The sequence below is a fragment of the Lacerta agilis genome, chromosome 2 (assembly GCF_009819535.1).
Source record: "Lacerta agilis isolate rLacAgi1 chromosome 2, rLacAgi1.pri, whole genome shotgun sequence".
Classification (NCBI taxonomy): domain Eukaryota; kingdom Metazoa; phylum Chordata; class Lepidosauria; order Squamata; family Lacertidae; genus Lacerta; species Lacerta agilis.
In genome coordinates, this window is record NC_046313.1 from 1,304,062 (window position 1) to 1,417,738 (window position 113,677).

At 45.5% G+C, this 113,677-nt stretch overlaps 1 protein-coding gene across 6 annotated transcripts; it reads right to left on the reverse strand.

Moving 5' to 3' along the window:
• Positions 1–276: 276 nt before the first annotated feature.
• Positions 277–108,512, reverse strand: COL5A3 (collagen type V alpha 3 chain). Of its 6 annotated transcripts, XM_033136644.1 has the most exons (67): positions 108,386–108,501; positions 83,296–83,463; positions 82,532–82,745; positions 80,392–80,554; positions 75,561–75,683; positions 73,552–73,683; positions 69,431–69,550; positions 67,416–67,607; positions 65,627–65,674; positions 64,376–64,417; positions 62,685–62,747; positions 62,368–62,442; positions 61,591–61,674; positions 60,510–60,566; positions 58,419–58,472; positions 57,899–57,952; positions 57,739–57,792; positions 56,847–56,900; positions 56,714–56,767; positions 55,328–55,372; positions 53,381–53,434; positions 50,513–50,557; positions 49,034–49,087; positions 48,209–48,253; positions 47,835–47,888; positions 43,393–43,437; positions 42,649–42,702; positions 41,239–41,283; positions 40,312–40,365; positions 39,978–40,085; positions 38,856–38,909; positions 38,509–38,562; positions 37,141–37,185; positions 36,558–36,611; positions 34,727–34,771; positions 34,357–34,410; positions 32,344–32,397; positions 29,576–29,629; positions 27,890–27,997; positions 24,008–24,097; positions 23,094–23,147; positions 22,673–22,780; positions 20,847–20,954; positions 20,540–20,593; positions 20,283–20,336; positions 19,818–19,925; positions 18,791–18,844; positions 18,633–18,686; positions 16,334–16,387; positions 15,080–15,133; positions 14,721–14,828; positions 13,799–13,852; positions 13,343–13,396; positions 12,210–12,263; positions 9,840–9,893; positions 9,184–9,291; positions 8,103–8,156; positions 7,475–7,528; positions 6,492–6,599; positions 6,346–6,399; positions 5,929–5,964; positions 5,235–5,288; positions 4,857–5,115; positions 3,197–3,309; positions 2,896–2,964; positions 2,430–2,666; positions 277–854 (listed from the first exon to the last, which is right to left on the reverse strand). In XM_033136644.1, exons 1-67 carry the CDS (start codon positions 108,456–108,458, stop codon positions 708–710), a joined length of 5,358 nt encoding a protein of 1,785 aa, XP_032992535.1. In that variant the 5' UTR covers positions 108,459–108,501; the 3' UTR covers positions 277–707. The 6 variants fall into 6 exon arrangements, with proteins under 6 accessions (XP_032992535.1, XP_032992542.1, XP_032992552.1 ...); XM_033136651.1 differs by lacking the exon at positions 73,552–73,683 and having other exon boundaries at positions 108,386–108,500; XM_033136661.1 differs by lacking the exons at positions 82,532–82,745; positions 83,296–83,463; positions 108,386–108,501 and having other exon boundaries at positions 73,552–73,669; positions 80,392–80,490.
• Between the last annotated feature and the right edge of the window lie 5,165 nt (positions 108,513–113,677).

Genomic DNA, 113,677 nt, shown 5'->3' on the forward strand with positions numbered 1-113,677 from the left:
CCTCCCTGTCCCACTAGCCCCCAGAAGATCTTAAGAGGTTCTGTTGGGTCCAAATTATCTGATCTAAGTTGGATACCATTGTCATACCCAAATCTTTCAGTTAAACTGAGCTCAAAAGGACAAGCGTAGAAGTTCTGGATCACCTATGATCAGTCCTTAAGTCTTGGGTAATATTTGAACCTGAATCCTGTTCTGTGATCACCCAAGGAAGTCTTCCTTTCTCCCTATTCAGTCTGCACTGTGCCCATGTCCATTCACAGGAAGCTGTACAGATAGAATGGTCCTGAAGTCCCAGGTTACAAGATACTTTGGGCAAGGTCTTAATGTCCCTGGGAACGTTATTTGGGGGGCAGGGGCAGGAGGTCAGCAGTGTGGGGTGTGGTCTCCATTGCCCCATCCCTGCAGGTGGCCAGTGCTGAGCAGTCAGTCCAGTGCTTCACTAAGGCGGCATAATAGCACCATTTGTCGGGGCTGCAGAAAGGGAGGGCCCTGGCTCAGTCTGGGCCCTGCTTTGCTCCCCAAGAGTCACAGCCCCAAGGGGACCTTGGCCGCATAAATAGGAGGCTGTCATCTGGTTAAACACAACGGCAGGTCTTTCCAGGGCTGGCTCATCTCCCACGCCCAACTTCAGGAAGAATGGAGCATTTCAGCTCTCTCTTTCCCCAGGGGTGGTTCCACAGTCTAGAGGGAGCTGTCCATCTTCAGGCTCAGCCGCTGAAGCAGACAGGCCCAAGCTCAAAGCCAAACTTCTGGTTGGTGTCCCCGAAATCCTGAACAGCCACATCGGCCAATGGAAGCTGCTCCACGCGTTGTGTCACAACCTGCAGAACTGTCCGCTCCTGGCCTTTGCGTACCTGGAGGAGTAGAGAAGAGAACGTCAGGAGCCAATTCTTGGGGGAGGTAGGGGGTAGAAGCTCTGAGACAGAAGTAAGGAAATCACGGGACAATGCTGGAAGAGCAAGTCGGTGGGCAAAGTAGCCATATTGTGGGTGCTTGCTGAAGGGAAGTTGATTGTGGAACAGAGGATGACATGGTTTCACTGGAGGTTTTGGGAAAGGCAAAAGAATTCTTTTAGTCAGAGAGCCGTAAGATCATGGAGTTAAGGCAAGGGGGGGGGCAAGCAGGCAATGGCCTTGAACCCACAAAGACAAGGCAGTCTACTCAGAGAGGCAAGGAAGAAAGCTACCTAACTATGGAAATAACCAGTGCTAACACACTTCCTGTGCCAGGGTATGTATCTCTCATTAGGATGAATTATAGAGGGGGTATATGTGAGCCTTTTCCTGGGAGACAGAGCAGGCACATCCCATGAGGAACAACACTAACAAACAACCTTTCCATACAGAGCGAAGGACAGCTGTGTGACATCACCAGGGAACCCACCAATCATCTCCTTCTGCTATATTTGAATGCCCAGGAATTCCAGGCAACAACTGTCAGCTGGCAGAGGTTTCAGAATACAAAACAGCTCCGTTAAATCTCAGGCTGACAGGAAGATTAAAAAAACCCAAGACACCTGCCAGATGAGGAGTTGACAAGCCTTTAGACAAAGCAGCAGCCAAGAGAAAAGAAAGGTGGGGCCTTGATTTTATCCCAGGTGAGATAAATCAACCTGCAGAGAAATTAAGGCTAGTTACAGCGGTGGTAACTGAACCCTGTGTCTTGACTGTACTGCAGGAGAGGGTCATGTCTTCCTCTCTCTTTCCATCTATTTATCTTGCAGGGTTTCTCCAGAGGGAAGCCCTTTGGCAAATGCTTTGAGTCTGCCATCAAGCAGAGCATAATAGAAGTCGCAGGCAGTGGGTGGGTGGGTCACTTCCTGCTCACCTCAAGCAGCAAAGGTTGTTTGGCCAGACTGTAGTCTCACTTTGCCAGGACCTTGAAACAATCCTTCGTTGTTCAAGGTGTGTGTGTGCAATTAAGAAAGAGACTGACTAAAGGCCTATTTATATGAATCCTAGGGCATTTCAGCCACCACACTCTGCTAATTACCATGGGTCATTCACAGATCACTTTGTTGCTTTAGAGAACTGTGCACTTCACCCCCATCGCCTAATGACGCTTACTGAGATGTTCTTCTAAGCCAGGATTGGTAACCTGTGGCTCTGCAGCTCTCATCAGCACCAACCAGCAGAGCCAATCTATCATACTGAAATACATGTTTAAACATTAATTTTCATGCAGATATTTATGATTACTGGAGAAATGAGATGGAAGAGATCTAATGGGTAAACACATGCAAAAGTGAGATGGACCAGAAAGTGAACTGCCCATCCCTAACAGTGACCCACACTTTGCAAGTCATGGAGCTCCTCCCAAATCCTGGGGTGAACATCAGGAGGCCCTGAGACAATCTCCAGAGATATATAGGGAAAGGCAAGCCTGAAGTAAAGACATGGTCACAATGGAGCAGAAGGCCAACAACTTACCTGGCAGCCATCATATAAGGCCCGTACAAGGCCTTCTGTGCTGTTGTGCATCAGCTCCACACCATTGAAGGCAAGAAAATGCAAAGCCCGAGTATGGCTGCTGGTGTCGGCCTCATACCAGGCAACCACATTTTGGCAGAGGAGGGTGAAGTTTTGGTGTGCAATGGCACTAAGCAGGCGCAGAAATGTGAGCTGGGTAATCTGCATGGGGTTGCCATCTGCATCCACATAGGAGAACTGGTAACAGAAAGAAGGAGATATAGGGGTGGCCTGAGTAGGCTGAACGTTGGAAAGCCACTGTACACTCTTCCTGCCATGATTATCTCCCCCCCAAAGCACACCTGGTGGGGATCCACTTGGGGATTGATCATGGGAGGTCATGGGAGATGAGGAGAAGCATTGCATGCCCTTCTCATACTGCTTCCGGGAGTCATCAGGGGTGGGAAAATGAAAGGAAAAGCCCTACCTTCTTGCCCCTCTTAAATGTGCTGAACCAGCTTCCTGGTTGCTCCTTGCTCCAGGCAGCGAGTCGGACCTAGGGGCACAGATTGCACATTGGTTTCTCATTTTAGGACTTTGAATTCAGGTTCCTGAGCCATGCATGTATATAAAACCAATCCTTTCCATAGACCTTTCAATGAACAAAGTACTTTACAATCCTTATTATATTCATCTAGTCCTCATTCTACTTGTTCACAACACACCATGACCACAGCCTCTGTCCTTTCCCTCAGCCATCCCTGTTGATACTGAGCACAGCTACTTACTGCCTCAACTTTCTTGTCAGGAAATAAGCAAGTTTCCCCCCCAGCTGTGAAGTTGCAGAAAACTCTGAAGGCATCTCGGCTGCAGCCTTGGTTTGGGTCAATCCAATAGTCACCTGAAGAACAACAAATGGACAGGTGTCAGTGCAGGAGAGGCCAGGGAATCGTTAGGGGATAATGGTGTTCCCACTGCAACTAGGAGATGTCAGAGGCCTCAATGAGTGCTAGGAGAGTATTTCAATCCCAAAAGAATCCATGACAGGTAAGTAAAAAGTTAATATCTGCCTTTATCTCCTAGATGACTGTCTTCTAATTTTAAGGCTACAAGTGTGGTCTACAACAAAATGCTGCGGTGCACAGTGCTTCTCTCCCAGCCACTCAGTCATACCCTTTTCCAGAACACTCCATTCCATTTCCGTCTCCTAAGTTTTCCATTTTCTTCCTTCAGCAGCCAGCTTTCCATGGCTCCTAAGCTTGATTACTCCTCGTTGATCAATGAGGTTCTCCCCTCACTAGGTGTTTCTTTTCTGCACTCCCATGAGGAGTTAGCACAAGTGTCTTTTATGGATGTACTGTATTGAACAAAAGTCCCCAATTCACTATCTAAATTCACAGGAAAATTGACACAGCGATTGTGAGATTTCAGGGAGGGTGGCTGGGTCATCACATTTGGATGAATAGCTTTGTTACAGTCGGACGTATTCAATCAAGTTTTATGCAGAGTAAACCCACTGAAATGGCCAAGTTAGGTCAATTAATTTAAACTGGTCTACTCTGAGTAAAACACAGTTGACTACTACCCAGAGACCCCTTTTAAATAAATTTTCCAGTGCTGACTCATGGGAGGCGGTGGTGGGCTACCTCTTTCCTCCACCTCTAACCCCCCCAGCACCCTGTCTGGTAAGTTGCCATGGCTCAAACTCTAGTGAGAGCTACAGCTGCCATATTTCTTCTCTATGAGCCTTGCTGGGAGTGGGCAAACAGGGAGGCCAGCACAGCTTTTGCTTCAAGCCACCGTAAACTTGAATTTAAAATACTGGAGGGAATGCAAGGGCAGAAGATTGCTAAACCTCTTCCCTTCTAGGTAGCTGGATTTAAACAGCTTGCTTAAAAAAAAAAAGTTTAAGCACATGCGACTACTGCTAAGGCAAGCACCATGCTCCCAAACCTGCTTGGGGTGGGTAGAGGATTGCACCCACTTGGAAAAATAAACCTTGAAGCTGGGCCAGTGTTTCCTAGCCCAGATACCTTCCCTAGCCCTGAGGCACCTCATTTCGCTTGGCCATCTGGCAATTTCTTGAAAATATCCAAGAGACGGCGCATTTGTTTCAGATGTGAGCCACCCACAGAGTTTTCAGAATCAGCCTTCTCTCTGATATGTTAGCTTTGTAGGTGTAGGGATTTTTCTCCTGCCCCGCTCTCCCATGGGGATATTTTTCAATCAGGCAAGTCTGAAATGGGATTACTTATATAGCACAATCAAAGTGCACACTTTGCAGACTAATGAGAGGAAGGTCCCTGCCCCCACAGCACTTGTAATCTAACATTCACCATGGGGGAGGCAAGATAAGAAGGCAGGAACAATTTCCTCCTGCTTCCTGCCAGGCTGGAACTGCAACAGGTACAGACCCACTCCCTGCTCCCTGACGTCTTCTCGTCTCACCGTCTGTGAGGTGGGGGTGGCAAAACTGAAGCTCCTTGCAAACCCGGGCTGGGCTCTCCTGAGTGCCCAGTGGACACCGCATTTGCTCCACTTCGTCACGCAAGGAGCTCAGGGCTGCTAGGACCTCTGCCATCCCATCAGCATCGGGGTCGGCATCCATCTCCCCGGGTGCATCTCCCTGATCCCCAAGCTCCCAGTCACGGCGGCTCTTGCGGCCACTCTCCAAAGGCAGGGGCTCCCGCAGCTCAGCAGGTCGACCCTAGGAGTGGGGGAGCAAGAAGCAGGGAATGTGTGATGTAAGGGACAACGGGAGGGGAGGAAGCGGGTGGTGGTGGTCCCAGGATAATCCCTTCCTCCTGATTCTCTACCGTCACTCACTGGTGGCCCTGGGGGTCCTGCAGATCCTGGATCACCTTTTGGTCCAATAGGCCCCTGCAGGACAACAGAACAGAGCCTGAGCACAAATTCAGAACCCCTTCATCTCAGTACACGTAGGCAACGCCTAATGGAAATCGTAGGGGGAGGACCAGTAAGGCCCTGTTCCTGAACACTAAAAACCCCACTTGGCTCACAAACTTTGGATTCTATGCCTTTGTTCCCATAAGGTAACAAACCTGCATCTGGGATGTACTCATATGGCAATTCTAGCCATTCCCAGGACTGAACGCTCTTGCATAAAACAGTATTCTTTCCACAGAGAAAACTAGACTGGAATCCTTCCACTCAATATCTAGTTTTCCTGGTGAAGGGTCTCAGTTTATTTGCAATCATGGCAGCTTCAACCAGCAGCGAATAGTGAAAACCTGCCTTTAGAAGCTGGGGAGGGGAACTAAGCAGCATTCCCATGAGTGAGGATTTCAGTGTCCCCATCCACTGTTTAGATTTTTAGTCCCTTCCTATGGCTAGTTGAAGCGTAATAAATTAAATAACAGCCAACATATGCAATGTGGATACATTTATTACCATTATGTAGGCTGAAGAGGCCAGCTCTTTCCACTACTACACGCAGCCCTGGGCCAAGTTCCCACCTTCCTCTGGCCCCACAACTCCTGTTGGGACTGGAGCTACTCACCGGTGAGCCTTTGTTGCCTTTTTGTCCCAGAGGTCCCTGAGGAGACAGAAAAGGGGTGGGTGGGTGAAAGGGAGCTTGCAGGGCACCTGTGTCTGGTGAGATGGCCCCAGAAGAGGGGTCGGGGAAGGAAGCATGTTTGAATGTGGCGGCGGAGCAGAAATGTTGCAAGGGAAATGCACCTGTATGAATGGAGAGGGACATGGGAACAAAGGAGAGGCGTCTGGGAACCCATAAGAATGTGAAGGCTGGCAGACATGCATTGCCCTGGGGAAGAGGATCTGGGTACCAAACAGGGCCTCATTTCAGGCACCACTCTGGTGAAGTTCTCTTGAGAAACGTGTACAGAGATCTGAATTATCATGCATTGGAAACTGACAGGAATCCAGGATGAAGTGGGTGGGTGGTGGTGGTACTTACTGAGAGGCCAGGAGAGCCAGGTGGGCCTGGGGGCCCAAAGGGTCCAATGACTCCCTATTGAGGAGGAGACAGCATCAGCACGGAGTCCCTTTTCCCAGCCTTGCTCCCAACCCCCCTCCATCTGAACAGAGCTCCCATCTACTCACGGGGTCGCCCTTGGGGCCTGGTGTTCCCTGGTTCCCTGGCAGCCCCTGGTCACCTTTCTCACCCATCTCACCTGGGGGGCCAATCAACCCAATGAGTCCTGCATGGCCCTAGAAGGAAAGAGGAGAGATTTAGGAAGTTAGGGGGGGGAGCCAGTTGCTTCTTCCCACCAGGAAGCAGGTGCTGCTTGCGACGAACCCCACCCCTCTATTACTAAAATCGTGTCCAAAAGGGTACAGGGGTGAAACCAACCCCCCTCCACTCGGTTCGCCTCAAAACAAACCCCTCTGACTTCAAGGACTTGTTAGTAATGAGAGCCTAATTCCAGCTTCTGTGGCCTGGTATCCTCAATACTCTGGGTTACTTAAATGAACAACCTCTTGCCTACAGTAAAGGGCCTCACTCAGCTCAGATCCCCACTGTATCAGTTTGCCTCCCCACTCTGGCAACTTCGTGGCACTCTGGGTTTTCACCATCTAACACTTTTCTGTGTGACTCTAGGACACAAACTATCACCTCCCTTTCCTCAGGTAAGTTTTACCCTATCTTGAGTCCACACCTCTGTGAGATTTGATACCCTGCTGGACCAATAATGACGATTCCCCCTTGCAACAAAAAAGAACTGAACTTTATTTTCTGGAGAACATAGTTATTTTAAAGATTCATGCATTCACAATCTTAAGTTGTAGTAATATAGAAACACCTTTCAATCTATAGTTTCATGTTAAACTAATCCTAACCTAAACCACCACTATCCTGGCCCCACACCCTTCTTCTTCCCTGTCTCCACACACACCCTCCCACTTCTCAACTGTCAAAACGGCTGGGCTGTTCCCTCCTTTTAAACCCTTTTAAAGGGAGGGGGGAACCGTCCGCCCCCAAAGGATGAGCTGTCAGTTAAGTTGAAGGTGGATTAACTCCTTCTGAGCCAGGAGGTAATAACTCCTTCTCCCTAGGGCCAATCCGTCACACTGCCCACACTCACCTTCTCTCCTTTGTAGCCGGGATCACCTTTAAGGCCTGGGAGCCCCGTGGGACCCTGTGAACAGAAGAAGAGCCGCATCAAGAGCTCATTTGAGCTTCCAGACTCAGTGCAGGCCACAATCCAGTCAGGGATAAGTAGTAGGGTTTCAGATCATTTTGCCTTTTTATCAAACTGATGTGAATGAAATTTGACTCACTTGCTTGACACGAATTTTTATTCATGATGGCTCCTTCACATGCACAAGTCATCAGCTCACAGCTGCCCATGGCTATGGGAATTCAGCCCAACTCGGTCCTGTGCTGTAGCTTTAGTAACTGCTCGATCTGAATGAGCAGCTGCTTTCCTCCCATGCTTTTTTTCACCACAGATGCCCAATGCTCATAATATACAAAGCAAACTTGGGAAACACATTCCACTGCCAAACTGCTCTTTTTGTAGCTCCAGAGATATGCTTCTAGCACTGCTCTCCCCCCACCCAAATAAATACCCATGTAAGACCCTTTCTATGGTGGATGGAGCTGAGTAAAGGAGTAGCATGGAATAAACAGCTTCAATTTTAAGAGTTCCAGAAGAAGGGAAGCTGTTGTCTGATTGTCCTGCCTTTGGCCCTTCATTTCCTGCCACTCACCACAGGCCCCGGTGGCCCTGCCTGGCCAGGCGCTCCCAGGAGACCTTGTTCACCCTGGGGGAGAAAGAAGTGCAAAGTGAGAGACCACAGAAGGAAGCATTATGCAAACAAAGACACTTACACAGTTTTGAGCCCAGCTGAAGGTGGGGAGGGAGAGACTACAGATTTGGAGGGGCTGACACGGGGATGGATGGATGGAGGAGACTATTTCTAGTCTGTGTATTTAGAAATATATTTCCGCATGTGTCTACTATTTCCACATTAATCTGCAATTCTTAAAAAAAACCCACTTCTCTATATACATTAAAATATGTATTTAAACACATAGTGTTAAACTGCCCCCCTCAAAATATACATTTTTAACTGCATTTTTATATGTTTTAGAGCCAAGAACTAAGCTGGAACATTCAGGAAGTGTGAAAGCAGATAACTGCATTCTGATCCACACATTAGTCTGGTCAATTTGTATTGTGATTTGCAAAGATTGTCAGTTAGGGATGCTTGAAGAATTGAAATGCACACACGAAATATATCTCTAAATAGGCTGAAATCTAAAGAGTGTGTGTGTGTGTGTGTGTGTGTGTGTGTGTGTGTGTAGCAACTACACTCACAGCTGGAGCTTCCTTTGCCATCTTTTCACTGCTTCAGTTCCGTCAAGCTGACAAAATGAACTGCTTTTAAAAGACAACATGGTTTCCTTATTCGTGCACCAACATCTCTGTTGAATCACTGCCATGTGCATCTGAAAGGGATCTAACAAACTACCTAGTCTGTTCTCTCCTGAAGACTGGGATTGTCCCAAAGTGAGGATTCTTTCTTCACCCCTTCCCCGGCACCTTGCTCATTGCCAAAGTTCTCTTGGCATTAGGGAAATGCTGCTTTTTCTTTTTTTTAAAAGAAGGTAACTTAACTTCACCTGCTGCCTGGATTTTAAATATAATTGCTTCTAGTCCTCTCTGAAGTGAAAATGTTGAAGAATAGTTGTCCACTCTCTTTGTTGAAAAAATGTTTGGGGTCTGGTTTTCTAACTACCTTCACCCTTTCCCTAGACATTTGTTATCAAGTGAAGGAAAATACTCACAGCAGGACCCGGAATTCCACGTAGACCTTCTGAGCCGGGTCGGCCTGGGGGTCCCTGCGGACCCACAGGCCCCATCTTCCCCAGGGGTCCATCTGTGCCAGGTTCCCCCTGTAGACGGACAGAAAGGGAAATATATCAGCATTGTTTCCCGTTCCGCCCGGTATTGGATGCACGCAGGCAGCACTGTTTTCATTCCCCTGCAGTTTCTCTTCTGCCCAAAGCTGTTACTTGTCTCACTGTCTGTTGTGGCAAAATTACATAACTGATGTAAATTAAAGAATTGTTCCGCTCCATTCATGTCAGTGCAAATGGAGAAAAAATGAAAACGATTACATGTCACTTGCAGACTGAAGGCAACAACAGTGATTTCCATTCCATGCAGTAAGCGGTCACCAGCAATTCCTACTCCCATTTCCAATCTTTGTCAGAATTCTCCAACATCCCTAATAACATCCCTAATAAAAACTTAGAGGAGGGATGCTCAATTAATCCAAGACTGATTCAGGTTTCCAGCACATGCAAGATGCACCATACAGCAGTGGCTGGTTTTGCACTATTATTTGAATAGTTGTGCATCTTGAGTTGAGGGACTGAATTCCACAGAGGGAAACAGGGGAAGGAAAAAAACACAAACCCAGGACAGTGTTCTCTCTTACCTTGGCTCCTTTCTCACCCTCTCGACCTTCACGGCCAGCTGGCCCAAAAGGTCCCTGGAACAGAGAAAGAGAATCACTGCATAAAATGGTTTGATGAGCAATTTCCCTCCCCTCCTTCTAGAGAAAGATTCAAGTCCTATTCATTCTCAAAGTCCTATTAAAACACATAGCCCAGAGAATAGATACAGGAATACAAATAAGAAAAAAACAATGATGGAATTATAATGATAGAAATATAATTAGAGATGGAATTATAGTGGACAAATACCAAAATACAATACAAAGTCACAAATTAAAAACTTCCCTAATCTATTTCTCTTGAATACATTTCCCAACTGAATTCCTGGGGTATTGGCTTCTAGAACCACTCAAGTGATACTAGTTCCCGCCCTGCCCCTAGATCATTTGGGCTATGTTACTAGGTTCTAGTGCATGGGAAATCAGGATGGGTGATGAGCTAAAGTTGCCAAGCAGCAAGGGTGCCAACCTGAACAAAATATATTTGGGGGGGGGGAGGTGAGCCTTGCCCCACATAATCGATCACATGACATGGTGCATGCACACCATTTGAATGGCAGTGCCTATCAACCGGGGGGGGGGACTGGCCCCCTCAAATATTTTATTGGGCAGCCAAAGGGACCTCAGCTTGTAGGAGTTGGCTCCTATGCCAAGCAGGCAGCTTTGAATTTGGCTGGCAGTCCCCCTACTCCTGGATAGATAACCACAAGTTCATGAGAGTCTTGCAAGCCCCGAATTATGTGACAAATAAGTAAGTAATGTCAAGCAGAGAGCAACACAATGGCACCCCCCTTGCCAGTGGGCTATTCAAGAATGTTGGCACTATTTGAATTAGGAATCCTTAAATGCAGGTTGACCCTGAGGAGACAGGTCAACCTTCTAGTTATTCACATAAGGACCAGTTGGCACCAGAGACCAGAAGGCTCCCAAGCAGTCTGGAAGATGCAAACAGCTGCAGGAAAAGGTAAGTGATCTTTAACTGGACAAATGTAGCATTCAGGGCTTGGGGCTTTAATCTTGACTACCTAGTCCAGACCATTGAGTTCTAACAGCTGCTCTGGGCCAGCACTTCCTCCTTGCCTTTGCTGGATAACTAAGCATGGCCCTGAACCTACCAACCTCTAAATCAACACCACAGTCTTTGTCCAGGGTCCCTTGACCTTAAGTTTTCCGTCTATTCTGGAACCCACTGGTCTCAGTCTTACTTGGAGCATCAACTCCTCTCAGATGTATGAAATGCAAAGGATCAGGGCACAGACTGTGTGGAAGTATATGCCACAGGCTCCCCTTTGTGGATGTGGCAGGAGAGGAATAATGAGCACACAACATCAGAGGCACGGCCAATAGCCCTGCTCCCCTGCATTAGTGGGCACTACGCATGGCAGGGGATAACTGAAGAGGGCTCTTGTTTTGGATATGTGTAAGTATTATTTAATCTACTCTCGAATTCTGCTTTAGCTGCCTTACAACAGACACCCAAAAAGTAATTAAATGAAAATGCAAACCAATGTATCATCTGAACAGTCTTTTGGTAACAAACTTTAGAAAAAGACCAAAAGTACAGAGACATTAGCAAGGACCAAGGGCTCATTCCAAGGCTGGATCCATGACCTGTTTCAACAAGAAGCTCTGGAGCTCTGCACTAAAACTTCTGAGTTCTGGGACTGGAACACCTTTTTTTGCAAAGTCTGTTCAGTAATATGTATTTATTAGGCCAGGATTCTTTTTATGTTTTGTTTTGTTTTTGTTATGGACTAGATCAAATTCTTAATGTGGGCATGCACTGGATGTGCAACAGATCCACACAGCTATACAAGATGAAATTGTCTGCCATTGTGCAGGTTTCCTATAACCATGAGATATAGGAGCATGCTGTTAAACAAAACAGAAAACTGACAGCCCAAATCTCACGAGTGATTTCTTCAAAATCATGCTCCTGAGTTCAATAGAGCAGTCTCCCAAGTATTTATACATATAATTTCAACCAAAAATTTAAATCCTTTGGCATTTATTTAGAAGGTGTAATCTATGTAATCCTGCCAACCTAGCAGTTCAAAAGCACGTCAAAGTGCAAGTAGATAAATAGGGACCGCTCCAGCGGGAAGGTAAACAGTGTTTCTGTGTGCTGCTCTGGTTCGCCAGAAGTGGCTTAGTCATGCTGGCCACATGACCCAGAAGCTGTACGCCGGCTCCCTTGGCCAGTAACGCGAGATGAGTGCCGCAACCCCAGAGTCGGACACGACTGGACCTAATGGCCAGGGGTCCCTTTACCTTTAATCTATGTAAGCAATGTAAATGAGAACGTGCAATTTCTTAGACGTCCCTCTCACTGGAAAGGCAGCCCCAACATACCCTCTTTCCTGGTGATCCAGGAGGACCTGGCTCCCCAGAAGCTCCAGGGGGTCCCTGAAAATAAAACAGAGCAGATTATTATTTCAACCACCACACCATTCAGGTGAGGGATTTCTGGTGGCAGAGACAGAAAATCTCTTGTAAAATCAGCACAATCCTCTCTCTACCTGTCAAGTCAGAAGTAAACTCTATTGAGCCCAATGAGACTCACTCCCCAGCAAGTTCCATTGCCAGTGTCTACGGGAGTGCCACTGTGTGTAAGGGTACCAGAATGTTGAACTTGGACTTGGCAGAGCAGGGTTCAAATCCCCCCTCAGCCATGAAGCTCACAGGGTGACCTTGGGTCAGTCACCATCTCTTAGCTTAATTCAGCGGTAGTCAACCTTTTTATACCTACTGCCCACTAATGCATCTTTCTTGATGGTAAAATTTCCTTACCACCCACCAGCGCTCAATGGAAGGAGGATTCAGCTTGTGTTGTAGAACCCCCTACTGCCCACCTAGAATCCTGAAACGCCCACTAGTGGGTGGCAGGGACCAGGTTGCCAACCCCTGGCTTAATGTACCTCACAGGGCTGTCGTGAAGATGAAATGAGGAGGAGGAGAACCATATACACCACCTTGAGATCCTTGGGCAATAAAGGTGGTATATAAATGTAATAATAAAAAAATTAAAAAGATGACAATCGGTTACCACATGAAATATTACTTGCCTCTGTATTTGCACCAGCCCTAGGTAACAATATCAAGCAGGTGTAGGAAAACATTGGACCTCCAGATGTTGCTGAACTTCAGTTCCCATCATCTCTAGCAAGCATAGCCAATGGCCAGGGATAATGGGTATTGTAGTTGATCCACACCTGGAGGGCCAAAGTACCCCCACACCAGGTATAAAGTGAGAATAATTGCAAAGAGTGAAAGCTTCCTACATCACAGATGTTAAAACTCTTTGATGAATGTCAACTTATCGTGTTTCTTTGGGTAGAGTAACTATGAGGCAAACCAGTTTAACTATGCAGTAAAGCAATGCCCAATGTATGCCACAAACTACAGACAGGTGCTGTTTTTTTAAGAAGCCGAACAACAACATAACCAGCGCAGGGTAATGATAAACTTATGCCTGCCATACTCACTGGAAGTCCAGGATCCCCTATATCACCTTTCTCACCAGAAACTCCATCCAGACCCTGAGCAGAAGAAGACAGAAGCAAACCAGAACCTATCAATTCTCACCTAGGAACAAGTTGCTTTAAGTACAGAGAACTGCAACAAAATGTTGCAGCATTGGGTGCTCTAGTTCAGGGTTCCAGCCAGAATTTCAGCCAGTCATGCCTTCTGTCAGGATGCACCATTCCCTCATCCCTCAGTTTTCCATTTTGGTTCCAACCAGCCAGCATTTCGTGGTCACCAAGCATGCTCAGATCTGTTCTCCCTGAATGCCCCCCGCCCCCCCAAAATGTTTTTGATATTTAAGTTTTCATCCAGTGCTGGAAACTGAGAAGTAATGTCTTCAAGACTTTTCTCATACTCCAATAAACCGGGATCCATCATCAAACATGAAGTGGCTCCTTTCAAATTCAGATACTCACTGGAGGACCAGGATCTCCGGACGGGCCTGGGTCACCTGGGAATCCTATTGGACCCTGCGATGGAGGGATAGGAGTGGTGAGTACCAGACTACAAAAAGCACCAGTTCTCTAGAAGGGGAAACCTAGAGAAGTCCGGATGGCACACGGGGGTGAATCTACTATGAAACTAATGGGCTTTAGGGCCCCTAATCTTGGAGGGGCCCCAGAAACAACTGTAGTCCACATTGCTTAAAAAGTGTATCATGCATGTATATTATTCTGTGAACCACCCTGAGATCTTGTGATGAAGGGTGTTATATAAATTTAGCAGGTAAATAAAAATAAAATACATAACATTTCCCCAATTTTCATCCCCTCCATAACTCGAAATTTATAATGCATAGGAATTTTTTATCCACATCAGTGACTTAGACATGTGAGATAATCCAGTACAGCAATTTCAATCAAAATCTGAAGTGTAGTTGTTAATTAAAAAAAATAAATTTTTTTTGTGTGGTGATCTGTTGTTGAACAACCTAACAGTGGTTACCCAGACCTCGTTGCTGGTTTCAAAGGGGCCCCCATAACAGTTCAAGTTTCAGGGCCCCCAAAATGTAGGTCCATCACTGATTGCACAGTTCACTAGGTGATGGGTGAACCTACATTCCTGCCTTGGATTGTTCTGCCTTGTGCCAGAGGTAAGAACAAACGGTTCTTTTGTCTTCTAGTATTATTCCATGGCTCTTCTCTGAGTGTCTCTTTGAAGCTATAACTCTGCTCAATGGGACTCTGTGGTGCCAATTTCATTGGAATCTGTTATGATCACAGGACTGGGCGATCAGTAGGGCCAGAGAATTTCTTTGCAGCCCTTTGGGAGCTAAACTGACACATCACTGAAGAAAGTAGCCCTTGCCATTTTTCAATTCCGAAGCCAACGACTCACCAGGTTCCCCTTGGCTCCATCCTCTCCTGGGGGGCCCTTCTTGCCAGGGGGCCCTGCAGCTCCTGATTGTCCAGAATCTCCTTTTTCACCCACATCACCCTTCACCCCCTGCAAATTCACACAGAGAGATGCCAATCAGATGGGGGTGGGATTTGGGATGGGAACAGACTTTGCAAAAGCAGCTTCTCATGCTGCTCTTTTAATCTTAGTAAAGAGAGTCACGTCTCTGCTAAGTGACTCAGCTCCAGTGATTTATCCAGCCTTAGCAGAAGTTGGGTTGGAGCTGGCATACTCCAGGAGAGGTACGGGTGGGAGTTGCATCCTGCCCCCCAGTTTCTCTCCCAAACTCAGCAACTCACTTGCCGGCCTGGCTCCCCTGGAGGTCCAGGGTCTCCTGCTTCCCCTGCTTCACCCTAGAAGAGGCAAAAGAAATGGAAATCTCAGTCCAGTCATGCTGCTCCCCAGTTCCAACCTGGAACGTCTTTTCAGAAAATGTGCACTGACATTAAAATACCTCCATCAACACAATTTTAAAAAAATGAAAAGACCCAAGGACATACTGACACCTTTTCTGGATGCTCCTTTTCCTATCTGATAGGGTTGTAAAGAAATAAGAGTCACAGAACTAGCTATTCTATGAGCTGGTCTCTGCTGAGAGAAGGATGCATCTCTCAGGGCTCATCCAGGGCTTAGCTTGTCCCGCTAAAGCTGCTCCTTAGCATTCAATTGGAGCAAGCAGCAATTCAGATTTTTCCAGGATTGCCATTTGTTCCGATATTTCGCCAAAGAGCAGGTTTTTCCTTGGAAAGGAGCAGGGCAAGGGGGGAAACCACTCAGACCCATGCCTAGAAAACATAGGTCAAGCGGGAAACTGCTCAGTTCCCATTTGTAGCCAGAATGACATGGAGGGAGATGTGATTTCTCTGATCTGTTTCAGATCCATGACCTGGAAGGTTAATCAGGAGATTGCACTTGCATTCATGCAAAGTGTGCTTCTTGCGTGACTCTGCAAACACAGCCTTCTGTCTCCAAACGTTCAGGAGTTGGGACTCTGGGATCAGAAGGACTACATCCTGAGACAAGTTTCAGCCTGAGCGCCTCTCACTTTGTAAACTGAGCATGGCTCTTCTGAGAAAGCTTTCCCTACCTCCCAGTTTAATTATGCACCTCAGATGACCCCCAATTTGCTCTATGATTTTCTCTCCACATGCCAGCATCTAATGCACACACATAAACAACACTTACAGCCCCTTTAACACCTCCTGCTTTCAAACAGCTCCCATTTTGTGCCTTCCTAAAACTTACTGCATTTTTCTCTGTCCTACTTAACCCACAGTTCCCTGCACTCGGCAAAATACTCTGCTGCTGGAGAGAAGAGCATATCTGCATGTGCTGCTGGTGAAGAATCCAGTCATCTCCTTCCCTTACATATTGAAGGATGGGCTGGATAATATAGTTGATGCCTTTCTTGTTGCTTCTACCCCCACTATGCAAGCACCCTAGAGAAAAACCCCATAGCTCTTCCAATGCTCTGCATCCTGCTTCCAATCCCTGAACTCACCACAAAGTGCACAGAGCAGCTCTCATCCCCTAATATCTTGGCTTGGACTCACCTTTTCACCAACAGCACCTGGCTGTCCCAGCCCACCAGGTTGTCCCTGTGGGCCCTGGAATGAAAAGAGACACGTTAAGACAAAAGCACACCCTAGAGCACCACAGTGTCCTCCCTTGTCAAATCTTATCACCTCTTTGAACAGTTCAGAACTTTCCCCACCCACTAATATTTAACCAAATAGCTTCCATCCTGCAACTTAACTCATTCACTGTTAGCTTCCCCCTCAGACTCAGAGAAAATAACTGACACTTATTATCTTTAGCCATGTTTCAATGTGATGTTGAATATATGCAAAATATTTCCTAACCCTGATACTCCTCCCTATGCATACAGGTTGTGGTATAGAAGTTGGAATCATTTCAGTCTTTGCAGACACTTCTGAATCGGGGCACTTGGAGGTCCTTGTGAGGTTACTTCACATGCTATTTTATCCTAAACAGCTGCTCCTCAATAGTTGCAGCTAATGAGATCTTCTGGGTATACTCTTCTGGTGGTGTCATCTGTCCATCAAATGAGTACAACACAGGCATGTGAAAAGACATTCTTGGTGGTAGCTCCACTTGAGTGGATTTTTATTTTTATTTATTAAATTTGCTTAGCATTGATAAAGGGGAAGGCTGATTTTTTAAATCATTAATTATTACTATTAATTCTTAATAATTATAACTGTTACCTTGGCTATCATGCTGGGTTTATTGGCAAAGTTCAGTAATCTGATTAAATTATTTGCTTTCTACCTTTAGATTCAGAGAACCTCCAAGAACCCATGTTTTATGGTTCTGTTTATATTGCAGCTAGAGCTACTAGAACAATGGCATTAAAACCCCAATCAATAAATACCATGGTAGCCACCCACCACTTGATAATGGTTTGAAGTTGTCGTTATAATTTCATTTAATAGTCAATTACCACACATCATTACCATGTAGAGGATTACTCATGCTGTGATAAGTACATCATAACTATCATGTAAGCAGAACATGTGACCTCACCACAGGGAATCAATGCACTCAGGGCATAGGATCATAGAATTGTAGAGTTGGAAGGGGCCACGAAAGTCATCTAGTCCAACCCCTTGCAATGTAGGGATGTTTTGCCCAATGTAGGGCTCAATCCCACATCCCTGAGATTCAGAGACTCGTGCTCTCCCAGCTGAGCTATCCACATCTCTGGGATGTGACACAACAGGGGTAGATTGAGGTGGATACACGCTATGGTTTGGTTGGTTATCTGTCCTGCCATTTTATGCAATCTATGGATATGATGTGTGTGTGTGTGTGTGTGTATCATAAGGAATCAGCAGCCTCACCTATCATGGGGACAGTCACATGGCAGTGGTGGGCGGAGCCAGAAGCAAAAGTGGGTGGCACTGCTGTGAACGCGCGCAGTAGGCTTACTGTATTTTGGAAACGCTGCCCGTGGGCTACGACGCCTCGGCTGCTGAGCGAGATCCCAGCATAATTACTTTTTGCAAATGCACCGCCCCAAGTGCCTTTATTGCGCTTATTGTGAAATGGGGAATTTAATTATAAAGGTCATGCATGTGCTGCTGCGAGGGTTGCTCTATTGACGCGCGCGCGGCCATTGCGTCACTCGCCGCCAACCAAAGAGCTTCTTTCCCGGGCATGTTGCGACCTGCGCAGCCTTCAAAACCGGAGTTGACACACTCCAGAGACTGGAGAGGTTGCGACGAGGTTGCTAAGCCAGCGCGGGGGAGGGAGAGCCGGGAAATTAAAGGGATATAAAAAATAAGGGGTGGCAGCGGGAAACTGCTTGAAATAAGGGAGATTCCCAGGGAAAACGGGATATATATATATATATATCTCATACAATCAATTCATAGTATTCCAGCCACAGTGGTATCAGAAATCCTCACATCCTTCTCCTCAGCCTCTGAGCTCAGACAACCCAAAAAAAACCCTCAGAAACAGCAGAGTTCCATCCATCCAGCAAATTCTGGTTCATATGCTGGTGCTCCCACCATTCCCCAGAGAAGGAACGAGTCCAGGAAGTGTCTATCCAGAGGCCCTTTTCCATTCCAGCTGGTCATCAAGAACTACAGTGTAACTTTAAGAACGCATGCCTGAGTTTCCTTCTTTTCCTCTGCTCTCTTCATCCCCTTTTCCTTTTGTGTTGGGTCTTTTAGATTGCAAGCCTGGGGGGCTAGGACTGTTTTATTTTTAACTGCTCTTACGCAAGCTGCTGTAGGAGTCTTATTTGCTAAAGAGTGGTGTCATAATGAATAAATAAATTCTGCCCCATCTTGCTTTATATAGATGAAAAAAAATGTTACTCACATCGCCCCCACTGGGACCCTGGGGGCCTCGGGGGCCTGGGGCTCCTGGTGGGCCCTAAAGAGAGGCCAGAGAGAGAGAGAGGGAGGGAGGATGAGTTTCACAATGAGGCACAGGCAGATGACTCAAGGGCAGGTTTAGGTGAAGCAAATGACTCTTACCATTGGGCCAACATCGCCACTCTCGCCCTTCTCCCCTGGGGGGCCTGGCATCCCCTGTGAAGAAAGCAGCCCCCCCCCAACAAAGTAAGCAAGTGTAAAGCATTTCCACCATTCTGCTGATATTCCTCTAGTCTGGCTAGCATGCACACATGAGAGTCCAAAAGGCATCATCTAAGTACTCAGAATTCAAATGTGAATGCTTAGTTTTAAATTTCAGAATTTATATCAGGGTTCTTCAATCTGGGGAGAAATTTCAAATTTGTTGGGGAGATGTGTGTGCCTGTGAATAGTTAAGGTCCTTGTGGTAAGATTCAACTGACTGAAACACTTTTTTAAAATTTAGAAATTTAAATAAGAAATTTTGAATTTTTACTATTGCAAATATAATTTTTCAGCAATCCACAGTTGTGAGACCATCTATTTAACCCTCAACACAAAATATTTTGAATTTCATGGTATTTACTGAATTTAAAATTTCATACAGAAGTTTGCCTTAGCTTTAGTCACAGTCCCAAGTTCCCTACAAACCATTTCTAGATAGCCTTGAAACCTACTGAACAATATGGGATACAGAACTCCTCTTGCAGAAATACAATTTATTAAATGTGCCAATACAAATGGAAGTCAAAAATTCTGTAGCTGCTGATAAGGGATTAAGATCAAGACCAAATGTAATGGATTAATTAAGACTTCGGAAGCAGGATGAAATAAAATCATCTCACCTTGAAATCTAGCATGCAGGAAGTCATACAAAATGTATAATTGGCTTTATAATTGATATATATTTGAATCTGAATCATAATTTGAGATTGATAAAATGTGGTTTATATTCAATTTTAGTAATCAAAAATTAATAAAAATTATTTACAAAAAAGAGAGAAAGAAGCCTACTGAACAAAGCTGGGGAAATCACTGAATATTACTTTCATTCTCACTGCAGGAGCTCGCTTAAGAAGAAGTCCAGTTATTCCAAGGTACCGGCAATGAAATAGTTTCATGTTGTCTAACCCCTGGATCCAGCACTCACTTGTAAACCAGATGGGCCACTAACACCTGGGAATCCACGGGATCCTTCATCTCCTTTCTGGCCAAACATGCCCTGCTGCCCTCGGCGCCCAGGCTCTCCATCCGCTCCCTGTTAGCAAGACACCATGTCAGGATTCCCACTGAAACAGAAACACCCTCCAGAGCCAAAAAGTTGGGATTACAGAAGTGGGAGGCACCACACTCAGCCAAGCCTCTAGTATTTAAGCATATTGTGATGTCCACTAACATCAATCAGTGCTGCTTAGAGGTCCTCTGTTGAGTAATAGGTATTTTCATTTTGTTAAAAAACAACAACAACAACCCATCTGTGACAGATGAAAGAAAATGGTGATGTGGGAGGGTAGTTGAGCTGTGCCCAGAGGACTGTGAGAGGGGACAATCCTTTCTATCAAAGCTTTGGGAGTATATAGGCCAGTACAGATTTTGGCATGGAGTCAATACTCACTGCAGGGCCCGGATGTCCAATAGGACCCTGGATCCCAGTAGGTCCTGGGGGACCCTATAAGAAGAGAAAGAACATGAAACAGCAACACTCTCCCTAGTTATTCATTCTCTCTCTCTCTCTCTCTCTCTCCTAGATTCTTCCAAAAGATCTCCTTGGTCCAGTTAATACAGAATCTATAAGCCATCATGGCAACACAGTTTAAGGGGTAGCAATGCTGGATAATACCCTGGTCTGCCAGCCACCTGCCTCCAACTCACCGCTTCTCCTTTGTCGCCCTTGCTTCCCTTTTGTCCTGGGCCACCCATCTCTCCCTGCAGAAAGAGGGGGAGCAGCATGAGAACACAGAGCGTCACCATGGGAACCATTGCTGCAGAAACCATTGTCAAGCAAAACACATGCCCACTGAGTTAAGTCTTGGCTGGAGAAACCAAGGCTGTGGAAATCATTGCTAGGGATAGCCAAGAATCTGTTGTCTGGGAAACAAAAACTGGTCTTTATAGCTGTATGAACCCTGCGCCAGTTTCCCCTCTTCCTCCAAATTCAGGTGGAGCGCAGGCTGCTTACCTTATCACCATCTTCTCCAGCAAGTCCTGGTGGCCCAGCTTGGCCCGGCAGACCCAATGGGCCTGGGATTCCATCATGGCCAGATGGGCCCATTGGGCCTCGCTCACCCTGGGAAAGGGGAGATACAAATGAGGGCCGGAGGGGGGTAGGACAGAGAACGGCATCAGGGTAAGTACATGAACATTCGTCTTCTTCTTTTCTTCTCTGGTGATCATTCGTGGCTAAGATTGCCTTCCATGAACAGTCTTAACAGTGAGTCTGTAAGTGACTGTGGAAGCCAATTCTGGATCCACACATCCTTCCACCATGGGGACATAGGTTTCCGGGCAGGAGTTGATCACAATGAGGGTTTGCCTTTACCTTTATGAACAGTGTCAGTAATATCACACAGAGGGCATGGAGACTAGTACAGCCGTACCTCATGTTGCGTTCGATGCGGGTTGCGAACGGCACGGATTACGAACGTGCCGAACCCAGAAGTAACAGAACGTGTTACTTCCGGGTTTGGTGGGTTGTGCATGCACAGATACGTCAAATGACATCACGCGCATGCGCAGACACGCCAAATCGCAACCCGCACATGTGCAGAAGTGGCGCTGTGGGTTGAGGACTGTTCAGGATGTGAACGGGGCTCCGGAACGGATCCCGTTCGCATTTAGAGGTACCACTGTAGTTTCCTTTCTTATTAACATTTTCCATTGGTAGCAGTGTGACACATCAAATCTCCATCACTGAACCTTGTTTCTTGTTCTCTTCGCCTTTGACACAACACTCAGATACACACTGAGACATCTTAATGTTCTCTTGAACTTATTTCTTCCTTTCTCCTTTTTTCTGTTTTACACAGCTCAGTCAGATTTGGAGTGACTATCAAAGAAGTCTGTGTGCACATTTGCTGTTGCCTAAGAAACCCTAAACTTCCCCATCTAAAAATTCAAGCAATAGCCTAGTCAATGTGAGAGGAAGGAATGCATTTATATCCAATCTTAGTCTTACTCAGACTGACTGAAACTGATGGGCACAACTAACTTGAGTCCATTGATTTCAGCGGATCTATTTTGAGTAGGACTTAACTGGATATTAACTGATCACATGAAATGCTGCATATGACAAAAAGATGGGGGGATCATTTTGAGAACTACCACAGGTGGCACTGGCTAGGAACGTTAAATATTTCAGATGGAAGAAGACCATTATAGGGAAAAGGATTACAAGAGGAGGATCTGGCTGAAAGATTCCTTTATGGTGCAAATAAAAAGCAGAGCTTAAGGTTCATCCCTGGAACCTGTGAAGCAGTAATAAAGACATGTGTCTATACAGAATGGCTTTTCTCTACCAATGCATGACCAAAGACAACCTGAGACTGGGGGTGAGGGGTGAGGGGTGGCTAGGCTACTAAATCATGGGGTCAGGCAGAAGCGCCGAGTTCCACCCAACATGGGGGGGGGCAGGACTGTTGCGTACATGTATGACATCAAGAGTGTTGCGGCACTCACACAACTTGTTGCTATTGCTGCGAGGCCCAAGCCCTCAATATTGGGGAGGGCTCAGCCCCATCCCAACAGACTTTGGGGGCTGAATACACCTCAGCCCTATTGAGTTGGCAGGGTCAGGGGTGTGGCCTCCTGAATGGGTTGAGGCATGGGCATAGCCAAGGGGGAGCAGGGAGGGGGAGCTACCCCGCTAAATCAATAAAAATGCATAGCTAACTGAGGTTCTGCTCACCCCCCCCAAAAAAAATCCTGACTATGCCCGTGGGTTGAGTCATGAGCTTTTCTTTTTCAATGACTGATCACTGATGGCATGGGAGTGTGACTGATACATACCGGTGCCCCTTTCTCCCCTGCTGGGCCAGGAGGTCCTTGGTTGCCCCCTCGCCCGGGCAGCCCAATACCCCCAGCTGCTCCCGAGGGGCCACGTTCACCAGGGGAACCCTGTTGGAAGAGAACAAATAGATATACCCATCTCCTTTTTTGTAGTCCTCACTACTCTAGGTCTCTGTCTGGAGGCAACGGTCATCATTACCAAACCGACACAGGCTGCAATGTCACTTCCAAGCATTCCAGGTGAGATTCCTTTGTGCTGCAACAAATGTTTCCCTATCACAGCCCTCCCCAGCCTAGATGGTACCATGTCAGGAGGGCTGCTCTACCTCATCAACAATCGACACTACTGTGCCCCACAGACCACCTATCTGAGGACTCCTGTCTTCCTTGCAAGCCCCAGAGGAAATGCCAGCCTACTTACTGTGGGACCTTGAGGACCAGGAGGCCCTTCAGCCCCCTTCAACCCAGTTGGTCCCTGTGGAGGAAACAAAACAATTGATTAGGGAGGGTTCACAATTGTTCATCTTTTTGAGACCTGAAGTGAATAGATGCATCTTCAGTGGCAGAGCACATCCTCTGCACACAGAGCGGCTTCCTTTGTTTTGGTTTCTTGCAAAAAGTGATTCAGGATGAAAAGTCAGATTGGTTGCAGGAAGTCTTGGGCAAGGGAGTTCCTCCTCTGGGGTCAGAGGGAAAGAATATCTAACAGACCCAAGCCAAGGTTGAGCTAACTTCATCCTAATTGTGAAACCAGGAATGTGCCTCTAGCAGAGTAAAAACATAAACAACGCATTTGTATTTGTGCTTCTGCTTCATTTCTAGGTTTATACACTATGGCAGGTGTTCTGCAGATGCTGTTGAGACTCCAGTCAGCATGGCCAACAGTGAAGGGGGATGGGAGCTGTAGTCCAGCAACATCTGGAGGGCATTACATTGGCTATTTCTGCACTATGAGGTGAGTCTCTCACCAGAGAGTATGCCAAAAAGGGCGACTGAAGGGTGATATGAAAATAGCTCTAAGAAATAAAGGAAGTACATGGTGGGCTAAGTGCCACACCTTCCTCAAATGTGGGCATGATCTCTATGTGTGCCGATTGCTTGAGCTTGATTTGGGGAGAGGTGTGTAGGCAGCATTTAGAAGGGGGGGCTGCATTGAAAACTTCATAATCTGAGGCTCTTAGTTTAAGGAGGAAGGTGATAAGGGAGACACACACTTACTGGCTGTTTATAAACTTTTTGCAGGATATGCCAAAGCTGCAGCTTCTGCTCCATATCCAATGGAGTAACACCCCCTCCCCACACTAGTCCCTTCTCACCCATGGGACAAACACTTACAGTCTCCCCCGCAGGACCTCGAGCCCCAGTGAAGCCTTTCATTCCAGGAGGGCCATTTTTGCCTGGGATGCCACTAGGTCCAGGATCACCCTAGGAAAATAAAAAAAAAAAACTCTGGTTACTATGCAGAGAGAAGGAAAGAGGTACAAAATCTTGGGAGAAAAATTATGCCCTCTTTGTCCATTTGCATGGGAAATACTATTGTCCATATTGATGTGGGCTGGTTTAGTTTTCCCTCGTGTACTTTAGACCATAAAAGATATCAGATGTCTTCATGCAAGTGTACTTTGCACACAGTCTCATTGCAAAGGATTTTGAAAATTTCAGGCTGCAGAAATAAATTGTTAGTTCCCATGTAGGCTATTACCGAAATGCTGAAACACTCTCTCTCTCTCTCTCTCTCTCTCTCTCTCTCTATATATATATATATATATATATAACACCTGATGCAGCACTTTTGCAATATACATTAAAGAGATCCATTGACATTAACATGGATGTCCATGTTGGGACTACATGAATGAACTCTGCATGAATGAACAATCCAAATTTCAACAGGGATTCTATTACAGGCAGAATTTGGCAGTGTGACAATTCCTGTATTATGATGAAAACCAACAGCTCCCTCTTGAGTGTCTGTGATTTGGAACCCCTCTGGTGGTCCCTGAACCCTTGTCTTTATCTTCACTGCACATTTACAATAATTTATTAAAGAGGCAGAAGCAGTCTCTGTGTAATTTTTGTATGGATGCTTGCATGAGAGATGGAGATTTCCTTGTCGTTGATCCAAACACCAATCTAACTCTGTAAAGAGATCAACTTTTACTGGTCTCAGATTTCCATAAATATGCAAGGCTTCACCCTCACTTCCCCTTGGAACCATCCAAACAGATGACCAAATCTGACGTTGCACTCTCTCAGAACCTCTCTTCTGCAAGGAATTCTGTACATATTACGAAGCCAAATATTTTGCTCAATCAGGTTACATTTAACTAACTAAATTAGAATACTTTTAGATTTGCAAGTGTGTTCGTGTGATTGTTGCCTTTTCTTTTCCTTTCTTTCCCCCCTTTCTCTAAATAAGCCTTCTTTAAAGGCTTATTTCACACTCCTTTATGTTCTGTGTCCTCTGAACTTGGGGGAAGTAAATCCAAAGCTCCTTACAGTTTGGTATTTCTAGAGCTGGGCCTAAGGTGAAAAGTTCTTATCAGTTTGGGTTAGAAATCCTCCAAAATAGCTGCCATCTGAGCTATCTTCAGGCTAGGATCAGAGTTTGGTGGCATCTTTGTCCGGATTCATCTTTCTCTTTTTTGGTGGGTGGTATTCAAAAGGGAAAGTCCTTGCCCCCATCTGTCAGAAGCAGAAAGACAACTAGACACAGGGGAGAGATGGCAGGAGGGAGCTGCCCTCCCTATTCCTGAAGAAATTATCTTATGCACCATGATAGGAGCTTCCTGTATAATGTCTTTGATTAACAATTGATCGGCATGCCACCCCTAATGTGCAATAGTTATACAGAAAAGCAAAATTATCCAAGCCAAGACATTCCATGACATTTCCTTGGGTCAGAAATGCAGAAAACTCTTCAGAAAAGATGGCTGGTTTGGGACAATCCTAAATGGATTGTCTCAACCTCAGTTCCCCATTTCCACTATGTAGGTCAGGCACAGGCAACCTTAGACCCTCCAGATGTTTTTGGCCTACAACTCCCATGATCCCTAGCTAACTGGACCAGTGGTCAGGGATGATGGGAATTGTAGTCCAAAACATCTGGAGGGCTGAAGGTTGCCTATGCCTGATGTAGGTAATAATACTGTTCTGTCTTACAGTATTGCTGCAGTGGGAAAACATAGAAGTACTCTTCACATTCTAGAGTCCTGCAGAAATACTAAACATTATTATTAAATCTGCAAAAATATCTAGCCCACCTCTGGTACCACATAACCTGCAAGGCACACAAGTGAAGCAACACTGTACACAAAAGGAAAACAGCTTTCACACTTTTGCCATTTGACTTTCAGGAATACTTTAAAAAAAACTCTCAAATGTTTTGTTGATTAAATGTATTTTTTTTTTTAAACAAAGAAATATATTGATGCCAAACTCAATGCATCATGCCTTGGAATTTTAGTTTTGTATTTTTTTCTAAACTTCCTAAATCTAGTAGTGTACAAAATATGAAATATAGCAAAACAAAAGAAAACATAGAACTAGAAAAATATAAATGGAGCAAGCTTGTATACTCCTGCTCTGGAGGCCAGGACCAGTACCAATGGATTTAAGTTACAAGAAAGGAGATTCCTGACTGAACATTACAGAGCTGGATGACATATAACTTTAATAATAATAATAATAATAATAATAATAATAATAAATTTATTTATATCCCGCCCTCCCGGCCAAAGCTGGGCTTATTAATAGAGGAAGGGGGTCAAATAAAACTTAAGAAATATTATGAAATTAAATATCAGCTCTCTGGATGGTTACAACACCACCAACTTTTTGAGACATTCAGACAAGACAAAAAAACCCCAACTGTTTCGCTACTGAGCCCTCTAAATTGCAAAGAGAATTGTTAAATAATAAAACCAAGATAATCTCAAAGATGTAATGAAGACAGTAATGATTAAATGGGCCCAGGATATTGTTCATACCATTCTGTTGAGCGAGTGGGAAACGCTTTGGAAAGCAAATATGAAGTTTACAGCATGTTATACCATCAAGGAAAACCTAATGAAGATGCAGTTCAGATGGTATTTCACTCCATCAAAGCTTTCAAAGATGTATAAAAATGTCTCAAATAAATGCTGGTGATGTGGGGAAAGTGAAGGAAATATGTACCGCATGTGGGGGACATGCAGGAAAATCAAAGAGTTTTGGAATCTCATTTATGATGAAATGAAAAATATTTTTAAATTAACATTCATAAAAAAACCAGAACCTTTCCTGCTTGGAATCATTGGCAGAGAAAATACCAAAAAATGTAAAATTTTCTATATGCAACAGCAGCTGCCCAAATGTTAATCGTGATGAACTGGAAAGGGGGAAGGGTTCCAACAAGATTGGGATGGCAGAATAAATTACCAGAATACGCAGAAATGGCACAATAGACTAATCAGTTGAGAGGTAACACAAAACAATCATTTATTCAAAAATGAGAGATGTTTAAGAGATATTTACAAAAATATAACAGTGGTGTGACATCTATTGCTGAATTTGAATGACCTCTGTCTAAAATAATAACAAAGAAATAAGGAAAATTGGTATGATACGTTGAAGAATGTATCAGAAAATATGAAAAGATTACGGTAATAATCCTATGTACATTCAATATTAGAAATTTTAAATGCACCAGGAGGTGATGGGAAGTCTATCACACATTAGTAAGAAAGTTGAACAAAAGAGACTCTGTAAGATTGAATCAATTTTTATTTGTATATTTACATGGTTACTTACAGAAGATCATTTTTGGTTTATATAAGTTTGTTTTTGTTATGTATGAAACTTAATAAAGCATGGAAAACTTAAAAAAAAAATAGGAAGAACTTTCAGACAGAGGTGTTCAATAGTGAAACAGTCTCCCTCGAGAGATTGTGGACTCTCTTTCCTTGGAGGTTTTTAAGCAGAGGTTGGTTGGCCATCTGTCCTGGATGCTTTAGTTGAGATTCCTGCATTGCAGGGGGTTGGACTAGATGACCCTCGGGGGTCCCTTCCAACTCTACAATTCTATGAAATCCTGTCCTTCATAAATTAATTTAAATTAGCAGTAGGCATTAAAAGATCAGCCTATATCTTGTATGTGTCAGATCTGTTGTGTTACCGTAATTCACAAGTTTCTTACAGTTTGTTATGATGACACACATTTCCCAGGTGAGCACTCACCTTGGCACCTTCCCTTCCAGCAGCACCTGGCAACCCTTGTTCTCCAGGGGGACCGGGGGAGCCTGGGTGGCCTCTCTCTCCCATGGGACCAGTTTCTCCAGAGTTTCCCTGTGGTACAGAGAAGGTACACCGTTTGAGAGCAGTTTGGGAGCAAAAACCAGCAGAGACTGCCTGGAGGCACTGGGACAACTGGTGATGGATTTTGCTGGTTCCTAGTTCCTGGTAGGCCTCATCAGACACCACAGTGAAAATGTATGGTGCAATGCAGCAACAAGCAGGGCATGATAAAAGATTGCCGCTGCCCGCCCACTCACCCACCCACCTCTTTCCTGCACCCGTGATTATGACAGCTGTGCATGGAGGGTTGGGTTGCTGCTGCTGTTATTGAAAATTATCATGGTTGAAAGCCTCTGATAATTCAGTTCCTACATGAATTCTCTTACCTGTCCCCCAGCCCAAGTCATGTACATTAGTGTCCATCATCACATTTTGTGGGTATTGTTGTTAACTATGAGCTGCCTGAAGAAGTATTTCTGTTTCTTTATTCTGAACCTATTTCCAATCAATGACTATGAGTATTGACAGGGAGTGTGCAATTTCTCTCTAATCACTATAAATCTTGATTGTGTCTTTCCCATGTCTTTCTTCTGAACTAAAAAGACTTGACCCCTTAAAAGGAAAACAGGGAATAGATATTTCTACCACACTCTGTTTGCAAACATCTTGTGGGGTATCTAACTATCCCCTGGTGGAGATTGATTGCTGAACTGGATAGATCTGTAGCCCACTTTATTCCAATCACGCAAGACAATTATCATGCTCTTACAGTTGTGAGAATCTATAAGGCACTGGTGTGTATGTGTGTGTAAAACCAGAGTCTCCAGCACCTTTCCTCTTGCACCTGCCAGATTCCGGTTCCTCAGAAGACCTTATGAATAAAGAAAGTCAGCCGACCTCCCAGCTTGAATATCCCCAGGTGATTTAAGAAGACTATTGGGACACACCGACTCCTGCAGCTAAACCAGTTGCCCAGTTTGAGCAACTTGTCCCTGAACAGCCAGCAGACTCCTAGCCTCCTTAAACTGATGGCTGATACCTGATCCTTCCCTGTCATGGATCAGCTTTCTAACATTCAGCCCTCTTTATCCTTATCTGCATGTGCCTAAACTGGACCCAGCTGCAGCCAGACTGAGAATCTGCCCTGTGCACAGGAACACACAAAGGAGGTTCTAGACCAGGGGTCCCCAAACTTACCCGGCCGGTTCCTCTGGCGCCGATCGCGTGGTGGGCTGGAGGGCAGGGGAGCGTGCGCCCATACGCACATGCACTCACTTTTCCCGGTACACTTTCAGGTCGGCATGGCACTGGAAATAGCTTGTGCGCATGCGCACGGGCCTCCGCAGACTCGAAAGTGTGCCGGAAATTATCTTTTGCGCATGCGCAAAAGCTATTTCCGTTGTTGCGCCGACCCGGAGATGGGCAACCACACTGCGCTACGCCGGTAAGAACGGGCAGCGGGGATCATTGGGGGCCGCACAATTGGCTTGCATGGGCTGCATCCAGCCTGCAGCCCTTAGTTTGGAGATGTCTGTTCTAGACCCCTCATCTCCAGTCAGGCACCACCATCTATTCTTCATCTCGTGGTTATTGACTGTGATCATGAGAACTAGAGCTTTTCTTCCTTACCTGTGGTCCCACAACTCCAGTAGGTCCTGGTGGGCCAGTTTTGCCATGAAATCCCTAAATAAAATATAATAATAATAATAATAATAATAATAATAATAATAATAATAATAATAATTTATTTATATCCCACCCATCTGGCTGGGTTTCCCCGGCCACTCTGGGCGGCTCCCAACAGAATATTAAAAACACAATAAAACATCGAACATTAAAAACTTCCCTAAACAGGGCTGCCTTCAGATACTTCTAAAAGTCAGGTAGTTGTTTATTTCCTTGACATCTGATGGGAGAGCGTTCCACAGGGTGGGTGCCACTAACGAGAAGGCCCTCTGCCTTGTTCCCTGTAACCTCACTTCTCGTAGTGAGAGAACTGCCAGAAGGCCCTCGGCTTTGGACCTCAGTGTCCAGTCTAAACAATGGGGGTGGAGACACTCCTTCAGGTATACTGGGCCAAGGCCGTTTGGGGCTTTAAAGGTCAGCACCAACACTTTGAATTGTGCTCGGAAATGTACTGGGAGACAATGTAGGTCTTTCAGTGACCAGTGACCACTCCCAGTCACCAGTCTAGCTGCCACATTCTGGATTAGTTGTAGTTTCCAGGTCACCTTCAAAGGTAGCCCCATGCACCACTCTCGCGAGACAGTGTGTGGGCAGGTAGGGTCTCAACCTGTGTACCAGATGGAGCTGGGAGACAGCTGCCCTGGACACACGTCTCCATGGATAGCTATAAGTCCAAAATTACTCCTAGGCTGTGCACCTTGTCCTTCAGGGGCACAGTTACCCCATTCAGGACCAAGGAGTCCTCCACACCTGCCTGCCTCCTGTCCCCCCAAAACAGTACTTCTGTCTTGTCAGGATTCAACCTCAATCCATTAGCCGCCATCCATCCTCCCAACTGCCTCCAGGACCTTCACCACCTTCACTGGTTCTGATTTGAAAGAGAGGTAGAGCTGGGTATCATCCACATACTGATGAACACCCAGCCCAAACCCCCTGATGATCTCTCCCAGCAGCTTCATATAGATGTTAAAAAGCATGGGGGAGAGGACGGAACCATGCTTTTTAACATCTATATGAAGCTGCTGGGAGAGATCATCAGGGGGTTCTCACCTTTGTCCCTAGCCTGCCGGAGATCATCGTCCAGCGTGACCAAGGCAGTTTCAGTCCAATGATGAGGCCTGAATCCTGATTGGAAGGGATCCAAATGGTCTGCATCCTCCAGACGTGCCTGGAGTTGTTCAGCAACCACTCGCTCAACCACCTTGCCCAAGAATGGAAGATTTGAGACTGGGCGATAGTTGGCCATGTTGGCCAGGTCCAAAGATGTTTTTTTAAATAAGTGGTTTAATAATCGCCACTTTCAGTGGGTCTGGGGAAGCATTCACCACCCATCGCCCAGGCCTTCCTGGCTCGCTTTTATCAGCAAGGATGGGCAAGGATCAAGGAGACAGGTGGTCTGTTTCACTCGTCCAAGCAGCTTGTCCACATCCTCGGAGGTAACAGATTGGAACTGATCCCACACAACTTGACTAGACAGGACTCTAGCACTCTCCCACCCCAGTCCTGCTCCCACAGTGGAGTCTGCCTCTTTCCAAATCTGAGTGACTTTATCTGCAAAAAAACTTTGCAAAATCATTGCAGGAGATCTTGGGGTCCTTTCCAGACCCTGAGGGCAAAGGTGGTTCTGTTAAATTGCGAACCACCTGATAGCGTCTCCTGCTGCTGTTTTCAGTGACAGCAATAGAGGCGGTGAAGAAGGTCCTCTTTGCTGTCGCTATCACCACTTGGTAGGCTCGACGAGCTCTAACCTGTGTCCGGTCCGATTCAGAATGAGTTTTCCACCACCGGCGCTCTAGCCATCTCAGCAATTGTTTCATTGCCCTCAGCCCTGGAGAAAACCACGGGGCTGTCTGGGCTCCATGCAATCAGAGAGGGTGCTTCAGAGCCAGACATTCGATAGCACTGGTTAACTTCGCATTCCAGTGGGCCAACAGAGAATCAACTGAAAGGCCATCCACATGGGATAAAACATCCCCAGCCACTCCCTGGAAACCATTTGGAAACATTAAGTGGCAGGGGTGGGCCATCCAAATCGGTCCGCCAAAGGGGAGGGGAAATGAAAGTCAGAATCCAAAGAAATGGCACCAAGCAAGGAGTCCCATGTAGATCTCAATCATGGCTACTCATCCATATCCTACTCATCCACTTCCTGACAGTAAGAGCTGTTTGACAGTGGAATTTGCTGCCAAGGAGTGTGGTGGAGTCTCCTTCTTTGGAGGTCTTTAAGCAGAGGCTTGACAGCCATCTGTCAGGAATGCTTTGATGGTGTTTCCTGCTTGGCAGGGGGTTGGACTGGATGGCCCTTGGGGTCTCTTCCAACTCATGATTCATATGACAAATGGAACATTTGCTTTGCTGAGTTTTTTGAGGCACTGCCAAACAACTGCTTGATGTGCCCAGCACTACAGTTGCCTCACCATTTCCATTACTAAACAGAGGTTTAGCTGTTGCCCGATCAGCCACTTCCTGTTCACTTGGAAACTTTATCTTGTTTTCCTTTGCTCCAGCAACAAAGTGGAAGGCACTGTGGAGAGCCAGCAGTGGCACGCAAAGCCCATTAAGAGAAAAAGGTGGAGGCTCCCATGCTGGCATAGGCAAGCCAAGTAGCGCATTTGAGGTTACAGGGAAAGAACACTTGGAAAGTCTGGCCTTTGCCTAGAGCCCCCAAATGACTAGAACCAACTTTGCACTGTGCTCGAAATGATACTCACCGGCTCACCACGCTGACCTGGGTGTCCCGGTAAACCATCCTTCCCAGCAGGGCCCTACAAGCAGCAGGAGTTAAAAGAAAACTCTCAGGTGGCCAGGAGGGATCCTTTGCCCAATAATCCCTCCTTAGGCAGCTGCAGGCACACTCCAAACACACATCAGAAAGTTTGAGTAAGTGTGCAAAAGGTTTATGTCATAGGGCTCAGTCTGGTCTACAACCGCCCTTCATGGTACTATCTACAATTTTTTTTGTCTTTTGGTATGAGATTGTTGGGCAGCCTGTACTGAGGCAGATTAATAAAACCAATGCAATAAAGTAATAAACACCTGTGAGAAAGATTAGCAGTTGGGAAACATTTCAAGCCTATGAAAACCAGATCATGTGTCCTCCAAAAGCAGACAAGGATTGTGCTCTTTCAAGTTCTCTGATCAAGAACATGAGAGGAGAGGGGAAGGCAGTGAAATATGAAGACAAGGCTGCCCAGTCTAAACGCCAGAGAGCAGAGATGGGAATAAGACAGCTCTGAGATCTAATACGATCAGCCACTTGGAACCCTCCAGGAATTTTTTAAAATGAACATGTCAAGCTATTGCAATTTTGTGATAGAAACATACCTCACAATTTATGCTGGTTCCCCCCTCCCCCATCGCTTTCATACAGTTGGAAGTTGCAGGTAAAATTCATTTTGTCAGACTGTATTGCCTGTGGCAACAACAAACCGGGAGGTGGGGGGGCGGGTTGGATTTCATTTTGAACAAATTTCTTTACTTCACAACTGTTGAACAGAAATTCACCTTCAAACAAATGCTGACCAGAAATGAGGAGCTTAGATATCAAAAGGTAGCACTGCTGTGACCATGAACAAGCCATATTTTATTATAGGACATGAAGCAGCCCTATAATTTGAAAATAACAATATGGCTGCCAAGTCATTTATAGAGTTTGTTGCCTCCAAACCAGGCTCCCCTTGTACATTCCCTGCAAAAGAGTTGATCGAGTGGACCTCCTCTCCATGCTGAACAAAAATGTCAAAATGGTGACATATCCAGCCTTTAAAGTCTTGTACCCAGAGACTTTCATACTTTCCCTCACTCACTTGTACAAATACACTCACATGGCAGCACATCCACCTATTCAGCATCTATGTCAGTTTAACCACATTTATGTTAGAAGCTTCTTTGGGATGCAGAAAATGCAATCAAATGCAGTAAGCATAGGGATTAATCTAGCCTTCACCATACCAGTGGCTTCAAAAGCATTTTTCCTATAGGAGAAGTGAGGCAGGGACTGGTTTCTTAAGACTCTTGAGGAGTACCTCCAAGAAAGAATTAGTTTCCCTCTCCCAACACTACAGCCAAAACCTCAAAGGCAAAAGGGAGTCATTCTGGCTGTCACCACAGGCTCCTTCCCCCTTTGCCCTCACATACCTGGGTCCTATCATGTAAAGGTAAAGGTAAAGGGACCCCTGATCGTTAGGTCCAGTCGCGGACGACTCTGGGGTTGCGGCGCTCATCTCGCTTTACTGGCCAAGGGAGCCGGTGTACAGCTTCTGGGTCATGTGGCCAGCATGACTAAGCCGCTTTTGGCGAACCAGAGCAGCGCACAGAAACGCCGTTTACCTTCCCGCCGGAGCGGTACCTATTTATCTACTTGCACTTTGACATGCTTTCAAACTGCTAGGTGGGCAGAAGAAGGGACTGAGCAACGGGAGCTCACCCCGTCGCGGGGATTTGAACCGCCGACCTTCTGATCAGCAAGCCCTAGGCTCTGTGGTTTAGATCAAAGTGCCACCTGCATCAATATTATCTCAGGCTGTTTCCACAGCAGATGCTTAAACTGGGTTTTGCTTTCTTTGCACTTCTAATTCAAGTGTCGGCCTAAAACAGCTAGACTGTGCATTCTTCTTCCACAAGGCACTCCTCTGTTTGAATGCCTCATGGGATGACTGTCCCCTACCAACACCATGTTTCTAGACAAGTAGGAACTTTGGCCTGGGGGTCTGAGGGATACTTACAGGTGGGCCCTTGGGGCCTGGGAATCCATTAGGGCCCTGTGGACCGGAGGGACCCTGAAGAAAGAGAAGGGGAAACGTGATTGTGAGAGGCTTTCTCCATCTTCCTTGCCTTGCCCTTGACCTCCTCCTGCCCATCTCTGTCACTTAACCTCTTAGACCTCATTGGTGGCATTTGTATTCTTCAATTCAGCTTTTGTTCTTCCCACCCACTGCAGCATGGGTCTGTTACCTAGAGTAAAACCTCACCCTCCACAACTCTGGTGGCATTTAAGACATCATAGTTTCTTCGGCCAAAGCAGGAAACTAGACTCTGCTGATATCACCCTCTCCAGGGTTCCTTCCCTTGCACTGACCTGATTCCTCAGCTTACCTTTTCCCCAACAAACCCTGGGGCTCCATGGTGGCCTGAATCACCCTGTGGGAAGAAAGCATCGTTGAAGGGGGGCAGAAAAAGATCCCAGCTTTTGATTGCAATAAATGTTGGGGACTAGCATGTAAAGCGTTCTTAGAGGAGTAAGGTTGAAGAGGCAGCATTAAGAAGCACTCATTCTGTAGGGGCACAATAAGGACTAGAAATTCATGTGAGTCAAATAATTCATTCAGGTGGCTGACTTGGTGCAGAGTTCCTGCGACTATTCAATTTTGAATAGCACGTTTGAATGCTCTTCCATATCAAAATCTTACTCTCTGTTGGAAAAGCAGCATGATAGGGAGAGGGTTGTGGTAACTGGGTGTTTGATCTAATATCCTTGTTTTCTTTGATCATAAATCTATATATATATATATATATATATATATAAATGTTCCCATTGCGTGCGGGTCGGAGACCACCGTGCTCCGTAACCGCTGGACCAAATCGCATCAAATTAGGAGAAAGCATAATATGACCATCAAGGAAGGATCTGGCATCATAAAAATTCAAAAAAACCACACCTGATATACCTAAAATAAAGAATAAACGCCAAAAAAATTGTCCCACACATTAGACATCACCAGCAAAACAACGCCCTCTAGTGACGGCTACACTGGTACTGCAGCTAATACAGCTTCCCCCGGCAGAGCTCCGTCGGCCATTTGCAATATCGCAAACCGGTAATTGAAAGGGGGGGGGGGCGAAAATAGGGTAATTGAAAACGGGGGTGGGGGTGCTGCAAAGAGGGTAATTGAAAAGGGGGGTGCCAAAAAGAGGGCAATTGAAAAGGTGGGCCCGAAAAGAGGGTAATTGAAAACGGGGGCCCCAAAAGAGGGTAATTGAAAACGGGGGGGGGGGGGGGTGCCGCAAAGAGGGTAACTGAAAAGGGCCCCCGGAAAGGAGGGTAATTGAAAAGGGGGCCCCCAAAAAGAGGGTAATTGAAAACAGGGGGTGCCGCAAAGAGGGTAATTGAAAGGGGGGGGAGAGAAGGGGCAGACGGAAGTTGAATAGAGGGTAATTGAGAACACGGCGGGTGAAGAGGGTAATTGAAAACGGGGGGCCAAAAATAGGGTAATTGAAAACGGGGGGGGCAAAAGAGGGTAATTGAAAAGGGGGGGAGAGAAGGGGCAGACGGAAGTTGAACAGGGGAACTTCTTCAATTTCACTAAATCAATACAATCATAAAAAACCCATTAAAAAAACCACAGCAACGTGTGGCCGGGTCAGCTAGTAACCTATAGAATCATAGAATTGTAGAGTTGGAAGGGGCCCCCAGGGTCATCTAGTCCAGCCCCCTGCAATGCAGGAATCTCAGCTAAGCATCCAGAGCAGCTGGCCATCCAATCAATGCTTTAAAAACCTCCAATGAAGGAGAGTCCACTGCCTTCCATCCCATTGTCAAACAGCTCTTACTGTCTTCATTTAAATTAACATCATTTAAAAGGAAACTGCACTGTAAGCAAGAAACTGACACGGCAAAAAGAAGCAGTAATCATGGCTAAACCCCCCAAAGGATGTACAAGTGATTTCAACAATAGCCTGTAGTGAAACAGTAGTCTCTAGTGAACAGCACTGCCTCTTAGTAGTAGTGAAATTACATAATTTAGAGATTGGGTGGGGGGTGGGGTGGGGGGGGAGAACAAAAAGTTTGAAGACAACTTGGCCTCAGGGCTGTTCCTTTGAAAATATGCTAGGCAGAGTCTAAAAAGGTCCTGCTATGAGATCAGTGGAAGCCAACACATAAATTATGTAGATGAGAATAGTGTTGTGCTCCAATGGACAGACATACCTTTGGTCCTGGTTTTCCTGTGGGTCCTGGCAAACCACGTTCACCTGGAATACCCTAAAAAGGGAGAAAGGACACAAATTTCATAGCCTGGTAAATGCCACATGGGGGCTGCACCAGACTTTGGAGGTCCCACGTGATTTAGAGTGATGAAATTGAGCAACCATATATAGAGATAGAGAGAGATAGAGACAGAGATAGATAGAGCGCTAAAGTGGAGTAAAATGACAGGCCTTTGGAATGGTGTCCCTCCCTCGCCCCCGTTTGTGGAATGCTCTCCCAGGGGAAACTTGCCTGGCACCACAATACTGTATGTTTGCAGGCATTAGTCCAATACATTTTTATTCCCTCAGGCATTCTGTAGCTTAGTTGGTCTCTGCTGTGGTGCTCATCTTTTAGTGAGGTGGGGTAGGTCTTGTTCAATGCATTGTGTTGTTGGATGAACATATTAGGATTTTTGAATTGTTCACTGTATCAAGTTGTCTGGTTTTAAATCTATTTTCTCTGTTTGTATTTTATCTTGTTATTCTGCTTTGAGACCTTTTTGTACAAAGCGACTAAAAGAGGTTAATAAAAATAAGCTCACCGGGGGACCCCGTTGTCCCGTCTGCCCAGCCTGGCCAGCTTTGCCCTGTGAAACATAAAGAAATGGAAGGTGAGACAGAAAAGTGGGGCACCCATACATGCTCTCATTATGGAGATGGCACTGTGCCTCAGCACTTTGGTCACCCAGAGGCCTCTGTCGCTCTAGGACGCTCCACTCACCAGAGTTAATAAGGCAAAGAAGTCCTGTCTTGCCCAGAGATGGCGTCTTCCTTTCAGCTCCAATTCATCTCTTGACTACGCAAACTAGAGATGGGGAACCTATTGCCTTGCAGATGTTGTCAGCCTACAACTTGCACCATCCCTCGCTCGCCAACGTGAGGGATGATGGGAGACTAAGTTTGGATGGGCTGAGTTAGCTCAGATGCAGGCTTGCACCTGAAAATCATGCCTTCTGCCCTGGCAAGCCTTAGCTTTAATCCTAGATGTGTAAGGACTGAGGAAAAGCACTCTGCACATGCTCAGATGCACTTTTATCTTGGTTTCATAAATTTCAGAACTAAGCCCTTCACTTTGAAAACAGGTTTCAGGGTGGAACCCCAAATCAGATTAAGCCCTAGTACATTGCAAGGTGTGGGCCAGAAAACCCTATTAAAAAGACTGAGGGCCTTGTTCTCTGACACCCATACTGCCACCAAGGATGGAGAGAGGTAAGAAAGTCCCCAAGGGGAGAAGGACCCCCTGGTGTGCACCTCCTGTGTAGGGAAGTTTTTAATGTTTGATGTTGTCACTTTTTATTATTAATATTTTGTTGGGAGCTGACCATAATGGCTGGGGAATAAATAAAATATTATTAATATTAATATTAATATTATTATGAACATGGGTTGGTGCCAATTACTTAAGGATATGAAGGGAGACATAGCAATTCTAAAATATTAAAATTATAATTCCATAGCTTATACAGTGGTACCTCGGGTTACAAACACTTTGGGTTACAGAGTCCGCTAACCCGGAAGTAGTACCTCGGGTTAAGAATTTTACCTCAGGATGAGAACAGAAATTGCGCGGCGGTGGCAGCGGGAGGCCCCATTAGCTAAAGTGGTACCTCAGGTTAAGAACGGACCTCCGGAACGAGTTAAGTTCGTAACCAGAGGCCCCACTGTACTGGCCTTTCCTTCAGCTGGCTCTGCCATGCCACTCTCATAATCTGACGGGCTTCTCTTCTCTTTGCTATCTTTCAACTATCTCACAACTTCTCATGAGGCAAGTCAATCGAAAAATCAAGTTTCCCTTAAAAAAAGCTCAGCAACTTACTTTTTGAAATATGGCAACTCTACCATACCCACAACCCCTTCCATTCACATGGTGCTTTCCAGATGTGGCCCCTGTTTCCCATGGCTCCACTCACCCGTTTGCCTTTTTCTCCAATGAGGCCCAGAGGCCCTGGAAATCCAGTTGAGCCCTGCAGGAAAACCACACCGTCTCAGAAGACATCTGAATTTTAGAAGACATCTGAAAGCAGCCCTGTTTAGGGAAGCTTTTAATGTTGAATAGATTGTTGTATTTTAACATTCTGTTGGAAGCCGCCCAGAGTGGCTGGGGAAACCCAGCCAGATGGGCGGGGTATCAATATATTATTATTATTATTATTATTATTATTATTATTATTATTATTATTATCAGCATCTCAGTAAAGCAGATGACGACTGGGGACATGTCATCCTTTCTTTACCTCACAAATCTCCTCATACTCACCTTAGGTCCCTGGCGTCCAGGGTATCCTGGTAGGCCTGGCACCCCCAATTTGCCCTGCAAAAATAGAAGATCAAAGTCTTAAAGTGCCCCCCAAAACAGTGGCGTAGCATGTGGGGGGCGCAAAATTATGAGAGGGCCACAACCAGGCACCCCCACAACAGGCTCCCTGTTGAGCTCCTGCCACCTTCTGGAGCCACACGGAAGCAAGCCACGCTCGGGATGGGCCTTAAACCTTCATCCTTTGAGTCTGGGGCAGTGCCTCCTTCTTGGACTCCTGTGTGCGCCCTGCCCCTGGTCTGGCCAGAGGCGCTGACTCTCCTGGCCTGCGAGGCAGCGAGGTCCAGGGAACGCTGGGTGCCGGTGGGAGCAGTGGCCCAGGCCCAGGCCAGGGAGGAGGAGGCTGCAGTGGGGGCTGAGTCATGGTAGCTGTGGGAGGAGCAGTGGCACCTCCACCTGGCACTCCTGCCACTGGCCTCCCCAGCAGTGAGGGGTCATGGCCAGCAAGCAACAGTGGGACATGCAAAGGCAGCCCTGAGCTCTCCCAACATGGATGCCCACCAGTGTGCCCCCACCCCCATGCCTTGCCACTGCCACCCACATGCCACCCAGCTGGGTCAAGGGGGGAGGGAGCCATGGCCGACCACCTAGGAGGGAGGCAGGCGGGAACGGGCCCAAAGGAGGAAGGGCCCCCTGGTGTGCACCTCCATCCCATCTGTCCACTAGGGCAGTGTTTTTCAACCTTTTTTGGGCAAAGGCACACTTGTTTCATGAAAAAAATCACGAGGCACACCACCATTAGAAAATGTTAAAAAATTTAACTCTGTGCCTATATTGACTATATATAAAGTAATTTTCCCACGGCACACCAGGCAACATCTCGCGGCACACTAGTGTGCCACGGAACAGTGGTTGAAAAACACTGCACTAGGGGGCTCAGCACTTTCCCCACCCCACCCCAGTCACCGGCAACCCATGCTACACCACTGCAAAAAAGAACTAGACAAGTCCTTGAAAGTGGGTAGAGAAGAGAACTGTGTGCAAAGTAGTGTGAACCTAGAGTGAAGCAGCTAGCTACCTGTTCCTAAAAATAGACACAGGGAGGGTGATGGAGCAATGACTCACCTTCTCACCAGCTGGCCCAGAAGAACCAGCTTCCCCCACAAGTCCTGCCTGCCCTTTCAGCCCCTCAGGGCCATCCTCACCACGGACACCCAATGGGCCAGCATCACCCTGTGAAATAAAAACAAAAGGGTGGTTGTAGCAGAATCCAGGGGTAAAAATATTGGGAGGTCAGGGATTTACAGATTCCCCAGTACAAGAACTGGAGTCATTTAGGAAAAAGATCCAGGTAAGCATACATTAGCTTGCTTTGCAAATGTGATAAATTGTGTGATTAGCACACTCAAGGTTCTCAAACGTACAGAACCACTGGCATATGGGGAAGGGTATCGCTCACCCGGTCACCTTTTGGCCCCATGTCACCCTTGAAACCAGGAAATCCATCTTCTCCCTATAAAGAGACAACAGGTAGCCAGAGCAGTAGAAGTGCCCAGGTCTCTAAATTTGACATTGATGTGTTGCATCAAGAAAAATACATATTCACACTGCCAATGTCCACAACTTCTCTGCTATACTAGCTGCCCAATTTGGGTGATGCTCAGAGGGCCTTCCCTTTTTGCTTTTACCAAAACCTCCCCTTACAATCCTTGCCAACACCACAAACCTGCCAAAGGACCCAAATGGAACTCCTTCAAGAGCAGAAGTGGAGAGCTGAGCCACACAACTGCTCCTGGAGGATGACTGGATGTTCCAGTTTGCTGAGAGGGTAAGGGGTCCCTCTCAGGATCTGAGTGGCCAGAGACTGGTACAAATTGCCCGTATTAGGACAATTAGCTGGCAGACCTGCTAGCAGAACTACTAACTCAAATTTACTTGCAAAATTTTGAAAGCAGATTCTCCTGAACATCTTCAGTGTTCCCAGTTACAAATTGTTGACAATTAAAAGAATTTTAGAAAACAAAGAAGATGTTAAATTTAGCAGGTAGATACTTAACACCATTACTTTATAATTCATCAGGAAGAAATAAAATCTCAGCTTGTTTAAAAAAGAACACTCCAGTGAGCAATCTTGGCCGCTGAATTCTGCACTAGCTGAAGTTTCCAAGCCATCTTCAGAGGCAGCCCTGTGTATAACACATTGCAGTAATCTAACCTTGAGGTTACCAGAGCATAGACAACCCAGATTGTTCTCCAGATTAAATTTCCATAATTTAACATGGTGTACAACAAGTAGAGAAAGCAGGAACAAACAAGTCGTATCCGGAGATTATAAGAAATCCATGAGATCTGTTGTCTGAAATAGATCCCTGACCTGGAAACTCACCTTCTCACCTTTGCTACCTTTGAGGCCCCGCATGCCAAATGCTCCCTACGGAAACATGGAAAGGTACAACAGTGTTAGCCAGAAGAATTAAAAAATAGCATCAAGCGTTTAAAAAAATCCAACTTTTATTATTTATTTATTTATTTATTTGACAATAGTTGCATATTGTTAAAGAAAAAAACATTTGAATGATATAACTCATTTGATTAAAAAATAGAAATAGCTGCTATTCGCTATCCTTAGTCCAAAAATCCACTAACCTTAGTCCAAAGATAAAGTATTATCTTACTAAACCAGTACATGATTTAACAACAAAAATTATTTCAGCCAAAGAGTCATAAATCTGTCAACCCACTCTGATCTGAAACAAATTGGTTAATTTAACCATACAGACTGTGCACCTGCCTTAGTGAACCAGTCCTGCACATTGGCAGGGGGGGATTGTATTCCAGTTGTAAGCAATAGTTATACAGGCTGCACTTACTAAACTGAGTACCATCTCTCTGACATCTGTCGGTATTGCATCCTTATCATTTCAGACTGCTGTTTCCCCAACAATTCCCCCAACTATGAAGTAATTAATTGTGACCAATATGCAATTCCCCCCTTAAACTATTTGCTTATGTCCAAGGCTAGCTTTTCAGATTTTGTATGGTTGCTGTATTTGTTTACAAATAGTGTGACATCATCTGCATACAAGCTAATTTTAAATTCTTCTGACCAATTTTAGCTACATTATTTGTAGCATTTCATCTAATAATTTCCACTAAAGGTTCAATAAATAATGCAAACTAAATAGTGGGGATTGTGGCTTGTGTTAAAGATGCAGTACCAATGGATGGTCTTGTACCTCTTTTAAAATAAAATAAGTGCAAATTAACTCAATTTATGGAATGTGAGAGAGAGAGAGAGATAGAAAGAGAGAGAGAGAGAGAGAGAGAGAGAGAGAGAGAGAGAGAGAGAGCGCTATGCTAGATCTGGGATAACATGAGCAGGTACTGAGTCTGGAAAGACAAGGCCAAGAAGTCAGGTATGAAGAGGTACCAAAGGCTTGAGTATCTTGCACAGAAGAACCTTACATAACCTGAGTACGGCTGGATAGCGCACTTGGTTAGAGCACTGTGCTGATAATGCCAATGTCGCAGGTTCGATCCCCATATGGGCAGTTGAATATTCCTGCATTGCAGTGGGTTGGACTAGATGATCCGCAGGGTCCCTTCCAACTCTACCATTCTATGATGATTCAATAATCCTTGCATTGGTTTTCGTTAGGTTTACTTCCAAGACTGCAGCTGTAAATTGAGGATCCAGTAGCATGTGGCAGTGTGTGGGGGGGGAGGGGGAGAAAACCCAGCTATGATTCTCATTCTGGGTTAAAGAATTTGGTAAAAGGAGGCAACGAGGACCTACCTTGACTCCACGGGGACCTGGGTAGCCTATTGGACCTGCTGCACCAGACAGACCCTGGAGGGGGGGGGGAAAGGTTGTTCTTTTTTCAATCAGTCTCTTTTATTGGCATACAGAGGATATTTATAAGTCAAAGCATTAAATTGGAGTCTATTCAGGAAAGGAGATACAGTACTTTAAGATAGAACTAATACATGTTAAGATTTAAAAGTGCCTCTCAAGTCTTATAGTGATGTCGTTTCATGGTATATCTCGGGAATTTTGCTACGTTCTCCATGATGTCATGCCTCAACTGTTCAGAAGAGAGGAAACCCTGGAGAAATCAGAGCAATTTAACCTTAAATATTTGTCACAGATTTTCGTGTAAAACGGGCAGTAAAATAAGACATGCAATGGTTTTGACTTGTGTTGTACCCCAAGGACAAGGACTTTCTGAATATTGAATTTTCGAGAATCTTCCCTGCAGGATTGCAGTTGGCATGACTTTACATGTTGCAAGGGAGATAGCTCTATGTTGGTGGGGATCGTACAGGTGATGTAAATATGGAGTGGCCTCAACAGAGAGCAAGATTTTTTGGCTGCACTACTGAGATTTTGGAATTCAATCTCTAGAAATCTGTGCTTAATTGTTTGAAATGCTTCTAACAGTGGGAGCATAAGCAATGAGATAGATTTTTTAAAAGATGCATCCCAAAACATTTCGTGAAGACACTTTGGTGAACATTTCGTGGAGACTCAGGCTTTTACCTGTGCTCCTTTCTCCCCAGCTGGCCCTTCTCTTCCAGGATGACCCTGAAAAGCAACGTAGAAGACACCAATGAAAGATGCAACTGCTTGAAGAGGTGATGCCTCATTAAAGATATTGCGGCCCTCAACAAAGAGCCATTGAACATGGAATATGTTCCCCGCCCACACACAAAAATAACTCTCCCTCCCGGCCGCTCCTGCTTTTGCTTATGAAAACATGTGAGCATGGGGCAGGCGGGGTGGGGATCAGCAATCGTCTACTTTTAGTTGGCTGGTTTTTCCTCCATGGCCTGTTAAATAAATACTGGGAAATGTGGAGAAAGAAATGGAATCTATTAATACTTAAGAAAATGTATAATACTTAATAAAAACTACTTCTCTAAGGATGTGTGGGTGTGGTAAGAGCTTGAACCAGGTTCAAGGTAAAAAGGTAAAGGACCCCTGGATGGTTTAGTCAAAGGTGACTATGGGGTGCAGCACTCATCTCACTTTTCAGTCCGAGGGAGCTGGCGTTTGTCCACAGACTGTTTTCTGGGTCATGTGGCCAGCAGGACTAACCCACTTCTGGTGCAACGAAACACCATGATGGAAGCAAGAGCATATGGAAATGTCATTTACCTTCCTGCTGCAGTGCTACCTATTTATCTACTTACACTGGTATGCTTTCAAAGTGCTAGGCTGGCAGAAGCTGGGACAGAGCAACGGGAGCTCACCCCATCACTCAGATTCGAACCGCCGACCTTCCGATCAGCAAGTCCAAGAGGCTCAGTGGTTTAGACCACAGCACCACCTGCGTCCCTACCAGGTTCAGTGCTGATAGTTCAACCCTGATTTCCCCCCACCCCACAGCATTCACATAGATCTCTCTGTGGGTTTCTTTCCATCCAATCAATGCAGGTTGGTTTTCTTCTTTGGTGATCACTCGTAGTCGAGTAAGATTGTCTTCCATAAACACGGTTTTAAAAGTGAGTCCATAAGCGACTGTGGAAGCCAATTCTGGATCCACATGTCCTTCCACAGTGGGGACATACATTTCCAGGTGGGAGTTGGTCATGGTGAGGGTTTGCCACACGTGCCTTCCTCTTAACACGTTTCTCCCTTTTGTCTTGAGTTTGAGTGTCTTCAAAACCCAAGACACCTTTGGTAAAGGCTGTTAACCAACTGGAGCGCTCGCAGGCCAGTGTTTCCCTGTTGTCAATGTTTATACTACATTTTTTAAGATTTGCCTTGAGAGAGTCTTTGAACCTCTTTTGTTGACCACCAGCATTACGTTTACCATTTTTAAGTTTGGGATAGAGTAGTTGCTTTGGAAGACTATAATCAGGCATCCGCACAACATGACCAGTCCAATGAAGTTGATGTTGAAGAATCATTGCTTCAACACTGCTGATCTTTTCTTCTTCCGGTACACTGCCATTAGTTTGCCTGTCTTCCCAGGTGATGTGTAAAAAAATTCAGAGACATTGTTGATGGAATCTTTTGAAGAGTTGGAGATGGCATTTATAAGTGATCCACATTTCACAAGCATACAGTAAGGTTGGTAGTACAATAGCTTTGTAAACAAGCATTTTGGTTTCCCTGTGAATGTCCCGATCCTCAAACACTCTGCACTTCAATTGGGAGAAAGCCGCACACGCCGAGCTCAGGCGATGCTGGATTTCGGCATCAATGTCAGCCCTTGTGGAAAGATAACTGCCCAGGTAGGAGAAGTGACCGACATTTTCCAACATTACACCATTGAGTTGCATTTCCAGCGCAGTACAATAACTTATTTTTTAGAAGTGTGGTACCATCTGTTGAGTGTAGGGGGCATATGTCATGATTTATTGGCCCATAGATGGTCTTTGTGGTTTTAAAGAAACTCTGTGCATCATGAGTGTTGAATAAGTGCTGAATCTCTAAAAAAAATTATCCACCAGGTGTTCTTTAGTTGTCTGGTTCTTTTTTTAATTTCAGACTTAGCATTAGCATAGTTTTTTTTTTCTTAGTGGAGCAGTTTCTATCTCTTTGCCAGATCTGAAAGGCCTTCCTTTTCTCATCAATAATGCATTCAATCTCACTGTCATTCTCATCAAACCAGTCCTGGTGTTTCTTGGTTTGGTATCCAATAGTTTGTTCACAGACTGCAATAATGGATGTTTTTAGCTTGGTCCAGTGTTCCTCGATGTTATCAGGGAACTCCGAAAGCAGGTGGTCCTTAAGAGTCATTTGGAAGCAGTCTCACTTAATAGGATCTTGAAGGGCTTGAGTGTTCATTTTGCACCTTGGTTTCCTTCCTTGAAGCCTGCGTTGAGGTATAATCTGGATAGCCATCGTGGAGTGCATTAATTGGAGATCTGTCCAGCAGTCGTCGGCACTCGTCATAGCTCTGGTAAGGAGCACATCTTCAGCTCAGACAATTACAAAGTCTAAGAGGTGCCAGTGGTTTGACAGGGGGAGCCTCCAAGATGTTTTATTATTTTTTGTCAAAAGTGTGTGTTGGTAATAACAGGGTTGTGTGCTGCACATATCGTCAAAAGTAAGATTCTTGGGGCCCCGCGCTGCCCAAAACGGCAGCGTGGGGCTTGTGTCCACCAGGCAGACTCCGTGGGCAGCTCACCATGCTGCCCCCCTGGGCGGATCACCGCTATGCCCCTGTGCGTGGATCACCTTGCCCCGCCTCCACAGCTTCAGGTGCCATGCCCCTGGTCCCAGGCCACAGATCGAAATCTCGCCCAACTCTTGCATTAAAATCACCCAGGAGAATAATTTTATCCTCCTTAGGTGTCTCTGATAGGATGGTATCCCGCTGAGAGTAAAAATTTTCTTTAACGTCTTCATTGGCATCCAGTGTTGGAGTATAAGCACTTAAAATAGTAGCCTGTTGGTTTTTGGCAACTTTTATTCGAAGGGTTGAAAGTCGCTCCTTAATGCCAGTAGGGACTTCTGACAAGAGCCTCACAAGATCGTTTTTGGTAGCAAACCCTACTCCATGTATTCGACGTTCTTGTTCAGGTAGACCTTTCCAGAAGAATGTGCAGCCTCCTTTTTCTTCCTTCAGTTGTCCCTCAGCTGCTCTTCGAGTTTCTTGAAGCACTGCAATATCAATGTTAAAACATCGCAGCTCTCCTGCAGTGATGGCAGTTCTGTGTTCGGGATGCTCATTATCTGTGTTATCCAACAAAGCCTGTATATTCCATATTCCAAAGTACAATTGTCCTTTACAACCGCTGGGTGCACCCCACTGGGTGCAGCAATCCAGTCAGGGGGAAAGGGGAGGCAGACTATTATTGGGGCACCCTTTCTAGCCCCCCCTTTTTGGGGTGAGCAGAGTGGATCCTAAGTAGGGCTGCTCAGTCATGGATACAGCTGCCAAGCTGCTCAACTGCCTCATTCCTTGAGTCAGAGTGACTGAATCCACTGCGCAGGTGCCGGTTCATGACTAGGGACTTCCAGATTTTAAGGTCCTGCCCCTGTTACCATTTGCTGATCGCCATGGGACTTTTTTGGGTTTGGGTTTGGGATGGGTTTTTGGAAGACGCCTGTGCGTAAATTTGTTTTACGTGTGTAAAACAGTGCACGCTGACCAACGCAGTTTCACAGTAAGGCATGAGGATCATGACAACCAGTGGATTTTTATCTGCTGCAGCCTTCATACCCCTTCACAGCTGTTGTAACATACCACGTTATCATCCACCTGTTCTGCTGTTGAGGACTTTTTGGATCATTCTTTGCCTAGCTCCTCCCTTTGACCTTACTGCCTTGGGTGACCCTGCTGGGAGTGTGAGATTCCCGACGGCTTCACTCACAAGGGTCATAGGAACATGCAAGCCCACTCACCACGACAAGGTGATGATCCTGCGAGTGAGAATGCAGGTTGGTACATTAGGGTGAACTACCCTACCAAACTCAGCCTGCCAGCTCACCTGGCCCCCACCTGCCTGCCAGAGTTTGACACTGCCTGCCAGCTCCTTAGTCTAAAGGCTTGTCCACACTTCCGCTTGTTCCAAGCCTAGAAAGCACAAATCCAAGAGGTTTTCTGCCATCCCATGCTTTCTAGGCAGAAGTCCGAACGGTTTTCATTTGCCCAACACTTTCCCCAGGAAAACCTGTTCTTTGCCACAGAATCAGAGCAAAGGCCAATCTGCAGAAAACCCAACTGACATTTGATCCGATTCAGTGGTAAAGAGAGGGTTTTCCTGGAGGAAAGCAGCATGGCAAACTGAAATGTGGATGAGCCCAAGTGTTGCCCTTGCAGAACTCAGCAGGAAGGAAGATGGGAGGGGGGGCACTATAATTAGTTGGCTCTGCCTGTCATGGGCTCTGGCTCAACCTCTGTTTGTGTCCCTAATGTCCACCCTGCCAGTCACAATGGGCACCAGCCACCACTCATCCAGATGCTGCAGCAACTACAGAAGGAAACACCCATTGTCATGTATGGTTTGTGGTTCCTTGGCACTTACTGGAGGTCCATCCACCCCAGGCATTCCAGGTATCCCTGGTTTTCCTTGTGGGCCCTGCAGGGAAGAAAAAGGATGGTCAGCAAGGGACTGCGGTGTAAATGTGTTTGTGTTGATATTGCTCCATAACTACTTCTTTTAAATGTGAATGGCAAAGGAGGTGTGAATCCTGAGTGTAGCAAGAAATGCTTTGTGAACAGGGATTTTCTAGTACAGCTCAGAGATCTCCCAAACCAAAAGCATGTATCTGGACACACTGCAACAGGCCAATCAGTACATTCCAAAGCAGGCCTCTAAAACACACCCACCCACCCACCCACCCACCCCATAAGCAATATTTTCATGCCTAGGCTCCAAACATTCACGCTCCAACTCACCTTTTCGCCTGGAAGCCCAACAGGACCCTGGGAACCAGGCAGACCCTATGAGAAAGAGGTAGATTAGAGAGAGGGGATGAAGCAAATATTAATTAAAAGAGGGGGGACAGTCCTACATTCCTGATGCTTCTACAGGTGAAGACAGATTTCAGAGCACTTAGGCTGCTCTGTTCAATTCTAAACATACATTCTCCCCTTCAGAGTTAAGCTTGGGGCAGGGGAGTAGTTTCAAGTAGATCAACTGTGCACAGCACTGATTTGAAGACCCCCCAAGATATCAGAAAGGTGCTCCCCCATGAGGAGAATATTCAGGTAGTACTTTTAAAAATAAGTAGGTGCACTGTGCATCTGAAATGTGGGGTGGGGAGACTGATGGATGAACCAGCATTCAATTTGCTGGCGTGCCTGCCTGTCGTTTCACCTGTAAAGGAGGGAACAAACTAGGCTCTTATCACATCTTAAGAGTTGTTTATGTTTCCATATGTTTTATGTTTCCCAGTCTTCACCCAATGAAGCCCAACCCTAATACCCACCCCTTGGTTATCACTCTCAGGACTGAAGTAGATACTAAGGGGACCTTCAATCCTGGGGCTAACAGCAGCTATGTGCAGAGAACATTTTTGTCGAGATCATAGTTGGGAGTAAAGAGCTAGCTGCCCCTGGCCAGAGCAAGCCACTGTCCCTTCGAAATTACCCCCCCCCCCCACACACACACACGGTATCAACTGTTTGTTGCTGTTTTAAGAAAGGTTCAGTATGTTTCTATCACATCTAATTTGCTCTCCCCACATCACATACACATATGCTGTAGTGCAAAACACACACCTGAGATCCAGGGTTTCCCTGCTGTCCAGGGGGGCCTGGTTCACCTTGAATGCCCTGGGGACATAAAATCCTGCAGTCAATCAGTATTCTGTGCATATGCAGCTACAACTACATAGGTAGCATAGAGCAAAAGAGACAACACACAAAGTGGTGCAAAATTGTGGCTGAATTTGCTGGAGGGATTTGAAAAATGAAAAGCCTGAAAAGGGGAAGGTTTGCGTCTTTGGCCATCTGGGATACTGGAACTATGATGCTGGGCTGCATTTACCACTTCTAAACCTCCCTCAGCAGTTATCTGATTGAGCTGGGGGCTGATTTTGTATAAAGGTAAGTACAGTAGAAGCACCTCAGTGCAGTTACAAAATTCTGCATAGAGACTAGGAACTGGCTCATCTAACGTCGCTGAGCTAACCTAGGCTAACCTATTTATTGCTCCAGTCCAAATAATTAAACTGCTTGATAGTCAAAGAACATGAGTGCTTATATTCTATCAGATGGAAACAAATCAACAAATGCACTGTTTTGTACAGTAATTACTATATGTCGCTTCTAGCCTTTTCTGGACATTTAAGCCACAATCCAGCAATGGATTTAAATAAGATGGAGGAGCACACCTAATTCTGCGGTAAGATTGTAGCCTTAATCTTCAGAATGAGTGATCTTGTTTGCAATGTCCTTCCAAGTACACAGAAAACAAAACAAGACATCCATTATTTCACAACTGACTCTCTTGTCTCTAAGGAGACATAATTCTGCAGTGCAAAAGGATGTGGGCCACATGACTAAAGATTTTGGATTATGCTCCTCAGTAGTATAAAGGCTGCATTTAGTTGCAAATCAACATGTGTTAATTATTACAGCAGCAAGTTGGCATGTACTTTGTTCAGGAAATATATGAATTACAAAATTGAAAGCTTGATTGAAAACTATGGGTTGGAGCCAACAAAATCTGAAGGCAGCCCTGTTTAGGGAAGTTTTTAATATTTAATGCTGTATTGTTTTAACACTCGATTGGGAGCCACCTAGAGTGGCTGGGGAAACTCAGTCAGAGATGGGCAGGGTACAAATAAATTATTATTATTATTATTATTATTATTATTATTATTATTATTATTATTATGTTTTCCTGCCTCAGAATGTGCAAAACTACATCTGCAGCAAGTGCAGGCTGGTTGCCTTGCTGGAAGAGAAGATGCAGCAAACTGAGGCCTGTTTATCCACATTTTGAGCTACTGGGCAAGACGAGAAATTTCTTGATAGAACAGGGTGGACTGTCCTGGAACAGCAACACAGACAGGCTCCGCCTAGGGAGGAGGAAGATTACCCATTGCAGAAGATGAACCCTTGGTTGGAGGAATGTGACACACAAAAGCAGGACTGTCGGGAGCCATGCTGTGTCTCTGCCTTATCACATGAGCATAGTCAACCTTCCCCTTTACCATAAACCAGGGAAATTCACAACTGTCTGTGCTCTCTTACCAAGTTGCCTTTGTGTCCAGGGGCCCCATCAATACCGCTGACACCCTATGGGATGGGAACACACAACAGAGAACAAACTCAAAAGACGTGGCAACAATGAAACTGCATCAGAATCTAGGGTTGGCATACGTCCAGAATTTCCGGGACATATCCGGAATACTGGAGTCAGAAGTAGTGTCTGGGTAGAAATCGCTAAACTCAAAAACTATGCCCTGCCCCCAAAAGCTCAACAACTTCTCTGTCCAGAATTTCACTTTTTGAAATATGGCAACGAGTCTTATGAACTAATTCTTGTTTTTCAGTTTCAAAACAGGTAGCTCCAAATTCTGACTTCAAGATTCTCAGATTTGGTCTCCATTTGGGCTGCTGCTCTGAGAAGTCATTGGCATTTTGCCACTGAAATGTGAGTTCTGCCCTTCAGACCCAATGCAGATGTAATATTCCCAATCACAGCTATAAAATTATGAGTTTGCTAGTCACTCACATGATTCTTTGCTCCTCCGATCTCCCATGTGAATGTCCCTCTCCCTTCCATTATCTAATTTAGCTATAGAGTATTGCTGTGTCTGCCGTGAGGCTCACGCTTAACTGCACAGCTTGCAAATTCTCTCCAAACCCCCTTTTCAAACCATTTATTAGCACAATCCTGGCTCATGCTAACTATAGGCCATTCCACACAGCAGTTTATTGTGGACTTTGTGTGCTCATGCCTGGAAGCTTTTCACATCATCCACATGACGTTGTCCTCCTCAAAATGCCAGCCTGTACTTTTTCCTCCTTCAATCCGGAATTTTCCTTACTGTAGAAAATCCAGTAATAACCAATATCCCATCATGCTCCTTGGTGCGGGGTGTGTGTGTGTGTGTGGTGTCTCACCTTCATTGAGTGGTGTCTATTGCCATACCCCTACTTCTGATTGCTCCTTGCATGAGCAGACTTCCACAAGTTCTCTAAAAATAAATGCTTGGTTCCAGTTAGTCCTCTGAATAGAGAGGGACAGCAAGCATGTGCCAGTCATTTTGTAAACTAGGGTAATTCTTCTTTCCCAGCCATCTCCAACTGACCTTCACCTTAAAGCACCTTGGGAATAGTGTTGCTGAGAGGGGGATGGAAGCCTCTTGCTGTTTTCTAAAAGCCTTTGCAGCTGTAGGAGGAAGTTCTAGGGCAGTGGATCCCAACTGGTGGTCCGCGGACCCCAGGGGGTCCATGTAACCCACCCAGGGGGGCTGCGGCACCGTTCACATAACAAAAACTACCACAGAGATTCCATACCCCTCAATTGTCCTGAAATCGGGACATCCCATTTTTGGGTGCCATACTCTGATGGCACCCCAAAACAGACATCTCCAAACTAAGGCCCGCGGGCTGGATGCGGCCCGCGCGAGCCAATTGTGCGGTCCCCAACGGCACACGGTGCCCGCTCTTACCGGCGCAGCGAGGTGCGGTTGCCCATCTCTGGATCAGCGCGGCGACGGAAATAGCTTTTGCGCATGCACAAAACGTCATTTCTAGCGCACTTTCGGGTCTGCGGAGGCCCATGCGCATGCGCACAATCTATTTCCGGTGCTGCGCCGACCTGGAAGTGCACCGGAAAAAGCGAGCGCTTGCACGTATGGGCGCGCACTCCCCCGCCCTCTGGCCCGCTGCGCGATCGGTGCCGGAGGAACCGGCCCGAGGCCGGGTAAGTTTGGGGACCCCTGCCCCAAAACATGCATCCTGTTTTTTTACTGGGAGATGTTGGAGGGTATGTAGAGATATGAAAATTTTCAAGAGTATGGGGGTTAAGGCTAAGCTTTTGAAAAACCTGGGGTCTGCAGTACTTAGCTAATTAGAAACCACTGCCCTAGGGCACAGAGCTGTCAGAGATTATTATTTTTTAAGTAAACAGCTGGAAACGGGAATGCCCCCAAACTTCTGTAATGCTGCAGGAGACTTTTGGAGAGGTTTGAGAAAACAGTGCAACTGATTCATCTCTCTCTCAGCAACATGATCATATCTGGGGTGCTTTATGCTGAAGTTGGAAGACAGTTGTAGAAGCCTGGGAGAGGAATTTTCTAAATTTACAGGAAGCTTGGCACATGCACACACCCACTCTAAGCACTAAAGCACTCCATATTTGTTTTTGTTATTACAGATCTTGCACAATCCTGTTACATCAGAAGTGTGCAAAAATACTTTTCTTTTAAAAAAACAAAAAACAAGTTTAGTTCTGTAAACTAACTGGGGGAAGGGTGACTGAGGAGAGAGGCAAAACAACAACATACTCAGGATATTATCTGCCAAGCTCCGCAGAGCTGGGGGATGGCAAGCAGAGGAACAGCAATTCATATGAGTGGAGAAAACACGGAGAATCACCTATTTGCGAGATAATGCACCCATCTGGGCATAGCCTATGGCTAGCACTTGTGCAGGGTGATGCTAAACTGTGGTTAAAACTAACCATGAAAAAGTAGACAACATTCATTTGGAAGAGGAGAAGAGGGAAGGGAGAAAGCAAATCTACAGCACAGGCCTAATCTCCTAAATGAGGATTGGGAGGTCAGAGACGCTGTATCTGCACTGGGCCTTAAATACATACATAAATACCGCAACATCAAAAGCAAATCTCAACAATCTCAAAACCGAACTCAAAATTCGAAAGTTAAACAATGCCCCAAATTCAAATGGTAAGTTCAAGTTTTAAGTGGCAAATAGAGCAGGAATTCAGATGCGTTAAATGTTGCCTCTTAATGCTATTCTTCCCATTCACTGAACCATGGAATAATTACAGAATTGGAAGGACGAGGAAGCCCCCTAGTCCAACCCTCCCCTTAAATTCATTTCTCTTTTCTCCAAGCGCAGGAAGGGGAGAGGAAAAAGGATTCCTACCATCTGGCCTGGGGGACCAGGAGCACCTCGTGAGCCAGCCAAACCACGGATACCCTAGGAAAAAAGAGGGGCATCTCAGTGGCGCCTAAATAATGCGCGCTGCACATTCTTCTGAAGGCTTTTCTGCATCCTCTGACAAGTGTGCCCCAAGCGTTATTTCATTTTCAGTGGAGCCTCCTTTTGCAAACCTTTATCCATCCCAGAAGTGCATGCTAGAACACTTGCAGCAAAGACTGTACTTGCAATGAATACAGTACACAGAATCAAATTTGTGGGAAATTCTGGCGTTCCTATAAAAGAACGCAACCCCAAAGAGGTGGATGTCACAGTAAAGGTCCCCCCTTCTCTCCACTTCTGCAATGTCTGCCATGCCTCACTTTGCATTATGTTGTCACAATGTTCCGTTCCCTGCCCTCTCCCAGCAGCTGCCAATAAGAAGGTTCCACCCCCTGAGCAGGTGCTTCATTCCGCCTCAGTATAAATGGCCTTAAAAATGCATCAGGCAGATTCAGGAAGAATGCCTTTAGGGTAGCCAGGGCCAGATTTAGGTTTGATGAGGCCCTGAGCTACTGAAGGTAATGGGGCCCTTTACATAGCAGGCAGGTCGATCACTTACACCATAGGAGCCTACACAAAACACTGTTGCTGTATGTGGGTTTTATTTTATTTGTTTTTTATCTTATATTTTGGAAATGTACATCCAGGTTTATTTCCCTTTGAATTTTTTTGGGGCCCCCAAGAGAATGGGGCCCTAAGCTACAGCTTGTTTAGCTTATATGTAAATCTCTGGCACGATAGAAGCTCCATTTTGGGCAGAGGGGAGGAGAATCTTCTCCTGGACTGTACCACTATAGGCAGTAGGTGGCAATGTTGCACATTTGAATGCTTCCCCACCAAAATGTTCCCTGAGCATAAAAAAGGAACATGTTAAGAAGGCGGCTCCTTCCCAGAAAAAAACATAGCTTTTTCTTTTTTTATGTGGGAGCACTTGAATATCCAACTTCACTATGGCAGCATAAAGTTCTTCAGTCCAGAAACAGTTTTACCACTCGGTTCTGCCAGTCATCCACACTCCCCGTTGTCCAGAGATTTCTAGGCACAGGTTCAAGAAGCTTTTATTTTGTCCTGCCAGTTTCCCTGAGAAAACCCCCAGTTTACTGTTGAGTTTGTTCCGATTGAGCAGTAAACCCCAGGTTTTCCTGGGGAAATTGGTGGGACAAAAGAAAAACCTCTTGAACCCACGCCTGGAAATCTCAGAACAGACTGCAGTGTGGATGAGTGCAACGACAGAGTGCAGGATTAAGAGGGACATTTGATCTGGCCTGGCCTGGCCTAGTCATTCTTTTTATTTTAAAATGTAGTTTTAGATATCATATAATATTTTTGCAACATTAACATGGAGATTAGAAAGCACCATTGCACTGATTCAATAAATTATAAAATTATTTTCCCCACAGCCATGGTGTTTCAGAAAAGACAGCAAACAGCACATTAAAGCCTTGCATTATCTGGCTTTCCTATATCTTTCATTTTCCAAAATGAGGCTTATGATGGTTATTACTTGAGCATAACAGCTGGTTATTACTTTAAGGTGGTAAGGCATTAATAACAATATCTCATTCGTTTTTCAGAAACAAATGCTTTAGAAAGACAGGAAAATTGTTGAAAGCATGCAGTTTGTGCCATCTCCTTGAATTACATTTTTAAAAAGAAAAAGAAAAAAGAAAAATTCAGCCAGCATGGCAGTTGTTCGGTTGCTTATGATACCCGCCCCACTTGTACCTGTCATTTCACACTCCAGGCTACAGCAAGACTGCATGTTTTCCCCGAAGGTTCCTGGTTTCCATTGCTGCTTCCCCCCCCCCCCACGGAAGTGGCACAGGCCAACTCCATCCCACAGCACCTAGGCACCCTGAGCAGTCCTGCATCTGGTGGGCAGATACTCACAGCTTCCCCAGGCTGTCCTCTGGGGCCTTGGACACCATCAGAGCCCTGTGGAAAGAAGGAGGTGGAGTGAGAGCTCCCCCCGGGGGTATTGAGTTGTGTCCACCCCAGCTGCTGGTTTCCCCAACTATCACAAACTCATTCACAGAGAAAACCCAAGGAGGAAACACACAATAACCATTTAATGGGCACTCACCACTCCTACCCTCAATTTCCCCATATTTCTGACGGTGTGTTTTGCTCCTATGTATTAAGCAGCTTCCGCCCCCACCAAATAGACCCCTTTGTATCTTCAGAGAATGCTTTTGAAACTGACCTGTCTGCTGAGGATCACCAGTCTCCTGTGGCATCCCTCTGTGTGCAGGGGGATTCTGGGACATGTTCCAAGGTGCACCCAGTTCATGATGGGCACTGAACAGGCTCTAATCAACCCCCGTAACTAGCGTCTAATAACCTCCCTACAAAAGAAGGCTTGCAGTGGTGGGGAAGCCATCTTTCATAAAAGCTGGTCTGCTGTATGACTGACCTCATTGCAGAATCCCTGAGAAGCAATACCACGGAACACCATTTGAAAACCCACAGAGAAGGGGCAGTGTTATGGGGTGGCACTGGGAGCTTGAGCTCCACATCTTTGCAGCAAGCCCAAGATTTCCTGCACCTACCCTTTCTTTACGTTTTATTTCATGCTATCATTTCACTCACAGAGCAGCTAGGTGCACTGCAAAAAGCACAGTGCTAGTGACATCCATCATACTAATTTCTCATAGAGCTCTATACATATAAATTAGCAAATTGTATGCAAATTTGTATCACAGACCCAAACCCCGGTTGCATCACAGTGGCCCTGCCACAAATACAAATTGTGATAGTGTCTGCTTCAAGCGCACCAACTCCTAGGGACCAAGGCAGTTTCAGGCCCCCTGAAGTATTTCTCAATATTCAGGGGGCATTCAGCTCCGGCCCTGGCATTACACATACAATGTCAGGGCATTGTGTGGCATCATGCAACGTTGCACACATGACATGTCACACACATGGTGTCATGGCATCGCATGCACAGGCCCCATCAAGAAAATGGCGCCTCTGGTCTGCTTTGAAACTGTTCAGGTATCTCCTCTTTCCACAGATCTATGAGATGATCCCACATATTGATCCAATCCTTTTCCCTTGAGCTTTAATGCACTGTGCCACCCTAGTCATGCTGCAGAAGCCTTGATCTCATAACCACACATTTCTCTGCTCATTGTCACAATAATTTGGGCCAATGCAATTCAATTTGGAGCAATTGCAGTATTTCTGTAAAGAACAACACTCTGTGCGTCTTCTAAAAGAAAACAGCACTTTCCAGCTATCAGTTTTCATCCACATATGCCTTGGATCAATGCTTACCTTAGGGCCATTCTCACCAGGAGCCCCAGGGGGACCTGGGTTGCCTACATCTCCCTGTAAAAAGTAAAGCAAGAATGAGAGATGATACCAAAGAAAGGCAGCCCTGGTATTACAAATATTTGGAGATACTTACTCGGCTTCCCTTTTCTCCAGGAAGTCCTGGGAGCCCATCAAAGCCTCTGTCGCCCTATAAGAAAGAAGCATTAGCACCACAAGGAAAGCCCAATATTTGGGCCAGTGAGCATGTCTGCCTATACTGAAAATGCTTCCCTTTTAAAATCCCCCAAGATCTTTGTTTCTCATTCCTACAATCCTTTTAATTATGCAAAAAAGCTTTGTTGTAATGATCAAATCCATCCTGACAACCCAGCAATGTCTGTGGGGCATATTCCATATATGTATTCCAGTAGAGTGAACTGTATGTGTAATATCTATATCTGTCTGTCTGTCTGTCTGTCTGTCTGTCTGTCTGTCTGTCTGTCTGTTACCATGCGGCTGCTCTCTGGAGGACCACTCTTGCACTATAGTGCTCATCCCATTAATTCCTGCTAATAATTTTATACGTTCTAGGGTTTGGTTTGGTTTGGTTTTGTTTTGTAGTCAGATGCTAAGGACAGCCAATGGAGAAGGACTGTTGCCCTCCTGCCCTGTTTGTGGGCTGAGTGGAAGCTTCTGGCCAGCCAGTATTGGAAGCAGGAGGATAGGCCCTGGATCTGTTCCATCAGGAGGGCTCTTCTCATGTCCCTACACAATGTTTGTTTTGTTTCCAGGACTTGGACAAAATACAGAGGAAGCAGTTTTGATTTGAAGAAAGAAAGAAAGAAAGAAAGAAAGAAAGAAAGAAAGAAAGAAAGAAAGAGAATGATCCCATGTCAACATACCAATTGAATACATTTGTCTTAGCTCTACTTGCACCCTACTAGTTGTGCCAACTGCAGAAAATGCCAACCCACAGTGGGACTGGGCATCTCACAATTCACTCCCTCCCCTCCACCAATTCCACCCCTCAAGAAAGATCTAGAGACCTTAGGTCCAGTTTCTCCTGGAAGTCCTCTGGCACCATCTGCTCCTGAGCGGCCCTTTTTTTGAGAAAGGAAAGGAAAGGGTGAGAGAAAGGGGTGGGTGGCAGGATTATTACGCAATGTCACTCAGCCATGGGTGGGATCCTGGAGCCAAGGTGCTTACCCGCTTGCCAATTTTCCCTGGGGGCCCTATTGATCCCTGTATCCCAGGTGAACCCTGTAACAAGAAGGGAAACAGTTCAGATCAAGAGTGGCTTCACATGTCACCTCTCCTAACACCTCAAGATTTTTCTCCATGTTAGAAGAAGAATGGAGCCCTTTGTAATGATTGACATGTGGAAGCATTTGCCAACAATGGAAACTTATGATTTGACTTGTAACATTTATCTTACAAAGTTGCATTTCCCCAGATGTTGCAGGGAAAACACCACCAGCCCCAGACAGCATGGCCAATGGCCAAGGATGCAGGAGAGCTGTAAAAGCAACCAACATCTGGAGAGCCTCCAGTTTCCCCTCCCTTGGCTATGGGAATCCCCCAAATCTAAGCACAAGGCCAGCAAGCAGGACACCCTCGGAGAAGGTGGAGGGGAAAGAGCTTTCCTGTCTATTCAACCTGAGTGGCATTTCTCTGCTCCATCCCATAACAATTAAAGACCCCTGCCTACTCATCTTGAGCAACCTACCTGTGGACCAGGATCACCTGTGTCTCCTTTCAGACCAGAATTCCCTGGAAGACCCTACCAAAACAAAAATGTTATAAGCAGGTTTTGGGTTTTTTGGGAAATCATTTTTATTTGATTTTACAAATTTAAAATTATAACAATCCAAATACATATCCATATATTGAGATTATTCTGAATCTCGTGGCTCCCCCCCCCCTCCTTGGGGTCCTGTTCTCAACATTTACAACTGCATATTCTACTATACACTAAATTTTATATCAAACCATATTATCCATGGTATTTGTTACATTACAAGTTGAATTAAAATACTGATAATGTTTCCATCTGCTTACAGTGGTCTCCTAAATAACATATTTTTTCCCATTCTTTTATAAAGTTTTTGTCCTATTGATTCCTGAGTTTTCCAGTCAGTTTTGCCATATCGGCATAGTCCATCAGCTTAGCTTGCCATTCCTCTCTGGTGGGGACTTTGTCTTCTTTCAATCTCTGGGCTAGTAACATCCAAGAGGCTGTTGTCCCATACATAAAAAGTCTTTTCTGCTCCTTTGGGATGTTGGTACCTTTAATTCCTAATAAGAAAGCTTCCGTTTTTTTAATAAAGGTTATTTTAAACATTTTTTTTATTTCATTAGATATCATCTCCCAGAAAGCTTTTATTACCTTACAAGTCCACCATATGATAAAAGGTACCTTCTTTTTCTTTACATTTCCAGCAGGTATTTGAACTTGCCCTATACTTTTTGCTAACTTACTAGGAGTCAGATACCACCGGTACATCATTTTCATGTACCGGTAATTTTCTTTCAGCGCACAACATGCCGTGAATTTCAAGTCTGTTTTCCACAACCTTTCCCAATCTGCCATCTGAATATTGTGTCCCAAACCTTTTGCCCAGTGTATCATTACCGACTTGACCTGTTCATCTTTAATTTTTATTAATTCATTTTGTTTGACAAACAGAAAAAGAAGTAACAAGATAATACAACTGTTGTTATATAATGTTACTAAATAAAATTTAACATCCCACATTGTCGTGTCTGTGTCTTATTATTTATATCTTAAGAAAAAAAGGAGGGAAAAAATAAAAATTTAACTACAGCCAAATAAATAAGTAGGTAGTCCATACGTAGACTTACTTATACATACCTATATATACCTACACCCTCTTACCTACAATACATAGAAAACTTAACTCATATATCCACAAGAATTTGATTTCACAAATCAGACTTCCTGTCAAAGCCCCTTGCATCTACCTCTCTTAATATTGAATGTAAACCAAACAGTACTGCTTCGTTCAAATATTTTCCAGTACATTCTGACACATTATACATCCATCATTCCCCAACTTTTTATCCTTCCTTTAGCACTCAAAAGCTGGCATGGAGGTAAAATTATTATTATACTTTTGGGCATATTTCTTATATATATATATCCCATTTTTCGGCAAATTTTTGTTTGGAACATCCAATTATGTTCAAGGATTGGGGGGGTGGAATCTCTTCTCCCTTATATCCTTTCTAGAAGCAATGCAGATGAAACAGTAATAGATGCCCACCTGCCTCTGAAAACAGCAACCACATGGGTACCAGCTGTCCCTCTCTAACTCTAGGAGAACTTTGCTTGTTTTACTAGGCAGCACAATGATCCACATCTCCATACATTGCATGTTGCCAACAGCAGGAGGTGGTGGAGAGTGGAGCAATGTGATGTCATAATATCAGTATTGTGGGGGGGGGGGGCATGGCCTCAGGTGCAGTATCTTGGAGAGGCATGAACCAGGCACACACATACCCCACATGCACCCAGCACACGAGCCCCAGCCACCAGCTGACAGGCACTGGGTGAGCATGTTCTTCACCCTCCATGCCCCAATATTCTAACAGAGGTAGAAACACCTGGGTGCCATGTTCCACATTACTCCAGTGAAGCATTTGGCCCCATCACCTCCTCTCACTCCAGGCCAGATGCACTTCTCAGGCAAACCTCTTGCATGGTGTGAAAGAAAGGGCAAATGTCCAAACCTTCCCTCCACAAAAAAGACACTCTTCAGACTATACAGGGTAGCTTCAAACAATGTCAGCTACTCACCAGTGGGCCTGGCCGCCCTGTTAGTCCCATGGGGCCAGGGGGACCTTTCATGGATAGCTGAGGAGAGAAATACAGCAATGAATCTCAGGGAGGCAATTTAAAACAGAACCAAAGACAAACTGAGGTGCAGCAAGCAAGGAGAAGAAGCTGGACAACAGGGCAGAATTGAAGTAGGGAAGAAAGAAGGGAATAAACAGATTTCTGTAATTGTTGCTGCATTTTACCGCAATTGTGGGCATGAGTGACCAAACTGGGATTGGGAGCATGTGAATTATTATTATTATTTTTGGTGGTGTTGGTGGTGGTGGTGGGGAAATAGGCTAATTTGTTTTAACCTCTGATTTTATTGGTAATTTTTATATATATTGCCCATCTGACCAGGTTGCCCCAGCCACTCTGGGCAGATCCCAACAAATTAAAGCACTGTAAGACATCATAAGAGCCTTGCTATGGCTTGAGAGGAGGGGCGTGGGTGGCGCTGTGGGTTAAACCACAGAGCCTAGGGTTTGCCGATCTGAAGGTTGGTGGATCGAATCCCCACGACAGGGTGAGCTCCCATTGCTCGGTCCCTGCTCCTGCCAACCTAGCAGTTTGAAAGCATGTCAAAGTGCAAGTAGATAAATAGGTACCGCTCCGGCAGGAAGGTAAATGGCCTTTCCATGCGCTGCTCTGGTTTGTCAGAAATGTCTTAGTCATGCTGGCCACATGACCCGGAAGCTGTACACCGGCTCCCTCGGCCAGTAAAGTGAGATGAGCGCCGCAACCCCAGAGCCGTCTGTGACTGGACCTAATGGTCAGGGGTCCCTTTACCTTTCTGGCTTGAGAGGGACATTCTATCGCAATGTGCAGATGCAGTTTGATTATGTGGCAAACATTTTGTGATGGACCACACTTGGAAGCTTGCAGTTTATTATCTGAACGGAGATGAGGGGGTGGGGAAGAGAATGTGTAACATGCCAAGTACCTAGACACATAGAAAATAGCAAGGAAGCTATATTGACTGCGTGACAAAAAGAAAAGGAGCCATTCAAAGAGTTTGAGCCCCACAACAAGAAGAGGACCAGGGGATACCCGCACATACCTTGGCTTGCTGCAAAATAGCCTGCGCCTGGGCCTCTTGGAAGGACACAGAAGGACCTTTGGCTGAGTCACCACCAAATTGGAACTAGAAATGGGTCAATGAGACAAAATCAGGGAAGGAAGTGATGGGATTGTGAGGTCATGGCTAGATTAAGCAGAGCACATGTTAGAGTCACCAGGGAGATGCTGCCAAAAATGGCCTCTGTGGCAGGCAAGCCACCACCCTGCCCACTTTGGGCAGCATCCTCCTTGACCATGTGATCAAACTTCAAGCTGACTTTCTATTTTGGTTGCTGGACCCCTATTTTATTGCCTGTCAAATTGGCAGGATGGGAGAATGAGACACTTAAATTGCGGAAAGGCTAATGTGTCACTTTTTCTTTGTTAATCAATTTTTAATCCATTCTTTTGGTTGTTGCAAGGCTTTTTAATGCCAGTGTTCAGCAAGGCTGCCACAGCAGTTTACAGATTGATAAAAGCAATGCAGTCCTTGCCCTCAGACATAGTCTGGGTAACACTGCCATTACTCAGCATCCAGTGGGCTCCCACTGATGGTTTGGGAAGAGCTGTACACTCAGTGTTAGTCACCTGTCACCTAAGGCTCCCATGCTCTGAAGTAGAGCTCAAATTTGGCTTTAAATCCCAGCCAGCCAAAAAGATGGTGTGCCTCTGGAATTTGCTTTCCAAAGGGACTGGCTGTTAAAGCTTCCTCCTCTTAAAGATCTCCCCTGATCTCAGCTCCTCAAACCCACTTCGCCCACCCTCCTGTATCACCTACCGGTAACATAATCATTGTCCCAGGAGGCCCACGAATGCCATCAGCTCCTGGAAGGCCTGGGAGTCCTGGGGGTCCCTGTGCAGAAAAAAGCAAGAAAACACCCATCAATCATTCCCAGGAAGTGTTGAGCTAGAAGAAATCTGCATCAAGCTGGGACCTGTCTCCAAGCACTGAGGTACATGGAAAGGGGCGCATGCCGGTGATTCCTCAACTTCTCTTCCCCGCCCCCACCAGCTTCTGAGAAGATTAAGACTCCCCAGGCTGGAGAAGGGGGAGGCTACCCTTCTGCCTCTTGAACTGCACAGAGATTTCCTTACCTGCTCACCGGGATCTCCTGGAAATCCTGGTGGCCCTCCCTGTCCCATTGGACCTGTCTCACCCTGGGAAGAGACAAACAGATAATGAAGATAAGCATCTCGCTGACTCAAATCCAACACCCAGTTCCCCTTTCAGACAGAAACCCTGTGGCACCAGAAAACCCCAAGCCAGCATTGCAACCACTGTGCCTTCAGTGACCCTGGTTCTAGTAGATACTAGTACCAAAGATTTTAAGTACAGTGGTACCTTCGTTTGCAACCGCTTTGGATTACAGCCACATCAAACTCGGAAGTGCATGTCCCTTTTCTTGGATTACAACCCATTTTGGGGGTTGGGGCCCATTGGCGAAAACGCGCCTTGGGTTACAACCTGTTTTGGTTTACAACTGGACCTCCAGAACGGATTATGGTTGTAAACCAAGGTACAACTGTACTCAGGGGGTGAAGCATCAGTGCTCTACAGAGCTCCTCATTCCTCCCCACAACTAGCCAGAACAGAATATTGCAACTAGATACAAATATCCATCATTATGGGCTTGTCCACACTTATCCTTTCTTCTGCTCTTTCCAGGTACGGTCTGCACTTTGAAGCTCCACGTCCAAGCACCCTTTTTTTCATTTTCCTCTGAAGCTTTCCCATTGAAAACTCACCCTTTAATGCTCAAAATGACAATCTGCAGAAATCCCAAATTGACGTTCAGTCCAACTGAGTGCTAAAAAGTGGGTTTTCATGGAAAAAACCAAACCAACGCTTGGACACTGAGCTGTTAAGAATGGACCTGTTTCCTCTCATTCTGCTTCTGCCAATGTGTTTAATTTATACAGGTTGCAGGTTTCAGCACCTTTGGGGAAATTCTTTTGGCTAAAAATGGGAATATCTTTTCCCACTGTTTCCCTCCCCTAGAAGTGCAAATTAGGTTGCTGCCAGGCAAGTGCTCATTGTGGGATCAGTGTTCCTCGTGCAAGCAAGTTTTTCACAGAACTCACATGACATCGTCAACAGCAAAATGCCAACCAATACCATTTCCCCTGTTGGATCTGGATGTACCCTTTGGGGGGGGGGGGAATCCATTAAGAAAAAAACAGCCGTGTGGCCAACGATGTGTTTGTAGTATCTCTACAACACATTTGCAAATTCTGGAAATACCCACAGTCCATGATATACTTTTGTGTGTCACTTTTTGAGTGATAGAGGCTAACATAAATTTGTATGGGGCAGAGGGAGAATGGAATTTGGACTCTGGTTCCCCACACCTAAGTTCAACTCTTTTGAAACTGGCACTCAGCTATAAGATGCCCATTGTTCTCACTTGGAGACAGGCTGGTGGTCTGCTATGGGAGAGGTAACTGGGGAAAAATGACTTACAACATCCTTGAAAGCCCCAGTGCACCTAAGCCAATTCCATGCTGAATCCCATGGCTCAAAAGAGAAGGCCATAAGAATCTCAGAAACCATGCAGGTGGAACAATTCACTCAGAAACCCATGCAATATATCAATATTTTATAGGTACTGACCAAAACATCAGTACAGAACATGCCCAACAAATACAGTCAGGGCACAAGGTACAATTATTCCACAGAGGAACAAGTCAATCATGGGACCAGGTGACACAACCACTTTGGAATCCTCTGGCGTGTCAGACTAACACCATCTCTCCCCCTACGGCCCTGAATTTATTACTTTCCTTACCTGTGGACCTGGGTAACCAGCTGGCCCCTCAAAACGCCTGCCCTGCAATTAAAAGAAAAAGATTTAATACAGCTGTTAACACAGATGGCATGGGCAAGGAATGAAATGTACTCAAAGTTACATTATATAGATTAGTTCACTCTTAAACAAACTTAAAACCTCATTTCGGTACCTGTAAGGATACCAGAAAAGCAGTGATTTTGCAGTTTCAAAGGCACTTACTTTATTTATAAAAGTATTTATGGAAATAAATCAAAGAGGTTAACAACAAAAATGCACAAAACCATACAGTAAAAATGTTTAAAAATTAAAAATAGATATCAATTAACCATTGTGGGAAAATTGATTACTAGTGAATAGAAAAGTCTTCTGCAGACATTTAAAAGTTAAAACAGAAAATGTCTGCTGAATCTTTATTGACAAAGTATTTCACAATACCAGGCCACTAAAGACACTATGTTTTATTGTTATGAAGTTATAGATAGGTGTATTGTGCAGACAGTAAACTTGTGAATATTACTATTCAGTTGAAGAAGAGGGTTAATTGTCCCAGCTGTTGAACACTGAGGCCAACTGCATATTTGATATGCAACAATGATACAAATCTACTAGGTGATGTCTACTAGGACCTGTGCTTTTGAATGACATCAGCAATTGTGCATGTGATGGAGACTTGTACAGCTGCAAGCACTTTTATTTGGAAAACATGATGCACAACTGTAGTATACACAAAATACACAACTGTGCTTCAGATCTACGCTGTGCAAAAAATAATATGCACATAATGCACAATGTTGCTTCCAGATCTGTTCTGTGAAAAAGGCATATCTACTTTTATGATGCTAGTGTGCAAGAAGATGGCAAAAAATCCAAGAAAATAAAGAAAAAGGTTTTGCACAGCCACATTTGCAAGCAAGCATTTTGCCAAATGGAATTGCCAGCAGAACTGGGTCATTGTTCAGGGCCTAACAGCAGGGTTTAACTTCTGCCGCACAGCTTGCATCACTTCTACACTGTCTCCCATATTTGCTACTGATAGCCTGCCACACACCCAAAAACCTTCCCATAACTTATTGCTGATATCTTCTCTACTGTTCGGAAATCTCTAGGTTTGGAAACGTGTTTCCTTCCAATATTAAAATTGGAGTGACCAGAAGCCACCCTCCACCCCCTTCCACCCCCATCATCAAGTGGCTTTCAGCCCCCAGTCATAAAGCACCAGTGCCGCTACAGAACATGTACCATACTCACCGGCTCTATGATGGCCGGCTCCCCTTTCTCTCCCTTCAGATTCTTTTCCTAGTAAAGACACAAAGGAAACATATAATAACACACTATTCCAAATGCAGTCATGCCATAGATTTGTATGATGTCATTGCAATATCAGAAGTTTTATTTTCAGATCCTTTCCTAATGGAAGCACCCCTGAAACTGTCACCACCAGTTTAGACCCCATGACCATATGTTATATCCCATTCACATGGTATGGAGGGGTCCTGGTTGGAGCTCAGCTTCATCCTGAGCATGGTCTAATCAGGTACATGTTGCAGTTCTTCTTCAAAAAGCTGCTCAGGTTTAGGCTTGGGCAGGTCCACAGAATGCCAGTTTTAATGTACTCAGTGTCGGAATCTAGACAGCTCTGCAAGTGACACAACTCCCATAGCTTGGAACATTTGCTGCTCCTCCCTGCTGTGCTGGTTTAAATGCCAACATTCCTGCAGAGGCCTGTGGCCCTGGCCAGTTGACTAACAAATTGGTGAGGTGGGTCGAGAGAGAGAGGGAACAGCAACAAGCTGTTCTGTGGGGGAAAAAATTAAGTAGACATCTGTCATTAACATTATAGCTGTCTACTTGCTCCTAAATTCTTCACCCTTTCCACATAAAAGGAGGTGATTCTTGGCGGTTCTCAGGGTAAAGACAGATGCAATGGTCTAAGAAACAGCAGAGGTTGCTTCATAGCGCCTCTGCTCCACTGCAAACAAACATAACTGTTTCTTTCTGGAGGGAAGCTGTGGAGTTAAAAACAGCTGTTTTCAGAATGGTTCCACTTGAGCAGGGAGGCGGAAGATAGTTACAGAGGTGGCTCTTGGCTAATGCCCATGCCATCACCAGCACACATCCCTTTGCAGTTCCCAAACGCCTCAAACACATCTTTAAAACATATTGCAATTTTTGTTTCCAATAAGGGAAGGGGCACAACTCAGTGGTAGGGCCTCTGCTTTGCATAGAGAAGGTCCCAGGTTCAGTCCCTGACAACTTTAGGTCGGGTTGGGACTTGGTAGAGAGACCCATGCCTGAAACCCTAATAAAGGGAAGGAAGGAAGACTGATAGCTGACCCAGCATTTGACTGCTGGCATGTAGATCCACACAGCACACGTGGCTCTAAGTTCACTAAGTTCACGCTGTTGTTGGTATCTGTCTGTCTTGAGAGATAATGGAGTGGGCATCTGGGGGTGAAGTGAAGCACTGTGTTAGCAGCACTGAAGTGACCTCCCTGGGATGCAAGCCTGGGCAATGTGTCTGGAGGTCCTGGGAAGCCCCAGGACCTGGGAAGCCTCTCAGCCTCACTGATGTGGACCAAAGGAAAGCACATTGGGTTGCAGGAGTTGCCAGAAGGAGGTGTACAATGTGTCATCCAACTGTATTAATAACTCCATTCTGGAATTGTGTAGGGTTCCTTAACCTTCTCTTTCCCTGAAGATGTCCCACAAGGCAACAGAGGTTTAGGATAAGAGTTTTCCATCTCCTAGATGGGCTACCTTCTCAAGTTGACTCTGCTTACTTTACAGAGACTGCAATGCAAGGGGGAAAGACCTGCAGCCCTCCAGGTGTCATTGGACTACAACTCCCATCAGCACCAGCCAGCAAAGTCAGTGATCAGGGATGATGAAAGTTGTGGTCGAACATCTGGAGGGTAACAGGTTCCCCAATTCTGCCATAATGGGGCACATGACAGGAGGCCAAATGCTATGGTGTGTTGGGGCTAAACCAGGGATGGGGAATTAGTAGACCTCAGAAGTGTGTCTCTGTGGTCATTACCGGAGGGAGCTGGAGAGTGTCTTCACTGCGCTCAGCCGGATCATACCGCTCTTCCTCATTCGCATCCCTTCGGTCATAGTAGTCCTCATATTCCCTGTCTCTGTAGTCAAGTCTCTCCTCGTATGCTCTGTAAGTGCCATTGGCATCCAGGTCTGAGTCCTCACCAATCTCGTACTGTTCTCCAAAAAGGTCCTATCAGGATAGGAGAAATTACGGACAGCAGAGACTGCCTGTTTCCTGCAGCCACTTTGCTTCCTTTGCTAGACTACCTCCCCACAACCAAATGATTACATTCTATTGCCCTTTCAAAGGAAGTAAAGAGCATTTGTTCATCCATTCCTGGGAGGGCCAGCACAGACACTGTCAAGTTCTACATGATTCTACACATCAGTCTCAATACTCCCTTTAAAAAAGTTATTAAGGTCTTTATATACCATCTATTACAAAAAATATTTATATACCATCTATTACAAATAACCATGCTGCAGCATTCTGCATCAGCTGCAGCTCTTAACCAACCTTAAGGGAAGCCCCAGAAGAGCACATTACAGTCATCCAATCAAGAGCATCCAATCACAGTGGCCTTTGGGGCTCCCTTCCTTTGTATGGAATATTTAGCATGACCAAGGACTACAAGTATACATTTGCATGTGTACAGTCCCTAGTTCCATGGCTGTTGTGTGGGGTAGCACTTGAGCACAAGTCTTGCTCAAGCATTTTGGGTAGAATGACAGGGCCATGTGTGAAATAGCCTGGGGAACAAGAGAAGGAACAATGGCTTCTAATTACAGGAATGTAAATTGAGGTTAAATGTTAGAGGGAAATGTCATGTTTTCAAACAACAGGAGTTTACTCCCACATTAATTTCTACAGTAAGCAGTGGTTTACACTGCCAGTCTGCGAGGATTAAACTCCTGCTGCCCCTCTTTGTTTTACCCACATGCTGAGAAAGAAAATTAACAGCTCTCCTTTCCTTCTATTGAATAATGCTGCCCTTGAAAAGGACACAATATCCCATTATTTCTTCCCCAGACAGTAATAGCTATACCGTACTCTCTACCCTAGAACTGTCCACATCTTCTCTTTCAATTATCCCTGGGGAAACTGCAGTAAACTACAGCTGCATTTTCCCAGTAGTAGTAATTTAATCACTCAACTATGACTGGTCATGTACAAACCCTACTGTGATGGAGACACATCCAACTCAAGTTCCAGCGGTTGATTGGAACTCTAATCACCTGTCAGTGAAAGCACATTCCATAAGGCCCATTCAGGAATAGAATACTGATTGTTGTGGAATCTCCTTTTGAGGTTTCTCAAGGAAAGTTTAGGTATCTGTCATGGATGTTATAGTATGAATGAAAAGCAGCAGGCTGCAGGGACTGCTGAGTACTGCCGAGGTGGAGAAACTGTGTTCAATTACTGCTCAGCATCATGGGGGCAGTAGACAGCCCTTTTAACCTCTGTGATTCACAGAAGCTGATCTACATGTTAGGCAAAAGCAAGTGGAACAGTGTCTGTGAAACTAGAGGACTTCAAAACATAGGTAGGCAATTAAACATCTGAAAGTTCCCTAACATCAAAATATATCGGCACGTCAAAAGCTAGACTGTCAAAAAGAATAGACCAAAACATGTTATTCTCCATGTGCCTAGAGGTGTGGGTTTAAATAATAATAATAATAATAATAATAATAATAATAATAATAATAATAATAATACAATACAAAACAAACATAAGCCTTCAAATGTGTGGTGATCCATTTGTAATTTAACATGGTAAAGTCCCAGAGAGGCTGAACCACATGCTTTTTTTCTAAACGCATAGATTAGACCAAAGTACTCACTTTCTAAAATACTAATGAAAATTGGCACTGACCTAGACTTGCTGTCTTTCTCTGTGCTTAAACCACAGCACCACATTTGCTTCCTATCTTTTGGAACTTTCTGTGGCCACTGGGAAAGAGAGAACACTTTTCCCAAGATTGGCATAGTCCTTCCTCCCAGCCCTCTTACCTCATAGTTGTCTGTGAGGTTAAAGCCAACTGTGACAGTGGTTGCAGTAATAACTCCAGGACTCTCTTCCCAGGACTCAGTGGCTGCCTTTGTAGGTGTAGCTCGAGTTGGAATCTCATACTTGAGGGTGGCAGAAGGTAAATAAGATGTTAAATACAGAATTTTTGGGGTGTGCTGTTATATATTTGTTACTCTATATCTAGCAGTGAGCGCATGGCGGTGTACAATTTGTCCAGGAGTTAGAAATATGCCACCAGCCAAAAGCCAACCAGGGCAGTCGTGGTGAAAGGAAAACACCGGGGCTAATGGAGCCCAGCACGTTAAAGGTTGCAGCAACTAGAGCCAGCCATGCTTCTGAGCCAATAGGGTTTGGTTGGGGTGCAAATGTAAAATAATAAGCTACCATTCCCTAAAGCCTCCTATCATCAAGGCAGCCAGGTTTCCTGGGGGCTCAAGCACTGGCATTCCAGAGGGTGGAGCCTGAGAGCGAAAGGCTACTTGCTAGCAGATATGGGGATAAAGTTTGGTAGGGCAGTTGCAGGTGCTACTAGCACCAGTTAAGGGCAAGAGCATGGCTTTGCATAATGTCTGTAGGGAAGAGCCCAATGGGCACAGAGGCAGTATGAACAGCAGAAGCTCTCAAGCCAAGCACAAAATAGTCTGTCACTTTCAACACTCTGAGATTTGCAGCCTCCCCTGGAGACCCTGAAGGCTGGTGAAATTCAAAGTCAAACCGCAAGACACAGCGACCCTAACTGTTCTTGACATCAGGCGTGTTCCATGTCAGCAAAACCTACATATCTGGAAATCTAAGTACAGCTGCTACAGGAGGGGGAGGCAGAATCACTTCTGTGCATCTGCTTCACATGCCAGCTATGACTGCCCAACCAATGGATCACTGGTCACCCAGAGTGTGATTTTTGCATGGGACTTAAGTGCATCAGTGAATGCTGGTTCACACTGAGCTGTCATTCCTCAATCAAATGAAGAAACATGGCTAATCCGTTCTTACTCCTGCTGAGGCCCACTGCTATCGAGGAGTGAAAGAGGCTCCAGAGGAATGGAATAGCACATGTCACTTGTGGTGAGCCTATCAGGCTAGGCTGAAGAGAAAGAAGAGAAAGAAACCAAGGCCATTCCATCAGCTCTGCTGAGAAATCCACTCATTTTGGTCCCTCTTCTCCTTGAACTGTTTCCATTCCAACTGGTCATTATAAGAACTACTTCGTAACTTTTGAGAATTCTGGTCCAAATTTGCTTTCCTCACTGTTTCCTCCCCGTCCTTTTGTGTTGCACCTTTCAGGTTGTAAGTCTGCAATCAGAGATTGTCTTGTTCACTATTGATTATATGTAAGCTGCTCTAGGAATCTTTTCAGCTGGGGAGCTGGATAAAAATGGTTCAATTAATTAATTAATTCACCACAGTGTTTGGCCTGAGAAAGCAGGAGGAAAAGGAAGCAAACAGAACCCAAGAGCACTACTTACAAAGTGCACACAGCTGTGTATTTCATCTCCCATGTGTTTATTCCCCGGGAGTGTTTATATTTTGGGTCATTATGAGGCATAAGTAAATAATCACAACACATTCTTTTAAAATGCACTGCTGTTTTGCAATTTAATCTCAGACAGATCCCAAAGTTGGCAGGGGGGAGGGGGGAGGGTAGAATTTTCCCTCCCAGCATCCTACATGCATTAGCTCCCCCCCCCCACAACACCTGATATTCAGACCTGCAAAACAGTACTGCCACCTCTCCAACTCCAAGTCACAGTATGTCTTTATAGGTTAACACGAGCAGTTTTTAATTTGAATGGGTTGATTTTGGAATGGCAAACAAGACTTGCAAACCCTCTGGCAGGCTCAATGAGCTTTGCCAAGATGTCTCAAGATGAAGCAGGGTGTGATCTATACATATGTGCCACAGCCTTTGTAAGACTAGGTGACCATGCCAAAATCCAAAGGATCCATTTTTGTTGACCATGCTAAATGGGGGGGGGGAATCATAAGGTTGTGTAAAAGTATCCAATGCCTATTTGTGATCAACTGCCCAGCAGTCCTGAACTTTGCTCATAGACAAGCGTTTGGGGAATGGTGAAAGGGAGGGATAAGCCCACGTCAAGGCAAAAAGCAAGGGCAGGTGGGTGGCAGCTCTTTCCTGGGAAGAAGTTGGGAAAGGGAAGAGAGGGAAAGATGCTTTTTCTTTGCCAGTACTGAGCAGTCCAGCAGCTGGAGTTCTGATCCCAGAGGGAGGAACTCCGCCAACTGCTCCATTTGGCAGGAAAATGGTTCTCCCTGGCCAAGCCAACAGTGACTCACTGGCAGGATGAGCTCAGCAGCCCCCTGACCCATATTTCACAAGTTTCTGGATATTGCCCTGACATAAAAGGGCCAGTAATGGGAGGAAGGAAGGAGGGCAGCAAAATGCAGGAAGAGAATACAATGGGCACAGGAAGACATACCTATGTCATAAGGATTGGGTAGAGGGGAGGTATGATGCTCATTTCTCTCCCCTAAGCATGGGGGGGAATCAATGCGTTGGGGGGGGTCTAACTGACCTGAAACACTTCTGTAGGCTGTTTCACACATGACAGAGTTGCAAACTCAGGTTTTCCACTGAGCATAAACTCAGGAAGGAAACTGGAACTGCAGTGAATTCCATGAGGAGTGTCCTTGTTGTTGGACTCCAAAACTCCCATCAGCCCCAGCCAACATGACCAATGACTAAGGCTGGTGGGAGTTACATCTGCAACAACATCTGCAGGGCCACAGGCTCCCCACCCCTAATATTGCAAATGAAAAGCTGGTCTAAGTTCAAGGGCGGACCAATAATTGGTGATGTCATTCTTTGATTGGTATTCATTAAAACATCACCAGTATCTCTTTTGACATTGTTGTATTACGCAGCCTATATATATATATATATATATATATATATATATATATATATATATATATATATCTGGACATTTTTATTTTTGCAACAAAGTACAGAGGATACGGGGGAAGCACTATAAAGAAAGGGACACAAAGAATATCAACACCATGTTCTGAATTACCGGTAATGTTCTTTATTTCCCCTTTCCTTACTGCACTTTTTTTTCTATACTGTGTTGTATAAGTAAAACCTTTAGGAAATATACTTTTTAAAAAATCTAGGCTGCCTAACAGGACAGTGTCTACTGATTCAAAATATCAAGGTCCAAAGCAATCCATTTTCTTGAGTCTACATTTCTTTACAGTGGTACCTCTGGATGTGAATGGGATCCATTCCAGAGCCCCGTTCACATCCTGAGCAGTCCGCATCCTGAGCACTGCATCTGTGCATGCTCGCTGCACGATTCGGCACTTCTGCGCATGTACGTGACATCATTTGACACGTTTGCGCATGCGCGAACTGCCGAAACCGAAAGTAAACTGTTCCAGTACTTCCGGGTTTGGCATGCTCGTAACCCGCGCCGAACATAACCTGCAGCGGCCATAACACGAGGTATGGCTGTATTTACATTTCAACATGCCTGCCTTGTTAAAGGCCAGTATCATCACACCATGATGAAGCCAGACATAAATCTATGTGAACATTCTCTGTGATTTACCAAGAAGCTGTTGAGTTTCCTGGGAAAATTGGGCTGATCAAGCTCATCGACTCACGGGCTGATCTTGACTTTGAAAATGACTGATGGTTGAACATCAGGAGAAGACCCATAAGAGACATGACCTGGCACACAGGCGAGGAGAACGTGTCCTCGGGCATGTAAACTCACCTGCACGTCTGAAGAAAAAGGAGCTTTGTGGCCAACTGGCACCAGTGGAATCAGAAGCATGGAAAGTGAGCCCAGAACTCCCGGCTCTCCTAGAGTTCATGACCCCCGAGGCCAGTGGCTGCTGAACATGGTTTTCATGGTTGCCCCTGAAGGGGCAGCAACAGCAAACTGGCAGCCATGTGGACAGAGGAGACAAGCACTGAGCAGGCAGTTCTGCCTGAAGAGCCGCTTGGGACAAAGCAGGAGAAAAGCTGCGAGTTAGGCAGGTTAGGCAGGACAGCTCAGTTAGGTGGGCAGAGGGTTAGGCCAGGAGAGGCTGTGTGTTATTAGGCCAGCAGAGGGCAGTTAGTTGCACTCTCTACCTGGCCGGGGGCCGGAGTGAGCGAGGACGTCTCCGGCGACTCCTTGTTCCTCTTCTTCTTGCCTCTCCCTTTCCTCTTGCCCTTGCCCTTTCTCTTGCCCTTGCCCTTCTTGCCCTTCCTGCGGGGAATGTTCTGCACAGGATTGGGGGGAGGGAGAAGACAGAAGAAGGGGAGGAAACAATGAAGGATGGGGGGGAGGGAAAGAGAGAGAGAGCAGACACTTGAGAAAGAAGAGAGGCACTCCACTATTCCCATGGAACAACAAGAGATGCCACCCCCAGCCCCAGCCCCAGCCACCAGGAACCCATTCCCAAGAGACAGGTAGGCAGAGGGGAACATGGCACCAACCCCTTATGGGAAATGCGCACAGAAGAGAGACCCTTCACCCAGCAGTCTAGCCCTTTCTTGCTTTGGGGCCAAGATGCCTTTGGGGGGAAGACTGGCTCAATCCAGTAACAGTTTATACCTGCCCCTTCTGCCCACATACTCACGTTCTGCCTCCATTCCATCATGCCCAGGGCTCTGCTGGATGCCTTTGGGGTCAACCCCATTTTGCCCACTACATCCCACAGGCTGCAGAAGCAATCTCCATCAACTCTGAAGTGAACGATCCAGGCTCATGGCTGGCCCTATTAGCTGTGGGCTTACCAAATGGAACTAAAAGCAGTTCCTGCAAGGGGAGTGGGGGTTTCCACACAGAGTTCTGTTCCAACATAGGATCCAGGCAGAGCAGGGAACTGAGACCTTTCAGTAATTCCACAGGCAGCTGCAGAGTGATGGATGCCATTCTGATCATGATGGGAAGGGTGTAGCCTGGTTCTGGAGATCCACTTTCCCCAGGCGACAGATTAATAACTCAGAATAGCTGGTCAAGCATGAGACTCTTAATCTCAGAGTTGTGGTTTTGGGCCTTACTTTGGACAAAAGATTCATGCATTGCAGGGGGTTGGACTAGATGACCCTCAGGGTGTCCCTTCCGACTCTACAGGTCTATGATTCTATTATCTCTCCCACATCCCTGAAGCAAGCTATATCTGGGGAATACACCAGAGGCCCCCACATTAAGCAAGTCCAGGTCCAGGTTTCAGCAAGGCATTATGATGTACACACACAAAAAAGCCAGTCTCCACATCTCTACCACAGGCTGAATATGCCTTTGCTGTAGCATTCTCAAGTCCTGGGCATGGGCTTCTCCTAGCAGGACTCATTGGATAAATCCAGCTCTGTATGTGTATGAAGGCTTTCTCATTCCGGCCTAGCATCTCTGGAATTCTGCCACCTCAAGTACCAATATTGCCCCCATGGAACCAGCAGTGCTGGCCCTACCATTCGCCAGAGTGGGGTGACTGACTCAGAAAGCAGGTGCTGATGGAGGAGGGGAGTCAGTTAGACAGTAACTTAGAGTGGGAGCAAATCCTGACTTTTAAGAATGGTGGGGGGGAGCTCCCATGGTACTGAGCAAGCCTAATAAGTCATACAGTAATTCCATGGTCAGGGAAGGCCTTTTTCACTGACTAGGCCAGGGAGCATCGGCAGATGGGTGAATCTGCTGGTTCAAATTTCTCCCTGTTTCTTGCTTTTCAGATCTTAAGTTCAGTTCTCCACATTTCCATATCAGTTTGAGAATTATTCTAAAAAAAAAGTTCATGAAAATTTAGCAGCATTTTAAGTGCAGATTGTTTCTACTACACACACTTTTGCATGCAGTTTTCCCTAACATAAAGCATTTTGTATGTTACATTCATCAATATAGACGTCTATATGCATATTTTACCATAGTATATGCATTTCTGGACATTGCAAAATTCAGAGGAGGGTGGAGTTCACAAAATGGCTATTTTTCAGTCCATGTATTGTTCCAGAAAGTGTGAATTAAGCAGGCTTGCCTTTAAATGCTGACATAATCAAACATCTCCCCCAGCCCTACCCCCTATATAGGCCTCCAAATTTGGCTCAGCTCTGGGGTAAGAGTCACGAAAACAGGGAACCCCTGTACTTTGCTCTCCTACCTCTTCGGGATCCTGGGCATGCAACACGTAGGTGAGCTGTCTGTTGCAATCAGGCATGTAATGCTGACAATAGTGGGCTGCAGCTGCTGGATCCGGCACAATCAGCAGCTGCTGGAGATCACCCTGAAAGGAAGACAGGAGTGGGGGAGTGAACACAGCATGTCAGAATCTTGTTGCAAACATGTGCCCATGTGTACAAACACACACACACACACACACACACACCCCTGCCACATGTCTGTGTGTATGTTTCTACTGCAGTGAGAATAGAGTGTGGTAAGACTGTGGAGACAATTAAATGAGGCAAATGTGTATATTTCCTTGGATTGTCTCCTCTTACAACAACTAGTAACTGTGTTATATAACTTGCCCTAAATGCTCAAAGCACTCCATAGGCATTCACTCAGTAATCTTTACCACAGCCTTCAAGATCAGAATAACTATCCCTCTGTTACAAAATTGGGAGAGGGGAGCCTGAAGCACTACTATTTACAAAAGGTCACCCTGTGAGTTGGAACTTGGTGAGGTGGGAGAACCATTCATGCTCTTAACCACAATACCACATCATCTCTTAGGAGGAGGTTGCTCTCTCTCTGCCATGCAAGGATAAGAACTCATAACTTTTCTCCCAAGAACTATGATGTTTTAGGTACCACACCTCACAGAACTCTAACCCAGATCCTCCCATTCCAGAAGCCACAGCTTCAGCCAGTTAGCCAGCCTAAAGGACTGGCGAAAGTTGAGCTTCTGTGTTGTTTGCTGCCCATGCAAGCACTCCCAGGCCTTGTCTGGTCCTCAGCCTTCAATTTGGCTAGATGCCCTGTGTCCATCTCTCCACATCAATTCAACCTTGGTCTTGGATATTTTCTTAGCAGGCCTCCTTGCTCCTTGTTCATACAGAATTGGCTTCATGAATATCAGACTCTTCTTCCATTTGCCGGACTGCCGATCTCATCCTTTCCTAAACGGACTTTGTAAGGATACAGCACAACAATCCAATTAATCTCCTGTCCACTCTTGGATTCACTATCTTTGGACTGTGCTCCAGGCAGCAAACATTTAGGCAACACAGAACTTTGCACCCAGCCAATGATGGAGCCTGGCAAAGAGCTCTGTATAGTCTGAAAGTCTGCATACTCATATGCCAATGGAACTTAGAGTGCACTAAAAGACGTTAATCGTCCTTTCCCCCCTTCTTTCTTTTTGTCTCTCTTGCCTGGGACCACAATGCCAACAGCCGAGTATGCCAAATTGTTATGACTGTGCATGTACACAAACATGCTTTGAGTTGCAGCTGGACATGCCCCCCTCTCCCTCCGCTGGGCCTGTGTGATCCCAGCCAGCCCTGGTGCATAAGCAACACATGCTCCCAATAAATCATCTCATAAAGTATGTCCATTGGGCCTGTTTCCAGCACAGCCCCCGGAACCGCCTGCTCCCACCTGCTCAGCTGGGAACCACAATTACTGTGCTCCCAACATTCATTTGGAGATGGAAAGGAAGAGAAATCGAGCAGCAAAAAATGGAGAGCACAAGGGAAGGGAGTGAGTGAGTCATGGCCCAAGGGTCAGGTAGGGACAGAGGGGGCTAGATCAAGCAAAGGAAGCCCCTCAGTCAAAAAGGAAGTCACAGGGAGGGAGGAGCTGCCAGAGCTGGGAGAGTGTCCAGATTCCCAGACACATAAACAAATAGAATTGCACATGCACACATACACACAGAGAGAGAGAACATCTGCATACCCAGCTCTGTGAAAATACACACTGAAGACCCTGTTAATGCATATTACTAAGGCACACTTCTAAAATACCTCCTAGCATTCTGTTCCCATTCACTGATGTCACAGCTCATTCAATCTACTTGCAGCCAAATTGCAGAGTATCCTTTCATATTTTCATATGCTACTGTCTAGGAAAAAGCATGCTGTGAACCCTCTGTGCATAACCTCCTCCCAGATTTATTATGTGGGGAGAATAGCCAATTAGGGTGGCCTTGGGGATAGGGAGGGTTACAGAGATATCCAAGAATTTTAATCACCAAAATTGCATCACCAAAAGTCGAACAAGGAGACCCTACTCTCTCACACATTCAGGCTGGCTGCTTGCAGAAAGGTGGTTAATATTGCAAATGGGTCATTCAGATATTACAAGCAGGTCTTTAGCAACAGAGGCTTTTTAAAACCCATTTTTTCCCTTGGAAAGTATAAATTCTGATTAAGCATCCCGAAACAGGCAGCGAACACATGCTGAGGAGCCTCGATTGGCCAAGGATCTCTGGCTCTCATTCACCACAAATCTAGGGATGTGTACCTGCCCATACTTTCTGTTTACTATGGGAAAATACCAGTGTTGGTTGCAGTCATGAGCACGATTGCTGTGTGGAGTAGCTTTAACTGCAGAGCTGGAGCAAGGAATGAGAGCCCCAGAGTGCCCTTTCACCTAACCAGAATGGAATTTGATGGAAGGCAGAATAGTGACTGCTCGTGAAACTACAGTTCCTGCACTTCTTGCCCTTCTGTTCCTCTCAAGCCCCCCCCCCCCCTCACTGCAGGCTCCCTGCTGCTTTTGCGTGGAGCACTCTGTTCTGCTTCAGGAGGATTAGCTGCATTCCTTGCTGGAGGTAGGAGAGAGGATTATGAGAGAAGTGTGACAGAACAGGCAGACAATGTAGCTTTGGAGCATTCCTCCTGGTTCCTTACACACACACACACACACACACACACACACCACAGTTTCAGTGAGCCCTCCCCACCACATCGCTACCCAGCAGACAGTTGCCCCACAGTCCAAAATGGCCACATCAAAACCTTCCAGGCACTCCATCGCCACCACCCAACTCCCCAGAGGCTAATGGCTCTGAGCCAAGATTTCCCGAGAGCCACTACAAGAAGTGCTTGTTCTTGGCCACCCCCAGGACCCGGCCCAGATGCCTTCAAAGACCTTCTGCCCTCTGACATTTTGTGCCTGGGGGAAGAATGTAGGCGGTGGCTGGGGTTTTTCTCTGCTTCTAGAGACCATTGGAATAGGGCCAGCGTTGTCCCATCCAGATTTGGGAATCCCTGGGGCGAGGTTGGGGGTTTTCTCTTCAGATGAAAAACATCTGGAGCACTTGAATAATAATAATAATAATTATTATTATTATTATTATTATTATTATTATTATTCCTCCCCACCCATCTGGCTGGGTTTCCCCAGTCAGTCTGGGCAGCTTACAGCATATCTAAAAACATAATAAAAAAATCAAACATTAAAAATTTCCCGATACCGGGCTGCCTTCACATGTCTTCTAAAAGTTGTGTAATTCTTTATGTCCTTGACATCTGACAGGAGGACGTTCCAGGGACGTTCCCTCTGCCTTCTTGGTTTTCCTTTTAAAACTTTATTTCTACTTCTGTTTGGAAAAGGTAAAATATATGGCCATGCATACCACAAAAGTGCAGAATCTCCTCTCTGCAGACAGATACCACCTCCTCTTCTCTGCCTTCTTCCCCTACCCCTTTTTAGGTTCTTGTTTCTGCCCATCCATAGTGGCTCACTATGTGGGATGGAGGCACATTAATGGCCTCCCAGCAGACGTGTTGCTGCCATTTACTGGGAGGAGGACGGGTGAAGCAACAGCCAGATTGGGAATATGCAGTCGCATCAGTAGAGTCAACCCAGTGCTCCCACCTCTTTGCCCACACAGCCCTGATCTTGTTGCTGCCTTACTCCTCCTCCCAGTAAGCAGCCATGACACTACTGCCCAGAGCCTTTTGCTGCAGCTCTGCCCTACCAGACAAGCCATTTTTGCTGCCTATTGTGCACCCTTCCATCACTTACATTATCTCTGGGTTCCAGTTACAAGTAGGTAGTCGTGTTGGTCTGCCATAGCCAAAACAAAATAAAAAATATAAAAATTTCTTCCAGTAGCACCTTAGAGACCAACTAAGTTTGATCTTGGTATGAGCTTTCGTGTGCATTGCACACTTCTTCAGACACTCCCTGTCCTTTAGCTTCACTACCTCTTGGGACCTCTTTCCAGCCGTAAGGCCTATGTGAGGTTTTAATCCCAGCCAAACTGACAACTGTCCCCTTTCTTCATTTGATCCTGACAGCAAACATTCCTGAGTAGCTGAAATGTTTGCAGACAATATTCTGTGTCATCTCATGAACTCAGGCAATCCATACCAGAAGTTTCACTGCCACAGTCACAACAGGACCATGGTATGATGATGTAACTTTCTCATTGTGACTCCAGGGCCATAAAAGGACAACCCACTCAGTTCTGTGTCTGCAGTCCCTGCCTGCAATAAAATGAAGCTCCATAAGAAAGATCCTAACATAAATCTGGAAGCCAGTACAGGCATACAAAGGCAGGCTCTGCTGAACTCCCTCAACCATACAGGCAGCAAGCTTCAGAGAGTGAAGGGTGTAAACGGGGGAGGGGGGGCTGTGCTCCAACATCAATTTACATTTCAGAGGGTGCCAAGGTGGCTGTTGGGGCAGAAAATGGCATCTGGATTCTGTAAGATTTGTGGCACTATAAAATATCTGGCCCTGTGATTTTCCAAGCCCAAAGTCCACCCAGCCTCCCAGATTCCTGCCAGACCCACGGAAGAAGATGGCATGACTGGAATTGGGTGCAGAGAGTTCTGGATTCAGTAATTCCCATAGGAAACAAAGCTGGCACATACGTAAGGCCAGATGGGTCATGCATCCCAACTAGAGTTTCGTTTGTGAAGACATCTGTAGGCAAATATAGACTATCTAACTGACTGGTACACTCTTTGGCGGCAGTTAGAGGTGCATGAAATGATCAAAGAAAGCATTTGAGACTTCTGAATGATCTTTCCTACCTCAAAAATATCTTCATCCGGCCGGCGAGCCGCAAGCAAGGTGGCGCCATCAACACTGACAATGGGCTGCATGCCTCGCTTTAGGGGAAGCGTTGCTGGGTCTTCACAGTCAATACTCAAAGATACATTCCCCCCTTCCACACTCAGAGCAATGCGATGCCACCTGCCAAGGGATGGTACAGGTCAACAAGGTGAGTATTAAGTGGGATAAATAAGGGGCCTGGAAACAGGGCACTAGGGACCTAGATCATACTCTCATCTGACAGTAGAGTAGACTGACTTTCACTTGACTGGGAGGTGTGGGGCTGACATCACCATGTATAGTTCTAGAGGATGTGAAACAGACCCAGAGAGGCCAAGAGAATGAGACTGGAAACAGTGCTTTTTGCTGTTGGCATAAAAGAAGCTGTGGGAATATGACCCAGGAGGAGAAAAGTGGCATCACTGAATTTTCACATTAATAATGCTGTTTCCCACATCTTAAAATTCACTTTATTTGTATCCCACCCTCTTCCCAAGGAACTCAGGAAAGCACATGTGCGGTTATCCGTTTTATCCTATAAGGTAGACTCATCCTATAAGGATGAGAGATAGTGACTTGCCCATGACCACACAGCGAGTTTTTCTTTTTAATGTTCAAGTGGGGATTTGAACCCAGCTCTTCACAGTCCAAAATCTATCTAATACTGTACACCACCCCTTTGATATATGGATTTGAAGTACTCAGCTAAATCTTGGACTGAAGATCTCCACTGATAATCACTTCCATATCATTTAAAAGTTCACACCTCATTTATCCTCACAACATTCCCAAGAGGTAGGCTGGGTTGACAGAGTATGTGATAAAGAACTGGCTAAGACCATCCGGTAAAATTAATGGCCCTGGAATAATGTGAACAAATGTCTGGCATGACCAAACCCAATACTTTATGAACTACTTCACACATACCAAAAGGAATGGTGTAATTGGAGAAGACCACAGGAACAGATATGGGATACAAGAATCATGGGATGGAGATGAGCAGAAATGTCTCACCACAATTCAATGGCATTTAACAAGGAATTATCAAAGCAAAGAGTTCAAGTGGACGTGGGGAACCTGTGACCCTCCAGATGTTGCTGGATGACAACTCTCACCAGCCGTGACCATCAGCCATACTGACTCCAGCTGATGGAAGCTGAAGACCAGCATAGTGGTTGTATGTCATGAGATCCATAATCTTGATATACATCATATGAAGCATGTACCACTGACGAAGACCAGGAGGGTGAAACAAGGCCATTATTCTGGAAATCCTTGTCGTGGAACTATGCAAACTCCCATTTGGATTCCTTGGACCTTATGAATAAACGGAGTCATATGTGGATTAAAAACTAGCTCATATTTGGGACTTTATAAACAAACTGGTTTATTGGGACTTCTATTTACTTTCTTGATCTTTACACTTTGTCGTTCTCTACGTGCTGATTATGTCTGAGAGAAACTTTTGATACTGTGAGAAATATATTGAAGAGTATTATTTATGTACAGCCGGTTACGTTTTGTGTGTGTTTGTGGAAGCTGAAGACCAGCAACAGCTTAGAGGACCACAGGTTCCCCATCCTTAGAAAGTGGTATATTAGTGCTGGGATACCACCTTAGGAAAAATCTGTGTATGTGTGTGCCTGGGGTGTGTCCACAGAGGTGGGGTGTGTCCACTCATTCTTCTTATCTCTGTTCAAGGATTTTAAAAAGGTTTTGATGTGGCAAAAGCTGTTTGACCCGAGAGGCCAATGGGAATGTGTGCACAAGGGAATATGATAGAAGCATACGAAGCTGCCTTTACTGAGCCAGACCACTGATCCATCTAGCTCAGTATTGTCTACACGGACTGGCAGTGGCTCTCCATGTTTCAAACAGGGGACACTCCTAGCCCTGGAGATGCTTGGGGGTTGAACCGAGAGCTTTCTTTGTGCAAGGCAGATGCTCTACCCACTGAGCTGTGGCCCTTCCCCATGAGACTTTCATTGTACAACCATCAGCATCTTGGAAATATATGACACTGTAGACCTAAACTGGTCTTTCAGTTGTGTGCATGTGTGCCCTAATCAGATAACCACTTTCAGTGGCTTCTTCCCACCCCACCAATTCCCAACTCACTTGCCATCAGCCAAGTTGACTCGGCGAAAGTGAGGATAGTCCTCAGGCACTGGGTGGCCAAGCTGGTCTTCATAGAGGAAGACCGGAGACCGTCCGATCTCTACTCCAAGTTGCTGTACTCCCCGCTCATCATATACAGAGAGCAAGAACGACTGGCTTCCTTTGACAGCTCGCAGAGTAGCCAGTATTGAGAAGTCCACTGGGAAGGAGCCATCTGCAAGGGAGGAAGGCAATGCATCACAACAGTGAGAACTGGGAAGGAATTAGAGAAAACAGTATTGAAGTGATGGTATAAGACAGGCATGTCCAACAGGTAGATCGTGATCTACTGGCAGATCGTGGGGGGGTCCTGGTAGATCCTGGTTGACCTGTGGCCCCTCAGTGATCTCCTTACAAAAAAGCAAAAAAAAAAACAACAACCCAACAACAAACCCAACTTTGGCTTCCTAAAAAAGCTCCACAACATTGGGTAGTTGACTGCCAGTCTTTTTACGACAATGGGTAGATCACTGCCAATTTTCTTATACTGTGAGTAGATCACAGTCTATTGGGAGTTGGATGCCCCTGGTATAAGAAATAGAAGGTGTTGTGCAGCAGATGGGGAGAAAATGGGATGGGAAGTTGGAAAAATACAAATTCATGTGCTGAAATATATGTTAAACTTTTGAAAATTTAATTTAAAAATATTACAAAAAAGGCTCAGAGTCTGCCCATCAGCTTTGATGCAATACACAATCCAATGAGTTTTCATGCTTTACTATTACCAGGAAAGAGCTGCTTGGTTGGGGCGCTGAAATATGTCTGGTTCTCTAGGCGGAAGGCAAGGTCACTTTCATCAGAGCCATTTCTCTGGGTGCAGATACCAGCAGCGATAGAGACCCTGTTTTTGCCCTCTCGCACACCAAACGCCTGGAGCACATCCACAATGCCATCTGGAAGGGAAGAACAGGACACAGTTGCCCATTGCCCACAATACAAAGTCATACTGGGGGGGGGGGGGTAAGGGCAGTCCCCATTTCCGTGCCCAGACAGGTCACTTTTCTTCTCTGAGACAAGAAAGCATTGGCACACACCATAAAGATGATGCGTTTGTTGAAAACAACAGCACCTGCTTAGCTAGAGGTAGATGTGGGATCAAAAAAAGAAGTGTTTGGACACCATGGGAACTGAAACCCTTTTCATGCCTCTCTTACATTTCATACTTCTCCCATCATCCTTGACCACTGGCCATGCTGTCTGGGGCTAAAGGGAGCTAAACTCCAAAAACTTCTGAGTGCACCTGAAACACTTTGGGCTTTTGATTTGGTGATGGAAAAACAGGAGATTCCTCCCCTCCACCTCAAGAGTCCTCTGTATGGGGAGCACCCATACTAACTTTGTAAAAAACACATATTGTCTTCCTAATAATTTGCATTTCTTTACTATTACACATAGGCATTTAGAGATACAGAAGCAAACACACAGCCAGACAGTATTTGTCCCAAAGCAGCACCAGCATCTTAGGTACCTCTTGAAGTTCCATCCAAGGTCATGATGGCCACCAAGCTGAATGGCTTTAAAAAAGAATTGGACAAAATCATGGAAGATCAGTGGCAGGAGAGGATCTTCTCGGTGGCTGCTCCCTCCCAGATTTTGGAATTTCCTTCCTAGAGAAGTTACACTGGTTCCCTCTTTGCTGTCCTTCCGCCAGTGGGTAAAGACCTTTCTATTCCAACAGGCCTTTGGGAACTGACTATCTTTGAGGAAAGGGCTGGTGCTGTGATGTGTGTGTTTTTTATTATTGTTATTGTCTGTGATTTTAATGACTCCTTTTATAGTATTTTAATTCTATTAGCATTTAATTACATTTTTATGATGGTCTTTTCTGTCTTTTTAGCTTGTTCTATTTTATCTGTGTAAGCTTCCTTATGTTTCAGACTGGGGAAGAGGCGGGATATAAATTAATATCATCATCATCATCATCATCATCATCATCATCATCATCATCACCATCACAGTGAGTATGTTCTACCTCCACTGTCAAAAGCAGTATGCCTCTGAAGACACTGGGAGTCCTGCATCTCAGCTTCCCATAAACACCTGATGGGTCATTGAGAAGAAATGGATGGTGAACTAGATTGGCCTTTGCCTCAAGATGGCCTTATTCCATAACGGCCACATTGCACATTAGAGATCATCATTCCCCAACAACAACAAAGCCGTGCCAAGTCTAGCAGAGCAGCATGGCTCAGAGCACCATCCCATTGCCATGCCAGCTCTTCCACCCTCTCCGTCTGCTGTGCAGATGGGCTGTTGGCTTGCATGCGCTCAGCTCATGGCACATGTGACTTGCGGGGGCTGGGTGAATGGGGGGAAATGCATCTTATTCCTAAAATATGCCGTGTGGCAACATGCCTTCAAATTCCAATAAACTGAGGAGCCTAAACAGAATGTCATACTTTTAATATGGATAACTTAATCTGGAACGATCATTACCACTTCTGTTCTATGCTCACCATCCATAATCATGATAGAAATCCCACTGTACCCGTTAATGTACACTGTATGGGTAGGGAAGGGCAGTCGGGGGAATTCTGCACCTTTTTGTCATTCTGCATCTACAAAATGAAAAAGGCAAGGGAAACTACTTCACAACCACCGTTCTTGAGAATGGGTTCCATAGCGAGGCTGGAAGATGTTTGAAAGAAAACAGGACTGGCCTGGGTTAAAACTTAAGCAGCACATTTACATTTATTCCTGTCCCTTCTGCTTCATCACAAACTAGTAGAAGTTGGAATTCATCAGTCAAACAGACCATACAGCACAACTTTTCCCCTTAGGAACACATGGAGCTTTCCAGACCAGTGACAACATATGGATGACTCATGGCAGCCTGGGCTCTGGCCTGATCCAGTGGAAGCCAATCTCACCATGTCCTTGGGATACAGGTTCTGTCAAGCCATTCTTGCCATCACTGGCTACCTTCCCAACATGTAGGCATCCTCAGCATTGGCAGTGGTTGAAGGGATAACACAACACCCTGTTGACCAGAGTGCCCTCCTGGCCAATAAAAACCAGCTTGCCCCACTGTGGGTGTGGGATGAAAGAAAACTAAGAAATGTAGACCTAAGCCTTAGAAAATGTGTATATGGCAGACCATGTCAGCCCAGCAACGGTAGTTTTGGTGGCACAGGGACATTGAAGGCTCGCGTGTCCATTGTCTGTTATTTGCAACAGCAGTGGCAGTAGCAGAGCTTCTGCAAATGGCAGCATTTTGCATTCACCCCAATTTCCCAGACCTCGTATCACCCTGGGGCATTGCTTGGAGGCTGGCAGCCAGGATATTTTTCTGTGTAGAAGACACCCCCATGTATAAGATGACCCCTATTTTTTGAGCCCAAAATCAAGACATAAATATTTTAAACACCAAACAGAACAAGTTTGATATTTTATTAAATATTCAAAACACCGGTATATTTAGTACCGTATATTTAAACATCAAACAGTGAGGCAAGCTGCTCCTGTCAGCTCAGTGTAACTCCACTGTAGCTGCAGCTCCAGCTCTCCCGCCTGTGTGTTGCACTTTTGTCTCAGTATTTACGGTATGTGCCGTATTTACTCCATGAGCGCCAGCAGGTCTGAGTGAGTGTGCTTGGGGAATGGGGGGTCTGGATAGCCAGGGGGTGGCTGAGGGAACCAGGTGGACAGGACAATGTCCGGAGTGGGGGCTGCAGGGTTTGTCATGAGGCCAATTGTGAGGGGAGGCTGGGGGGGGGGAGAATATGGATGGCGGCATGTATTTATTTATATATCTAATTGCAACATTCCATGTATAAGACAACCCCCAATTTCAAACTTAACATTTTTTTTGGGGGGGGGTCGTCTTATACATGGAAAAATACAGTATTTGGATAAAATTCTACAAAGTGGTCCTCTTTTTCTTTCTTTTCTTTTTTATAATTTTCTTTTTCCTTGCTTGTTACATAACTAAGAAAAATAATACAAAAAAAAACCAATACTGAAAAAGGGTACAACTTAAGAGGGGAAGGGGGGGAACCTTACACAATCTGTTATTTATGTATGACATAAATTTGTGGTTGCAATTTCATGTTACAATAAAAATAAAAATCTCATTATCTTTTACACCCGACTTCACATTTATTCCTTAATTCTTTTTACAAATCTTTACTGCCATACCAAAATACTATATTTTGTGTTAATATTTTCACAGTTTATAAATATTTATGTTTATATAAGCAATTGCTAAAAACTGCTGGGATCACTCAAAAGCTGCTACAGATCTTAACATGGTATAATTTTGTTTAAGATATGTTCTGAAGGCCTCCCATTTTGATACAAATTCAGTTCTCGGGGGTTTTGTTTCCCCCCCCCCTGATAGATTGTCTAATTCAGCATATTCAGTCAATTTTTGAATCCACTCTTGTCTAGAAGGAATTATGTCACTCTTCCACCTTGTAGAAGGACTCTCGCTGCCACTGTTGCATACAAATAAAGATCTCTGCATTTTTTTTAGGAATATCTGAATCAGTGATGCCCAACAGATATGCCTCTGGTTTCCTAGTAAATGATATTCTTAACATTTTTTCTAGTTCAAAGTGGATTTCCTCCCAAAACCTCTTTATTTTGCTACATTGCCACCATATATGGTACAGTGAGCCTGTTTGGTCTCCGCATCTCCAACAATTGCTTTTGGCTCCTTTATACATTTTGGGTAATTTCCATGGAGTTAAATACCACCGGTGTTGCATTTTTAACAAGTTTTCCTTTATAGCATAGCACATGGTAAATTTCCCATTTTTCTTCCACAGATTTCCCCATTGGGACATTGTTATAGCATACCCAAAGTCTTGAGACCACTTTATCATAGCTGATGTAATTTCTTCCTCCTCAACTTCACAGTCAAGGAGGCGGCGATAAGCTTTAGAGAGAGTTTTACTTTTTGAATTTATTACATCGGATTCAAATCTCGAGGTTTCCTTGGCAAACCCTTTTTGTTTATCTATTTTGAATCTTTCAAATCTTTGGTAATATTGGAACCAATCTGTAATGACATCTCTTAATTCCTCAAAACTCTTAAGTTTCAATTGGTTCTCTTCTTCTTTTAAAAGTGTTTTATAGGTAGGCCAATTTTCCAACATATTTTTTTTCTTCACCACTGTGGCCTCTACTGGAGAGTTTTTTAGCTTTTAAAAAGAAGCCTACCTGTAGTTTAAGGCTTAAGGTTCTGGTGACTTCCGTTTCAGTGTATCTGAAGAAGTGTGCATGCACACGAAAGTTCATACCAAGAACAAACTTAGTTGGTCTCTAAGGTGCTACTGGAAGGAATTTTTTATTTTATTTTGTTTTGGCTTAAGCAAAGAGTTAAAGAACTAACAAATCATGTACCAATAAGTATGCTAATTAAGGCACCCGCTTTAACATCAACCCCACCAAGTTATTGCTGTCACGGTATTTAATCTTTTCCCCTGTGTTAGATTGAAGGCAGACCCTCCAAGTGTCCCTATTTTCTAGGGACGTCACTGATTTAGAGAAGTCGTCCCGGTTTCTGATTTGATCCCAGAATGCTCCAATTTTCCTTAGGACACCCCTATTTTCCTTGGAGAAATGTTGAAGGGTGTGGAGTTACCCAACCCCTGAGCCATCTGAAGGCAGCCCTGTATAGGGAAGTTTTAAAAATCTTTAATGATTTATTATATTTTTTTTATATATCGCCCAGAGCGACTGGGGCAACCCAGTAAGATGTGTGGGGTATAAATAGTAAAATTATAATCATGAAATGGGATGTCCCTATTTTCATCGGAGAAATGTTGGAGGGTGTGTAAAGGGAAATAACAAAAATATCTAGAAAATTAACTTTCAGTTTATTTATTTTTCATTTGAATCAAAAGATATATTTAAAGACATATTTAAAGGACTAAAGCAATGCCCAGAATGCCTGTGTGTGTGTTTCTATGGCTTCCCTCGGCCTGGATGCTTTATACTAAAGGATGGGACACAGGACGCCACAGTTCAGAGTAATGTGTTGGGTGCCATGGATCATCTGTGGGGCCTATCTTTTTCTTGCGTTAGAATTGCATCCCTCAGAGCTGTGTCCATATTTAATTATATATATTTCAACATCCTAGTAAGGCCGGCTAGTGTTGCAATTAAGTTGTTGTTGTTGTTGTTGTTGTTGTTGTTGTTGTTGTTGTTGTTGTTGTTTACACCCTGCCTTTTTCCCTGACATGACCTCAAGGCATCTTACAGATCAAATGAGAACAGCTAAAAACACAGAAAAGGAAATCATTCAAATACAATGTCAGGGAGAGGGAGAGGTGAATGTGCAGCCACCACTGGTCCGTGTAGACAGTATGGAGCTAGACAGATAGAGCTGGCACGGCCTGAAGCAGCTTCTAAGGCCACACTGTGACTATATAGCTGATATGAAATTGGAAGTGCCAACCCTCCAAGTGTCCTTATTTTCCAGGGACATGACCCCTGATTTAGAGAAGCCATCAGTTTCTGATTTTATCCTGGAATGTTCCACTTTTCCTTAGGATGTCCCTATTTTCCTAGGAGAAATGTTGGAGGCTATGGAGTTATCCGACCCCCCAAGCCATCTGAAGGCAGCCCTGTATAGGGAAGTTTTTAAAATCTTTAATGATTTATTATGTTTTTATATGTGTTGGAAGCCACCCAGAGCAGCTGGCGCAACCCAGTAAGATATGTGGGGTATAAATAGTAAAATTATAACCGTGAAATGGGACATCCCTATTTTCATTGGAGAAATGTTGGAGGGTATGGAAGGAAAGGGTTTGAAAGCTCATAGTTCATGCTCTTAACCACTACCCTCCTTCCTCTGGGGGCCTGTATAGAGAAGGATGAGTGTTATATTGCCCACACAACCAAAGGAAAGCAGAGCACAAGTGCATCAGGTCAGTCCAAGTCTGTGAAAGCAGGAAGGTGCCCTGTGAGGAGGCCTGGGCATTTATGACAGAAGCAAATTCTGCATGCGTTTCACACACGCCTACTCCTAGGCTAGCCTATGTGTGTACATTGGTCCAGGGACGAGAGAGAGCAAGGCTCTCTACCAGGGTTACAGAGCCATTTTTAAGAGGAAGAGGGGGAGGCAAAGAGGGGTCATGTCCATTCTCTTCCCCTCCTGTGCAAAGCAGCCAGGAAAAAGCTAAGCTACATTAAAGGAAGGAATGCATTTGAGCGTATGCAGGGCGCACTGACAATCTATGCACAGCCTCCATCCATCAGGAAAGGGCACAAGGGCTGGTCTGGCAGAGAACCATATCCTAGCTGGCAGACTTGAGCTCGGGCACCTCCCATGGCTCTGGAACTGAACACCACAAAGAGCCTTGTGGCTCCTTAAAAGCTAATAAATTGGTTATGGAAATTAAACACCTCCCCTCAATCGCTCAGTGTGGTTATAAAAAGCTGTCTGGGGCAGTTTGTCAAGGAGGGTCCTACCATCCCCCCCCCCTTCAGAATTAAGTCTGGGACTATTGTGTGCTTCGCATACTGACAAGAAGGTCTGTTTCACTTAAAGAATCTCATTTTTAATGTTTGTCTTTTTAAAGGGACCTTGTAGCAAGAGAACTGGAGGTTTCGCATGCACCACCCCCACTTCTGAGAATATTTTCCACAATGGTTGGGATGGGCGAGGTTTCTCTCCCTCTCTCCCTGAACAAATTTTCAAACCTTTGCCGGGAATTGTGTGTGGAATTCTAGTACACCATGGTCTGTCCATTCAGTCCTTTTCCACCAAATTCTTTTTGCCTCCTGCATTGGGATGGGAACATGGAATCTCCGACCCTAGAGAAGCCACAACTCTGTCCCATCTCCCATGCTCCTTTGACCTACTTCTAAGATCCCGCTTCCGGCTGACAATGCTCCCAATGGACTTATTGTCTCCACTCTGCTGCTCTCTCCCCACCCCCGTTCCCATTCCCTGTCCAAGCAAAGCATTCAATGGGATTTCCACGTTACCTTCCCACATCAGCAGCCACATGCTGGGATGGCAACTGGGCATGCTGGGGAGGTGCGGGGGAGGCTTGTTTTCCTGCCATCCCATTTGCACACAGAAATTCAGTGATGGAAAATGTGACCTTGGGAGCTAAGCATCTGCAAACAATCTCTTGTCCCTCTCTAAATGTCACCAGCAACCCACTGCCAACAAAGGCTACTTTCAGGGAGCACCAAGACAGGAGAATGAAGGAGTTTGGGAATCCTCACACAGCATGCCTACGTTGCAGTTAGAGCTCCAAAATCCAAATAGAATCCCACCTATAGAGTGAAATTCTATAAAACAAATTGACACACGCAACAGAATGTGACCTGCATGTACAGTTCTGTTTTATATGAAACAGATTTCACATGAGTTAGAATTGCAGAGTTGGAAGGGACCCCAAGGGTCATCTACTATTTTCAATGCCCCTCCCTGTTTCTTTTTAAACTCCTTACACAGAGAAAGGTAGCCTAGACTGCTGCTGAGCAAATTTTCTACTTACAGGGATGTTCTTTTTTTTTTAAGCCACACAAAACAACATAGGAAACATTTTAAAAAATGTGATTTCCTCACCAATAGTCTGAAGTTGTACAACTGAGCCCATTACACAACACAGGCTACTGCCTGTTTTGGATGCAGGCTTAGCCAGAGCCCAGTGGGAGCTGATTGGCCAGAGTGGAACTAAGACCACATCCGGCCAGCACAAGTACTTCAACAGCAGCTTAATGCACATGTAGTTCTGTAGTTGTGCTGGGAGGAGGGCAAGGAGGAAACTGGGGGAAGATGAAGACCTTTCTCTGCTCCTGCAATATAACACACTCCTTTCCTAGGGATCGGCTGCCCACCATAGAAAGAAGAACAGCTTTATAGCTAGCATGCAGAACAAGAAAGAACTCTGCAATGCCCTCACACAGGTGGAAAAAAGTAAGGAATGGATTTCTGCACAAAACCAATAACTTTGTACAGGCATCTACTCCAGAGTAATTGATTTGCTGCTCTTCTCTTCCATCCTTTAACAACCACCATGCATTAACTGGCAGCTGCAGCTGTTACATCTCCTGACTCCTTCCATGAATGAAGCTCATTCTTTCCCCCATCTCTTGTGACCAACAGGACTTTTAAGTTTGTCCCACAGTCGGCAGTGGAGGAAGGTAAGCCAGCAGAGGAACAGGGGCAAAACAGGGATGGAATTCGAGGCAGGCCCAGACTACCTGGTTATTTTAAAGAGTGGGGCCAGTCTACCTAGCAATTTTTATTTGGGGGGGGGGGGTCTCAGAGAGGACTTCCACATCACACTAAACCTATTGCTCCATCAGTGCAAGGAATTCTGCTTGCCTGATGGAACAATCTGCCCTGCTCTTCCATGTGTGCTGTTCCAGGGGTTACCCTGAACCCCCGCAGAGCCAATTTGGGAGGGCGCAGGGCACGGAGAGGAGGAAGTCATGTTGCACTAACATAAGTCTTTGCATAGGCTTCTGCTGACAGAGCTCGTGAGTTCAATCCCACCCATATTTTCCACTCCTGGAGCAGAAAGTGTTCTAGCTGCAGCCTCATCACATACAATGGCAGGTATAGGATCTGCCCGTTAATGAGAGGCTGCCCCAGCCCAGCCTTGAGACTACAAAACCCATGATTCAGTGCAACTGTGTGTGATGCACACGTGCACAAAAGCAATGAGGGTGGTTCAACAGAAACAAGCAATTGATAATACTGAAAGAATGACAGAGTGCTTACACGGCTAACTAAAATTTGAACAGGCAGATAGATTTCCCACGGAAATCCGTTTCTTAGAGCCAGCAGAGGGGGGTTGAAAATGGAATTCTGCCCATAAAGTTTCACACATGCCTTCCGAATTAATCCCTAATGCGGTTTTGCCTTTGTTCATGTTAAAGTAAGCTGAGATGGATACATTCTGTGCGCCAGTGTTCCAAACACAAAGATATGTGAACAGGATTTTTTGTTTCCATCTAATAAACAAGAATTGTACAAAATCTCACATCAGAAGCCAAAGGGGAGAAAAAACTGAGGGCTAGTTCAGCAGCTCAGGAGTGCGTGTTCATGTGAGCAAGCATGCAATATAAGCCAAGAGTTCATGGATCTTGGCTGCAAGAACATCTGCAATCTGGAAAGCACATTTTTCAAAAGTTCTCAGATTGGAGAAGTTGCCATGGTTAAGATCTATTAGCTCCTGACTCACATGACACAGTTTCTCATGCAAGTACACACCCAGAGATGGTGAGAAGGGCTCACAGAAGTGCGCGAGACAAATATTACCCAACCCGACTATGTGTCTGAGGCCACAAGAGAAATGACATTGTGGTTCAGAGCAACCTGCCATTTAGATCAGGAATATCCTAGGATGATTGGTGGGAAATCAAAACCACAGATACCAGCCAGGCTCCATTCTGAGTTGGCTGCAAATGTCATTGACTGTCTCTGCTGAGAACATCTGAAATATTGAACTAAAAAAGGCTCCAATTTTTAAATAAACAAAACCTGTAATAAAATATATTTTTAAAATCTGAAATAAGTTCAATAAAACATTTTGTTGCAGATCTCACTGCTATAGCCCAAATAAATAGCCCAAACCTGAGCCTCCATGTCTATGCTACTCCTCTGACTACCAGATGCTGAGTTTCATGCTGTTAGCTTCTAGCTAACAGACGCCGACATTGCTTACAGGTAGCATAACTTTGAATGGCACCTGCACTTTCCAAATGGAGTTCCAGCAAACACAGGTGCTCCACGGAAGCTGATTGGGGGTCCCACAGCAAGATGATCTTTAAAAGAGGTCCAACCTTCTCCTGAAATCCAGTCACAGGGAAGCACAGAGTATGCTTCCATGGGGCCACTAGCCACTTAGTCTTCAACTACCTCCACCCAAATATCCTGCAAAGGCATGTGCAAAGAGTCCTTGGCTGGCAAATCGAGGAAACGTTTCCCAGTGGGTAGGGAGTTTGGAAACCATAGGGCTAAGTGGACTCAGCATTGCTTATTCTATGTCTTTATCATTCCCCCACAATGTTTTTGGACAACATCAGGCAGCAAAAAGCTCTGAATTGGATTTGAATGCAAAAGTACATGTGACATGGGAGATCTATGACTGGATCTCCAGACATCTTTTTAAGCTGAAAAGAAGGCACAGGAGAATGCAAAAACTGGATTTGGGCCATCACACTGAGGAAAGGTGGTTTAACCCTTCCTCCAGTCAGTGGCGAACGGAGCCACTTGGCTGCCCAGAGCGGTAAATGGGGAGGCACCCCTTGGGGGCGGGGTGTCGCTCCACAGCGCGCATGTGTCGTGACGTCAGTACGTCCAGGCTGCTGCTCCCACGGCAACCTTACGAGCCTTATGTAAAGCTGCCGCATGTGAAAACGTGCATAAGGCTGCCTCGTCCATGCTGCTTTTCGCACGCGGCAGCCTTACAAGTTTCCGCTCACCTGGCGGCTCGTAAGGTTGCCGTGGGAGCAGCAGCGCCAGCACAGACGGACTGCGCATGTGCGGCATCCTGTACATGCGTAGTCCGTCCGTGCTGGCGCTGCTGCTCCCACGGCAACCTTACGAGCCACTGAGCGAGGGTTTTTTACTGGGTGGCGGGGCTCAGCGTGGGAGTCGCAGGTGGGCCACTGAGTGTGTCCCCCTCCAGGATGGAACCTGGGGCGTACCACCCCCAACGCCCCCACCTTGCTCCGCCCCTGCCTCCAGTGCCATTTCCCTGATCAAAATTGTCTCCCCAACTTACTTCTTGTCCCAGTAGGAACACAAGTATACTGTGCCCATTGCCTTCCGCTCCTGGGGCTAACAGCAATTCAGGAAGGGGAATTTCAACCAGAAAATTGGCAAGGGCGGGGGCAGGATTAAATTCCCTCTCCACATGGCTGCGTTTTTACCTTTTAAAAAAGATGTTGGGAGGCCAAATAAGGGATCTCCCTCTTCATCTGCAATTTGCCCTGGTGTGCATCAAAAATGTGGAGAAGGGACCGGGGCTAGGGTCAGGATGGACTGAAGGATATTAGGAAAGCTAGGGTGGGGAGGAGGAGGTTTATTCACAGAGCTGCAGCCTGGGAGCTGAGGAGGAAATGATGAACCGCAAGTGGCTTGGAAAAAATGCACTGTGGGTGGTCTCTGGCTACTTGTAGGCTCCAGCCCTGACCTGCTCTGCCCCAAACTGAGCTGCTCCCAGGCCCCGTTCATGTAGTCAGGATCTGATCCCAAGGAACATAATGTGCTGGTACTAAAGAGAGGAACGCAGGCAGAAAACCCCACCAGGCTCCAAGTCTGAGGCCTAGCTCTCAGGGAGATAATAAACCTGTGTCATCTGGGCTGGGCTGCTTCACAGTGCAGATATGGGAGGAGACTAATATATTTCTCCGCCATACAGAAGCAGGGAACAAGGGAGAGAAAAGTTATTGCTTACTCTTCTTCTCACCAATGGTTTGGGGTTCTTGCTCTTCTGCAAGGAATTTTTGCTAGTATGGAAGACCAGATAATCAATGAGATTCCTCCCTCACCTGCAGGCTGAAGTGGCTCAGCACGAACTAGGCTGGAATGAAAGTGATGGATGATAAATGTAGATTCCCAGTAGACTAACTGTGAAGAAGGGGTGTGTGCTAAGCATGCAAATAAGTCAGTACTGACCACAGGAGAAAATGCCATGCTGAAGAAAGATTAGTTTTTAGGTGGGGAAAAGCCGCCCCTCCCCACAACTCTGCCTGCACAAGATATCTGTAACAGCTTGTTTGTCTCTTAGCTCTGCTCTTTGAACAACCATCACACTTGATTTATTCATTAACTCCTATCTCTCTCTCTTTTTTCAACAGAAGATCTTAAGGTTGCTAATAAAATAAATATGCATGCAATACAATAGGCCGAAGCAGGCCAGTGGAACAGTATTTTCTAAACTTTCTCCCACTCAGAGTAGCTGGCTTCTCCGTGGACATTACAATATGGCTGGCTGACCAGTGGAAATGGGTTTTCCTCTGCTAAGCTGCATGTAGCCCCAACTCTCTTCTCCTCATTATCCTAGGAATTTCAGCACCACTATTTCCACCCCCATCACCTCTTGTACCCAAGATCCAACTGAAGCTACAGAGCAGAGTATGCAGAGACATGGGTCCAATTCACTAGTAGTTAGCCCTTCCCTATAGCTAGATCCTATAATGTGCTGATGATAAAATCACTTGGGATATAGGTGAGGGAGAAGCTGTTAGATCAGCTGTTTGCTCACAAGAAAGCTGTTCAGCCAGGTAAGGAAGGGCAGAGCTGGGGAGATGCTATAATGTTCCAGACCCTCCTGGTGGCTTATAAGCCTCAGAGGGAGCCACAGGAAAGAAGAGAGGGGAAAGCTCCCCTGTGTGTCTGGCTACTTCCATTACTTAGTAAAGGAGCAGGATTGCCTGGTGATGGTCCCTGTAGAAGTCAGGAGCTATAGATTCCGGTGACCACAGAAATTGTGCTACTGCAGACCCCTCAGGTAGAGGAATGCCAATGAGGATGTTTCCATTATCCAAGCTTTCCTAGAGTGGTGAAGGATCCAGCAACAGGAAAGGAGTGAATACATAAACATATTGGTGGAGGGGCATGCAACAGACATAAAATGGTGCTAATTTTCAGCACACAGAAGCTTTTCAGCACTGATTAAATGAAAGAGGCCTAGGGACCATCTCTGCCCCCAGGTGATGAGTGTCCCTGGCTCAACTTCAGGAGCTGCTAGATACACTGACAAGTTACCAGCTCAGGCAGCAACAGCTCTGCTGGAGGAAAAAATATGGAAAAGGAAACAGGCCAGCCAAGTCTTCCTCCACCGGATACATGGGCCATGGGGCTCCAGCCAGAGCCCTTGCCTGCCAGATGTTCACAGCTGGGCGTATGTCCCCATTGGCTCATCTACACAACCTGCCAAAATCTGGATTTTCCATTCCCAGCAGTAAAAAGAAGATAAATTCCAGGGCAACCCCCAAGCTAATGATGTCAAACCTGTAAGCACCACCTACTGCTGCTGCATGTTATTGAATCTCCTTCCCTGTGCACAGGTGACCTCCCTGGTGACCTGTCCATGGTGCTGAACAATATGTGATGCAGCCCATGGGAACTGTCCTAATATTAGAAGCAGGTGGAAAACTGACTGAAAACCAGCAAGAAGCCAGTTTGTCTGCAGTGGCTGCCTGGAACAACTGCACAAACAGGCACCCCAATGCAGAGAGATGTGCAAAACACAACACAGAGTCTCACCAAACACAGAATCATTCACCTCATTCCAGAGCTAGAAAATATTCCAGTTTCCTCAGAAGCCAAATACAAAAAAAACATCAACTTATCCATACTGTCTAAACAGATATAACACTCCAGTATAAAGCAATGATAATAAACTGTACTGGGAGTATATGAAGGGGAAAGCTGGTGACATTTGGATTAGAGAATCAACCACCACTGCAGACAAAATGAACCTTGTCATGGTGAGTACAAAGGTATGAGTGGAAAGTCAAGGTCCAAGTCAGCAGTAGTAGGTGCATCTTGCCACCTGTTCTAAGCAGCAGCAAGTGCCATCATCAGGAACCTGAACAGGTATTTCCCCACCATGTTATTATTAATAATAAAAATTGAATGGAATGGGCAGGAAGCCATGTGCAAGGACTTCTGCTTATGCAATGGGGCTTTCCCCCCCACTCTCCTTCCCCCATGAGCCCCAATGCCCCATGAAATTGGCTCAGTGGGGCACAGAAGAACCCCCAGAGCAAGAGGGGGATCATTTTATCTGACAAGCAGAAATGCTTGCACTAACAGAATGTTTGATATGCCACAACATTGAACATTTCCCAGAATTACATGCATTTCAGCAAGTAGTATAAGCTAGTCTTGGTTATGACTTTGTCCATTCTGCTAAATTTTATTTTGTTTCTCTTGCTGTTTCTGCTATTTCATTTCTGTGATGCTCTGTTTTTCTACTGGTTTTTATTATATGTTGCCCTGGGGTTTTTTACTGAAGGGCAGCGCAGACATTTTCAAAATAAAGAAACTGCATGGTGATGATGATAGTTTATAACAGCAGCAGCAGCAGCAAATTATATCCATCATGAACTTCCAATATACATGACAACTGAGGGTTTCAGAAGCTAAAACAGATAGGCCCCCATCCCCAAGGAGCTTACAATCTACATTTCAATAGTGGGGAAGCATGAGTAGGGGAGAAGAAGAGACAAAAGCCACAAGGAAACACATACCTCTTGATATTTTACAACTTGCCTTTTGAAACATGCCTTTTCAGTCATGGCACTGCAGTGGAAAGCTATAGGCACACTACATCCCAGCCACATGAGCATATTGATGCACTGAGTTACACTTAGAAAAGGCAAATGAAGCAGTGAGGTTTTTGTTTGGAAGCCTCTCCAGCTTATATGGCTAGAAAATGCAACACTCTGCCCAGCGCAAGAAAAGCTGAATATCTGATTGCAGTGGACAACAGTTTAAGAAGCACTGTTCCATATAAACACATGTCTACCCATGCCTTTCTCTCTCCCACACAATAGAGGTTAGAAGCGCCCTGTGAGACCAGCTAGCTAATAATCTTCTAGATAGCATTTCTATCCTTTCATCCATCTCTGTAATCCTTTGGCCCTGTGACTGCCAAGAAGGCTACTCCTAATGCAGTCCTACATATTTATATGACAATTGAAATCCACTGCCAAGAGTGGCTAGCAACAATTAACGTATATCTGGTGTTTGATGCACCTGGTTGCCTTTCTAACTGCCAGTGCCAGAAATACATAGAGATACTGGGGTACGGAGCAAGACCACTGTCTTAGTTCTTGACAGTATCTGAAGAAGTGTGCATGCACACGAAAGCTCATACCAAGAACAAACTTATTTGGTCTCTAAGGTGCTACTGGAAGGAATTTTTTATTTTGTATTTTGTTTTAGTTCTTGACATTCAGCTTAGTGCTGGTTTCAGTTTAGTATTGGAAGCACAGGCTGCATGTCATTCTCTTAGCTCTATGATTATGATTGTGGGGAAATCATAGTTATGGGGCTGGGGCTGGGGAACTTGCTTTGCATGCTGAAGGTCCCAGGTTCAAACACCACCAGGTAAGGGGCTGGGAAAGACTCCTGTCTAAAGCCCTGGAGAGTCACTACTAGGCAGTCTAGACAATTTTGAACAAGATGGGTCAGCAGCTTGACTAAGGCAGAAGATAGCTTCCTACATGCAGCTGAGATGGCCTAGTTTTGGCAGAACTTAGTACTGGCATTTGCAGCCACCAATGTCACCTTAAGTCTTGCCATACTGGGACATATCTGGCAGACAGCAGTACTTGCAATCCTGTGTGGCATGGAAGTGCAGGCTACGTTATATGACCTGAAGTCCTGTTGACCCCCTTTCAGAGAAAGTTGTGGTTGAAACTGCATGCTTCTGAGTATTAGCTGTCCAGGAATGAGGCCAAAGAACAGAATGCAAGCAGCTGTGTACATTCTTGAGTCCAAGGTATTTGCCCCAGCCCTTGTTCTCAACCATAACTTTGTATACAATGAATCAAAACAAAGATTTTCAAATAAAAAACAAAATGAAATTCTGCAACAAGACCCATGTTGGGTGATTTGGAATAAATTATGCAGCGTGCTTCCAGATAGATAGATAAGATTGTAGCCATTACTAATCCTACTCAGAGTAAACTCACTAAAATTAATTAACATGACTACTTTAGGCCCATTAATTTCAGTGAGGACTCTGAAATTAATTTCAGTGAGGACTGCATTGGATACAGTCTATAGAGGTATAATCTATGTGTGTGTGTCTTTGTGTACACACACACACACACACAGAGAGAGAGAGAGAGAGAGAGAGAGAGAGAGAGAGAGAGAGAGATGCTTTGGGATAGCAATTTAGGCTTTCTCTGCTTTTGAAAAACTGTAGAATTTGTGGAAATAAATGGGGCAAATGTAGGGTGGAGAGTTACGAAAAATGGGGAGAGGTGAAATGTAAGACCAGTAAAATAGTAACCACCAAGGAAGAACCAAGAGATGCTTGAGCAAATTTAGGTCCCACCCTGGGACCACCAAAAACCCTACTCAGCTCAGATATAGCTTGGGGTATTTCACCAAAGTTATCAGCAAACACCAGAACTGAAATAACTCCCATGTGTTTATAGAAGAAGCTGGGCCTTTCTGGATGCTAAAATCTAAGCCAGATACTCTGCTGGTATGGCAATCCTGCAAAAGTGAAATATATGTTGAACAACTGACTGAAGAATCTCTCCCCTTCCCTGTAGAAATAACAACATTAACAGCAATATACCATTTTCAAAGTGTTCCTCACAATCACAAAATGTGGTCTTTGTAAGGTCTTTGTAACTCTGTAAGGTAGGTCCACTGGCGGAGCTTCATGCTCCGGCAATGGGGGCAGAGAGCAGGCGGGGGCAGGGTTGGCGCACGTCCTGGGGCGGGGTGCACCACCCAAAGGGGCGTAGCGTGCATCCTGGGGGCGGGGCACGTCGCCTGCGGGGGCAGGGCACCCAGCGGGGGCGGGGGGTCAGCCACAATGGAACCCCACTGGGATCGCACTGCCGTGGGTGGTGCACTCCCACTGCCCCCTCTTCCTCTGCCAGTGGGTAGGTCATAGCATTAAGGTACTGGGCATTTTTGGCCAAAATTGGAAAAAAGAAGTCCCAGCAAAGGAAGAATGGATACAAAAACTTATGGAATATGCAGAAATGGTGAAACTTACTGGAAGAATAAGAAATCAAGATAACAAACTTTTTATAAAAGAATGGAAATGGTTTATTTAATATTTACAGATAAACTGTAAACAGATAAAAACACTGGCAGGATTATTGTAATAACCTGCAGCTACATAAGAATGTATATATGATAAATAAACGAGTAAGTTAAGTTAATTTGGATATGCAGAAGATATTTAAAAGAAATTTAAGGAACCGCAGAAAGAGGGGGAAGGAAGTCAAGTTTTAAAAAGTCAAAATGATTGTAAAATCAGTGAAATGTATATATTTGAAAAGTATAAATAACTTTATTTTTTTAAGGTAGGCCAGCATTACTGTTCCCATGTTATAAAACCAAACAAGTCCATGGCAGAGGCAAAATTTGAACTGGGTCTTCCTTTTTCACAGCTCAGTCTTTCAGCCATTATGCGCCACTTTCTCTCACTGAAAGCCTTTCCCGGTTTCCTCCACCTGCACTTCTTCACTGGCTATTTATTTTCATGTTCTTCTTTGCAATCACAAGAGCTAGAAACCTATGCTTTTTGAAACTCAAAACCAAACATTCTCAGGGTGCTGTATCCGACATCAATTTCCATGTACCGTATAATCATTAGAGGGCTTCCTGATGATTTATTCTCATGAGTCACTATGGCATGAGTGCTGAAGTGAAACAAATATCATTTTTCCAGTTCCAATTTGTGTGTGCAGATCAGGGAGTCTGAGTAACACCAGCTCATCATTATTTTTTCCTTTGCTTTTTAAATAAAAGTGGGCAGGTTCTAGAAAAACTGAAGTGTGCTCTACACCCACTTTCTCTGTCCCTCAAGAGATATGTCAATGCATCCATGATACTCCTACTAGTCACCACAGAAAAGAAAACAGTCCGGAAAAACAAACAGTGCCTTAAAACAAGTGGGACCTTGAACAACTCCTTTTAAGGCATAGGCTATACACACATCGCCTGGGCTTTTGAGCAACTTAAACATTTTTTATGAATTTAGTTACTGTTTTATTTTAAATAGTATTTTAATTTTATGGTTTTTAGTTGTTGAAACTTCTCTGGAAACAATAAGGGAGACTAGCAGGATTTGTGGGTGATCTATACTCTGATTCAGTTGGTTGGGAACACACAAACTGCAAGATATTGAACCAAACAAGTCTTTCCTTATCATTCTCATGAAGTTACCACTATGCAGCAAAATGCATGTTCAAAGTACACCTTCTCCCAAAGTCTTAGCTAATAGTCATTCAGGAAATCTGCACATAACCTACTTGCAGAGGATAAGAGGTTACAGTCTGGAAAGGAGACCCTAGGCTGGGGAGCATGTTGCTCATCCTACCCTTTGAGACAAAACAGAAAGGCCAGTTGATCACTTCCCTACATTGCGACATTACCCCATCAAACGTAGCATTTTGCTATTGCACCAAAACAACTGGGGTGGTGACAGAGGTTGTGGGGAATGTGAACTATATTTGGAGAGCAAGTCACCTGTGTGGAGCGAGGGGAACACTGGTTGTTGTAGGGAGGCAGCAACAAACACATACATGGAGGGGAAACTGGACTGAAGGGTTTCAGCTGCTCCCAGCCTTTGGTGATAGGAGCAATGATAATGGGAAACAAAATGCCTAGCCATAGAAGTGCTCCCTGTTATTGGGGCTACTATTTTGAAGTGTGATAGGCTTTTAGACATAGTGATAGCCCTCCCTTTCTCCCACCCTCACATACTTGCACTGCTGGCCCGCAGAACAAGGATAACCCCCCCACTCCCCTGCCTGAACATGTGGTTTGTGAGTGACATGTGCACAATGAGCAAGAGGTTGGGTGAGACAAGATGGGGAAGGGGAGCCTGTGGGCCTTCCAGATGTTGCTGGACTACAACTCACATCGCCCTGGCTATTGGACATGCAGGCTGGGATGGATGGGAGTTGCAGTCCAGCAACATCTGGAGGGCACCACACAGTGTACCCTGAACAAGATGATCTCAAGGTCCCTTCCTGCTCTATCATTCTTTGATTGAAAGTCCTGGCAGCACTGCCAGTGCTCTGCAAAATGTTCCTATATATAGCGTTTGAGACAATGGAAATAAGGAGGAGGTGGAATAAGCAGCATCAGTCCTCAGTGATTACATGTTTGGTGGAAATCAAATGGTGATTGACAAAAAGAGAGACATTCATCCAAATCGCACAGAGACCAGGCACGTATGACTATCTATCTCTGCTCTTGACCACTATTTGATGGCCGCAAGCTTGTTGCTACATGCATGCAGACAAAGTGCATCTCCCGGCAACTGTCATCTAGAGCCATCCCTCAATCCCTGTGGCATTTCAGGTGCAGACGCTGAGCTCATCTGCCTGAAAGGCCTCTCATTTTTTCCTCCATCATGTCTAAACAAGTCTCTGGCAAGCTTGGAATGAAGCTATAGATGTTTCTTGGGCTCAAATGTCTTGGGCCTTTCTGCTGTTGACGCCCTCATTCAGCCCCGGTTAAAGAGAACAGAGCTGTTTTGTCCAGCTCTGGGTCCAGCTGCCAAGTCATAATAAAACATCAAGATCTCATACTATCAATCTTCTCTTCCCCTGCTATAGTTGTCCTAGACCCATGTCAGAACTTGCTTGAGGGGCCAGGAGTATCTTGCATTCTGCTAGCAAATGTTTGACATTATAATGTTAACACCACCAAGCATCAACAATGGCCGTGAGGGTGATCAAACACATTTGCTGGCTCATTGCTGGATTTCCAGACATCTGTGACATGAATGAGAGACTGTGTTTGATTAAAACTCACTGCACAGACAGACATCCGATGTCATATACATCACTGCCTGAGTGGCGGGGGATGCCAGTCAATGTGTGCATGCTCTGAACCAGGGGCCCCCAAACTAAGGGCCGGGGGCCAGATGTGGCCCAATCACCTTCTAATTCCGGCCTGCAGACAGTCTGGGAATCAGCGTGGGGGGGGGGACTGAAACAGTTCATTGCCAAGGCCACAAAGGACTCTAAGTTACAGTACACCTCTATGTAAACATCAATTTCTCTATGACACCACAAGCTAGTATCTTGGCAGTTTGCATGGACAGGGTAGAAACTCGTGCCATCTGTGTTCGTGCCACATGGAGTACAGGGCAGAAACTTGTGCCACATGAAGTGATCGATATGCTTAGAATTTTACCAGCCCCATCCTAAAAGCAGTAAAAGATCATCATTTGGTGGATCGCTACCATTCTGTCTTCTTTGAGCATGCTGTTATGCTCACCAGACAAGCTTTGTTTTCACCACTCACCACCAATGAAGGCAAGTTCAGAATCAACAGGGTCTTCTCTTCAGGCAGATCAAGATAACCAGGTGACAGCAAAAACTGCAACTTTTTTAGCAGGGGCAATTAGAATAAGATCTGTTACTTGACTATTGATGTAAACTTCTAAAATGTATTTTGTATAGCTAAGCTTTTATCTGTATCTTCAGTACACTGTATTTTATTTTATTTCTATGGCTAGGGGCTGATGCAAATCTGATCTGATCTGATCTGTACCAACAGGGACTCACTCAGTGCCAGGCATCCTAGGGTGAAACACAGGTGAAATGTCCCCATCCAGCCCTCTAGAACAGGCCACACAGAAGTGGCCTGAAACATGTTCCTGCAATCCATGTGTGGGTGAAAAGAACTCTTTTGTATTTGCCACAGCAGTTTGGCACAAGGGTACAATAAGCTTCGGAGCCGCACGAGCCACCTTTGCTCGTTCAAGACCTTTCATGCACTGCCAGTCACAGAAGGCTGTTATGTAAAGACCATCACCTTGCCCTCGGCCTTGCTCAAGGTTTCCTCCTGTTTTTCTTTTGCATTGCTTACCGTGTTTGTATACCTGGAGGTATCTTGCAGTTTACAAGATTGCGCCGATCCCCATGCTGATCCCTGCAGGTGTCATATCAAGCCCTGTGCAAAATCAGCACAGGTTGCAGCAAAACTGTTTTCTAGACGGTGCTGCTGCTACTTGTTTCATGTCAGGAATAACACTTGGCATTTGTACAAAGCCTATGTTTTCAAAGTGTTTTACATTTACTCCCGTGATGAATATTACAACAGTTCAGAATACAGATGCTAGGCTGCTTACAGGGAAGGGGCATGACAAGCACATTGTGGTGGTGCCTTTTCGGCTACACTGGCTTCTGCTCCATTTCTGAGCCCAGTTTAAAGGGCTGCTCCTAACTTTCAAAGCTCTTTAAGGGGTCACAGTATGTGAAAGTGGCCAGACTCCACCGGTGCCTGTCCATACTTTGAGATCTTTATCAAAAGCCCTTTTCCAGGTTACCATGTCACCTGAGGTGTGGTGGGTGCTACCAGGAAAAGTGGTGACCCCCCCCCCCAGTTTTGGAATGTTCTCCACAGCAAGGCTGCCAGGGAACAATATTCTCCACCCCCAAACAGGTTTTTAAAGTTTTGTTTATCTGTTTTATATGGATACTGCCTTTATAGAGTCGTTATGTTACTTTATACTTAAGGCATAATCATAATGGTGTATCTAAAGGGCAGAGTATAAATTTAAACAAGGGGTGGGGAACCTCTAGCCCATGGGACAATTTGGGACACCAGAGGGTCCAAGTTGGTCCAGAAGAAGAAGAAGAAGAAGAAGAAGAAGAAGAAGAAGAAGAAGAAGAAGAAGAACAGTTTGGATTTGATATCCCGCTTTATCACTACCCGAAGGAGTCTCAAAATGGCTCACATTCTCCTTTCCCTTCCTCCCCCACAACAAACACTCTGTGAGGTGAGTGGGGCTGAGAGACTTCAGAGAAGTGTGACTAGCCCAAGGTCACCCAGCAGCTGCATGTGGAGGAGCGGGGATGCGAACCCGGTTTACCAGATTACGAGTCCACCGCTCTTAACCACTACACCACACCGGTCTCATTAGATAGCTATCTACACTGGGGCAAGCAGATGCCAGAAAACTCCTTTTCTAAGAGAAACTGGTGCAAAAACAATGTGATCATACTATTGCTTGCCACTCTGAGGTTTCGTTGGGTTGTTTTAAGGAGAAAAGTAGTTGTTCTAAATAAGCAATGAAAATAAGTAAGTAAATAAATATCAAGAAATGTACACTTGAATATTTGTGTGTGCATGTGTGAGAGAGAGATACAGAGAGAACATTATTGAAATGTGTCCATTTCCCATCTGTATTTGCCCATCTCTTTGTGTCTGAGGGTCGCCTTCTACGCAGGGTAGATACAAGAGTGTGCACTTTGCTGCACAGTGTTTATCTAAGCCCCTCGCCGTGGGTGCCTGTCTGCAATATTCATCTTCATGGGTGGCTGTGAGAAAGGCAGACTGCACAGCTTGCCCCACACACCCTGGAGCCCCATCCAATCTCCCTTGCAAGCCTTCTTCCACCAGCCCATCTATAAGTAAGATCTTAGGAACACGGGTGGTTCTGTGGTTCACAGATTCATGCTTATTAACTTATTTCATTTCATTAACAAACACTTCTCAACCCTCACCTTTTCTACACAGCAATCTTCATGGCATCTGACATAAGAATTAAGAAATGCAATTTGAAAAACAAATATAAAACATTTTTATAAACATACTCATAAGGCTGGCATTAAATAACACACACACACACAGAGAGAGAGAGAGAGAGAGAGAGAGAGAGAGAGAGAGAGAGGGATAAAGTGGGAGCAGAACTATGCAGCAGATAGAAATAATAGGCCAGGGACACAATTTCTATGCAATCACCCACCAAACACTCATGCAATTAAAATATATTTTAAGTTGATGCTAATAGAAAGAAGATTAAGCAACCAGCCTAATACCTCCAAGGAAGGCATTCCACCAGAGGAAATATCCTGCAGTTGGGAACTACCTGCGTCTCTCCCCAAGGCAGGGGTACGCAGAGAGCAGGGTCTCAGATTGTGAACACAGCAAACAGGCTGGTTCATACAGAAGAACAACCCCAGTCCTCCGTTGTGTGGGTCTTTACAGTTCAACACCAGCAATTTAAATGGACCCAACGAACAAACTGGGGGGCAATTGAAGATCAGGGCAGGACTTGGTTGGGGGCAGAAGTCCAGGGCCCTACTCAGCAGAATGAGCAGGAGGGCCTCACCCCACCCCCAAACACAGCAGGGCTGACTTACTGCATCTTCTAAGAGGGAATCTCTTCCCCCCCCCTACACACATAGCCCACAGAAAACCATTAAGCCCAGAATCTAAAACTACCAAACTTACATGAGTGGTGAAGATATTTTAAGATATTTAACAAGTCTCATTTTATAACCTGCCCCCTGTATTCTGAGCAACTTTAAATTTGTGGACCTTGCTATATCCAATACGATCCTGCAGCCATTTGCATGATGGCTGCAAAACTTCTCCAAGCCATGGATGTGTACCAACATATACCTTTATTTTAAAGTATGTATTCTAGGTTCTACAAGTCATATTTTAAGCATGAATTGCATAAGAACAATGTAGACTAACACAATGAAGCTTAAGGTGTGGCCTCGGGAAAGTGATCCGATTTATATGGAAATGGCTGGAATGATGAGCACGAGCACTCCACAACTGCAACAGTTTGTTGCAGACAGGCACCATCTGTATGTACTAATAACGATCTGTTCACAATGTGCTGGCCACACCAGTGCCATCCATGCACAAGTAGGAGGCAACAACAGGCTTGAGAGAACAAGAAGCACAAAAAGAAAATATTTTGAGGGATGCTGTTCTTTGGGGAAGAGGATGGAGCATGCTCAGAATGCTAAATGAGTGTTTGGGATCAAGGTATTTTAAGTACGGTATGTGTTACCACCGAGAAGGTCTGGAGGTCCACATGATGGGATAACATTAGGACTGCAACTCTATTAAATACATTTTAATCAATCAATAGTATGCATTATGTTAAATTAAGGTTGATTAATCCATCAATTATATTTGTATGTATTAACATGTGGATAGTTTCTGAAGCAAGAATCACACTTTCTTTGCATTTAGACACAAATGCATATGCCAGCATCAGGCAGCATCTTAGAAGAGGCAATATCTTCTATGAAGGGGGGGGAATTCAAAAGCACTTGTACTAAAAATGATAATGTGTTCATTAAAAATCCACTGTCCCTATTAACTGTGGCACATTTAAAGTCAAATTGAATTTGCCTTTTTAACCAACTAAATGTTCTAACTGAATACTTTGAACACTAAAAAGTGATATATAAATATTTACCATCATCATACTGTGGGCAAGCACCCTGGGTAAGGGGGGGGGGGTTGTGTGCATTGACCCTTGGAAAGGGACACAAACACTGAGGTAGGAATTGGATCCATACCGGCAGCAGCCTCCCTCCTTTGCACCAGCCAAAACATGACGGAGTTAAACAACCCTCGACAGAGGACCCTCCCTAATGCATATTGGATGTGCGCGGGATAAACGGCCCTCGTTGCGGTCCCTCCATCATCTCGGTGGGGCTTGGGGGGTGTTCTGCTTTACTCGGAGACAGTTTTCCCCTGCATGGATTTTCACATGCCTGCGGGAACCCCTCAAACGGCGCAGGGCTCTCTGCTCGTTCACCTGTGGAACAGGTGGCTGGTGATGGGGTGGAGGGAGGAGCCATGGAATAGGGAGAAAATAGAATCATAGAATCGTATTGTTGGAAGGGAAGGACCACGAGGGTCATCTAGTCCACCCCCTGCAATGCAGGAATCCAATGTGGGGCTCGAACCCAGGACCCTGAAATGAAGTGTCTCCTGCTCTCAGCTTGAGCGATCAGACTCAAACAGTGTGACAAACGCACTGGCACAGGTAGCCCTCAAAAACCTGGGCTGCCCCAAGGCGTTGCTAGAAGCCATTCTTTTAAATGGCACGTCCATTCTTCCATCTGAAGGAAGGAGCTCCGTGGATGAGAGCCTGTTTTCCACGCAGGACGTGCCGCGTTCAATGCCCGGCTTCTCCGCATCGGGCTGGGAACGTCCCTTGCCTGAAACCCCGGAGAGAGCTGCTGGCTGCCAGTGTGGACAATACGGAGCTGGAGGGGCCACTTCGGTCCGGCTCGTTTACATCGCGTCGTCTGACGCGCGCTCGGCGCTGCACGTAAGAGGCGCCCGGGTCGCAGCCCAGACGGCCTCCCGCGCCCTCCCGCGAAGCCTCCCTTTAAGCGCCCGCCGCCCCTTACCTGCCCCTGTCCGGGGAAGTCCGCGCCACAGGAAGGCCAGCAGGCAGATCAGGTGGCTCGCCGGCTGTGCCATCCTCGCTCGGCGCCGGGATTGCACAGGGCGCTTCCCTGCTCCGCTCGCAGACTCCGCGGGGAGGCGCGCAGGCAGCACCGCGGCCAGAGCGGGGCGGGAGAGACGCGTCGGCCCCGCCCCGCGCCCGCCCCCGATCGCGCCCGCCAGGCGCCCCGGCAGTCCCGGCGGGAGGGGACGCGAAGGGGCTTCCCTGAGCCGGACGCAGCGCGCTCCGATGGGCGGCTAAGAGGAGAGGAGCAGGCTGCCCCAGAGCGGGGAAGGGAGCGCGCCCTGACTTTCCTCAGGGTACTCAACAGGAGCAGCACGTTAACGCTGTCTCTGTCTGTCTGTCTGTCTCTCTCACACACATATACAAATGCCCCTTCACTCAGCGCGCACACACCTGAGAATTCCCACTTTATTATTAGTATTATTTACTGGATTCATATACTGCAGCTGCCGGGTGGTGTTCAGATTGAGGCTATGTATTGATGGAGGTCAGGTCAGGCTGGCTCTAGAGGGTGTCTCAGGTTGGGCATTTGCTAGGACTGGAGGCCAGCGAAGGGCGCGTCACTCCCCTAGCAGTGCTTGCATTCCCACTTACAAGGAGCGCCCAGAAACAGGAACACTGGCAGTGTGCGTGCCTGCTTCTTCCAGGTCAGGGTAGTGGCGGTGGTAAAGTTTAATGCCTTTTGGGGGGGGGGGGCTGGGATACTGGTGGAGGTGCAAGTGCCAGCATTCAACTTTGCAGATGGAGAAGGCTAGAAAAGCCCCTGGGAGCCCAGGCATGTTAGGACGCAGGGCCAGGAAAGCCGGGGAATGAGAGCTATGCAATGCAGCCCTCTCCTCCTTATTCTGTTTCCTCAGGATGGGGCACCCCAAGGGAGATGCCAGCAAGAGGATTTGCAGCATCAGTCAGTTTTCTAGTCAGGAAGCCTGTGCTGAGTTATGGAGCCTGAGCTCAGAAGTCATGGGGACCTCCTCTTCCCCCACCTACCCCACCTCTCTCTCTCTCTCTCTCTCTCTCTCTCTCTCTCTCTCTCTCTCTCTCTCTCTCTTTTAAAGGAATTTATTGGTATTTAAACAAAAAAACAAGAAAAGAAAAATACATACAAACTACAAGAATACATACAGACTACAAAATACAAAACAAAAGAAAACTAATACAATACATGAAAACACACCTAAAACAACAAAACACCTATTTAACTATTTTAATCTTATTTATAATTTTACTTGGGGGACTTCCTCACGTCCTCTCTTCTGCGTTCATTTCAAATATACTGTAGTAACTTTGTAACTACTTTGACTCTTCTTTTACAACTAATCTTAATCCTTATCTAACATCTTATATCTATCACCTTATTCTTAACAGAAATACAAAAAGTAAAAAGAAATCACAATCTTAACTTCTTATATACTATTTTAAACTAACATTTTAATGCTATCGCCTATAATACCCACTGATTTCAATTTCAGATATCTAACTTTTCACGTTGTTTCAAATATTCTTTAAATTTCTTCCAATCTTCTTGCACCTTCTCCTCCCTCTGGTCTCGGAGTTTCACGTTCAGTTCTGCGAGTTCCATGTACTCAATTAACTTCATCTGCCAATCTTCCACTGTCGGTAATTCTTCGATTTTCCAGTTTTTAGCAATTAAAATCCTAGCAGCTGTTGTGGCATACATAAAAATGTTCTATCTTTGTTGGGGATCTCATGATTGGTCATGCCCAGTAGAAAGGCCTCTGGTTTCTTAGTAAATGTGTTTTCAACACTTTTTAAAGTTCATTATAAATTTTCTCCCAGAAGACCTTTACCTTTGGGCACGTCCACCACATGTGATAGAAGGTACCTTCTACTTGTTTACACTTCCAACATTCATTGCTCATACCATGATACATCTTAGCTAGTTTCACTGGTGTTAAATACCATCTGTATATCATTTTCATAATGTTTTCTCTTAACGAATTACATGCAGTAAACTTGATACCTTCCCTCCACAACCTCTCCCAGTCCTCCAACATTATGTTATGCCCCACATCTCTTGCCCAATCTATCATTACTGATTTAACCATTTCATCTTTTGTATGCCACTCTAGCAACAAGTTATACATCCTGGAAAGGTTCTTAGAGTTCGGTTTGATTAGTTCTGTTTCCAACTTGGATTTCTCTGATTGAAAGCCATGTTTCCTATCTAACTTAAAAACTTCATTTATCTGATAATACCCCACCTCTCAATCAACAACTCACAATGCTTCTTGGCCCCTTCTATCCATCACAACTCCCAATATCGCTGTGTTGATGAATATGTTATCAAGTGATTTCATGTCATATCATTTCAGCTGCAGTAGCTCGGGGCAGTTGCAGCTCAGCCCTGCTCATATATCTTCAGCTCTGCTCATATTCCTTTAAGGCAAACAAACATGGCACATAATCACACACAATTACTCTTGCATTGGCCTTGGTCCCAGCAGCGTTGGGGCAGAAGAAGAGTCCTGCTGGATCAGACCAACATTCAGTGCAGCAGGCTCCTCAGGTGCTTTAGAGAAACCCACAAGCAGGACATGAGTGCACAAGGCATCGCATCACTGCTGCATTTGCCACAGGGTGAATGCATCACCAACAGCCAATAAAACAGGGGCCCCTGTGGGAACAAGATTATGAGATTAGAAGACCCCAGTAGGATTCCCACCACAGACAGACCCAGCCCCTGCTGTGTTTTTAAGCAGCAGTCTCCTAAAATAGAAATTTTGTGCAGAAAGCTTTTCCCGCCAATTATTCCAGTTTCAGGTTTGCTTAATATCTACCGATCAGGCTGCTCTTCAAGGCACAGGATCATAGAATCACAGAGTTGGAAGAGACCACAAGGGCCATCCAGTCCAACCCCCTGCCAAGCAGGAAACACCATCAAAGCATTCCTGACAGATGGCTGTCAAGCCTCTGCTTAAAGACCTCCAAAGAAGGAGACTCCACCACACTCCTGGCTATCATATCACCCCTTAACCTTCTCTTCTCCAGACTAAACATACCCAGCTCGCTAAGCCGTTCTTCATAAGGCAACGTTTCCAGGCCTTTGACCATTTTGGTTGCCCTCTTCTGGACATGTTCCAGCTTGTCAGTATCCTTCTTGAACTGTGGTGCCCAGAACTGGACACAGTATTCCAGGTGAGTTCTGACCAGAGCGGAATACAGATCAGAGGAACATAGGAAGCCAAAGGGCTATCCTGTCCAATGTCCCTGTTGCCAAACAGGCCCAACCACAAATCACCTCTCTTCTGACCAGCGAGGGAGAGCATGTGTCCCAGATGGAGGGTTGCAACCAATCCCAATTACTTCTGCTCTGATTTCCTGAGTGCATTTTCAGAATCCAGCAATGCGAGCAGCCCTGCAGGAGTCACTAAATATTTATTTATTATTTAATTTTTATACCACTTAATATATTAAAAACATATCTAAGGAGTGTACAGAAAACAGAAGCAACAACAGACAACTTAAGCAAAATATTATAAAAATAAATTGTTACATATAAAAATGTTACATTAATACAAAGTTACTAATTTATATAAATCAACAACAATTCATTTTCCTTCTGACATATTCTCCCCTCAGCCTCTGGGTTCTCACCCAGGATCCAAACCAACTCAGTTCACCCATGGAAAGCTCACATGAGAAGAGTTCCTGGACACAGTGGACATCACCCAAGTCTCTCACTTTGATGGGCAGGCACAAGGTGGGTGGTCCTTCCCCAGGCTGCCCACAGCTGTGCCCCATTCAGCTGCATTATCCACACACAGGTCTAGGTACAGCAGTTGGTGGTGTTTTCAAGGGGGTTCAAAGGATGGGGAAAGGGCCACCCTTCACTCACAGCTCTTTCTTCACCCTCTGTCCTCTCTTCTTCCTCCTCCTCCAGCTCCAAAGATAGCCCAGGTGGTCTCTGCTGCTGTTGCTGACAATCCTGCCAATGGTAGTTCAGTCAGGCAGCAGCTGTTGAAGCTGAGGCTCAGTTACCTGGGTCTGCACTAAGAGACAGCCAAGGTGTAGCTGAGGGGAAAGGGCTGCAAGGCAGGAAGCGGTTCTTCCAGGATTCACAGCCAAGATGGTATCTGCCATTGGAAATAGAAATGCTGTGTCAAGTTCCCTGGCATGCTCTCTTAGTCTTTAGTCCAGTTTACCCCATGCCCTGTTGTCATTGCATGTTGTGTTTTCCCACCCCAGCAGCAGCAGGCGTACTGGGAGTAAGGTGGCATCTGCATTAAGCTGGCACATGCTCCCTCACTTTTCTCAGCCTAGGCAAAAAAAATGGCATATGCTCCTTTATTTTATTATTTTGTGCTGCTGTGGGTTAAACCACAGAGTCTAGGGCTTGCTGATCAGAAGGTCGGCAGTTCAAATCCCTGCCACGGGGTGAGCTCCCGTTGCTCGGTCCCAGCTCCTGCCCACCTAGCAGTTCGAAAGCACGTCAAAGTGCAAGTAGACAAATGGGGACCAATCCAGTGGGAAGGTAAACGGCATTTCTGTGCGCTGCTCTGGTTCTCCAGAAGCGGCTTTGTCATGTTGGCCACATGACCCAGAAGCTGTCTGCGGACAAACGCTGGCTCCCTCGGCCTATAGAGCGAGATGAGCGCTGCAACCCCAGAGTCGGACACGACTGGACCTGATGGTCAGGGGTCCCTTTACCTTTACCGTACCCTGATCAATACATCACAGCTGCCTGTTTGCTGCTTTCAGTCCTGTGATGAAACATGGACACACAGGCTTGACAAAGCTGTGTTCCTTCCCAGACAGAGGCCCCACTAAGCTCTTGCATGCAGAGGCAGCCATAAAGGCAGGGCCAGCAGGAAGACTGGGCTGGTTCCAGCCTGGGGGCTGAGGGATGTTACTCCAGATACAGCTGTAAATATTTGCTGGGAACTTAACAATCTGGGTCAACAATTTCGGAGCTGAGCCAGTGATTCATACCATGAGGCAACAGGATGACTCAGTCTCATTCTCCCACCCCCAAGGACTTGTGGGGGGGGGGATGAGAAGGAAGGGGGTGTGCAAAGGAACAGCCACAACAAACCCTAGAGATAGGGCAGATCCACTTGTCCCCTCATCCCCAACATCTCTGTAGGATGGGAGGAAGGTCATAAATGGAAAACAGGTACACCCATTGTCTGGTGAAAGAGTTGGGGAAGACGTGGAGAGGCAACCCTAACATGGAAAGATGAGGTGGCCAGCTCAGACAGTGGATCTTCAG

What these genes read in the sequence shown, in the direction of transcription:
- COL5A3 (XM_033136644.1), bottom strand. Translation starts at nt 108,458, where the DNA reads ATGGCACAGCCGGCGAGCCACCTGATCTGCCTGCTGGCCTTCCTGTGG. An exon ending in CCGGAGATCCTGGTCCTCCA is followed by an intron (nt 13,397 to 13,798) that starts GTGAGTATCTGA and finishes TCTTCTGCTCAG; the next exon opens with GGTCTGGATGGAGTTTCTGG. An exon ending in GTGGAATTCCGGGTCCTGCT is followed by an intron (nt 8,157 to 9,183) that starts GTGAGTATTTTC and finishes TTTCTCCCCCAG; the next exon opens with GGTGAACAAGGTCTCCTGGG.